This window comes from Dasypus novemcinctus, assembly GCF_030445035.2.
Source record: "Dasypus novemcinctus isolate mDasNov1 chromosome 12 unlocalized genomic scaffold, mDasNov1.1.hap2 SUPER_12_unloc_4, whole genome shotgun sequence".
In the NCBI taxonomy this organism is placed as follows: domain Eukaryota; kingdom Metazoa; phylum Chordata; class Mammalia; order Cingulata; family Dasypodidae; genus Dasypus; species Dasypus novemcinctus.
This window is the reverse complement of record NW_026688132.1, coordinates 247,343-362,456: the sequence shown is the minus strand read 5'-3', so window position 1 is coordinate 362,456 and position 115,114 is coordinate 247,343. Positions and strand designations below refer to the sequence as shown.

The 115,114-nt window shown below is 44.5% G+C and overlaps 2 long non-coding RNA genes across 2 annotated transcripts; both read left to right on the top strand.

Annotated features, from left to right (window-relative positions):
- Window positions 1–28,379: 28,379 nt before the first annotated feature.
- Window positions 28,380–29,977, top strand: LOC139438477 (uncharacterized). The gene is made up of 3 exons (XR_011648150.1): window positions 28,380–28,627; window positions 29,089–29,184; window positions 29,805–29,977. It is a non-coding gene; the product is annotated as an uncharacterized lncRNA (long non-coding RNA).
- A 28,826-nt stretch (window positions 29,978–58,803) lies between these two features.
- On the top strand, window positions 58,804–111,647 carry LOC131277416 (uncharacterized). Its single transcript, XR_009184586.2, has 4 exons — window positions 58,804–59,051; window positions 59,513–59,608; window positions 60,229–60,401; window positions 111,490–111,647. It is a non-coding gene; the product is annotated as an uncharacterized lncRNA (long non-coding RNA).
- The last annotated feature ends 3,467 nt before the right edge of the window (window positions 111,648–115,114 follow it).

The following is a 115,114-nucleotide window of genomic DNA, read 5'->3' as shown; positions in this document are numbered from 1 at the left end:
TTGGACATGTGGTGTCTAAGTGTTTTCTCCCATTGAATTGGCTGCCTTTTCCCCCGTTTGATAAAGTCCTGGGAGGTGCAAAAGTGTTTAATTTTCAGAAAGTCCCATTTATTTAATTTTTCTTTTGTCGTTTGTGCTTTGGGAGTAAGGTCCAAGAAACCACCACATACTACAAGGTCTTTAAGACATTTCTCTACATTTTCTACTAGTAGTTTTATGGCCCTTTTTTTTTTTTTACAGAAACAATAAATGTATAATAGTTGTGAACTTAAAAAACATGTAACATCTCACTCTACCACCAGTAACTTGTATTGTTTTTAAACCTTTTAAACTAATGATTAAAGAACATTGTCAAAATATTACTACTAAACAAAGTATTTTTCCTCTAACCAATACAATTATTATCTTTATATCATTTATATATGAACATACATAAAAAAGTCTATAGCAAAAGTTGCGAACTTACAAAGCAAACATGCATAACGTCATGCAGGGGTCCCATACATCAACCCTCCACCAAAACCTTGTATTGTCATGGGACGTTTGCTGCAAACTATGAAAGAACACTGTCAAAATCTTACCACTAATCATAGTTCTTATCTTACATTTGGTGTGTTTTTTGGCCAAACCGCCCTATTATTTTTTAAATATGTATATTTTTATGACAAAAGTTGTAAACTTATCAAACAATTATGCACATGTGCAGAAATCTGATTATTGTCATGTCCATAGCGTACATTTGGCTCACTTTTCCATACTGCCTCAGTATCAACACAGTACATCTTTTGCATAGATGCAAGAATAGTATATTATGACTACTAACCACAGTCCATAGGTCCCTCCAGCTGTATTATTCCCATGCTTCTCCACATTCCCAACACCTGCCCTGGTAATATACATTTGTTGTAGCTCACAAAGGACACTCGTGCATCTGTGCCATCAACCACAATTCTCACCCACCTCTTGGTTTACCGTGCTATCCAGTTCCTAGATCATTCCCAAGCATTCCGTCAATTGGCATTTACATAACTAGACTACGATTTTCAGTCACATCCCCATTTATAAAGTAGCTGTTACTCACTGTGTGTTACCATCCACTCTATACATTTCCCCAATTTTACAGCACAGCTAACTAAAACTTCTACATACATTAAACATCAGTAGTCCACTCAGTTCCCCTCTTTTCTCCTTCAAGAATCCACCCCCTACCACTCGGTCTTGAAGATATTTTCCAATAATTTCTTCTAGAAGTTTTACGGTTCTTGTTTTCATTTTTAGTTTTTTGATCCATTTTGAGTTAATTTTTGGATAAGGTGTGAGATAGGTGTCCTCTTTTCCTTCTTTCAGCTATGGATGTCCAATTCTTTCAGCACCGTTTGTTGAATGGATTGTTCTGCCCAAGCTGTGTGAGTTTGACAGGCTAGTCAACAATCACTTGACCATACCTGTGAGGGTCTGTTTGTGAACCAGAAATTTGGTTCCACTGGTCTATTGTGTCTGTCTTTAGGCCAGTACCACGCTGTTTTTACCACTATAGGTAGGTATTATGATTTAAAGTCTGGAGATGAGGGTTTGCTTTTCCTTTTTATGGTGTTTCTGGCTATTCAAGACTCCTTTCCCTTCCAAATAAATTTAATGATTGTGTTTTCAGTTTTTTCTTTAATGCTGGTGGAATTTTTATCAGGATTGCATTAACTCTGTATATCAATTTGAGTAGAACTGGTATCTTAATGATATTTAGCCTTCTAATCCATGAGCATGGAGTGTGCTTCCAGTTATTTAGGCCTTTTTTAATTTGTTTTAACACTGAGGTGCAGTTTTCTGAATACAAGTGCTTTCCATCATTGGTTAAGTTTATTCCTATTTGAGTTTTATCTGTCGTATTATTTTCCCCACTTTTTTGACACTCTTGGTTACTTTTTTTGATATAATCTTCATTTCTAGACTTTCTTCCAGGCCTCTCTCTCCTGTCTTTCTTTTGCACACCCTTTAGTATCTCCTGAAATTCTAGTCTCTTGCTTAGAAATTCTATCAGTTTCTGTTTATCTGTGAATATTCTAATTTCACCCTCATTTTTGAAAGGCAGTCTTGCTGGATATAAGATTCTTGGCTGGAAGTTTTTCTCTTGTAATATCTTTAATATATCGGACCACTGTCTTCTTGCCTCCATGGTTTCTGGTGAGAAATCCGTACTTAACCTTACTGAATATCCCTTATATGTTATGCATTGGTTTTCTCTTGCTGCTCTCAGAATTCTCTGTCTTTGGCCTTTGACGTTCTGATGAGTATGTGTCGGAGTCGGTCTATTCGGATTTTCTCGGATGGGAGTATGTTGTACTTCCTGGACAGCGATACCTATTTTCTTCAACAGGGTTGGGAACTTTTCTACCATTATTTCTTTAAATAGTCCTTCTGCCCCTTTTCCCTTCTCTTCTCCTTCTGGGACACCCATGACACATATGTTTGCATGCCTTTTGCTGTCATTTAGTTCCCTGAGACCTTTTACAATTTTTTTCCATTCTTTTCTTCAACTCTTCTTTTGTAAGTTCACTTTCAGAGGCCATTTCTTCAAGCTCACCAATCCTTTCTTCTGCCTCCTCAAACCTGCTATTATATGATTCCAGTGTTTTTTTTAATTTCATGAGTTGCACCTTCTTCATTCCCATAAGATCTGCTATTTTTCTATGTCTGCTTTCAAAGTCTTCTTTGTGCTCCTCCAATGTCGTCTTAATATCCTTAATCTCTTTAGCCATCTCATTGAATTTATTAAGGGGATTTGTTTGAACATGTATAATTAGTTGTCTCAACTCCTTTATGTCATCTGGAGGCTTATCTTGTTCTTTTAACTGGGCCGTAGCTTCCTGTTTCTTGGTGTGGATTGTAATTTTTTGTTGGTGTCTTTGCATCTGGCTTCCTAGAGTATTTATTCTGGGTGCAATCTTTCTCTTTAGTTTAGGGCTTCCTATCCTTCCTCCCTTGCTGATTGTGCAGTAGGAGCCAAGCATGTAGTTGTTGCTGTGAGCTGTGGAGTTTCAAGCCCCCTTCATTGTGCCGGGACCAGTGAAGCTTCTTCCAACTTTCTCCTTTGCCAGGGGTAGGGACAGAGTCACAGCCCCTGTGACTGGAATAATCCACATGCAGGCCTAGACTGTAGTTGCCCAGAGAGACTGATGGAGCCTCACATCCCTTTCTCCCCTGCCTGGGGCAGGGATGGAGCTGCAGGTGTGGGCAGCAATCTATGCAGTGCGGGTCCTAAGATGACCACAGTGGCGCTGGTAGACTTCTGATTTTCAGTCTGTGCCAGCCAGAGTTCCCTGCAGTTACCTGTACAGGCTGGTGCAGGGCTCCTCAGTGTCCTCCCTGCCAGAGGCAGGGCTGAAACTTAGGCAGGCTGCAGGCTGATCTGCGGGAAAGAAACTGGTTCCTGCTGACCCTGAGAGTTTCAGTCAGCCCGGCTTCCCCTCAGGCTGGGGGTGGAGTCAGAATGGCGTCTGCTGGCCTGTTTCTGACTTTCGGCTTGGCTCGTTCTCACCCTTCCTGTTCCCAGGGTTATCTCTTAGCCAGCCAAGTCTCCCAATCAGTAGGCGAAATGGGCAGCCAACTGTCTTCTCCTGTTTCTGGGAAGTGGATCTTCCAATTCCTGTCACAGAGCAGCTCCTGGGGCGGCTCGTGCCGCCAGAGTAGGATGATCACGGGCCTCCCTGGCTTGGCCGGTAATTTCCCAGAGAGGCTGGCTCAGGTCCCCGCAGCTTCCTCCCTGCTGGCTGGTGGTGGCACTGGGGCCTAGGCTGGAGCTGCAATGTGATCTTGGTGGGAAGAAGCCGGTCCCCGCCAGCACTGGGATCCTCAGTCCACCCCGCTTCCCCTCGTGACAGGCGTGGAGTTAAGATGGCAGCTCCCGGCCTCTTTCTGACTTGGACAGGCTCAAACTTCTTCTCAGGATTATACTGTAGCCCGCTGAATTTCCTCATCAGTAGCTGAAGTTGGTGCCCATCCATCTCTTCCTCACCCATGTTTTTAAAAATTGTATTTACTTATTTATTTATTTATTTCTCTCCCCTTCCTCCCCCACCCCGGGAATCTGTGTGTCTTTTTGTTGCATCATCTTGTCGTGTCAGCTGTCCGTGTGTGCCACACCACTACTGGGCACTCTGCACTTTGTTTTGCGCTGGGCCGCTCTCCTTACGGGGCACACACCCTGCGCGTGGGTGTCCTGCGTGGCACGGCACTCCTTGCGCGCATCAGCACTGCACATGGGCCAGCTCCACACGGGTCAAGGAGGCCCTGGGTTTGAACTGTGGACCTCCCATGTGGTAGACGGACGCCCTAACCACTGGGCCAAGTCTGCCGCCTCTCACCAGTTTTGGGAAGTGGAGCTTTGATTCCAGCCTCGGAGCTGCTCCTGAGGCGGCTTGTACCTCCAGTGGAGGATGGCACCGGCCCCCAGGGTGTGGAGCCTCTACTTACGAGTCTTCTCTGCAGACGGGCATCTCCTCCTTCCACTCCCCCAAGGATGTTGCAGGAAGCTCTTCTGGCCTCCTGGAGCCCCCATATGATGCTTCAGCTGGCTCAGAGAGCTCTGGGTGTTTGCTAACTGCCCTGCAGCAGGAGCGGACTGTAGGAGCCCCTTACTCCTCTGCCATCTTCCTGGTTCTCCGGTACTTGCTTTGACATTTAGGTGTTTGATCCATTTTGAGTTGATTCTTGTATGGAGAGTGAGATGGGGGTCTTTTTTAAATTCTTTTGGTTATTTATAACCTGTTCTATAGGAATTTGTTGAAGAGTCTGTTTTTTCCCATTCACACAGACTTGGTAGGCTTGTCAAAAACTGCTTGACCATAGAGGTGAGAGTATATTTCTGTACTCTCAATCTTATTGCACTGATTGGTGTATCTCTTTTTATGGCAGTGTCATGCTGATTTGTCCACTGTAGCTTTGTAATATGTTTCAAGGTCAGTGAAATTTTTCCTACGTTGGTCTTCTTTTTTAGAATACTTTTGGCTCCTCGTGTGCACTTTCCCTTCCAAATGATTTGGCAATTGTCTTTCCTATTTCTGTAAAGTAGACTGTTGGAATTCTCATTGGTATGGCAGTGAATATATCAATCATTCTGGGTACGATTCACCTCTTTATGATATTTAGTCTTCCAGTCCATGAACACGGAATGTCTTTCCAATTGTTTCGGTCTTTTTAAATTTCTTTTAGCATTGTTTTGTAATTTTCTCCTTATAGGTCCTGTGCTGCTTTTGTTAAATCGATTGCTAGATGTTGGAGTCTTTTTGTTGCTCTTGTACATGAAATTTTCCCCTGATTTCCTCCTCAGGTTGTGCAGCGCTAGTGTACCTAAACATTACTGATTTCTCCGTGTCGATCTTGCTGCCTGTCACTGTGCTGAACTCAGTTATTAGCTCAAGTAGCTTCGGTGTAGACATTTCAGAATTTCCTAAATATAAGATCATGCCTTCCGAAAACAGAGTTTTCCTTCCTCTTTTCTTATTTGGATGCCTTTATTTTTTTTTCTAGTTGCTCTACCTAGAGCGTCTATTGCAATGTCAAAGAACAATGGTGCTAGTGGACATCCTTGTCTTGTTCCCGGTCTCAGAGAAAAAGCTTTCAGCCATTCCCCCTGGGTACGATGTTAGCTGTGGGTTTTTTCTTATGTGCCTGTTACCATATTCAGGAATTTCCCTTCTACTCGTCTGTTTTGAAATGTTTTTATAAGAAACAGTGTTGGATTTTGTCAAATGCTTTTTCTGCTGTTATTCAGATGATCATTTGGTTTCATTTCGTTCACTTTGTTAATGTGGTGTATTTCATTGATTGATTTTCTTATGTTGAACCAGCTTTGCCTACCGAATAAATCCCATTTGGTTTTGATAGATAAGTCTTTTGATGTGCTGCTGGATTCGATTTATAAATATTTTGTTGAGAATTTTTGCATCAATCTTAATTAGAGAGATTGGTCTGTAATTTTCTTTTCCTTCCAGTGTCTTTGTTTGGCTTTGGTATTACGGTGATGTTGGCTTCCTAAAATGTGTTGGGTTATTTTTCTTCCTCTTCAATATTTGGAAGAGTTTAAGCAGGATTGGTGTTAATTCTTTTTGAAATGTTTAGGAGAATTCACCTGGGAAGGCAGATGGTCCTGGAGTTTTCTCTGTTGGGAGATTTTTGAAAACAGATTCAGTGTCTTTAATTGTAATTGGTTTGTTAAGTTCTTATGTATCTTGTAGTGTCAATGTAGGTTAGGTTGTGCATTTCTAGAAATGTGAGCATTTCATCTAGGTTGATTAGTTTATTGACATACAGCGTCTGGGAATATCTTCTTATGATCCTTTCTAGTTCTTGGGTTGCCCCTTTTCATTTCAAATTGTATGTATTAGGTTCTTCTTTTTTTTTTTTCCTTTGTTAATCTTGCTAGGAGTTTGTGAATTTTACTAATCTTCTCAAAGAATCTGCTTTTGTTTTGATTTTCTCTATTTCTTTTTCTTCTCAATTTCATTTATTTCTTCTCTAATCTTTATTATTTCTTCTCTTTTTTTTGAGGACTGGTTTGCTGTTCTTTTTCTAATTTCTCATTTTGTTCCCTTAATTCTTTGAGTTTCGCTCTTTTTTCTTTTTTAATACAGGCTTTTAGGTCTATAACTTTCCCTCTCAAGACTGCCTTTGCTGTATCCCATTAGTTTTGATAAATTGTGGTCTCATTTTCATTTGTCTGATTTCACTTGCACTTTCTTCTTTCACCCAGTAATTATCTTAGAGTGTGTTGTTTAACCTGCACACATTTGCCAAGTTACCTTTTGCCTGTCTGTTATTGATTTTATTTCATTCCCCTATGATCTGAGAAGATGCTTTATATAATTTCAGTCTTTTTATATTTATTGAGAGCTGCATTATGCCCTACCATGTGGTCTATCCTGGAGAAGGATCCTTGGGCACGTGTAAAGAATGTATATCCCAGTGAATTTGAATGCTGCCTTCTGTCTATGTCTGTTAGGTCTAACTCATTGATCGTATTGTTTCAGTTCCCTCTTTCCTCGTTGGTCTTCCATCTAGTTCCATCTAATGATGTGAGAGGTATTTTGAAGTCACCAATGATTATTGTAGAGATGTCTGTTTCTCCCTTCAGTTTTCCCAGAGTTTCTTTCATGTATTTTGGGGACCTCAGTTAGGTGCGTAGATATTTATGCCTGTGACATCTTTTTTTAAAAAAATTATTTATTTATTATTATTTTTTTAAATTACATTAAAAAAAATATGAGGTCCCATTCAACCCCACCGTCCCCGCCCCCCACTCCCCCCGCAGCAACACTCTCTCCCATCATCATGACACATCCATTGCACCTGGTAAGTTCATCTCTGAGCATCACTGCACCCCATAGTCAATGGTCCACATCATAGCCCAGACTCTCTCACGTTCCATCCAGTGGGCCCTGGGGGGATCTACAATGTCCCGTAATTGTCCGTGAAGCACTATCCAGGACAACTCCCCGTCCCGAAAACGCCTCCACATCTCCTCTCTTCCTCCCGTTCCCCACACCCAGCAGCCACCATGGCTACCGTTCCCACACCCATTCCACATTTTCTCTGTGGACATTGGATTGGTTGTGTCCATTGCACACCTATGTCAAGTGAGGGCTTAGATTCCACATGGGCACTGGATGCACTCCTCCCGCTTCCAGTTGTAGACACTCTAGGCTCCATGTTGTGGTGGTTGACCTTCTTCAACTCCACGTTAGCTGAGTGGAGTAAGTCCAGTAAATCAAAGTGTAGGAGCTGAAGTCTGTTGAGGCTCTGGGCCTGGGTGTCATATTATCAGTCCAGAGATTCAAATCCCCTACATATATCTTAAACCCAGCACCAACTACAATTCCAGTAAAGTAGCATGCAAGTCTTGTGAAAAGAGATCCCCTCTGAGTCCAATTCCATCACGCAGAAACACCAGCTCCAAAGAAGGGCCACCTGTCATGGCAGTGAACCCCTTCTGCCATGACCATAGAACCCGTGGGTCTCTTTATCCCTCAAAAGAACCAATACCTGGGGTTGTATCTACCTTATCTGTCTCTTAGACTCTGTTCAGTTGTACATAGGGGTATTCCTTCTGACAACCTCCAGACTCTTTTTTAGAGGCTCACAGCCTTATAATCTCATTTCTCCTTTCCATTTCCCCCTTACATTAGGTCAAACAGCCTCCCGAAGTCATGTTATTATATGTAGACAGGTATATTCTGCTGTTCCGCATTGAATCTTTAATTCAAGGTCATTTTCTAGTTGCTTCTTCAGCTGGTATGTGGTAGTGATCCCTCGGTGCCAGGGAGGCTCATCCCCGGGTGTCGTGTCCCACGCTGGGGGGAATGCATCGCATCTACACGCTGAGTTTGGCTGTGAGAGTGGCCACATTGGAGTAACATGAAGGCTGTCAGGAGGAAACCCCCAGGCACAATGCTACTCTAGGCCTTGTTCTTATTGCAGGTGTATAGGCTCAAAAGTGCAGCCATTAGTATCAAGAGCCCACTGTTGGGCCGTCCTTCCTTCCTGGTTCTTGCCGTTGCACCTGGAGGATTGCCGCTGCTCTCCCAGGGCCCACAACAGTGACCCCCCGGCCAGGAGCCCAGTACCCCCCCACCTGTTGTTTTTAATTGTTTCCACTATGAGTATATGTAGACATTACCATATACCCTGGGCAAATGCCCTGTATAACTCCCTGTCAACCATATATATCCTGTCAATAACATCCCATATCAGTATTCCTCCACTGCCATTGTTGAACCACTCTGTGATCCAAAACTTCCCGTAAAGTGAATCCCAACATAATGTCAGCTTCAGAAGAGTCTTAGATCACCGAAATTCATATATACAATATACAGTATTTCCCCAGATCCACCATAAAACCTTTTCCCTTCCACAGCAATAATCTTTTAACTTATTCATATCATATTTCCTGAAACTGATGTACAGATTCCGAAACTATAGTTTTCAAACAAGGTGACATTTGTGCTTACTATGTGTTCCATACTTTAGGTTGTACAGTTTTCTAAATTTTTTAGTTATCCTATGTTTTGTCTTATGGTTTTCATTATTAGTCTGTCGTCCCCTATATGTTTTTGGTGTAATATTAGCTGTTTTATATTCATCCTCGTGTACTCTCACATAACTCCTGCCTGTGACCTCTTGTTTGTTGATTGTCCCTTTTGTTAATATTTCATGGCCGTGTGTATCTCTTCTTACTTTTTTGCATTTATAGTCTGTTTTGTCCAATATTAGGATAGCTACCCCTGCTCTTTTTTGGTTACCATTTGGATGGAGTATCTTTTTCCGACCTTTCGCTTTCAGGTCTCTGGTTTGGCATACAGTGTGTTTACGTATTGCTTGGCTGAGCAGCCTTGGTATAAATTTCCCCTGAAGAGTGACACTGATGGAGAGGAGAGGGGAGGGTCTTGGACTCTGGGATGGCAGAGGTGATACCACACTTGGGACATGTGATGAGCGGGAGTTGTGAAGGAAAGAGGTTGACATAATGATTTTATGATATTATATGATTTAATGATTCATTATGACCCCTACCCTCAACACTGTCCAGTACCGACAGCTGCATATCAAGAAATGGCAGCTTCCTGGTGCTCTTCTTTTTTTCTCTCTAATAACTTTTTTAAAAAAGATTTGATTTATTTCTTTCTCTCCCTTCCTCCTCCCCCCGCCCCATTGTCTGCTGTCCCTGTCTGTTCCCCGTGTGTTCTTAGCAGCACTGGGAAACTGCGTCTCTTTTTTTGTTGCGTCATCTTGCTGCATCAGCTGTGTGTGTGGCGCCAATCCTTGGCGGGATGCACTTTATTCACGTGGGGCGGCTCTCCTTGTGGGGCGCGCTCCTTCTGTATGGGGCACCCCTACCTGGGGGCCCCCGTGCGTGGCGCAGCACTCCTTGTGCGCGGCGGCACTGCGTGTCGGCCAGCTTACCCCACGGGTCAGGAGGCCCTGGTGATTGAACCCTGAACCCTCCGTAAGTAGAGGGACGCTGTAGCAGTTGAGACACATCTGCTTCCTGCCATTTTTTTTGGTAAAGCCACTAGCAACCTTTACCTTTGCCTTTAAATTAAAAAAAAAAAGATTGTTTGGTTTAAAAAGCATACATTTTTTTACTTTAGTAAATTTTAACCTAAAACAGTTATAAAAAATACTCTAAAATATAATAAAACCCGTTATATTTATTTTAATTTTAATATTAGAAAATAAAAAAAGGAACTTATCCATTCACTCATTCCAAGTGATCACTGCAAGTACATTTTCCTTCAGGCTTTGTTTTCGTTGGTATTTTACATACATATTATTACAGAATTTTATGTAACCTCAGTTTGGGACAAGGTGCCATGGGGTGACCTGGGCCCTGAACAGGCCTCCACTGGGGCAGAGGGCCCTCAGCACTTGGGCAGCTCCCAGTCGCGCCTGCTGAGTACCCACTAGATAGAAAGCTGGGCCAGAGGTGCTCCCCTGCTTGCATGGGGGGGCACCCCAGAGTGCCTCTGTCTTTATTATGGGTTGCATCGTGGCCTCCCACAATGACATGTCAGGTCCTAATCTCCTACACTATGGCTGTGAACTCATTTATGAACATGACCTTCAAAGATCCCATTCACGACAGTGAAGCCAGTCTGCATAAGGGTGGACCTCAACTCAGTACGACTGGAGTGCTTATGAGTAGAGGAAATTGGGACCCACTCAGGAGTGGGAGACAGAGAAGAGATGGCCAGGTGGTGGAGGCAGGGATGCAGTTGTGCATTGCTGGCAACCTGCCACAAGAATGCTGCTGACCGTAAAAGTGATCCTGCTGACATGCCGATTTTGGACATCTAGCCTCTCACCCTGCAAGACCATAAATTCCTGTTGTTTAAGGCAGTGAGGCAGTGGTATTTGTTAGAGCAGCCCAGCAAGTGAAGAGTGTTAATGTAACCTTTCCCCTGGAAAGCTTACCCTGAGGCAGTCAAGGCCACCCCAAACTCTCCACCCCTCTCAGTACTTAACTGGTGAAACTCCTTGTTGACCTTAAGGTGATTGGGAGGGCAGGGATCAGTCCTGCAGGACTGATGTTGAACAGTTCCAAGCACACACTTCACCAGAATGCATTGGGAATGGACATGTGGCCTTACAGTAGAGCCCTCTCCTCGTCTCTGTTGGCTGAAAGTGACTCTAGTGGCCTGGAGAGTCTGGTACAAGTCCCCAGCTTCCTCCATGTTGGAGTCGTGGCTTGAGCCCAGTCTAGGTCAGCAGTCACACCTGCGTGGAAAGAAGCCTGTCCCTACCTTCACTGTGAATTTAAAGTAGCCCTGCTTCCTCTTACGCTGGAGGCATTGTTTAAATGAAGGCTGCCAGTCTCTTTCTGAGTTGTGCGGGTCCAATCTTCAGCTGTACTTCATCCAGCCAAATTTACTCATCAGTGACTGAAGTAGGCACCCAGTCATTTCTTCCTCCCCTGTTTATGGGAAATGAAGCTTCCAACTCCATCCAGGAACTAGTTCCCAAGGCATCTTGCCCTGCCAGTGGGAACTGGGCACCAGGCTCCGCAGCATGTAGTGCTTTCCTCATGAATCTTCAGTGCAGATATGCAGTCTCCTCCTCCCGTTCTTCCAAGGATCTTGTAGAATGCTCTTCAGGCCTCCTGGGTCCCACAAACAGGTTGAATTGCCAGGTAGCTCTGGATGATTCTTAACTGCCCTGAAGGGAACTCCCTACTCTGCCAACATCTTACCCTTGTTACAGTACACGTATTCTCCAGGTTCCCTATTAAGGAAACTAATTAGTGCATTTCATGCAACCATTGATTTAGTGATTCCATGAGTGGATATAACTATCAGTACTCTGGTGGAGCTTTGGAAACCATCACAATTGCTCTTTTGTCCACAATATTTTCCTCTACCTGAGGATGGGTGGGATCAAGGGAGTTCACTTCTGCCCAGTGGTGTATCAAAAATTGGGAATAGAGCTCACTGAGAGCAATCTGAAATGGGAGGTGAAACTTCATCATGAGGAGATTGTTGTTGTTGTAGCTTCATTCAAATTTAGTGCTAATTTGGCCCCAGCATTGATTCAAGTATTCAGCTAAGTTCTGGGAGCTTGTCAAGACTGGAAACACCAGAGCACCTACCCAGATATTAGTTGCATCATAGTCATCAGACTGTGCAGATTTTTTAATTTTTATTTATTTATTTATTCATTTTCTTTTTAAAAAGTTACTTTGATTACGTGAATGTTACATAAAATTATAGGGGTTTCTCACATACCCCAATCCCTACACCTCCCACATTTTCCCATATTAGCAGTATCCGTCATTTGCATGGTCTGTATCTATCACTGCAATGTCATGCAGGCAATGCCGAAGTCCCAAAATTACCCCGGTATTACACCTGATTTTCCCTCTCCCTGCCCTCAGAACCTCCTGTGACCCCTGCCTCCACATCAGTCATATAAGTTCTTACATTGCTAGAATCACAGTAAGTCTATAGTCGATTATCAGTAATTCTATTTTAGTGCATAGTTCACTCCTCAATCCTGAGTATTCTGGGATGGTGATGCCCACTCCACATCTAATTGAGAGGGGGCTTTGATTCCGTAGGGCAGATGGATGGGACTCTCTTGCTTGTAGTTATTTGTAGACTCTCAGTTCCGTGGGATGGTTGTTGTCCATCATCATCTCCTTCTTTGTTGTCCTAGGTGAGTCCAATGAACTAGAGAGTAGGTGTTGCAACTCTGATGAGATTCAGGACCCAGCTGATACAGAGGCAGCAGAAAGATTGAAGTCTCTTAGACATATGCTATACTAATTATAGGTTCAAATAGAAGGGTCAGAAAAGCCATGTGTAGGGAAACCACAACCTAGTCCAACTCTTTCACACTGGGGAGCATAAGTTCTAAAGTACGGCCCATTGTCAAGGCAACAAATTCCTCAGCTCTCTGCCCTGACTTTAGTGTCTGCATGTCTCCAGAGCCAGCAGTAGCCCTGCTACTTGAGGTAGTATTTACTTTGGCAGTCAGTGAGATCCTGCTGAAATTTGCATTAGCATAACCTCTAGAATGACCTTTGACCCACTTTGAAGTGTTCAGCCACATAAACTCATTTTTCTTTAACTTTTCCCCCTTTGATCACAGTCTTTCTCCAGTTGCATTGCCAGTTGGTGCTTGGTAGTAATCCCTCGGTGCCAGGGATGCTCATCCCTGGAGTCATGTCTCACGCTGGGGGAAGTTTTCTCAGGTGTTTCATTTTTATTTTTTCTTAACAATTTTCATTTATATCTCTCCCTTTCTCCCCACCCCCCAGTTGTCTGCTCTCTGTGTCCATTCACTGTGTGTTCTTCGGTGTCCACTTGCGTTCTTGTCAGCGACACCAGGAGTCTGTGTTTCTTTTTGTTGCATCATCTTGCTGTGTTAGCTCTCTGAGTGTGTGCGGCTCTCTTCTGGGGCAGGCTGTACATTTTTTTGCATGGGGCAGCTCTCCTTACAGGGCATACTCCTTGAAGTGGGGCCCCCCTACGTGGGGGACACCACCGTGTGGCACGGCATTCCTTGTGCGCATCATCACTACACATGGGTCAGCTCACCAAAGGGGCAGGATGCCCTGGGTTTGGACCCTGGACCTCACATGTGGTAGGCGGACGCTCTGTCAGTTAAGCCAAATCCACTTCCTCTAATCTGTTTTTAATCTCATCCATCATGTCTTTAATTCTCATAAGCTCTGTTACTTTTCTTTGCTTGCTGTTAGATAGTTCTTTAAACTCACCCAGTGTTTTCTTAATATCCTTAATTCTTCAGTCATATTTTCCTTTAACTCCTTGAATTGATTTAGGAGATTTCTGTGATTATTATGGATTCATTGCCTCAAATCCTGTATTTCCTCAGGATATTTGGTTTGTTCCTTTGACTCGCCCATCTCCTCCTGTTTCCTAGTATGGCTTGTAATTTTTTGGTGATGTCTTGGCATCTGAATATGTCTGCGAATTTATGCCGATGGCAAATTTCTTTTGTTACTTAGCGTTTTTTATCACAGCTCTTCTTTGATTTTTGGTTCAGCTTTTTCTAAGTCTCGAAAATTGCCTAGTTTGTGTTATCAAAATTGACCAGAGATCACTGTACATACAGGGCAACACCTATTCCAGTGATGAAAAGCAAAACGTCAAAACATTTTTTTATGATATTTTTCATTTTTTAATACCCCAGTTTATTTTTACTTTTAGTTTTTCTAAATTATTATGTATTCTATTTCTTATCATTAAACCTGTCGTAACTATTTCATTTTCCTATTTATTGGCAGTATATTAGTCTTCACTTTTGAAGTTTTGGATCACAGTTTCCAGTCCGGCCAGCAGTTGGCACTCATCAGTGAAATAGTTCTTTCAACTTCCGCTTTGAGTGCGTTTAGTCTGGACGGTGCCAAGATTTAAAGGAAGCTCTCCTGGGCAAATTCACTGAAGAGAAGCTCTCCAACTCACCCTCCCTCTTCCCTTGTGACAGTTGACAGGGAGGAAGGCATCTGTTTCCCTCTAGGTCAGCTGCAGTGAGGCAGGGGTTTTATCCAGGTTTAAAGTCTCGATGGTGGGTAGAGGGAGCCCTTCCTGGTCTCCATTCAGGTTTAGTAACTCATGTTTGTTTTTTCAGGTCCTTTGACTTTCTGTGCCTTGTACCCCTAGCGTTGTGCAACACTGTCCTGGTCTGCTGACCGCAGAGAAGGTCCCGCACACAGTTTTTGGCCCTTCCTCTATTGTTTTTTCATGAGAGAGTTGAGCCCTGCCTTCCTACTCTGGTACCAGCTTCCCAGAACCTGTCCAATTTGTTTTATTTTTGATCCTTCGTTAAGATCTGTAGAGTAAAGTATAGGGAACCCCATTCTGTATTTATAAGAAAATGCAAGCTCAGGAAAGAACTGGCTTGTTCAGCAAGTGTCCGAAGTGGCACTGGGCCAAGGCTTGAGAGGATCCAAAACCGCACTCTGCCTAATACACCCCATCACTGCCAGGGGTACCGTCTTGACAGAGAAACCCTCTCAAGACAGAGTCTAAGGCTTTAGAAAATATTTGACATCATTTGCCACATTCTCCTGTTTTCTTCCCACCTTACAGCAATTCAGACCAGCTACCCTTTGTCCCTTCTTAGAAGAGTGTTAAGAAAATCCAACAGGAAAAGTAGTTTATAACATTTCACATTCATTGAGGTTTTGTTGTCAGGATAGCTCAAGAAAAATCAGGAGACATTACCTTTTATGTTTTCAAACTTATACCAAAAGGATAATATTTTTGAGAATAACTTAATGTATTCTCAGGTTCATGTGGATAACAGTTTCCTCTTCCATTTCTCCCCTCTCTCTTTTGTAAAAAGGAGCTCTGAGTAGATCAACACTTACTTTTTCCATTTCTTTGAAGTCATCATCTAGCTTGGTTCCTTCACCTCCTCCAAACTTCTCCCTCACTTTCTGTTGAAAATAGCCAAAAAAGATAATTTTTATAAATTAGGTTTCTTTTAAAGAGACATGGTAAAAATAGCATGCCCTTTTACCAGCATCATCTAATGTAATCCCACATCATGCTATGACATACGTGAATAGTCCATTTTCAGAGGATGAAACTGAGGCTCCATGAGTTTAAACAGTTTACCATGAAGGACGGATTCAAACTAGCACCTTCTGAATTCAATCCCATTACATTGATCTTTCGAATGTATAAATTATTACATGACTAGTAAATAACATTTTTCTCTTGAAACTTCTGAGGGAAAACTGCCGCATACATGAATCCTTTGCTTCTGGTAACGGATCTAACATGCTACCTAAGTAGAAAATTGCTGCTGTTTCAACCGATTCCTCAGTGGGCTATTGAACAGATAATGGCAGACATCTATCAAACTGATAAAAAAGTCAGCCAAGCTGATCTTATGTCTTGTTGTTTTATAAAGCTCCTTGTAGCTATCTCCATCCATATGTACATAAGATGAACCACGTGGAAAGATGTAGGGGGCATTTCTTTGGTACCAAATCATTTCTCATTATCAGACATTTTATATTAATTAACTTACATATACAAATCATTTTTCACATGGAAAATTCATGTGTGTAGAAAACCTAGATTTAGTATTCTATTCTGAAGTAAACGTTCAAATTAAGTCTATTAAGAATGAATAGCGGGATGAGAAGGAAAATACTTTGGCTTCAGAGACAGGAAATTAAATGTTAATGACATAGACTTCATTCCTCTTAAAATCCTTCAGTATAAAGTTAGATGCTTTTCACTAATATGCCCCTGCATTGCCTAAGGTATCACACAGATATCAAAGTTCATTTTTCATTTCCTTCAATAGACACTGGGTTGAGGGTCTTTGCAGAGAATCCCCACCATGGCCAGACCTTCAGCACAAAGGGGTCTCTGGACATCTATATCTCCATCTCCTGGTCATGGAAGTCCATACGTTCTCTTCTAGAGCTGAGGTGTGCTTTTTCACTCTCTGTTCCATCTGTCCTTCACTCACATGTTCTGAAATCAAGAAACCCCTGAGAAGTGACTACTCGTGGAAAAGCCATGAGTCTGAGTTTTGACACCACTCTAGGCTGACATACAAGATGCCATTCATTTCAGGCCATTCAGGAACATGGCTGATGAAACAGCATGGCGTGTTCTTACTCCCTGCTACTCTGTGGGTAATACCGAAGAGTTATGAAAATGAGACACCATAACACATTTAAGAACCCTTGTCTGAACCTACAGTGTCAACAATAAGTCCTCATTCTCTCCCCGATAAAGTGTCTATTTATTGTATTCTCGTTTCTTTCATAAGGTTATTTAACTGCTGAGATGTTTAGTAACTCCTTGAGAAGAATCTAGCAATTTCATTAATATATTACAGTATTATGTAGAGAAAGGTCATTCATTAGAAGTGAAAGTGAATAAAAACCATTTTAACATCTTTGATTTGTACAACTGCGATACAGCTCTTACTAATCATTTGGTATGTATGCACTGAGAACTACCTAGAGCATATTTAATTTCTATCTGATGGTGATATAAATTAAATTTCCTGCCCATGGTAGTGACCTTCAGCTAGGAAGAGGTGGAACCAGGATCGGCAAGCAGTTCTCCCTCTAAGCCTTAGGCTTCTTTGCATTTGAGGCACAGCCTTGGAGAACTGTCCGTGGTGCTGGCCTTGTCTCGCTGAAGTTCCTTTAGCTTCAGATGGTCATAGTCTGAGTGACCACGTTAACTTTTTTTGATTAGAAAAAGAAAATATTTTATTTAAACCTCATTACTCCAACAATAATGCTGTAACTTTCATTCAGAAGATGAGATTTTCGGATCTATATCTTTTTCTTTCTCCCGGACAAATTTTTGAAGGTTTCTTTTAGGGCATGGTTGTTAGGAAGAGGCTTTTCTACTTTATTTCTCCCTAGGAAAGTATTTATTCTTAAGATTTAATGCATAATTTCTCTACATACAGAGAATTTGACTGTATAGGTTTGGAATTTTTTAACATTATATATTACAAGTAACCCTCTTCTTAGTTGCATGACTTTTCAGAATTTATTTTCCTTAATTCTATCATTGTTTTTGTTTTTATTTTTTTTAATTAAAGATTTATTTATTTATTAATTTCTCTCCCCTTCTTCCCCACCCCCGTTGTCTGTTCTCTGTACGTATTTGCTGCGTCTTTTTGTCTGCTTCTGTTGTTCTCAGCGGCTGGGAATCTGTGTTTCTTTTTGTTGCGTCATCTTGTTGTGTCAGCTCTCCGTGTGTGCTGCGCCATTCCTGGGCAGGCTGCACTTTCTTTCGCGCTGGGCGGCTCTCCTTACGGGGCGCACTCCTTGCGTGTGTGGCTTCCCTGTGCGGGGACACCCCTGCATGACATGGCAGTCCTTGCGCGTGTCAGCATTGCCCGTGGGCCACCTCCACACGAGTCAAGGAGGCCCAGGGTTTGAATCGCGGACCTCCCACCTGGTAGACAGACGCCCTAACCACTGGGCCAAGTCCTCCGCCATCATTGTTTTTTTATATAGGTAATCTTTTTTGTTTAGTTAACTGACTTCTTTCAATCCTTTCAAAACTAATACAATCTGGACATAATTTGCCTAGATATATATTTTTATTTACTTTCAAAAGATACGTAGATCACACAAAATGTGACATTAAAAGCGGTAGGAGGTCCCGATGCCCCACCCCACACCCCACACTTATCCCACATCAAGAACTTTTTCATTAGTGTGGTACATGCATTGCATTTGATGAATACATTTTGAAGCACCGCTACACAGCATGGGCTATTACTTACAGTGTAGTTTAAACTCTCTTCAGTCCATCCAGTGGATTCTGGTAGGATATGTCATGTCCTGCATCTGTCCCTGCAATATCAATCAGCACATCTCTAAGTCCTGAAAATGCCTCCGCATCACACCTCCTTTTCCCTTTCCCTGCGTTTAGCAACTCCAGAGGCCACTGTGTCCACATCAATGATACAATTGCTCCTATTGCTAGAGTAAAAATAATTCCTGTAGTTGAATACCATTAAGTCCACTCTAGTCCATATTTTCTTTGTCTATCCCTAGGACCCTGGGATGGCGATGCCCACTCCTTCTCTCGATTGAGAAGGGGCTTCTTTCCCACATGGCTGGTGGATGTGACTCTCGTGCCCACAGCCGTAGACTGTCTTGGTTCCCTGGTGTGGTTGTTGTCCATCCTCATCTCCCTCTCAGCTGATCTGGGTAAGTCCAATGAAGTGGAGTGTAGGTGGTGCAGCAACACCACTGAGGCTCAGGTGGAACCTGGATAGCCCAGAGATTGAAGTCTCCTGGGCATACAGCAAACCCAGCACCCACCAGAAGTTCAATAAAAAGGGACAGAAGAGGCACTGTGGAAAGTCATATCTGAGTCTAACTCCATCACAGGAGGACAAATTGCTAATTAGGGCCTACTCTTAAGGCACTGAACCCTGCATGTATCTGCCATGACCATAGGACGAGGGTGTCCCCATAGCCCCTGGGAGCACCACTACCTGGGGTTGTGTTGTGTCATCTTTGGCTGTCTATGAGATCCTGCTGAGAAGTGCTTAAGCACAAGCCCTCTGATGACCTCCCGACTCATTTTGAAGTCTCTTAGCCATATAAACTCATTTGTTTTTACCAATTCCCCTTTAATTCAAGGTCTTTTTCCAGCTGCAACACCAGCTCGTGCTTGGTTGTAATCCCTGGGTGCCAGGGAGCCTCGTCCCTGAGAGTCATGTCCTATGCTTGGGGGAAGGTAATGCGTTTATATACTGTTTATTTAGAGAGTGGCCATATTGGAGCAACGTGGAGGTATTTCAGAGGTAACTCTTAGGCAGCCTGCAACACTAGGCCAGCTGACACTTGAAGCGCAACAGGGTCATAAGCATAGTCCTCAGTATCAAGGGCCCATCCTTGGACCATCCTTCTTAGCTGGTCATTGCCCTTGCACTTGGGAGATTGTTGCTGTTCCATGGGGAATGTGGCAGAGTTCCCCAGATGGGAACCCAGCCCTCCATCAGTTGTAGTGTGAAACTCTCCCCACTAGGACAATACCCAATGAACATCCAAATATGTCTAAGTCATATGCTTGCCAATGTGAACTCCCTCCCATGCATCCCCATCAATGACACCCACACCAGTGCTCCTCCACTGCCATAGCTGACTGCCTCTGCTATCCAAAACTTCTTAAAAAATTAAGCCTAATATATTGCCAGATTTCGTTAAGAGGAAAATGAAATAATACTGATTAGTTTAAGCATTACAATGCAAATACATATTAATTTAGAAAAAAGTAAGAAAACTTAAAAAAATTGGGGTATTGGAAAAGGAAAAATGCTACAAAAAATTTTTTGACGTTTTTCCTTTCATCACTGTAATAGGTGTTGTCTTGACTGTACAGTGTCAAGGCCATCTCTTCCATTTTTTCCTCAGGGTCTTACCTCTTTATTTTCTTCTTTATGTCTTCAAAGAAGTTTTAGGTCACATTAAAGTCACATACAGAACATAAGGGACTCCCATATACCCCAACATCCTCCCTTTATACCTTCCCCACCAATGATCTTTTTCCATGTGGACATTACATTTGCTCTACTGATGTGTAAGTATTGAAACATGGCTACTAACCATGGTCAGTAGTTTACATTTTGGTTTATATTTCCGACCGTACAGGTTTATAAGTTTTTAGTGAAATTTAACATGACCCGTATCCATCATTTGATGATCATGCAGAACACTTCCATTGCCCCCAGTTTCCCTCTTCCATCTATCCTATTCCTCTGTTCCCCTCCCCTCGGAGACCACCGTGACAATGACGCTTCACTACTTGAAGAACAAGACTCGTCGATACTTGCAACAATGCTGAGGGCTTGACACGCTAGTCTGTCCTCCCCCATTAGGTGTCTGTCACCCATGCTCTCGAGAGACACCCTCCCCTCTGTTTGAGAACATCAGGCCTCCCCAGGAAGTGGGTACAACCCCTTCCCACTCATTGTATGGCTCTCCACTCAGCAGTATAACACACTGTGACATGATGAGCACTCACACCCTCCCTAGAAGCCTGCTCCAGGTGCATTCTACGCCAGATGCCTCCTATTCAGCCCCCTAAACTAGTATTCCTTCCTTGTCATATTGCCAGAGTGTTTACTCAACACTGTAGTTTCAGCCACATACCTGTGAATCCCCAGTGTTCATCTGCCCCTTCCCCCAACATTCCCCTGAGTTCCATGGACATCCGATCCATCCTTCCCACCCTAGAAGTTGTGACGCTTGCACTGCTCAACCCAATGGTATACTTATACCCCTACCATATCCCTTCCCTGCGCAACTACTCATTTCCACGTTATCATAGATTTTGCCTGTGTGGGTATTCGCTCACAGCCTTCTCTTTCCTGTAAACCTGTCTTCCAGACTGTAGCTCTCTGAGTCGGCTCGATTTGCTTAACTCATATCTGAGAGGTCACGTAATGTTTGTCCTTAAAGACGTGACTTGCTTCACTCAACATAAGGTTCTCAGTATTCATCCACAGTATCCCGTATGTTCACACTGTATTCCTTCTTACAGCTGAGTAGCATTCCATTGTATGTGTATCCCACATTTTGTGTATCCATTCGTCTGTTGAAGGGCATTTGGGGTGATTCCATTTGGCAATAGTGAATAATGCCAGTATGCATAATGCCAGTATGCATACTGGTGTGCATACATCTGTTCGCATCCTTGTTTTTAGTTGTAGGTATACACTCAGTAGTGAAATTTCTGGGTCATGTGGCAGATCTATAGTTAGTTTTTGGAGGAAGTGCCAATCTGTCCTCCACAATGCCTGGCCATTGTACATTCCCACCAGCAGGGAATGAGGGTTCCCCTTCCTCCACATCCTCTCCAACACTTGAAGTCCTTTCGTTTTTAATAGTAGCCAGTCTAATGGGTATAAGATGGTATCTCACTATAGATTTGATTTGCATTTCCCTTCTAATTATTGATGTTGAGCATCTTTTCATGTGCTTTTTAGCCATTTGTATTTCTTCTTTGGAGAAATGTCTGTTCAAATCTCGTGCCCATTTTTTAAAATGGGTTGTTTGTCTCCTTATTTTGAGATCAAGGATTCCTTTCCATATGCTGGATATTAGGCTCCCTCAGGTATCTGGTTACCAAATATTTCCTTGCATTAGGGAGGCTGCCTTGTCACTTTCTTGAGAAACTTCTTTGAGGTACAAAAGGTTTTAATTTTGAGGAGGTCCCTTTCATCTATTATTTCTTTTTCTGCTCCTGCTTTGAGTGTGAAGTTCATGAAGCCATTTCCTATCACAAGGTCCTGTAGATTCTTCCGTAGGTTATCTTACAAGGTCTTTATGGTCTTGGCTTTTCTATTTAGATCTTTGATGCACCTTGTGTTGATTTTTATATCAGGTGTTCATCTCTCATTCCTATGCATATGGATATGCAGTTCTCCAAGGCTCATTTGTTGCAGAGGCCGTTCTCTCCCAGTTGATTGGGCTTGGTGCCCTGTCGAATATCAGGTGACTCTATACGTCAGGATCTATATCCCGACTCTCAGTCCAGTTCCATTGGTTAGTATGTCTGTCCTTGTGACAGTATAATGCAGTTTTGACCACTGTAGGTTTGTAGTATGATTTAACGTCAGGTAGTGCCCTTCCTTGATTTCATTTTCCTTTTTCAATATGTCTGTGACTGTTCAGGGTACCTTGCCCTTCCAAATACATTTCACAGGGAGTATTTCCAAATCAGTAAAAAATGCTGTGTTTATTTTTATTAGGATTGCATTCACCCTGTAGATTATTTCGGGCAGTTTAGACACCTTAATGACGTTTATTCTTCCTATTGATGGACAGGGAATATTTTTCCATTTGTTTACGTCTTCTTTGATTAAAGTGTTGTGTAGATTTCTGTGTTTGTCATTTACATCTTTATTTAAATGTATTCCTAAGTATGTGATGTTTTTATATTATTATTACAAATGACGGTTTATTTCTTGATTTCCTCCTTCTATTGGTCATTATTGGTGTAGGTGTTTGGTTTTTGCACAGGTGTCCGGGGATCAAGCCGGGTAGTAGATGATTGGGTGCCTGTGGCTGTCCGTCAAGGGTAGGACAGGTCCCCGTAGGGGCGTGGCGTCCCGGAGCGGGGCGGGAGCTCATTGGCTCAAGCGCTGGCGTCGACGCAGACGCTCCGCCCCTGAAGCCCCGCCCCGTCCCGGGCCGGCGGCCCCTAGAAGAGCTGGCGGCGTGTGGGGCGCACGAGGCCCTGCTGGGTGTTCCGGGGGCGCCGCCCGGGAGCCCGAGGGCGGGGGAGCGTGTGGTCGGCGGGCGTGGGGGCTGCGGGAGCGCTCGGCCCTTGCCCAGGGACCCGGCCCGTGTCCCGCCCGGGTAGCGGTAAGTTTGGGACGGAGTTGGCGTCGGGGCGGGACAGGCGGGCGGCGACCCCCCGGGGCGCGGAGAAGGGGGCGAGGAGCTCCCCGCTGGCGGCGTCGGGGGCGCGGGTCCCGGGAAGTCGTGCGGGGCCCCGGTCCTGCGCGCCCTCAGGGCCTGGTGGGGCCCGGGCGGCGCCTGGCGGGGGCGCTGCTTCCGGGGCGGCGCGGGGCCGGGGGCGGGGGTGCAGTCGAGGGGGCGCGGGGTGCAGTCGGGGTGGGGCGTGGTGCACTCGGGGGGTGGTGCAGGTTGCAGTCGGCGGGGGTTGCAGGGTGCGGGGGGGGGCGGGCGCAGGTTGCTGTCGGAGTCCTGGCCCAGCGGGACTGTGGTGCCGGGCCCGTGGCACAGTAAGGTCCCGGGGGTTCACGGGAAGGGTGGCCCGCCCTCACCCCCGCCCCTCCTGCGCCCACCATGGTCCTGAACACCCCCACGGTACCCCGTGTCCCCCCCAGGGCCCCTCTGGCCCCTGAATGTTGCCCCCAGGGTTCCTCCAGTCCCACAGCGCTTCCTCCTCCCACTTAGTCCCCCCTTTTCCTCACAGTCCCCCTTCCTGCAAGGTCCTACCCCCCCCAACGCTTCCTGTCCTCCCCACTCCCGCCTGTCCCCCCCCCACTCCCTCCCCCCCACTCTCCCTCCTAACCCCCGCTGTCCCTCTCCACACCAGGTCCCTCCTTGGCTCCCATGGTCCTTCCTGCCCTCACCCCAAAGTCCCTCTTCCCCGTCTACTGTCCCTTTCCCCCAAGACCACCCCCCCGTTGTCCCTCCCCGAACAGGCCGTCCAGCCCCCCCTTGGTCCCTGACCCTCCAAAGTCCCCTCCTTTATCCCCCCCATGAACCAGCCCCCATCCACGGTCCCTCCCCCACACAATGTTTTCTGCCCCCCCAAGGCTCCTGTCCCCCATGGCTCCTCCTGTCCCCCCACTCTCCCTCCTCCTCCCGCAGTCCCTCCTGTCCCCTCCCAGGTCCCTCTTTTTCCCCGCACAGTACCTCCTGTTTCCTGATGGTCCCTCCTGGTGCCCCACGCTCCCTCCATCCTCATGGTTACTCCCACCTCACCAAGGTCCCTCACCCTCAAGTTCTCTCCTGCCCCTTCACAGTCACTCCTGCACCCCTACCTTCCCTTCTCCCCCACAGTCCCTTCCCCCAAGGTCCCTTTAGCCCCCTCAAGGCCTCTACTTCCCTCCACGAACCCTCCTGCCCCCCCACAGTATCTCCTCCCCCGCCAAGGTTCCTCCTGTCCCCCCCAGGTCCCTCCTATCCCCCCATGGTCCCTCCTTCCCGCTTACTGTCCCCCCATTGTCCCTCCCCAAACAGGCCATCCTGCCCCTCCCATGAATCACCCCCACACACAGTCCATCCTCCCCACAATCCTTTCTACCCCCACATGGCTCCTCCTGCCCCCCCCTTCCTGCCTCCCCCATGGCCCCTCCTCCCCGGCCAAGGTCCCTCCTATCCCCCCCATGATCCCTCCTCCCCCGCCAAGGTCCCTCCTATCCCCCCATGGTCCCTTCTCCCCCGCCAAGGTCCCTCCTATCCCCCCATGGTCCCTCTTATTCCTCCATGGTCCCTCCTGCTCCCCCCACGCACCTCCTGGTGTGCCATTCTCCCTCCACTCCCACGGCTCCTCCCTCCTCCCCAGGGTTCTTCCCCACCCCCATGGTCCTCCTCGCCCCCGCGGTCCCTCCTACCACCTCCACACTCCCTCGTGCCCCCCACAGTATCACCTCCCCTCGCGGTCCCTGCCTCTGCCTCCCCACAGTTCCTCCCCCACATGGTCCCTCATCCCCCCCACGGTCCCTCCTGCCCTTCCACAGTTCCTCCTCCTCTCCTACGGTCCCTCCTCCCCGTGATTGTCCCCCCACCCACTGTGTCCCCCCCAAAGTCCATCCTCCTCCATGTTCCCTCCTTCCCATGATCCTCCCCAACCCCGGTCCCCCCACATGGTCCCTCCTGTCCCCCCACCGTCTTCCCTTCCTCCAACTTTCCTTCCAGCACTCCCACGGTCCTCCTGTCACCCCACAGTTCCTCCTGTCCTCCCAAAGTCCCTCTTTCTCTCTCCCCCCATGATTCCCCACCCTCAGTGTCCCCTCAAAGTTTGTCCTCCTCATTGGTCCCTCCCGCCTATGGTCTTCCCTGCCCATGGTCCCCTCCAAGGTCCTTTCTCCCCCCACTGTCCCAGCTGCCCACCCCCACATTCCCTCCTTCCCCCTCAGTCCCTCCTGCCTCCCCTTGGTCTCTCCTGCCCCCCACAGCCCTTCCTGCCCCCCATGATCCCTCCTGCACCCCTGTGGTACCCCCTCCCCTCCATGGTCCCTTCTCCCTCTCCACAGTCCCCCCTCCCTCCCTGCACTGCCCAGGGTCCCCCATGGTCCACCCCTTGGCCCTGCCCTGCACCCTCCTGGCCCTCCCAGGTCCCTGGGTGCTTCCCCTTTCAGCGCCCCCTTGCCAAGGCCCTACACTTCAGATGGCCCCTGGAGCCAGGCGGAGGCTGCTTCTCCCTCTTCTCCTCCCACCTGGAAAGGCCAGGCTCAGGGACTGGCCTGCAGCAGTGGCTCTTCCAGGGGTCACTGCTGAGGGGGAATTGGGGGCTCCTGGGGAAGGGCTCCTGGGAGGCCCAGGGGGAGCGTGACTGACCCCCGGTGTGTGCCTGCAGGGAGCACAGTGAGTGGGGCCCTCGCGGGAGGGGCCTCTGGGTGCAGGTTTGTGCCCGGCCTGGGAGCTTTGCAGGGACCACCACAGTGTGCGTCTAAAAGTGTGTGTCTGGCCCCAGAGGTCTGCAGGTGCGGCTCCTCCTGCTCTCAGGCATTTGCGTTCTTGGGGTCACAGCCCTGGTGAGTCACTTGAGCCTTTCCTTGTCTGTGTGTCCTGTTTCATTCTTTTCTGGTTTCTGGGATTCCACAGGGCAGGTGAGGGCTGGGTTCTAGGGCCCCCACCACTGTGTCCCCTCCTGGCTGTGGCTGCACTGTAGGCCCAGGACAGCCTCAGCCTTGGCTTCCCTCAGAGCTCCCCCTGGTCCCAGGACACTCTTTCCTTTTGGTGGTGGTTACAGGTGTTTTCTTAGAAGTGTGGTTTCCTGGAGTAACGCTGGGTGGAAACGGTTGGAGAGCTCTTGCTCAGGTGATAGCTTGCTAGGGCCGGAGGAGGGCAGCTGGCCGGTGGGGGCCACTGGATTTGGGTGCCTGCTAGGACCCTCTGCACAGCCTGGGAAAGGGCGCCTGCTGGCCAGGCCGCCTGCCCGAGGCTGCTGACGGTCCCAGGGGTGTGCTGAGCATTTCCAGGGGCTCCAGGAGCCTCTCCTTGGCAGGGGGGTGACCTGGGTGTCTTGGGGACACCACTGTCGCCCTGCTTTGTCTACCAGGAGCAGTCACCCAGCTGGCCTTAAAGGAGCCTGGCTGCAGAGGACGCCTCTGTGCTTACTGTTCTCGGCCTCTTAGAAGAGTTGGTCCCGTTGTAGGGAAGCAGCTCAGGGCTGTGGAGCCGCTGCTCTCACTCAGGACAGATGGCTGGACCTTCTCAGCCCACCCCCTTCTCTTGTCCCCTGCACTTCCCCCTGCACTTCTGAAGGTGGTTTTCACAGGGTTGCCTCCTGGAAGGGGAGCCAGGCAGGGCTGCTGGGGCCCTGTCACTTCCATGCAGATGACCACGCTGTTCTCCTAGTGCCCTGTCACTCAGCAGATCCTAAGTGTGATGAGGAAGAATACAGTGCTACTCTCAGTGGTTTTATAAGAAAACCGTAGCAATGAAATCTTTAGATGAGGATTAGCAGTCCTTTTTGTTTTTTTTTAACAAATTAATTTTATTGATACATGTATGTTTTAACAATTCAGTTTTATTGATATTAAGAAAGCCTACAAGTCATTCAAAGTGTACAATGCATGGTATTTAGTATAATTACATGGATGTGCATTCATTACCTTGGTCATCATTAGAATATTTTCATTATTTCAATAATAAGAAAAATAAACTAATGAGAAAATTCTTCACACCCTCTGTTTGCCTGCTGGATATAACTTCCCTTTCTGGCAGCTCCAGCACAATTATTGATGTATTAAGCAGTTTTATTGAGATATATTCACAACGATATGAACTGTCCAAAGCGTGCCATCAGTGGCTTTTAGTATAATCACAGTGTGGTGCATTCATCGTTATAAAAATTTTTAGAATCTTTTTCAGTACTTTAAAAGGAAAATCTCAAGCCCCTTAGCAGTCATTCCCCAGCCCTATATAACCACTAACCTAACTTCATCTTTATAAACTGATTTACATTTTCTATCAGTGGAATCATGCAGTATGTAGTACTTAGAGTCAGGTTTCTTTCCCTTAACATAAGGGATATATTAATATTTTGTAGTGTTAACATACATTTGTTCAATTTCAAAAATTACACTGATATATGCAGTTTTATCCATATTCATATTTCACACGTGATCTTTCCTATGCTAAGAAAGAACCTTTTGGTTACTCTATCTCTTTTGTTACCTCTGTTTCTTGAGCAACAGATCACATTTTAAAGTCTCCAAACTCAACTCTTCGGTGTAACCTCATCTATTTTCTTTTTCTTTTGTGCATTTAATAATTGAATATATAAACAATTTAAAGAAAAGAAAACACTTGAATAAAAACAATACAATTATAAATTGAATATATTGGGTATCTGATAAGTTTTTTCCAATCCTACATTATATTACACGATACGTTTGGTTCATAGTCAACACAACCATATAGTATTTGATCTTTTGTGTCTGGCTTGCTTCCCTCAGCATAATGTCCCCTAGATTCAGCCATGGTGTCATGCGCTTTATGACTTCATTTCTTTTTACTGCTGCATAATGTTCCTTCATGTGAATACACCGCAGTACGTTTATCCATTCATCAACGGATGGACACCCGGGGTGTTCCCAACTTCCGGCGATAGCGAATGATACTGCTTTGAACATGGGTGTGCTGATGTCCGTTTGTGTCCCTGCTATCAGGGCTGTATACCCAGTAGTGATGTTGCAGTGTCATGTGGCAAGTTTATCTTTAACTGCTTTAGTAACTGCCAAACAGTCCTCCACAGGAGCTGTACCACTGTGCTTTCCCACCCACAGTGAGTTAGCGTGTCTCCACGTCCTCTCCAGCACTGTGGTTCTCTGTCTGTGGCAGGATCACTGGAGTGGGATGTCAGGGACGGGATAACGTGGGAGGAAGCCCACCTCGCGTCCATATAAGGCCCATAAATGTACGTTCGTGGGGCATCGCCTCGGTGGATGGAGGTTCAGACGGTAACCGAAGGAATGTCAAATTCCCATCCTGGGGAGCTCTGCCACGTTCTCTAAGACGTCAGCAAGAATCCCCCTAGAGTACAGGGACAATGACTAGTGGAGGAAGATGGTCTCCTGATGGACACTTGATATTGATGACTGTGTGTGCTTATGAACCTTCACACTCGAAATTGAAACTTAGCCTTCTGTTACAGGGTGCCTAAGAGTTGCCTCCTGGGAGCCTCCTCGTTCCTCACGTGCGGCCTCTCTCTAAGCCAAACTCAGCCTATAAATACATTGTCTGTCCCCCAGTGTGGGATATGACTCCAGGGTATGAGACTCCCTGGCACCGAGGGATTACTACCAAGTACCAACTAGCAATGCCACTGGAAAAAGACCTCGACCAAAATGAGGAAAAGATAAAAGAGAAATCAGTTGAGGTGCTAAGAGTCTGCAAAGGGAGGTGAGCCCAGAGGTTATCCCAGGGTTGATGCTTATGCATGTCTCAGCAGGGTCTCTCACTGCCAAAGTCGATGCTACCCCAGAGAGCTGGTGTCCTGAGTGTTCTGAAACATCCAGGCGCTGGAGCCAGGCAGACAGCTCAGGAGTTTGGTGCCCTGCCAGTGGTCCCTACTTTGGAATTTATGGTCCCGCCGAGTGCACTGACTTGGGCCCAGTTGTTTCCCCACACGTGGCTCTTCTGTCCTTCTATTTATGTCTGTAATTAGCACTGAAGTTAGTCCTGTAGAGGCCTGCGTGTCCTCCAGGTAGGTTGTAGACAGGCCTTGGTGGGCTGCTTCTAAGGGCAGCGTGGTGGGGAGGTGCCTGAGATTAGATAGGTAGAGGTGCAGGTCTGTTGATGGATGCAGCGCCTTTTGTTATCCATGCTCCAGCTCATAGACGTGTGTGTTTTTTTTCCTCCAGTTTTGGCTGCCGTACAGTTGCTCTAGGAATCATTGCACGGATACAGTTTCGTTTGTTTAGGAAAGACTTTTTGGAGTGGAGTCAGGATGAATTACGGTAAGTTCACATTTTTAAGAAACTGACAAAATGTTTCCCAAAGTGGCAACACCGTTTTGCATTCTCACCGGAAATGTGTGAGGATTCCAGTTTTTCCACATTTTCTTTAACGGTTGGCATTACGTCTCTTGATTTTAGCCATTTTATTATCTATAGCAGATTTTAGCATGTATTTCCCTAGTGATGAAAAGGATCATACGTTTCTCCTTTGGTAAATGTGTATTCTCGTATTTCTCCCATTTTTAAGTGCTGTTTGCCTTTGTTTTAAAGAAGCATACAGTTCATCCACAGTGCACAATCGGTGGTATTTGGCACAATCACAAAGTCATGAGTTGATCCCCTCAGTCATCATTAGAGCATTTTCGTTAGTTCAATAATAATAATAAATGAAAAAAACAACTAGTAAAATACATCACCTCTTGATCTCTCTGTGCTTCCCCTGCTGTCCGCAGATCCCATTTCTAGGTATTTTTGCACAAATACTTTTTTTCCCTCTATACGTTGATTTATAGTGACATCTTACGTAGATGGAATCATACGTTATGTTACACAGTGCAATTAGGTGAGAGTAGTGCAAGCCTCCTGTATTTGTCCCGTTGTGTCTGGCTTGCTTCACTCAGCATCCCGTCCTCCAGTTCATCCATGTTGTCATCGGGTTCACGACTTGACTTCTTCACACCCCGGCACGATGTTCCTCCGTGTGAATACAGCACAGTGTGTTTCTCCAGTCACCGGCTGATGGACACCCGGGCTGTTTCCGGCTTCTGGCAGTTGGGATAACGGCACTCTGAAGGTAGGTGTGCAGGTGTCTGACATGTCAGTGCTCTCAGTTCTCCTGGGAATATGCCCAGTAGTGCTGTTGCAGGGTCCCGTGGCAAGTCTATATTCAGCTTCTTTAGGAACTGCCCGACAGTCCTCCACCGTGGCTGTGGCCTTCTGCATTCCCACCAACAGTGAATAAGTGTTCCTGTCTTTCCTCATCCTCTCCAACACTTGCACTTCTCTGACTTTTTCATAGTGGCTATTCTGATAGCTGTGAAATCACATCTCATTTTGATTTGCGTTTCTCTAATCATTAATGATGTTGAATATTTTTTCATGTGTTTTTTGCCATTTGTATTTCTTCTTTGGACAAATGTCTATTCATGTCTTTTGCCCATTTTTCTATTGGGTCGTTTGTCTTTTTATTGTTGAGTTGTTACATCTCTCTCTATATCTTGTACATTAATCCCTAATTGGACATGTGGTGTCTAAGTGTTTTCTCCCATTGAATTGGCTGCCTTTTCCCCCGTTTGATAAAGTCCTGGGAGGTGCAAAAGTGTTTAATTTTCAGAAAGTCCCATTTATTTAATTTTTCTTTTGTCGTTTGTGCTTTGGGAGTAAGGTCCAAGAAACCACCACATACTACAAGGTCTTTAAGACATTTCTCTACATTTTCTACTAGTAGTTTTATGGTCCTTTTTTTTTTTTTAGAGAAACAATAAATGTATAATAGTTGTGAACTTAAAAAACATGTAACATCTCACTCTACCACCAGTAACTTGTATTGTTTTTAAACCTTTTAAACTAATGATTAAAGAACATTGTCAAAATATTACTACTAAACAAAGTATTTTTCCTCTAACCAATACAATTATTATCTTTATATCATTTATATATGAACATACATAAAAAAGTCTATAGCAAAAGTTGCGAACTTAGAAAGCAAACATGCATAACGTCATGCAGGGGTCCCATACATCAACCCTCCACCAAAACCTTGTATTGTCATGGGACGTTTGCTGCAAACTATGAAAGAACACTGTCAAAATCTTACCACTAATCATAGTTCTTATCTTACATTTGGTGTGTTTTTTGGCCAAACCGCCCTATTATTTTTTAAATATGTATATTTTTATGACAAAAGTTGTAAACTTATCAAACAATTATGCACATGTGCAGAAATCTGATTATTGTCATGTCCATAGCGTACATTTGGCTCACTTTTCCATACTGCCTCAGTATCAACACAGTACATCTTTTGCATAGATGCAAGAATAGTATATTATGACTACTAACCACAGTCCATAGGTCCCTCCAGCTGTATTATTCCCATGCTTCTCCACATTCCCAACACCTGCCCTGGTAATATACATTTGTTGTAGCTCACAAAGGACACTCGTGCATCTGTGCCATCAACCACAATTCTCACCCACCTCTTGGTTTACCGTGCTATCCAGTTCCTAGATCATTCCCAAGCATTCCGTCAATTGGCATTTACATAACTAGACTACGATTTTCAGTCACATCCCCATTTATAAAGTAGCTGTTACTCACTGTGTGTTACCATCCACTCTATACATTTCCCCAATTTTACAGCACAGCTAACTAAAACTTCTACATACATTAAACATCAGTAGTCCACTCAGTTCCCCTCTTTTCTCCTTCAAGAATCCACCCCCTACCACTCGGTCTTGAAGATATTTTCCAATAATTTCTTCTAGAAGTTTTACGGTTCTTGTTTTCATTTTTAGTTTTTTGATCCATTTTGAGTTAATTTTTGGATAAGGTGTGAGATAGGTGTCCTCTTTTCCTTCTTTCAGCTATGGATGTCCAATTCTTTCAGCACCGTTTGTTGAATGGATTGTTCTGCCCAAGCTGTGTGAGTTTGACAGGCTAGTCAACAATCACTTGACCATACCTGTGAGGGTCTGTTTGTGAACCAGAAATTTGGTTCCACTGGTCTATTGTGTCTGTCTTTAGGCCAGTACCACGCTGTTTTTACCACTATAGGTAGGTATTATGATTTAAAGTCTGGAGATGAGGGTTTGCTTTTCCTTTTTATGGTGTTTCTGGCTATTCAAGACTCCTTTCCCTTCCAAATAAATTTAATGATTGTGTTTTCAATTTTTTCTTTAATGCTGGTGGAATTTTTATCAGGATTGCATTAACTCTGTATATCAATTTGAGTAGAACTGGTATCTTAATGATATTTAGCCTTCTAATCCATGAGCATGGAGTGTGCTTCCAGTTATTTAGGCCTTTTTTAATTTGTTTTAACACTGAGGTGCAGTTTTCTGAATACAAGTGCTTTCCATCATTGGTTAAGTTTATTCCTATTTGAGTTTTATCTGTCGTATTATTTTCCCCACTTTTTTGACACTCTTGGTTACTTTTTTTGATATAATCTTCATTTCTAGACTCTCTTCCAGGCCTCTCTCTCCTGTCTTTCTTTTGCACACCCTTTAGTATCTCCTGAAATTCTAGTCTCTTGCTTAGAAATTCTATCAGTTTCTGTTTATCTGTGAATATTCTAATTTCACCCTCATTTTTGAAAGGCAGTCTTGCTGGATATAAGATTCTTGGCTGGAAGTTTTTCTCTTGTAATATCTTTAATATATCAGACCACTGTCTTCTTGCCTCCATGGTTTCTGGTGAGAAATCCGTACTTAACCTTACTGAATATCCCTTATATGTTATGCATTGGTTTTCTCTTGCTGCTCTCAGAATTCTCTGTCTTTGGCCTTTGACGTTCTGATGAGTATGTGTCGGAGTCGGTCTATTCGGATTTTCTCGGATGGGAGTATGTTGTACTTCCTGGACAGCGATACCTATTTTCTTCAACAGGGTTGGGAACTTTTCTACCATTATTTCTTTAAATAGTCCTTCTGCCCCTTTTCCCTTCTCTTCTCCTTCTGGGACACCCATGACACATATGTTTGCATGCCTTTTGCTGTCATTTAGTTCCCTGAGACCTTTTACAATTTTTTTCCATTCTTTTCTTCAACTCTTCTTTTGTAAGTTCACTTTCAGAGGCCATTTCTTCAAGCTCACCAATCCTTTCTTCTGCCTCCTCAAACCTGCTATTATATGATTCCAATGTTTTTTTTAATTTCATGAGTTGCACCTTCTTCATTCCCATAAGATCTGCTATTTTTCTATGTCTGCTTTCAAAGTCTTCTTTGTGCTCCTCCAATGTCGTCTTAATATCCTTAATCTCTTTAGCCATCTCATTGAATTTATTAAGGGGATTTGTTTGAACATGTATAATTAGTTGTCTCAACTCCTTTATGTCATCTGGAGGCTTATCTTGTTCTTTTAACTGGGCCGTAGCTTCCTGTTTCTTGGTGTGGATTGTAATTTTTTGTTGGTGTCTTTGCATCTGGCTTCCTAGAGTATTTATTCTGGGTGCAATCTTTCTCTTTAGTTTAGGGCTTCCTATCCTTCCTCCCTTGCTGATTGTGCAGTAGGAGCCAAGCATGTAGTTGTTGCTGTGAGCTGTGGAGTTTCAAGCCCCCTTCATTGTGCCGGGACCAGTGAAGCTTCTTCCAACTTTCTCCTTTGCCAGGGGTAGGGACAGAGTCACAGCCCCTGTGACTGGAATAATCCACATGCAGGCCTAGACTGTAGTTGCCCAGAGAGACTGATGGAGCCTCACATCCCTTTCTCCCCTGCCTGGGGCAGGGATGGAGCTGCAGGTGTGGGCAGCAATCTATGCAGTGCGGGTCCTAAGATGACCACAGTGGCGCTGGTAGACTTCTGATTTTCAGTCTGTGCCAGCCAGAGTTCCCTGCAGTTACCTGTACAGGCTGGTGCAGGGCTCCTCAGTGTCCTCCCTGCCAGAGGCAGGGCTGAAACTTAGGCAGGCTGCAGGCTGATCTGCGGGAAAGAAACTGGTTCCTGCTGACCCTGAGAGTTTCAGTCAGCCCAGCTTCCCCTCAGGCTGGGGGTGGAGTCAGAATGGCGTCTGCTGGCCTGTTTCTGACTTTCGGCTTGGCTCGTTCTCACCCTTCCTGTTCCCAGGGTTATCTCTTAGCCAGCCAAGTCTCCCAATCAGTAGGCGAAATGGGCAGCCAACTGTCTTCTCCTGTTTCTGGGAAGTGGATCTTCCAATTCCTGTCACAGAGCAGCTCCTGGGGCGGCTCGTGCCGCCAGAGTAGGATGATCACGGGCCTCCCTGGCTTGGCCGGTAATTTCCCAGAGAGGCTGGCTCAGGTCCCCGCAGCTTCCTCCCTGCTGGCTGGCGGTGGCACTGGGGCCTAGGCTGGAGCTGCAATGTGATCTTGGTGGGAAGAAGCCGGTCCCCGCCAGCACTGGGATCCTCAGTCCACCCCGCTTCCCCTCGTGACAGGCGTGGAGTTAAGATGGCAGCTCCCGGCCTCTTTCTGACTTGGACAGGCTCAAACTTCTTCTCAGGATTATACTGTAGCCCGCTGAATTTCCTCATCAGTAGCTGAAGTTGGTGCCCATCCATCTCTTCCTCACCCATGTTTTTAAAAATTGTATTTACTTATTTATTTATTTATTTCTCTCCCCTTCCTCCCCCACCCCGGGAATCTGTGTGTCTTTTTGTTGCATCATCTTGTCGTGTCAGCTCTCCGTGTGTGCCACACCACTACTGGGCACTCTGCACTTTGTTTTGCGCTGGGCCGCTCTCCTTACGGGGCACACACCCTGCGCGTGGGTGTCCTGCGTGGCACGGCACTCCTTGCGCGCATCAGCACTGCACATGGGCCAGCTCCACACGGGTCAAGGAGGCCCGGGGTTTGAACTGTGGACCTCCCATGTGGTAGACGGACGCCCTAACCACTGGGCCAAGTCTGCCGCCTCTCACCAGTTTTGGGAAGTGGAGCTTTGATTCCAGCCTCGGAGCTGCTCCTGAGGCGGCTTGTACCTCCAGTGGAGGATGGCACCGGCCCCCAGGGTGTGGAGCCTCTACTTACGAGTCTTCTCTGCAGACGGGCATCTCCTCCTTCCACTCCCCCAAGGATGTTGCAGGAAGCTCTTCTGGCCTCCTGGAGCCCCCAGATGATGCTTCAGCTGGCTCAGAGAGCTCTGGGTGTTTGCTAACTGCCCTGCAGCAGGAGCGGACTGTAGGAGCCCCTTACTCCTCTGCCATCTTCCTGGTTCTCCGGTACTTGCTTTGACATTTAGGTGTTTGATCCATTTTGAGTTGATTCTTGTATGGAGAGTGAGATGGGGGTCTTTTTTAAATTCTTTTGGTTATTTATAACCTGTTCTATAGGAATTTGTTGAAGAGTCTGTTTTTTCCCATTCACACAGACTTGGTAGGCTTGTCAAAAACTGCTTGACCATAGAGGTGAGAGTATATTTCTGTACTCTCAATCTTATTGCACTGATGGGTGTATCTCTTTTTATGGCAGTGTCATGCTGATTTGTCCACTGTAGCTTTGTAATATGTTTCAAGGTCAGTGAAATTTTTCCTACGTTGGTCTTCTTTTTCAGAATACTTTTGGCGCCTCGTGTGCACTTTCCCTTCCAAATGATTTGGCAATTGTCTTTCCTATTTCTGTAAAGTAGACTGTTGGAATTCTCATTGGTATGGCAGTGAATATATCAATCAATCTGGGTACGATTCACCTCTTTATGATATTTAGTCTTCCAGTCCATGAACACGGAATGTCTTTCCAATTGTTTCGGTCTTTTTAAATTTCTTTTAGCATTGTTTTGTAATTTTCTCCTTATAGGTCCTGTGCTGCTTTTGTTAAATCGATTGCTAGATGTTGGAGTCTTTTTGTTGCTCTTGTACATGAAATTTTCCCCTGATTTCCTCCTCAGGTTGTGCAGCGCTAGTGTACCTAAACATTGCTGATTTCTCCGTGTCGATCTTGCTGCCTGTCACTGTGCTGAACTCAGTTATTAGCTCAAGTAGCTTCGGTGTAGACATTTCAGAATTTCCTAAATATAAGATCATGCCTTCCGAAAACAGAGTTTTCCTTCCTCTTTTCTTATTTGGATGCCTTTATTTTTTTTTCTAGTTGCTCTACCTAGAGCGTCTATTGCAATGTCAAAGAACAATGGTGCTAGTGGACATCCTTGTCTTGTTCCCGGTCTCAGAGAAAAAGCTTTCAGCCATTCCCCCTGGGTACGATGTTAGCTGTGGGTTTTTTCTTATGTGCCTGTTACCATATTCAGGAATTTCCCTTCTACTCGTCTGTTTTGAAATGTTTTTATAAGAAACAGTGTTGGATTTTGTCAAATGCTTTTTCTGCCTTGATTGAGACGATCATTTGGTTTCATTTCGTTCACTTTGTTAATGTGGTGTATTTCATTGATTGATTTTCTTATGTTGAACCAGCTTTGCCTACCGAATAAATCCCATTTGGTTTTGATAGATAAGTCTTTTGATGTGCTGCTGGATTCGATTTATAAATATTTTGTTGAGAATTTTTGCATCAATCTTAATTAGAGAGATTGGTCTGTAATTTTCTTTTCCTTCCAGTGTCTTTGTTTGGCTTTGGTATTACGGTGATGTTGGCTTCCTAAAATGTGTTGGGTTATTTTTCTTCCTCTTCAATATTTGGAAGAGTTTAAGCAGGATTGGTGTTAATTCTTTTTGAAATGTTTAGGAGAATTCACCTGGGAAGGCAGATGGTCCTGGAGTTTTCTCTGTTGGGAGATTTTTGAAAACAGATTCAGTGTCTTTAATTGTAATTGGTTTGTTAAGTTCTTATGTATCTTGTAGTGTCAATGTAGGTTAGGTTGTGCATTTCTAGAAATGTGAGCATTTCATCTAGGTTGATTAGTTTATTGACATACAGCGTCTGGGAATATCTTCTTATGATCCTTTCTAGTTCTTGGGTTGCCCCTTTTCATTTCAAATTGTATGTATTAGGTTCTTCTTTTTTTTTTTTCCTTTGTTAATCTTGCTAGGAGTTTGTGAATTTTACTAATCTTCTCAAAGAATCTGCTTTTGTTTTGATTTTCTCTATTTCTTTTTCTTCTCAATTTCATTTATTTCTTCTCTAATCTTTATTATTTCTTCTCTTTTTTTTGAGGACTGGTTTGCTGTTCTTTTTCTAATTTCTCATTTTGTTCCCTTAATTCTTTGAGTTTCGCTCTTTTTTCTTTTTTAATACAGGCTTTTAGGTCTATAACTTTCCCTCTCAAGACTGCCTTTGCTGTATCCCATTAGTTTTGATAAATTGTGGTCTCATTTTCATTTGTCTGATTTCACTTGCACTTTCTTCTTTCACCCAGTAATTATCTTAGAGTGTGTTGTTTAACCTGCACACATTTGCCAAGTTACCTTTTGCCTGTCTGTTATTGATTTTATTTCATTCCCCTATGATCTGAGAAGATGCTTTATATAATTTCAGTCTTTTTATATTTATTGAGAGCTGCATTATGCCCTACCATGTGGTCTATCCTGGAGAAGGATCCTTGGGCACGTGTAAAGAATGTATATCCCAGTGAATTTGAATGCTGCCTTCTGTCTATGTCTGTTAGGTCTAACTCATTGATCGTATTGTTTCAGTTCCCTCTTTCCTCGTTGGTCTTCCATCTAGTTCCATCTAATGATGTGAGAGGTATTTTGAAGTCACCAATGATTATTGTAGAGATGTCTGTTTCTCCCTTCAGTTTTCCCAGAGTTTCTTTCATGTATTTTGGGGACCTCGGTTAGGTGCGTAGATATTTATGCCTGTGACATCTTTTTTTAAAAAAATTATTTATTTATTATTATTTTTTTAAATTACATTAAAAAAAATATGAGGTCCCATTCAACCCCACCGCCCCCGCCCCCCACTCCCCCCGCAGCAACACTCTCTCCCATCATCATGACACATCCATTGCACCTGGTAAGTTCATCTCTGAGCATCACTGCACCCCATAGTCAATGGTCCACATCATAGCCCAGACTCTCTCACGTTCCATCCAGTGGGCCCTGGGGGGATCTACAATGTCCCGTAATTGTCCGTGAAGCACTATCCAGGACAACTCCCCGTCCCGAAAACGCCTCCACATCTCCTCTCTTCCTCCCGTTCCCCACACCCAGCAGCCACCATGGCTACCGTTCCCACACCCATTCCACATTTTCTCTGTGGACATTGGATTGGTTGTGTCCATTGCACACCTATGTCAAGTGAGGGCTTAGATTCCACATGGGCACTGGATGCACTCCTCCCGCTTCCAGTTGTAGACACTCTAGGCTCCATGTTGTGGTGGTTGACCTTCTTCAACTCCACGTTAGCTGAGTGGAGTAAGTCCAGTAAATCAAAGTGTAGGAGCTGAAGTCTGTTGAGGCTCTGGGCCTGGGTGTCATATTATCAGTCCAGAGATTCAAATCCCCTACATATATCTTAAACCCAGCACCAACTACAATTCCAGTAAAGTAGCATGCAAGTCTTGTGAAAAGAGATCCCCTCTGAGTCCAATTCCATCACGCAGAAACACCAGCTCCAAAGAAGGGCCATCTGTCATGGCAGTGAACCCCTTCTGCCATGACCATAGAACCCGTGGGTCTCTTTATCCCTCAAAAGAACCAATACCTGGGGTTGTATCTACCTTATCTGTCTCTTAGACTCTGTTCAGTTGTACATAGGGGTATTCCTTCTGACAGCCTCCAGACTCTTTTTTAGAGGCTCACAGCCTTATAATCTCATTTCTCCTTTCCATTTCCCCCTTACATTAGGTCAAACAACCTCCCGAAGTCATGTTATTATATGTAGACAGGTATATTCTGCTGTTCCGCATTGAATCTTTAATTCAAGGTCATTTTCTAGTTGCTTCTTCAGCTGGTATGTGGTAGTGATCCCTCGGTGCCAGGGAGGCTCATCCCCGGGTGTCGTGTCCCACGCTGGGGGGAATGCATCGCATCTACACGCTGAGTTTGGCTGTGAGAGTGGCCACATTGGAGTAACATGAAGGCTGTCAGGAGGAAACCCCCAGGCACAATGCTACTCTAGGCCTTGTTCTTATTGCAGGTGTATAGGCTCAAAAGTGTAGCCATTAGTATCAAGAGCCCACTGTTGGGCCGTCCTTCCTTCCTGGTTCTTGCCGTTGCACCTGGAGGATTGCCGCTGCTCTCCCAGGGCCCACAACAGTGACCCCCCGGCCAGGAGCCCAGTACCCTCCCACCTGTTGTTTTTAATTGTTTCCACTATGAGTATATGTAGACATTACCATATACCCTGGGCATATGCCCTGTATAACTCCCTGTCAACCATATATATCCTGTCAATAACATCCCATATCAGTATTCCTCCACTGCCATTGTTGAACCACTCTGTGATCCAAAACTTCCTGTACAGTGAATCCCAACATAATGTCAGCTTCAGAAGAGTCTTAGATCACCGAAATTCATATAAACAATATACAGTATTTCCCCAGATCCACCATAAAACCTTTTCCCTTCCACAGCAATAATCTTTTAACTTATTCATATCATATTTCCTGAAACTGATGTACAGATTCCGAAACTATAGTTTTCAAACAAGGTGACATTTGTGCTTACTATGTGTTCCATACTTTAGGTTGTACAGTTTTCTAAATTTTTTAGTTATCCTATGTTTTGTCTTATGGTTTTCATTATTAGTCTGTCGTCCCCTATATGTTTTTGGTGTAATATTAGCTGTTTTATATTCATCCTCGTGTACTCTCACATAACTCCTGCCTGTGACCTCTTGTTTGTTGATTGTCCCTTTTGTTAATATTTCATGGCCGTGTGTATCTCTTCTTACTTTTTTGCATTTATAGTCTGTTTTGTCCAATATTAGGATAGCTACCCCTGCTCTTTTTTGGTTACCATTTGGATGGAGTATCTTTTTCCGACCTTTCGCTTTCAGGTCTCTGGTTTGGCATACAGTGTGTTTACGTATTGCTTGGCTGAGCAGCCTTGGTATAAATTTCCCCTGAAGAGTGACACTGATGGAGAGGAGAGGGGAGGGTCTTGGACTCTGGGATGGCAGAGGTGATACCACACTTGGGACATGTGATGAGCGGGAGTTGTGAAGGAAAGAGGTTGACATAATGATTTTATGATATTATATGATTTAATGATTCATTATGACCCCTACCCTCAACACTGTCCAGTACCGACAGCTGCATATCAAGAAATGGCAGCTTCCTGGTGCTCTTCTTTTTTTCTCTCTAATAACTTTTTTAAAAAAGATTTGATTTATTTCTTTCTCTCCCTTCCTCCTCCCCCCGCCCCATTGTCTGCTGTCCCTGTCTGTTCCCCGTGTGTTCTTAGCAGCACTGGGAAACTGCGTCTCTTTTTTTGTTGCGTCATCTTGCTGCATCAGCTGTGTGTGTGGCGCCAATCCTTGGCGGGATGCACTTTATTCACGTGGGGCGGCTCTCCTTGTGGGGCGCGCTCCTTCTGTATGGGGCACCCCTACCTGGGGGCCCCCGTGCGTGGCGCAGCACTCCTTGTGCTCGGCGGCACTGCGTGTCGGCCAGCTTACCCCACGGGTCAGGAGGCCCTGGTGATTGAACCCTGAACCCTCCGTAAGTAGAGGGGCGCTGTAGCAGTTGAGACACATCTGCTTCCTGCCATTTTTTTTGGTAAAGCCACTAGCAACCTTTACCTTTGCCTTTAAATTAAAAAAAAAAAGATTGTTTGGTTTAAAAAGCATACATTTTTTTACTTTAGTAAATTTTAACCTAAAACAGTTATAAAAAATACTCTAAAATATAATAAAACCCGTTATATTTATTTTAATTTTAATATTAGAAAATAAAAAAAGGAACTTATCCATTCGCTCATTCCAAGTGATCACTGCAAGTACATTTTCCTTCAGGCTTTGTTTTCGTTGGTATTTTACATACATATTATTACAGAATTTTATGTAACCTCAGTTTGGGACAAGGTGCCATGGGGTGACCTGGGCCCTGAACAGGCCTCCACTGGGGCAGAGGGCCCTCAGCACTTGGGCAGCTCCCAGTCGCGCCTGCTGAGTACCCACTAGATAGAAAGCTGGGCCAGAGGAGCTCCCCTGCTTGCATGGGGGGGCACCCCAGAGTGCCTCAGTCTTTATTATGGGTTGCATCGTGGCCTCCACAATGACATGTCAGGTCCTAATCTCCTACACTATGGCTGTGAACTCATTTATGAACATGACCTTCAAAGATCCCATTCACGACAGTGAAGCCAGTCTGCATAAGGGTGGACCTCAACTCAGTACGACTGGAGTGCTTATGAGTAGAGGAAATTGGGACCCACTCAGGAGTGGGAGACAGAGAAGAGATGGCCAGGTGGTGGAGGCAGGGATGCAGTTGTGCGTTGCTGGCAACCTGCCACAAGAATGCTGCTGACCGTAAAAGTGATCCTGCTGACATGCCGATTTTGGACATCTAGCCTCTCACCCTGCAAGACCATAAATTCCTGTTGTTTAAGGCAGTGAGGCAGTGGTATTTGTTAGAGCAGCCCAGCAAGTGAAGAGTGTTAATGTAACCTTTCCCCTGGAAAGCTTACCCTGAGGCAGTCAAGGCCACCCCAAACTCTCCACCCCTCTCAGTACTTAACTGGTGAAACTCCTTGTTGACCTTAAGGTGATTGGGAGGGCAGGGATCAGTCCTGCAGGACTGATGTTGAACAGTTCCAAGCACACACTTCACCAGAATGCATTGGGAATGGACATGTGGCCTTACAGTAGAGCCCTCTCCTCGTCTCTGTTGGCTGAAAGTGACTCTAGTGGCCTGGAGAGTCTGGTACAAGTCCCCAGCTTCCTCCATGTTGGAGTCGTGGCTTGAGCCCAGCCTAGGTCAGCAGTCGCACCTGCGTGGAAAGAAGCCTGTCCCTACCTTCACTGTGAATTTAAAGTAGCCCTGCTTCCTCTTACGCTGGAGGCATTGTTTAAATGAAGGCTGCCAGTCTCTTTCTGAGTTGTGCGGATCCAATCTTCAGCTGTACTTCATCCAGCCAAATTTACTCATCAGTGACTGAAGTAGGCACCCAGTCATTTCTTCCTCCCCTGTTTATGGGAAATGAAGCTTCCAACTCCATCCAGGAACTAGTTCCCAAGGCATCTTGCCCTGCCAGTGGGGACTGGGCACCAGGCTCCGCAGCATGTAGTGCTTTCCTCATGAATCTTCAGTGCAGATATGCAGTCTCCTCCTCCCGTTCTTCCAAGGATCTTGTAGAATGCTCTTCAGGCCTCCTGGGTCCCACAAACAGGTTGAATTGCCAGGTAGCTCTGGATGATTCTTAACTGCCCTGAAGGGAACTCCCTACTCTGCCAACATCTTACCCTTCTTACAGTACACGTATTCTCCAGGTTCCCTATTAAGGAAACTAATTAGTGCATTTCATGCAACCATTGATTTAGTGATTCCATGAGTGGATATAACTATCAGTACTCTGGTGGAGCTTTGGAAACCATCACAATTGCTCTTTTGTCCACAATATTTTCCTCTACCTGAGGATGGGTGGGATCAAGGGAGTTCACTTCTGCCCAGTAGTGTATCAAAAATTGGGAATAAAGCTCACTGAGAGCAATCTGAAATGGGAGGTGAAACTTCATCATGAGGAGATTGTTGTTGTTGTAGCTTCATTCAAATTTAGTGCTAATTTGGCCCCAGCATTGATTCAAGTATTCAGCTAAGTTCTGGGAGCTTGTCAAGACTGGAAACACCAGAGCACCTACCCAGGTATTAGTTGCATTATAGTCATCAGACTGTGCAGATTTTTTTATTTTTATTTATTTATTTATTCATTTTCTTTTTAAAAAGTTACTTTGATTACGTGAATGTTACATAAAATTATAGGGGTTTCTCACATACCCCAATCCCTACACCTCCCACATTTTCCCATATTAGCAGTATCCGTCATTTGTGTGGTCTGTATCTATCACTGCAATGTCATTCAGGCAATGCCCAAGTCCCAAAATTACCCCGGTATTACACCTGATTTTCCCTCTCCCTGCCCTCAGAACCTCCTGTGACCCCTGCCTCCACATCAGTCATATAAGTTCTTACATTGCTAGAATCACAGTAAGTCTATAGTCGATTATCAGTAATTCTATTTTAGTGCATAGTTCACTCCTCAATCCTGAGTATTCTGGGATGGTGATGCCCACTCCACATCTAATTGAGAGGGGGCTTTGATTCCGTAGGGCAGATGGATGGGACTCTCTTGCTTGTAGTTATTTGTAGACTCTCAGTTCCGTGGGATGGTTGTTGTCCATCATCATCTCCTTCTTTGTTGTCCTAGGTGAGTCCAATGAACTAGAGAGTAGGTGTTGCAACTCTGATGAGATTCAGGACCCAGCTGATACAGAGGCAGCAGAAAGATTGAAGTCTCTTAGACATATGCTATACTAATTATCGGTTCAAATAGAAGGGTCAGAAAAGCCATGTGTAGGGAAACCACAACCTAGTCCAACTCTTTCACACTGGGGAGCATAAGTTCTAAAGTACGGCCCATTGTCAAGGCAACAAATTCCTCAGCTCTCTGCCCTGACTTTAGTGTCTGCATGTCTCCAGAGCCAGCGGTAGCCCTGCTACTTGAGGTAGTATTTACTTTGGCAGTCAGTGAGATCCTGCTGAAATTTGCATTAGCATAACCTCTAGAATGACCTTTGATTCACTTTGAAGTGTTCAGCCACATAAACTCATTTTTCTTTAACTTTTCCCCCTTTGATCACAGTCTTTCTCCAGTTGCATTGCCAGTTGGTGCTTGGTAGTAATCCCTCGGTGCTGGGGACGCTCATCCCTGGAGTCATGTCTCACGCTGGGGGAAGTTTTCTAAGGTGTTTCATTTTTATTTTTTTTTAACAATTTTCATTTATTTCTCTCCCTTTCTCCCCACCCCCCAGTTGTCTGCTCTCTGTGTCCATTCACTGTGTGTTCTTCGGTGTCTGCTTGCGTTCTTGTCAGCGACACCAGGAGTCTGTGTTTCTTTTTGTTGCATCATCTTGCTGTGTTAGCTCTCTGAGTGTGTGCGGCTCTCTTCTGGGGCAGGCTGTACATTTTTTTGCATGGGGCAGCTCTCCTTACAGGGCATACTCCTTGAAGTGGGGCCCCCCTACGTGGGGGACACCACCGTGTGGCACGGCATTCCTTGTGCGCATCATCACTACACATGGGTCAGCTCACCAAAGGGGCAGGATGCCCTGGGTTTGGACCCTGGACCTCACATGTGGTAGGCAGACGCTCTGTCAGTTAAGCCAAATCCACTTCCTCTAATCTGTTTTTAATCTCATCCATCATGTCTTTAATTCTCATAAGCTCTGTTACTTTTCTTTGCTTGCTGTTAGATAGTTCTTTAAACTCACCCAGTGTTTTCTTAATATCCTTAATTCTTCAGTCATATTTTCCTTTAACTCCTTGAATTGATTTAGGAGATTTCTGTGATTATTATGGATTCATTGCCTCAAATCCTGTATTTCCTCAGGATATTTGGTTTGTTCCTTTGACTCGCCCATCTCCTCCTGTTTCCTAGTATGGCTTGTAATTTTTTGGTGATGTCTTGGCATCTGAATATGTCTGCGAATTTATGCCGATGGCAAATTTCTTTTGTTACTTAGCGTTTTTTATCACAGCTCTTCTTTGATTTTTGGTTCAGTTTTTTTAAGTCTCGAAAATTGCCTAGTTTGTGTTATCAAAATTGACCAGAGATCACTGTACATACAGGGCAACACCTATTCCAGTGATGAAAAGCAAAACGTCAAAACATTTTTTTATGATATTTTTCATTTTTTAATACCCCAGTTTATTTTTACTTTTAGTTTTTCTAAATTATTATGTATTCTATTTCTTATCATTAAACCTGTCGTAACTATTTCATTTTCCTATTTATTGGCAGTATATTAGTCTTCACTTTTGAAGTTTTGGATCACAGTTTCCAGTCCGGCCAGCAGTTGGCACTCATCAGTGAAATAGTTCTTTCAACTTCCGCTTTGAGTGCGTTTAGTCTGGACGGTGCCAAGATTTAAAGGAAGCTCTCCTGGGCAAATTCACTGAAGAGAAGCTCTCCAACTCACCCTCCCTCTTCCCTTGTGACAGTTGACAGGGAGGAAGGCATCTGTTTCCCTCTAGGTCAGCTGCAGTGAGGCAGGGGTTTTATCCAGGTTTAAAGTCTTGATGGTGGGTAGAGGGAGCCCTTCCTGGTCTCCATTCAGGTTTAGTAACTCATGTTTGTTTTTTCAGGTCCTTTGACTTTCTGTGCCTTGTACCCCTAGCGTTGTGCAACACTGTCCTGGTCTGCTGACCGCAGAGAAGGTCCCGCACACAGTTTTTGGCCCTTCCTCTATTGTTTTTTCATGAGAGAGTTGAGCCCTGCCTTCCTACTCTGGTACCAGCTTCCCAGAACCTGTCCAATTTGTTTTATTTTTGATCCTTCGTTAAGATCTGTAGAGTAAAGTATAGGGAACCCCATTCTGTATTTATAAGAAAATGCAAGCTCAGGAAAGAACTGGCTTGTTCAGCAAGTGTCCGAAGTGGCACTGGGCCAAGGCTTGAGAGGATCCAAAACCGCACTCTGCCTAATACACCCCATCACTGCCAGGGGTACCGTCTTGACAGAGAAACCCTCTCAAGACAGAGTCTAAGGCTTTAGAAAATATTTGACATCATTTGCCACATTCTCCTGTTTTCTTCCCACCTTACAGCAATTCAGACCAGCTACCCTTTGTCCCTTCTTAGAAGAGTGTTAAGAAAATCCAACAGGAAAAGTAGTTTATAACATTTCACATTCATTGAGGTTTTGTTGTCAGGATAGCTCAAGAAAAATCAGGAGACATTACCTTTTATGTTTTCAAACTTATACCAAAAGGATAATATTTTTGAGAATAACTTAATGTATTCTCAGGTTCATGTGGATAACAGTTTCCTCTTCCATTTCTCCCCTCTCTCTTTTGTAAAAAGGAGCTCTGAGTAGATCAACACTTACTTTTTCCATTTCTTTGAAGTCATCATCTAGCTTGGTTCCTTCACCTCCTCCAAACTTCTCCCTCACTTTCTGTTGAAAATAGCCAAAAAAGATAATTTTTATAAATTAGGTTTCTTTTAAAGAGACATGGTAAAAATAGCATGCCCTTTTACCAGCATCATCTAATGTAATCCCACATCATGCTATGACATACGTGAATAGTCCATTTTCAGAGGATGAAACTGAGGCTCCATGAGTTTAAACAGTTTACCATGAAGGACGGATTCAAACTAGCACCTTCTGAATTCAATCCCATTACATTGATCTTTCGAATGTATAAATTATTACATGACTAGTAAATAACATTTTTCTCTTGAAACTTCTGAGGGAAAACTGCCGCATACATGAATCCTTTGCTTCTGGTAACGGATCTAACATGCTACCTAAGTAGAAAATTGCTGCTGTTTCAACCGATTCCTCAGTGGGCTATTGAACAGATAATGGCAGACATCTATCAAACTGATAAAAAAGTCAGCCAAGCTGATCTTATGTCTTGTTGTTTTATAAAGCTCCTTGTAGCTATCTCCATCCATATGTACATAAGATGAACCACGTGGAAAGATGTAGGGGGCATTTCTTTGGTACCAAATCATTTCTCATTATCAGACATTTTATATTAATTAACTTACATATACAAATCATTTTTCACATGGAAAATTCATGTGTGTAGAAAACCTAGAATTAGTATTCTATTCTGAAGTAAACGTTCAAATTAAGTCTATTAAGAATGAATAGCGGGATGAGAAGGAAAATACTTTGGCTTCAGAGACAGGAAATTAAATGTTAATGACATAGACTTCATTCCTCTTAAAATCCTTCAGTATAAAGTTAGATGCTTTTCACTAATATGCCCCTGCATTGCCTGAGGTATCACACAGATATCAAAGTTCATTTTTCATTTCCTTCAGTAGACACTGGGTTGAGGGTCTTTGCAGAGAATCCCCACCATGGCCAGACCTTCAGCACAAAGGGGTCTCTGGACATCTATATCTCCATCTCCTGGTCATGGAAGTCCATACGTTCTCTTCTAGAGCTGAGGTGTGCTTTTTCACTCTCTGTTCCATCTGTCCTTCACTCACATGTTCTGAAATCAAGAAACCCCTGAGAAGTGACTACTCGTGGAAAAGCCATGAGTCTGAGTTTTGACACCACTCTAGGCTGACATACAAGATGCCATTCATTTCAGGCCATTCAGGAACATGGCTGATGAAACAGCATGGCGTGTTCTTACTCCCTGCTACTCTGTGGGTAATACCGAAGAGTTATGAAAATGAGACACCATAACACATTTAAGAACCCTTGTCTGAACCTACAGTGTCAACAATAAGTCCTCATTCTCTCCCCGATAAAGTGTCTATTTATTGTATTCTCGTTTCTTTCATAAGGTTATTTAACTGCTGAGATGTTTAGTAACTCCTTGAGAAGAATCTAGCAATTTCATTAATATATTACAGTATTATGTAGAGAAAGGTCATTCATTAGAAGTGAAAGTGAATAAAAACCATTTTAACATCTTTGATTTGTACAACTGCGATACAGCTCTTACTAATCATTTGGTATGTATGCACTGAGAACTACCTAGAGCATATTTAATTTCTATCTGATGGTGATATAAATTAAATTTCCTGCCCATGGTAGTGACCTTCAGCTAGGAAGAGGTGGAACCAGGATCCGCAAGCAGTTCTCCCTCTAAGCCTTAGGCTTCTTTGCATTTGAGGCACAGCCTTGGAGAACTGTCCGTGGTGCTGGCCTTGTCTCGCTGAAGTTCCTTTAGCTTCAGATGGTCATAGTCTGAGTGACCACGTTAACTTTTTTTGATTAGAAAAAGAAAATATTTTATTTAAACCTCATTACTCCAACAATAATGCTGTAACTTTCATTCAGAAGATGAGATTTTCGGATCTATATCTTTTTCTTTCTCCCGGACAAATTTTTGAAGGTTTCTTTTAGGGCATGGTTGTTAGGAAGAGGCTTTTCTACTTTATTTCTCCCTAGGAAAGTATTTATTCTTAAGATTTAATGCATAATTTCTCTACATACAGAGAATTTGACTGTATAGGTTTGGAATTTTTTAACATTATATATTACAAGTAACCCTCTTCTTAGTTGCATGACTTTTCAGAATTTATTTTCCTTAATTCTATCATTGTTTTTGTTTTTATTTTTTTTAATTAAAGATTTATTTATTTATTAATTTCTCTCCCCTTCTTCCCCACCCCCGTTGTCTGTTCTCTGTACGTATTTGCTGCGTCTTTTTGTCTGCTTCTGTTGTTCTCAGCGGCTGGGAATCTGTGTTTCTTTTTGTTGCGTCATCTTGTTGTGTCAGCTCTCCGTGTGTGCTGCGCCATTCCTGGGCAGGCTGCACTTTCTTTCACGCTGGGCGGCTCTCCTTACGGGGCGCACTCCTTGCGTGTGTGGCTTCCCTGTGCGGGGACACCCCTGCATGACATGGCAGTCCTTGCGCGTGTCAGCATTGCCCGTGGGCCACCTCCACACGAGTCAAGGAGGCCCAGGGTTTGAATCGCGGACCTCCCACCTGGTAGACAGACGCCCTAACCACTGGGCCAAGTCCTCCGCCATCATTGTTTTTTTATATAGGTAATCTTTTTTGTTTAGTTAACTGACTTCTTTCAATCCTTTCAAAACTAATACAATCTGGACATAATTTGCCTAGATATATATTTTTATTTACTTTCAAAAGATACGTAGATCACACAAAATGTGACATTAAAAGCGGTAGGAGGTCCCGATGCCCCACCCCACACCCCACACTTATCCCACATCAAGAACTTTTTCATTAGTGTGGTACATGCATTGCATTTGATGAATACATTTTGAAGCACCGCTACACAGCATGGGCTATTACTTACAGTGTAGTTTAAACTCTCTTCAGTCCATCCAGTGGATTCTGGTAGGATATGTCATGTCCTGCATCTGTCCCTGCAATATCAATCAGCACATCTCTAAGTCCTGAAAATGCCTCCGCATCACACCTCCTTTTCCCTTTCCCTGCGTTTAGCAACTCCAGAGGCCACTGTGTCCACATCAATGATACAATTGCTCCTATTGCTAGAGTAAAAATAATTCCTGTAGTTGAATACCATTAAGTCCACTCTAGTCCATATTTTCTTTGTCTATCCCTAGGACCCTGGGATGGCGATGCCCACTCCTTCTCTCGATTGAGAAGGGGCTTCTTTCCCACATGGCTGGTGGATGTGACTCTCGTGCCCACAGCCGTAGACTGTCTTGGTTCCCTGGTGTGGTTGTTGTCCATCCTCATCTCCCTCTCAGCTGATCTGGGTAAGTCCAATGAAGTGGAGTGTAGGTGGTGCAGCAACACCACTGAGGCTCAGGTGGAACCTGGATAGCCCAGAGATTGAAGTCTCCTGGGCATACAGCAAACCCAGCACCCACCAGAAGTTCAATAAAAAGGGACAGAAGAGGCACTGTGGAAAGTCATATCTGAGTCTAACTCCATCACAGGAGGACAAATTGCTAATTAGGGCCTACTCTTAAGGCACTGAACCCTGCATGTATCTGCCATGACCATAGGACGAGGGTGTCCCCATAGCCCCTGGGAGCACCACTACCTGGGGTTGTGTTGTGTCATCTTTGGCTGTCTATGAGATCCTGCTGAGAAGTGCTTAAGCACAAGCCCTCTGATGACCTCCCGACTCATTTTGAAGTCTCTTAGCCATATAAACTCATTTGTTTTTACCAATTCCCCTTTAATTCAAGGTCTTTTTCCAGCTGCATCACCAGCTCGTGCTTGGTTGTAATCCCTGGGTGCCAGGGAGCCTCGTCCCTGAGAGTCATGTCCTATGCTTGGGGGAAGGTAATGCGTTTATATACTGTTTATTTAGAGAGTGGGCATATTGGAGCAACGTGGAGGTATTTCAGAGGTAACTCTTAGGCAGCCTGCAACACTAGGCCAGCTGACACTTGAAGCGCAACAGGGTCATAAGCATAGTCCTCAGTATCAAGGGCCCATCCTTGGACCATCCTTCTTAGCTGGTCATTGCCCTTGCACTTGGGAGATTGTTGCTGTTCCATGGGGAATGTGGCAGAGTTCCCCAGATGGGAACCCAGCCCTCCATCAGTTGTAGTGTGAAACTCTCCCCACTAGGACAATACCCAATGAACATCCAAATATGTCTAAGTCATATGCTTGCCAATGTGAACTCCCTCCCATGCATCCCCATCAATGACACCCACACCAGTGCTCCTCCACTGCCATAGCTGACTGCCTCTGCTATCCAAAACTTCTTAAAAAATTAAGCCTAATATATTGCCAGATTTCGTTAAGAGGAAAATGAAATAATACTGATTAGTTTAAGCATTACAATGCAAATACATATTAATTTAGAAAAAAGTAAGAAAACTTAAAAAAATTGGGGTATTGGAAAAGGAAAAATGGTACAAAAAATTTTTTGACGTTTTTCCTTTCATCACTGTAATAGGTGTTGTCTTGACTGTACAGTGTCAAGGCCATCTCTTCCATTTTTTCCTCAGGGTCTTACCTCTTTATTTTCTTCTTTATGTCTTCAAAGAAGTTTTAGGTCACATTAAAGTCACATACAGAACATAAGGGACTCCCATATACCCCAACATCCTCCCTTTATACCTTCCCCACCAATGATCTTTTTCCATGTGGACATTACATTTGCTCTACTGATGTGTAAGTATTGAAACATGGCTACTAACCATGGTCAGTAGTTTACATTTTGGTTTATATTTCCGACCGTACAGGTTTATAAGTTTTTAGTGAAATTTAACATGACCCGTATCCATCATTTGATGATCATGCAGAACACTTCCATTGCCCCCAGTTTCCCTCTTCCATCTATCCTATTCCTCTGTTCCCCTCCCCTCGGAGACCACCGTGACAATGACGCTTCACTACTTGAAGAACAAGACTCGTCGATACTTGCAACAATGCTGAGGGCTTGACACGCTAGTCTGTCCTCCCCCATTAGGTGTCTGTCACCCATGCTCTCGAGAGACACCCTCCCCTCTGTTTGAGAACATCAGGCCTCCCCAGGAAGTGGGTACAACCCCTTCCCACTCATTGTATGGCTCTCCACTCAGCAGTATAACACACTGTGACATGATGAGCCCTCACACCCTCCCTAGAAGCCTGCTCCAGGTGCATTCTACGCCAGATGCCTCCTATTCAGCCCCCTAAACTAGTATTCCTTCCTTGTCATATTGCCAGAGTGTTTACTCAACACTGTAGTTTCAGCCACATACCTGTGAATCCCCAGTGTTCATCTGCCCCTTCCCCCAACATTCCCCTGAGTTCCATGGACATCCGATCCATCCTTCCCACCCTAGAAGTTGTGACGCTTGCGCTGCTCAACCCAATGGTATACTTATACCCCTACCATATCCCTTCCCTGCGCAACTACTCATTTCCACGTTATCATAGATTTTGCCTGTGTGGGTATTCGCTCACAACCTTCTCTTTCCTGTAAACCTGTCTTCCAGACTGTAGCTCTCTGAGTCGGCTCGATTTGCTTAACTCATATCTGAGAGGTCACGTAATGTTTGTCCTTAAAGACGTGACTTGCTTCACTCAACATAAGGTTCTCAGTATTCATCCACGGTATCCCGTATGTTCACACTGTATTCCTTCTTACAGCTGAGTAGCATTCCATTGTATGTGTATCCCACATTTTGTGTATCCATTCGTCTGTTGAAGGGCATTTGGGGTGATTCCATTTGGCAATAGTGAATAATGCCAGTATGCATAATGCCAGTATGCATACTGGTGTGCATACATCTGTTCGCATCCTTGTTTTTAGTTGTAGGTATACACTCAGTAGTGAAATTTCTGGGTCATGTGGCAGATCTATAGTTAGTTTTTGGAGGAAGTGCCAATCTGTCCTCCACAATGCCTGGCCATTGTACATTCCCACCAGCAGGGAATGAGGGTTCCCCTTCCTCCACATCCTCTCCAACACTTGAAGTCCTTTCGTTTTTAATAGTAGCCAGTCTAATGGGTATAAGATGGCATCTCACTATAGATTTGATTTGCATTTCCCTTCTAATTATTGATGTTGAGCATCTTTTCATGTGCTTTTTAGCCATTTGTATTTCTTCTTTGGAGAAATGTCTGTTCAAATCTCGTGCCCATTTTTTAAAATGGGTTGTTTGTCTCCTTATTTTGAGATCAAGGATTCCTTTCCATATGCTGGATATTAGGCTCCCTCAGGTATCTGGTTACCAAATATTTCCTTGCATTAGGGAGGCTGCCTTGTCACTTTCTTGAGAAACTTCTTTGAGGTACAAAAGGTTTTAATTTTGAGGAGGTCCCTTTCATCTATTATTTCTTTTTCTGCTCCTGCTTTGAGTGTGAAGTTCATGAAGCCATTTCCTATCACAAGGTCCTGTAGATTCTTCCTTAGGTTATCTTACAAGGTCTTTATGGTCTTGGCTTTTCCATTTAGATCTTTGATGCACCTTGTGTTGATTTTTATATCAGGTGTTCATCTCTCATTCCTATGCATATGGATATGCAGTTCTCCAAGGCTCATTTGTTGCAGAGGCCGTTCTCTCCCAGTTGATTGGGCTTGGTGCCCTGTCGAATATCAGGTGACTCTATACGTCAGGATCTATATCCCGACTCTCAGTCCAGTTCCATTGGTTAGTATGTCTGTCCTTGTGACAGTATAATGCAGTTTTGACCACTGTAGGTTTGTAGTATGATTTAACGTCAGGTAGTGCCCTTCCTTGATTTCATTTTCCTTTTTCAATATGTCTGTGACTGTTCAGGGTACCTTGCCCTTCCAAATACATTTCACAGGGAGTATTTCCAAATCAGTAAAAAATGCTGTGTTTATTTTTATTAGGATTGCATTCACCCTGTAGATTATTTCGGGCAGTTTAGACACCTTAATGACGTTTATTCTAGCTATTGATGGACAGGGAATATTTTTCCATTTGTTTACGTCTTCTTTGATTAAAGTGTTGTGTAGATTTCTGTGTTTGTCATTTACATCTTTATTTAAATGTATTCCTAAGTATGTGATGTTTTTATATTATTATTACAAATGACGGTTTATTTCTTGATTTCCTCCTTCTATTGGTCATTATTGGTGTAGGTGTTTGGTTTTTGCACAGGTGTCCGGGGATCAATCCGGGTAGTAGGTGATTGGGTGCCTGTGGCTGTCCGTCAAGGGTAGGACAGGCCCCCGTAGGGGCGTGGCGTCCGGAGCGGGGCGGGAGCTCATTGGCTCAAGCGCTGGCGCCGACGCAGACGCTCCGCCCCTGAAGCCCCGCCCCGTCCCGGGCCGGCGGCCCCTAGAAGAGCTGGCGGCGTGTGGGGCGCACGAGGCCCTGCTGGGTGTTCCGGGGGCGCCGCCCGGGAGCCCGAGGGCGGGGGAGCGTGTGGTCGGCGGGCGTGGGGGCTGCGGGAGCGCTCGGCCCTTGCCCAGGGACCCCGCCCGTGTCCCGCCCGGGTAGCGGTAAGTTTGGGACGGAGTTGGCATCGGGGCGGGACAGGCGGGCGGGGACCCGCCGGGGCGCGGAGAAGGGGGCGAGGAGCTCCCCGCTGGCGGCGTCGGGGGCGCGGGTCCCGGGAAGTCGTGCGGGGCCCCGGTCCTGCACGCCCTCAGGGCCTGGTGGGGCCAGGGCGGCGCCTGGCGGGGGCGCTGCTTCCGGGGCGGCGCGGGGCCGGGGGCGGGGGTGCAGTCGAGGGGGCACGGGGTGCAGTCGGGGTGGGGGGTGGTGCACTCGGGGGGTGGTGCAGGTTGCAGTCGGCGGGGGGCGCAGGGTGCGGGGGGGGGGGGGGGGGGGGGGCGCAGGTTGCTGTCGGGGTCCTGGCCCGGCGGGACTGTGGTGCCGGGCCCGTGGCACAGTAAGGTCCCGGGGGTTCACGGGAAGGGTGGCCCGCCCTCACCCCCGCCCCTCCTGCGCCCCCCATGGTCCTGAACACCCCCACGGTACCCCGTGTCCCCCCCAGGGCCCCTCTGGCCCCTGAATGTTGCCCCCAGGGTTCCTCCAGTCCCACAGCGCTTCCTCCTCCCACTTAGTCCCCCCTTTTCCTCACAGTCCCCCTTCCTGCAAGGTCCTACCCCCCCCAACGCTTCCTGTCCTCCCCACTCCCGCCTGTCCCCCCCCCCACTCCCTCCCCCCCACTCTCCCTCCTAACCCCCGCTGTCCCTCTCCACACCAGGTCCCTCCTTGGCTCCCATGGTCCTTCCTGCCCTCACCCCAAAGTCCCTCTTCCCCGTCTACTGTCCCTTTCCCCCAAGACCACCCCCCCGTTGTCCCTCCCCGAACAGGCCGTCCAGCCCCCCCTTGGTCCCTGACCCTCCAAAGTCCCCTCCTTTATCCCCCCCATGAACCAGCCCCCATCCACGGTCCCTCCCCCACACAATGTTTTCTGCCCCCCCAAGGCTCCTGTCCCCCATGGCTCCTCCTGTCCCCCCACTCTCCCTCCTCCTCCCGCAGTCCCTCCTGTCCCCTCCCAGGTCCCTCTTCTTCCCCGCACAGTACCTCCTGTTTCCTGATGGTCCCTCCTGGTGCCCCACGCTCCCTCCATCCTCATGGTTACTCCCACCTCACCAAGGTCCCTCACCCTCAAGTTCTCTCCTGCCCCTTCACAGTCACTCCTGCACCCCTACCTTCCCTTCTCCCCCACAGTCCCTTCCCCCAAGGTCCCTTTAGCCCCCTCACGGCCTCTACTTCCCTCCACGAACCCTCCTGCCCCCCCACAGTATCTCCTCCCCCGCCAAGGTTCCTCCTGTCCCCCCCAGGTCCCTCCTATCCCCCCATGGTCCCTCCTTCCCGCTTACTGTCCCCCCATTGTCCCTCCCCAAACAGGCCATCCTGCCCCTCCCATGAATCACCCCCACACACAGTCCATCCTCCCCACAATCCTTTCTACCCCCACATGGCTCCTCCTGCCCCCCCCTTCCTGCCTCCCCCATGGCCCCTCCTCCCCGGCCAAGGTCCCTCCTATCCCCCCCATGATCCCTCCTCCCCCGCCAAGGTCCCTCCTATCCCCCCATGGTCCCTTCTCCCCCGCCAAGGTCCCTCCTATCCCCCCATGGTCCCTCTTATTCCTCCATGGTCCCTCCTGCTCCCCCCACGCACCTCCTGGTGTGCCATTCTCCCTCCACTCCCACGGCTCCTCCCTCCTCCCCAGGGTTCTTCCCCACCCCCATGGTCCTCCTCGCCCCCGCGGTCCCTCCTACCACCTCCACACTCCCTCGTGCCCCCCACAGTATCACCTCCCCTCGCGGTCCCTGCCTCTGCCTCCCCACAGTTCCTCCCCCACATGGTCCCTCATCCCCCCCACGGTCCCTCCTGCCCTTCCACAGTTCCTCCTCCTCTCCTACGGTCCCTCCTCCCCGTGATTGTCCCCCCACCCACTGTGTCCCCCCCAAAGTCCATCCTCCTCCATGTTCCCTCCTTCCCATGATCCTCCCCAACCCCGGTCCCCCCACATGGTCCCTCCTGTCCCCCCACCGTCTTCCCTTCCTCCAACTTTCCTTCCAGCACTCCCACGGTCCTCCTGTCACCCCACAGTTCCTCCTGTCCTCCCAAAGTCCCTCTTTCTCTCTCCCCCCATGATTCCCCACCCTCAGTGTCCCCTCAAAGTTTGTCCTCCTCATTGGTCCCTCCCGCCTATGGTCTTCCCTGCCCATGGTCCCCTCCAAGGTCCTTTCTCCCCCCACTGTCCCAGCTGCCCACCCCCACATTCCCTCCTTCCCCCTCAGTCCCTCCTGCCTCCCCTTGGTCTCTCCTGCCCCCCACAGCCCTTCCTGCCCCCCATGATCCCTCCTGCACCCCTGTGGTCCCCCCTCCCCTCCATGGTCCCTTCTCCCTCTCCACAGTCCCCCCTCCCTCCCTGCACTGCCCAGGGTCCCCCATGGTCCACCCCTTGGCCCTGCCCTGCACCCTCCTGGCCCTCCCAGGTCCCTGGGTGCTTCCCCTTTCAGCGCCCCCTTGCCAAGGCCCTACACTTCAGATGGCCCCTGGAGCCAGGCGGAGGCTGCTTCTCCCTCTTCTCCTCCCACCTGGAAAGGCCAGGCTCAGGGACTGGCCTGCAGCAGTGGCTCTTCCAGGGGTCACTGCTGAGGGGGAATTGGGGGCTCCTGGGGAAGGGCTCCTGGGAGGCCCAGGGGGAGCGTGACTGACCCCCGGTGTGTGCCTGCAGGGAGCACAGTGAGTGGGGCCCTCGCGGGAGGGGCCTCTGGGTGCAGGTTTGTGCCCGGCCTGGGAGCTTTGCAGGGACCACCACAGTGTGCGTCTAAAAGTGTGTGTCTGGCCCCAGAGGTCTGCAGGTGCGGCTCCTCCTGCTCTCAGGCATTTGCGTTCTTGAGGTCACAGCCCTGGTGAGTCACTTGAGCCTTTCCTTGTCTGTGTGTCCTGTTTCATTCTTTTCTGGTTTCTGGGATTCCACAGGGCAGGTGAGGGCTGGGTTCTAGGGCCCCCACCACTGTGTCCCCTCCTGGCTGTGGCTGCACTGTAGGCCCAGGACAGCCTCAGCCTTGGCTTCCCTCAGAGCTCCCCCTGGTCCCAGGACACTCTTTCCTTTTGGTGGTGGTTACAGGTTTTCTTAGAAGTGTGGTTTCCTGGAGTAACGCTGGGTGGAAACGGTTGGAGAGCTCTTGCTCAGGTGATAGCTTGCTAGGGCCGGAGGAGGGCAGCTGGCCGGTGGGGGCCACTGGATTTGGGTGCCTGCTAGGACCCTCTGCACAGCCTGGGAAAGGGCGCCTGCTGGCCAGGCCGCCTGCCCGAGGCTGCTGACGGTCCCAGGGGTGTGCTGAGCATTTCCAGGGGCTCCAGGAGCCTCTCCTTGGCAGGGGGGTGACCTGGGTGTCTTGGGGACACCACTGTCGCCCTGCTTTGTCTACCAGGAGCAGTCACCCAGCTGGCCTTAAAGGAGCCTGGCTGCAGAGGACGCCTCTGTGCTTACTGTTCTCGGCCTCTTAGAAGAGTTGGTCCCGTTGTAGGGAAGCAGCTCAGGGCTGTGGAGCCGCTGCTCTCACTCAGGACAGATGGCTGGACCTTCTCAGCCCACCCCCTTCTCTTGTCCCCTGCACTTCCCCCTGCACTTCTGAAGGTGGTTTTCACAGGGTTGCCTCCTGGAAGGGGAGCCAGGCAGGGCTGCTGGGGCCCTGTCACTTCCATGCAGATGACCACGCTGTTCTCCTAGTGCCCTGTCACTCAGCAGATCCTAAGTGTGACGAGGAAGAATACAGTGCTACTCTCAGTGGTTTTATAAGAAAACCGTAGCAATGAAATCTTTAGATGAGGATTAGCAGTCCTTTTTGTTTTTTTTTAACAAATTAATTTTATTGATACATGTATGTTTTAACAATTCAGTTTTATTGATATTAAGAAAGCCTACAAGTCATTCAAAGTGTACAATGCATGGTATTTAGTATAATTACATGGATGTGCATTCATTACCTTGGTCATCATTAGAATATTTTCATTATTTCAATAATAAGAAAAATAAACTAATGAGAAAATTCTTCACACCCTCTGTTTGCCTGCTGGATATAACTTCCCTTTCTGGCAGCTCCAGCACAATTATTGATGTATTAAGCAGTTTTATTGAGATATATTCACAACGATATGAACTGTCCAAAGCGTGCCATCAGTGGCTTTTAGTATAATCACAGTGTGGTGCATTCATCGTTATAAAAATTTTTAGAATCTTTTTCAGTACTTTAAAAGGAAAATCTCAAGCCCCTTAGCAGTCATTCCCCAGCCCTATATAACCACTAACCTAACTTCATCTTTATAAACTGATTTACATTTTCTATCAGTGGAATCATGCAGTATGTAGTACTTAGAGTCAGGTTTCTTTCCCTTAACATAAGGGATATATTAATATTTTGTAGTGTTAACATACATTTGTTCAATTTCAAAAATTACACTGATATATGCAGTTTTATCCATATTCATATTTCACACGTGATCTTTCCTATGCTAAGAAAGAACCTTTTGGTTACTCTATCTCTTTTGTTACCTCTGTTTCTTGAGCAACAGATCACATTTTAAAGTCTCCAAACTCAACTCTTCGGTGTAACCTCATCTATTTTCTTTTTCTTTTGTGCATTTAATAATTGAATATATAAACAATTTAAAGAAAAGAAAACACTTGAATAAAAACAATACAATTATAAATTGAATATATTGGGTATCTGATAAGTTTTTTCCAATCCTACATTATATTACACGATACGTTTGGTTCATAGTCAACACAACCATATAGTATTTGATCTTTTGTGTCTGGCTTGCTTCCCTCAGCATAATGTCCCCTAGATTCAGCCATGGTGTCATGCGCTTTATGACTTCATTTCTTTTTACTGCTGCATAATGTTCCTTCATGTGAATACACCGCAGTACGTTTATCCATTCATCAACGGATGGACACCCGGGGTGTTCCCAACTTCCGGCGATAGCGAATGATACTGCTTTGAACATGGGTGTGCTGATGTCCATTTGTGTCCCTGCTATCAGGGCTGTATACCCAGTAGTGATGTTGCAGTGTCATGTGGCAAGTTTATCTTTAACTGCTTTAGTAACTGCCAAACAGTCCTCCACAGGAGCTGTACCACTGTGCTTTCCCACCCACAGTGAGTTAGCGTGTCTCCACGTCCTCTCCAGCACTGTGGTTCTCTGTCTGTGGCAGGATCACTGGAGTGGGATGTCAGGGACGGGATAACGTGGGAGGAAGCCCACCTCGCGTCCATATAAGGCCCATAAATGTACGTTCGTGGGGCATCGCCTCGGTGGATGGAGGTTCAGACGGTAACCGAAGGAATGTCAAATTCCCATCCTGGGGAGCTCTGCCACGTTCTCTAAGACGTCAGCAAGATTCCCCCTAGAGTACAGGGACAATGACTAGTGGAGGAAGATGGTCTCCTGATGGACACTTGATATTGATGACTGTGTGTGCTTATGAACCTTCACACTCGAAATTGAAACTTAGCCTTCTGTTACAGGGTGCCTAAGAGTTGCCTCCTGGGAGCCTCCTCGTTCCTCACGTGCGGCCTCTCTCTAAGCCAAACTCAGCCTATAAATACATTGTCTGTCCCCCAGTGTGGGATATGACTCCAGGGTATGAGACTCCCTGGCACCGAGGGATTACTACCAAGTACCAACTAGCAATGCCACTGGAAAAAGACCTCGACCAAAATGAGGAAAAGATAAAAGAGAAATCAGTTGAGGTGCTAAGAGTCTGCAAAGGGAGGTGAGCCCAGAGGTTATCCCAGGGTTGATGCTTATGCATGTCTCAGCAGGGTCTCTCACTGCCAAAGTCGATGCTACCCCAGAGAGCTGGTGTCCTGAGTGTTCTGAAACATCCAGGCGCTGGAGCCAGGCAGACAGCTCAGGAGTTTGGTGCCCTGCCAGTGGTCCCTACTTTGGAATTTATGGTCCCGCCGAGTGCACTGACTTGGGCCCAGTTGTTTCCCCACACGTGGCTCTTCTGTCCTTCTATTTATGTCTGTAATTAGCACTGAAGTTAGTCCTGTAGAGGCCTGCGTGTCCTCCAGGTAGGTTGTAGACAGGCCTTGGTGGGCTGCTTCTAAGGGCAGCGTGGTGGGGAGGTGCCTGAGATTAGATAGGTAGAGGTGCAGGTCTGTTGATGGATGCAGCGCCTTTTGTTATCCATGCTCCAGCTCATAGACGTGTGTGTTTTTTTTCCTCCAGTTTTGGCTGCCGTACAGTTGCTCTAGGAATCATTGCACGGATACAGTTTCGTTTGTTTAGGAAAGACTTTTTGGAGTGGAGTCAGGATGAATTACGGTAAGTTCACATTTTTAAGAAACTGACAAAATGTTTCCCAAAGTGGCAGCACCGTTTTGCATTCTCACCGGAAATGTGTGAGGATTCCAGTTTTTCCACATTTTCTTTAACGGTTGGCATTACGTCTCTTGATTTTAGCCATTTTATTATCTATAGCAGATTTTAGCATGTATTTCCCTAGTGATGAAAAGGATCATACGTTTCTCCTTTGGTAAATGTGTATTCTCGTATTTCTCCCATTTTTAAGTGCTGTTTGCCTTTGTTTTAAAGAAGCATACAGTTCATGCACAGTGCACAATCGGTGGTATTTGGCACAATCACAAAGTCATGAGTTGATCCCCTCAGTCATCATTAGAGCATTTTCGTTAGTTCAATAATAATAATAAATGAAAAAAACAACTAGTAAAATACATCACCTCTTGATCTCTCTGTGCTTCCCCTGCTGTCCGCAGATCCCATTTCTAGGTATTTTTGCACAAATACTTTTTTTCCCTCTATACGTTGATTTATAGTGACATCTTACGTAGATGGACTCATACGTTATGTTACACAGTGCAATTAGGTGAGAGTAGTGCAAGCCTCCTGTATTTGTCCCGTTGTGTCTGGCTTGCTTCACTCAGCATCCCGTCCTCCAGTTCATCCATGTTGTCATCGGGTTCACGACTTGACTTCTTCACACCCCGGCACGATGTTCCTCCGTGTGAATACAGCACAGTGTGTTTCTCCAGTCACCGGCTGATGGACACCCGGGCTGTTTCCGGCTTCTGGCAGTTGGGATAACGGCACTCTGAAGGTAGGTGTGCAGGTGTCTGACATGTCAGTGCTCTCAGTTCTCCTGGGAATATGCCCAGTAGTGCTGTTGCAGGGTCCCGTGGCAAGTCTATATTCAGCTTCTTTAGGAACTGCCCGACAGTCCTCCACCGTGGCTGTGGCCTTCTGCATTCCCACCAACAGTGAATAAGTGTTCCTGTCTTTCCTCATCCTCTCCAACACTTGCACTTCTCTGACTTTTTCATAGTGGCTATTCTGATAGCTGTGAAATCACATTTGCGTTTCTCTAATCATTAATGATGTTGAATATTTTTTCATGTGTTTTTTGCCATTTGTATTTCTTCTTTGGACAAATGTCTATTCATGTCTTTTGCCCATTTTTCTATTGGGTCGTTTGTCTTTTTATTGTTGAGTTGTTACATCTCTCTCTATATCTTGTACATTAATCCCTAATTGGACATGTGGTGTCTAAGTGTTTTCTCCCATTGAATTGGCTGCCTTTTCCCCCGTTTGATAAAGTCCTGGGAGGTGCAAAAGTGTTTAATTTTCAGAAAGTCCCATTTATTTAATTTTTCTTTTGTCGTTTGTGCTTTGGGAGTAAGGTCCAAGAAACCACCACATACTACAAGGTCTTTAAGACATTTCTCTACATTTTCTACTAGTAGTTTTATGGTCCTTTTTTTTTTTTTAGAGAAACAATAAATGTATAATAGTTGTGAACTTAAAAAACATGTAACATCTCACTCTACCACCAGTAACTTGTATTGTTTTTAAACCTTTTAAACTAATGATTAAAGAACATTGTCAAAATATTACTACTAAACAAAGTATTTTTCCTCTAACCAATACAATTATTATCTTTATATCATTTATATATGAACATACATAAAAAAGTCTATAGCAAAAGTTGCGAACTTACAAAGCAAACATGCATAACGTCATGCAGGGGTCCCATACATCAACCCTCCACCAAAACCTTGTATTGTCATGGGACGTTTGCTGCAAACTATGAAAGAACACTGTCAAAATCTTACCACTAATCATAGTTCTTATCTTACATTTGGTGTGTTTTTTGGCCAAACCACCCTATTATTTTTTAAATATGTATATTTTTATGACAAAAGTTGTAAACTTATCAAACAATTATGCACATGTGCAGAAATCTGATTATTGTCATGTCCATAGCGTACATTTGGCTCACTTTTCCATACTGCCTCAGTATCAACACAGTACATCTTTTGCATAGATGCAAGAATAGTATATTATGACTACTAACCACAGTCCATAGGTCCCTCCAGCTGTATTATTCCCATGCTTCTCCACATTCCCAACACCTGCCCTGGTAATATACATTTGTTGTAGCTCACAAAGGACACTCGTGCATCTGTGCCATCAACCACAATTCTCACCCACCTCTTGGTTTACCGTGCTATCCAGTTCCTAGATCATTCCCAAGCATTCCGTCAATTGGCATTTACATAACTAGACTACGATTTTCAGTCACATCCCCATTTATAAAGTAGCTGTTACTCACTGTGTGTTACCATCCACTCTATACATTTCCCCAATTTTACAGCACAGCTAACTAAAACTTCTACATACATTAAACATCAGTAGTCCACTCAGTTCCCCTCTTTTCTCCTTCAAGAATCCACCCCCTACCACTCGGTCTTGAAGATATTTTCCAATAATTTCTTCTAGAAGTTTTACGGTTCTTGTTTTCATTTTTAGTTTTTTGATCCATTTTGAGTTAATTTTTGGATAAGGTGTGAGATAGGTGTCCTCTTTTCCTTCTTTCAGCTATGGATGTCCAATTCTTTCAGCACCGTTTGTTGAATGGATTGTTCTGCCCAAGCTGTGTGAGTTTGACAGGCTAGTCAACAATCACTTGACCATACCTGTGAGGGTCTGTTTGTGAACCAGAAATTTGGTTCCACTGGTCTATTGTGTCTGTCTTTAGGCCAGTACCACGCTGTTTTTACCACTATAGGTAGGTATTATGATTTAAAGTCTGGAGATGAGGGTTTGCTTTTCCTTTTTATGGTGTTTCTGGCTATTCAAGACTCCTTTCCCTTCCAAATAAATTTAATGATTGTGTTTTCAATTTTTTCTTTAATGCTGGTGGAATTTTTATCAGGATTGCATTAACTCTGTATATCAATTTGAGTAGAACTGGTATCTTAATGATATTTAGCCTTCTAATCCATGAGCATGGAGTGTGCTTCCAGTTATTTAGGCCTTTTTTAATTTGTTTTAACACTGAGGTGCAGTTTTCTGAATACAAGTGCTTTCCATCATTGGTTAAGTTTATTCCTATTTGAGTTTTATCTGTCGTATTATTTTCCCCACTTTTTTGACACTCTTGGTTACTTTTTTTGATATAATCTTCATTTCTAGACTCTCTTCCAGGCCTCTCTCTCCTGTCTTTCTTTTGCACACCCTTTAGTATCTCCTGAAATTCTAGTCTCTTGCTTAGAAATTCTATCAGTTTCTGTTTATCTGTGAATATTCTAATTTCACCCTCATTTTTGAAAGGCAGTCTTGCTGGATATAAGATTCTTGGCTGGAAGTTTTTCTCTTGTAATATCTTTAATATATCAGACCACTGTCTTCTTGCCTCCATGGTTTCTGGTGAGAAATCCGTACTTAACCTTACTGAATATCCCTTATATGTTATGCATTGGTTTTCTCTTGCTGCTCTCAGAATTCTCTGTCTTTGGCCTTTGACGTTCTGATGAGTATGTGTCGGAGTCGGTCTATTCGGATTTTCTCGGATGGGAGTATGTTGTACTTCCTGGACAGCGATACCTATTTTCTTCAATAGGGTTGGGAATTTTTCTACCATTATTTCTTTAAATAGTCCTTCTGCCCCTTTTCCCTTCTCTTCTCCTTCTGGGACACCCATGACACATATGTTTGCATGCCTTTTGCTGTCATTTAGTTCCCTGAGACCTTTTACAATTTTTTTCCATTCTTTTCTTCAACTCTTCTTTTGTAAGTTCACTTTCAGAGGCCATTTCTTCAAGCTCACCAATCCTTTCTTCTGCCTCCTCAAACCTGCTATTATATGATTCCAGTGTTTTTTTTAATTTCATGAGTTGCACCTTCTTCATTCCCATAAGATCTGCTATTTTTCTATGTCTGCTTTCAAAGTCTTCTTTGTGCTCCTCCAATGTCGTCTTAATATCCTTAATCTCTTTAGCCATCTCATTGAATTTATTAAGGGGATTTGTTTGAACATGTATAATTAGTTGTCTCAACTCCTTTATGTCATCTGGAGGCTTATCTTGTTCTTTTAACTGGGCCGTAGCTTCCTGTTTCTTGGTGTGGATTGTAATTTTTTGTTGGTGTCTTTGCATCTGGCTTCCTAGAGTATTTATTCTGGGTGCAATCTTTCTCTTTAGTTTAGGGCTTCCTATCCTTCCTCCCTTGCTGATTGTGCAGTAGGAGCCAAGCATGTAGTTGTTGCTGTGAGCTGTGGAGTTTCAAGCCCCCTTCATTGTGCCGGGACCAGTGAAGCTTCTTCCAACTTTCTCCTTTGCCAGGGGTAGGGACAGAGTCACAGCCCCTGTGACTGGAATAATCCACATGCAGGCCTAGACTGTAGTTGCCCAGAGAGACTGATGGAGCCTCACATCCCTTTCTCCCCTGCCTGGGGCAGGGATGGAGCTGCAGGTGTGGGCAGCAATCTATGCAGTGCGGGTCCTAAGATGACCACAGTGGCGCTGGTAGACTTCTGATTTTCAGTCTGTGCCAGCCAGAGTTCCCTGCAGTTACCTGTACAGGCTGGTGCAGGGCTCCTCAGTGTCCTCCCTGCCAGAGGCAGGGCTGAAACTTAGGCAGGCTGCAGGCTGATCTGCGGGAAAGAAACTGGTTCCTGCTGACCCTGAGAGTTTCAGTCAGCCCGGCTTCCCCTCAGGCTGGGGGTGGAGTCAGAATGGCGTCTGCTGGCCTGTTTCTGACTTTCGGCTTGGCTCGTTCTCACCCTTCCTGTTCCCAGGGTTATCTCTTAGCCAGCCAAGTCTCCCAATCAGTAGGCGAAATGGGCAGCCAACTGTCTTCTCCTGTTTCTGGGAAGTGGATCTTCCAATTCCTGTCACAGAGCAGCTCCTGGGGCGGCTCGTGCCGCCAGAGTAGGATGATCACGGGCCTCCCTGGCTTGGCCGGTAATTTCCCAGAGAGGCTGGCTCAGGTCCCCGCAGCTTCCTCCCTGCTGGCTGGTGGTGGCACTGGGGCCTAGGCTGGAGCTGCAATGTGATCTTGGTGGGAAGAAGCCGGTCCCCGCCAGCACTGGGATCCTCAGTCCACCCCGCTTCCCCTCGTGACAGGCGTGGAGTTAAGATGGCAGCTCCCGGCCTCTTTCTGACTTGGACAGGCTCAAACTTCTTCTCAGGATTATACTGTAGCCCGCTGAATTTCCTCATCAGTAGCTGAAGTTGGTGCCCATCCATCTCTTCCTCACCCATGTTTTTAAAAATTGTATTTACTTATTTATTTATTTATTTCTCTCCCCTTCCTCCCCCACCCCGGGAATCTGTGTGTCTTTTTGTTGCATCATCTTGTCGTGTCAGCTCTCCGTGTGTGCCACACCACTACTGGGCACTCTGCACTTTGTTTTGCGCTGGGCCGCTCTCCTTACGGGGCACACACCCTGCGCGTGGGTGTCCTGCGTGGCACGGCACTCCTTGCGCGCATCAGCACTGCACATGGGCCAGCTCCACACGGGTCAAGGAGGCCCGGGGTTTGAACTGTGGACCTCCCATGTGGTAGACGGACGCCCTAACCACTGGGCCAAGTCTGCCGCCTCTCACCAGTTTTGGGAAGTGGAGCTTTGATTCCAGCCTTGGAGCTGCTCCTGAGGCGGCTTGTACCTCCAGTGGAGGATGGCACCGGCCCCCAGGGTGTGGAGCCTCTACTTACGAGTCTTCTCTGCAGACGGGCATCTCCTCCTTCCACTCCCCCAAGGATGTTGCAGGAAGCTCTTCTGGCCTCCTGGAGCCCCCAGATGATGCTTCAGCTGGCTCAGAGAGCTCTGGGTGTTTGCTAACTGCCCTGTAGCAGGAGCGGACTGTAGGAGCCCCTTACTCCTCTGCCATCTTCCTGGTTCTCCGGTACTTGCTTTGACATTTAGGTGTTTGATCCATTTTGAGTTGATTCTTGTATGGAGAGTGAGATGGGGGTCTTTTTTAAATTCTTTTGGTTATTTATAACCTGTTCTATAGGAATTTGTTGAAGAGTCTGTTTTTTCCCATTAACACAGACTTGGTAGGCTTGTCAAAAACTGCTTGACCATAGAGGTGAGAGTATATTTCTGTACTCTCAATCTTATTGCACTGATTGGTGTATCTCTTTTTATGGCAGTGTCATGCTGATTTGTCCACTGTAGCTTTGTAATATGTTTCAAGGTCAGTGAAATTTTTCCTACGTTGGTCTTCTTTTTCAGAATACTTTTGGCGCCTCGTGTGCACTTTCCCTTCCAAATGATTTGGCAATTGTCTTTCCTATTTCTGTAAAGTAGACTGTTGGAATTCTCATTGGTATGGCAGTGAATATATCAATCAATCTGGGTACGATTCACCTCTTTATGATATTTAGTCTTCCAGTCCATGAACACGGAATGTCTTTCCAATTGTTTCGGTCTTTTTAAATTTCTTTTAGCATTGTTTTGTAATTTTCTCCTTATAGGTCCTGTGCTGCTTTTGTTAAATCGATTGCTAGATGTTGGAGTCTTTTTGTTGCTCTTGTACATGAAATTTTCCCCTGATTTCCTCCTCAGGTTGTGCAGCGCTAGTGTACCTAAACATTACTGATTTCTCCGTGTCGATCTTGCTGCCTGTCACTGTGCTGAACTCAGTTATTAGCTCAAGTAGCTTCGGTGTAGACATTTCAGAATTTCCTAAATATAAGATCATGCCTTCCGAAAACAGAGTTTTCCTTCCTCTTTTCTTATTTGGATGCCTTTATTTTTTTTTCTAGTTGCTCTACCTAGAGCGTCTATTGCAATGTCAAAGAACAATGGTGCTAGTGGACATCCTTGTCTTGTTCCCGGTCTCAGAGAAAAAGCTTTCAGCCATTCCCCCTGGGTACGATGTTAGCTGTGGGTTTTTTCTTATGTGCCTGTTACCATATTCAGGAATTTCCCTTCTACTCGTCTGTTTTGAAATGTTTTTATAAGAAACAGTGTTGGATTTTGTCAAATGCTTTTTCTGCCTTGATTGAGACGATCATTTGGTTTCATTTTGTTCACTTTGTTAATGTGGTGTATTTCATTGATTGATTTTCTTATGTTGAACCAGCTTTGCCTACCGAATAAATCCCATTTGGTTTTGATAGATAAGTCTTTTGATGTGCTGCTGGATTCGATTTATAAATATTTTGTTGAGAATTTTTGCATCAATCTTAATTAGAGAGATTGGTCTGTAATTTTCTTTTCCTTCCAGTGTCTTTGTTTGGCTTTGGTATTACGGTGATGTTGGCTTCCTAAAATGTGTTGGGTTATTTTTCTTCCTCTTCAATATTTGGAAGAGTTTAAGCAGGATTGGTGTTAATTCTTTTTGAAATGTTTAGGAGAATTCACCTGGGAAGGCAGATGGTCCTGGAGTTTTCTCTGTTGGGAGATTTTTGAAAACAGATTCAGTGTCTTTAATTGTAATTGGTTTGTTAAGTTCTTATGTATCTTGTAGTGTCAATGTAGGTTAGGTTGTGCATTTCTAGAAATGTGAGCATTTCATCTAGGTTGATTAGTTTATTGACATACAGCGTCTGGGAATATCTTCTTATGATCCTTTCTAGTTCTTGGGTTGCCCCTTTTCATTTCAAATTGTATGTATTAGGTTCTTCTTTTTTTTTTTTCCTTTGTTAATCTTGCTAGGAGTTTGTGAATTTTACTAATCTTCTCAAAGAATCTGCTTTTGTTTTGATTTTCTCTATTTCTTTTTCTTCTCAATTTCATTTATTTCTTCTCTAATCTTTATTATTTCTTCTCTTTTTTTTGAGGACTGGTTTGCTGTTCTTTTTCTAATTTCTCATTTTGTTCCCTTAATTCTTTGAGTTTCGCTCTTTTTTCTTTTTTAATACAGGCTTTTAGGTCTATAACTTTCCCTCTCAAGACTGCCTTTGCTGTATCCCATTAGTTTTGATAAATTGTGGTCTCATTTTCATTTGTCTGATTTCACTTGCACTTTCTTCTTTCACCCAGTAATTATCTTAGAGTGTGTTGTTTAACCTGCACACATTTGCCAAGTTACCTTTTGCCTGTCTGTTATTGATTTTATTTCATTCCCCTATGATCTGAGAAGATGCTTTATATAATTTCAGTCTTTTTATATTTATTGAGAGCTGCATTATGCCCTACCATGTGGTCTATCCTGGAGAAGGATCCTTGGGCACGTGTAAAGAATGTATATCCCAGTGAATTTGAATGCTGCCTTCTGTCTATGTCTGTTAGGTCTAACTCATTGATCGTATTGTTTCAGTTCCCTCTTTCCTCGTTGGTCTTCCATCTAGTTCCATCTAATGATGTGAGAGGTATTTTGAAGTCACCAATGATTATTGTAGAGATGTCTGTTTCTCCCTTCAGTTTTCCCAGAGTTTCTTTCATGTATTTTGGGGACCTCGGTTAGGTGCGTAGATATTTATGCCTGTGACATCTTTTTTTAAAAAAATTATTTATTTATTATTATTTTTTTAAATTACATTAAAAAAAATATGAGGTCCCATTCAACCCCACCGCCCCCGCCCCCCACTCCCCCCGCAGCAACACTCTCTCCCATCATCATGACACATCCATTGCACCTGGTAAGTTCATCTCTGAGCATCACTGCACCCCATAGTCAATGGTCCACATCATAGCCCAGACTCTCTCACGTTCCATCCAGTGGGCCCTGGGGGGATCTACAATGTCCCGTAATTGTCCGTGAAGCACTATCCAGGACAACTCCCCGTCCCGAAAACGCCTCCACATCTCCTCTCTTCCTCCCGTTCCCCACACCCAGCAGCCACCATGGCTACCGTTCCCACACCCATTCCACATTTTCTCTGTGGACATTGGATTGGTTGTGTCCATTGCACACCTATGTCAAGTGAGGGCTTAGATTCCACATGGGCACTGGATGCACTCCTCCCGCTTCCAGTTGTAGACACTCTAGGCTCCATGTTGTGGTGGTTGACCTTCTTCAACTCCACGTTAGCTGAGTGGAGTAAGTCCAGTAAATCAAAGTGTAGGAGCTGAAGTCTGTTGAGGCTCTGGGCCTGGGTGTCATATTATCAGTCCAGAGATTCAAATCCCCTACATATATCTTAAACCCAGCACCAACTACAATTCCAGTAAAGTAGCATGCAAGTCTTGTGAAAAGAGATCCCCTCTGAGTCCAATTCCATCACGCAGAAACACCAGCTCCAAAGAAGGGCCATCTGTCATGGCAGTGAACCCCTTCTGCCATGACCATAGAACCCGTGGGTCTCTTTATCCCTCAAAAGAACCAATACCTGGGGTTGTATCTACCTTATCTGTCTCTTAGACTCTGTTCAGTTGTACATAGGGGTATTCCTTCTGACAACCTCCAGACTCTTTTTTAGAGGCTCACAGCCTTATAATCTCATTTCTCCTTTCCATTTCCCCCTTACATTAGGTCAAACAGCCTCCCGAAGTCATGTTATTATATGTAGACAGGTATATTCTGCTGTTCCGCATTGAATCTTTAATTCAAGGTCATTTTCTAGTTGCTTCTTCAGCTGGTATGTGGTAGTGATCCCTCGGTGCCAGGGAGGCTCATCCCCGGGTGTCGTGTCCCACGCTGGGGGGAATGCATCGCATCTACACGCTGAGTTTGGCTGTGAGAGTGGCCACATTGGAGTAACATGAAGGCTGTCAGGAGGAAACCCCCAGGCACAATGCTACTCTAGGCCTTGTTCTTATTGCAGGTGTATAGGCTCAAAAGTGCAGCCATTAGTATCAAGAGCCCACTGTTGGGCCGTCCTTCCTTCCTGGTTCTTGCCGTTGCACCTGGAGGATTGCCGCTGCTCTCCCAGGGCCCACAACAGTGACCCCCCGGCCAGGAGCCCAGTACCCCCCCACCTGTTGTTTTTAATTGTTTCCACTATGAGTATATGTAGACATTACCATATACCCTGGGCAAATGCCCTGTATAACTCCCTGTCAACCATATATATCCTGTCAATAACATCCCATATCAGTATTCCTCCACTGCCATTGTTGAACCACTCTGTGATCCAAAACTTCCCGTAAAGTGAATCCCAACATAATGTCAGCTTCAGAAGAGTCTTAGATCACCGAAATTCATATATACAATATACAGTATTTCCCCAGATCCACGATAAAACCTTTTCCCTTCCACAGCAATAATCTTTTAACTTATTCATATCATATTTCCTGAAACTGATGTACAGATTCGGAAACTATAGTTTTCAAACAAGGTGACATTTGTGCTTACTGTGTGTTCCATACTTTAGGTTGTACAGTTTTCTAAATTTTTTAGTTATCCTATGTTTTGTCTTATGGTTTTCATTATTAGTCTGTCGTCCCCTATATGTTTTTTGTGTAATATTAGCTGTTTTATATTCATCCTCGTGTACTCTCACATAGCTCCTGCCTGTGACCTCTTGTTTGTTGATTGTCCCTTTTGTTAATATTTCATGGCCGTGTGTATCTCTTCTTACTTTTTTGCATTTATAGTCTGTTTTGTCCAATATTAGGATAGCTACCCCTGCTCTTTTTTGGTTACCATTTGGATGGAGTATCTTTTTCCGACCTTTCGCTTTCAGGTCTCTGGTTTGGCATACAGTGTGTTTACGTATTGCTTGGCTGAGCAGCCTTGGTATAAATTTCCCCTGAAGAGTGACACTGATGGAGAGGAGAGGGGAGGGTCTTGGACTCTGGGATGGCAGAGGTGATACCACACTTGGGACATGTGATGAGCGGGAGTTGTGAAGGAAAGAGGTTGACATAATGATTTTATGATATTATATGATTTAATGATTCATTATGACCCCTACCCTCAACACTGTCCAGTACCGACAGCTGCATATCAAGAAATGGCAGCTTCCTGGTGCTCTTCTTTTTTTCTCTCTAATAACTTTTTTAAAAAAGATTTGATTTATTTCTTTCTCTCCCTTCCTCCTCCCCCCGCCCCATTGTCTGCTGTCCCTGTCTGTTCCCCGTGTGTTCTTAGCAGCACTGGGAAACTGCGTCTCTTTTTTTGTTGCGTCATCTTGCTGCATCAGCTGTGTGTGTGGCGCCAATCCTTGGCGGGATGCACTTTATTCACGTGGGGCGGCTCTCCTTGTGGGGCGCGCTCCTTCTGTATGGGGCACCCCTACCTGGGGGCCCCCGTGCGTGGCGCAGCACTCCTTGTGCGCGGCGGCACTGCGTGTCGGCCAGCTTACCCCACGGGTCAGGAGGCCCTGGTGATTGAACCCTGAACCCTCCGTAAGTAGAGGGACGCTGTAGCAGTTGAGACACATCTGCTTCCTGCCATTTTTTTTGGTAAAGCCACTAGCAACCTTTACCTTTGCCTTTAAATTAAAAAAAAAAAGATTGTTTGGTTTAAAAAGCATACATTTTTTTACTTTAGTAAATTTTAACCTAAAACAGTTATAAAAAATACTCTAAAATATAATAAAACCCGTTATATTTATTTTAATTTTAATATTAGAAAATAAAAAAAGGAACTTATCCATTCACTCATTCCAAGTGATCACTGCAAGTACATTTTCCTTCAGGCTTTGTTTTCGTTGGTATTTTACATACATATTATTACAGAATTTTATGTAACCTCAGTTTGGGACAAGGTGCCATGGGGTGACCTGGGCCCTGAACAGGCCTCCACTGGGGCAGAGGGCCCTCAGCACTTGGGCAGCTCCCAGTCGCGCCTGCTGAGTACCCACTAGATAGAAAGCTGGGCCAGAGGTGCTCCCCTGCTTGCATGGGGGGGCACCCCAGAGTGCCTCTGTCTTTATTATGGGTTGCATCGTGGCCTCCCACAATGACATGTCAGGTCCTAATCTCCTACACTATGGCTGTGAACTCATTTATGAACATGACCTTCAAAGATCCCATTCACGACAGTGAAGCCAGTCTGCATAAGGGTGGACCTCAACTCAGTACGACTGGAGTGCTTATGAGTAGAGGAAATTGGGACCCACTCAGGAGTGGGAGACAGAGAAGAGATGGCCAGGTGGTGGAGGCAGGGATGCAGTTGTGCGTTGCTGGCAACCTGCCACAAGAATGCTGCTGACCGTAAAAGTGATCCTGCTGACATGCCGATTTTGGACATCTAGCCTCTCACCCTGCAAGACCATAAATTCCTGTTGTTTAAGGCACTGAGGCAGTGGTATTTGTTAGAGCAGCCCAGCAAGTGAAGAGTGTTAATGTAACCTTTCCCCTGGAAAGCTTACCCTGAGGCAGTCAAGGCCACCCCAAACTCTCCACCCCTCTCAGTACTTAACTGGTGAAACTCCTTGTTGACCTTAAGGTGATTGGGAGGGCAGGGATCAGTCCTGCAGGACTGATGTTGAACAGTTCCAAGCACACACTTCACCAGAATGCATTGGGAATGGACATGTGGCCTTACAGTAGAGCCCTCTCCTCGTCTCTGTTGGCTGAAAGTGACTCTAGTGGCCTGGAGAGTCTGGTACAAGTCCCCAGCTTCCTCCATGTTGGAGTCGTGGCTTGAGCCCAGTCTAGGTCAGCAGTCACACCTGCGTGGAAAGAAGCCTGTCCCTACCTTCACTGTGAATTTAAAGTAGCCCTGCTTCCTCTTACGCTGGAGGCATTGTTTAAATGAAGGCTGCCAGTCTCTTTCTGAGTTGTGCGGATCCAATCTTCAGCTGTACTTCATCCAGCCAAATTTACTCATCAGTGACTGAAGTAGGCACCCAGTCATTTCTTCCTCCCCTGTTTATGGGAAATGAAGCTTCCAACTCCATCCAGGAACTAGTTCCCAAGGCATCTTGCCCTGCCAGTGGGGACTGGGCACCAGGCTCCGCAGCATGTAGTGCTTTCCTCATGAATCTTCAGTGCAGATATGCAGTCTCCTCCTCCCGTTCTTCCAAGGATCTTGTAGAATGCTCTTCAGGCCTCCTGGGTCCCACAAACAGGTTGAATTGCCAGGTAGCTCTGGATGATTCTTAACTGCCCTGAAGGGAACTCCCTACTCTGCCAACATCTTACCCTTCTTACAGTACACGTATTCTCCAGGTTCCCTATTAAGGAAACTAATTAGTGCATTTCATGCAACCATTGATTTAGTGATTCCATGAGTGGATATAACTATCAGTACTCTGGTGGAGCTTTGGAAACCATCACAATTGCTCTTTTGTCCACAATATTTTCCTCTACCTGAGGATGGGTGGGATCAAGGGAGTTCACTTCTGCCCAGTAGTGTATCAAAAATTGGGAATAAAGCTCACTGAGAGCAATCTGAAATGGGAGGTGAAACTTCATCATGAGGAGATTGTTGTTGTTGTAGCTTCATTCAAATTTAGTGCTAATTTGGCCCCAGCATTGATTCAAGTATTCAGCTAAGTTCTGGGAGCTTGTCAAGACTGGAAACACCAGAGCACCTACCCAGGTATTAGTTGCATTATAGTCATCAGACTGTGCAGATTTTTTTATTTTTATTTATTTATTTATTCATTTTCTTTTTAAAAAGTTACTTTGATTACGTGAATGTTACATAAAATTATAGGGGTTTCTCACATACCCCAATCCCTACACCTCCCACATTTTCCCATATTAGCAGTATCCGTCATTTGTGTGGTCTGTATCTATCACTGCAATGTCATTCAGGCAATGCCCAAGTCCCAAAATTACCCCGGTATTACACCTGATTTTCCCTCTCCCTGCCCTCAGAACCTCCTGTGACCCCTGCCTCCACATCAGTCATATAAGTTCTTACATTGCTAGAATCACAGTAAGTCTATAGTCGATTATCAGTAATTCTATTTTAGTGCATAGTTCACTCCTCAATCCTGAGTATTCTGGGATGGTGATGCCCACTCCACATCTAATTGAGAGGGGGCTTTGATTCCGTAGGGCAGATGGATGGGACTCTCTTGCTTGTAGTTATTTGTAGACTCTCAGTTCCGTGGGATGGTTGTTGTCCATCATCATCTCCTTCTTTGTTGTCCTAGGTGAGTCCAATGAACTAGAGAGTAGGTGTTGCAACTCTGATGAGATTCAGGACCCAGCTGATACAGAGGCAGCAGAAAGATTGAAGTCTCTTAGACATATGCTATACTAATTATCGGTTCAAATAGAAGGGTCAGAAAAGCCATGTGTAGGGAAACCACAACCTAGTCCAACTCTTTCACACTGGGGAGCATAAGTTCTAAAGTACGGCCCATTGTCAAGGCAACAAATTCCTCAGCTCTCTGCCCTGACTTTAGTGTCTGCATGTCTCCAGAGCCAGCGGTAGCCCTGCTACTTGAGGTAGTATTTACTTTGGCAGTCAGTGAGATCCTGCTGAAATTTGCATTAGCATAACCTCTAGAATGACCTTTGATTCACTTTGAAGTGTTCAGCCACATAAACTCATTTTTCTTTAACTTTTCCCCCTTTGATCACAGTCTTTCTCCAGTTGCATTGCCAGTTGGTGCTTGGTAGTAATCCCTCGGTGCCGGGGACGCTCATCCCTGGAGTCATGTCTCACGCTGGGGGAAGTTTTCTAAGGTGTTTCATTTTTATTTTTTTTTAACAATTTTCATTTATTTCTCTCCCTTTCTCCCCACCCCCCAGTTGTCTGCTCTCTGTGTCCATTCACTGTGTGTTCTTCGGTGTCTGCTTGCGTTCTTGTCAGCGACACCAGGAGTCTGTGTTTCTTTTTGTTGCATCATCTTGCTGTGTTAGCTCTGTGTGTGTGTGCGGCTCTCTTCTGGGGCAGGCTGTACATTTTTTTGCATGGGGCAGCTCTCCTTACAGGGCATACTCCTTGAAGTGGGGCCCCCCTACGTGGGGGACACCACCGTGTGGCACGGCATTCCTTGTGCGCATCATCACTACACATGGGTCAGCTCACCAAAGGGGCAGGATGCCCTGGGTTTGGACCCTGGACCTCACATGTGGTAGGCGGACGCTCTGTCAGTTAAGCCAAATCCACTTCCTCTAATCTGTTTTTAATCTCATCCATCATGTCTTTAATTCTCATAAGCTCTGTTACTTTTCTTTGCTTGCTGTCAGATAGTTCTTTAAACTCTCCCAGTGTTTTCTTAATATCCTTAATTCTTCAGTCATATTTTCCTTTAACTCCTTGAATTGATTTAGGAGATTTCTGTGATTATTATTGATTCATTGCCTCAAATCCTGTATTTCCTCAGGATATTTGGTTTGTTCCTTTGACTCGCCCATCTCCTCCTGTTTCCTAGTATGGCTTGTAATTTTTTGGTGATGTCTTGGCATCTGAATATGTCTGCGAATTTATGCCGATGGCAAATTTCTTTCTGTTACTTACCGTTTTTTATCACAGCTCTTCTTTGATTTTTGGTTTAGCTTTTTCTAAGTCTCGAAAATTGCCTAGTTTGTGTTATCAAAATTGACCAGAGATCACTGTACATACAGGGCAACACCTATTCCAGTGATGAAAAGCAAAACGTCAAAACATTTTTTTATGATATTTTTCATTTTTTAATACCCCAGTTTATTTTTACTTTTAGTTTTTCTAAATTATTATGTATTCTATTTCTTATCATTAAACCTGCCGTAACTATTTCATTTTCCTATTTATTGGCAGTATATTAGTCTTCACTTTTGAAGTTTTGGATCACAGTTTCCAGTCCGGCCAGCAGTTGGCACTCATCAGTGAAATAGTTCTTTCAACTTCCGCTTTGAGTGCGTTTAGTCTGGACGGTGCCAAGATTTAAAGGAAGCTCTCCTGGGCAAATTCACTGAAGAGAAGCTCTCCAACTCACCCTCCCTCTTCCCTTGTGACAGTTGACAGGGAGGAAGGCATCTGTTTCCCTCTAGGTCAGCTGCAGTGAGGCAGGGGTTTTATCCAGGTTTAAAGTCTTGATGGTGGGTAGAGGGAGCCCTTCCTGGTCTCCATTCAGGTTTAGTAACTCATGTTTGTTTTTTCAGGTCCTTTGACTTTCTGTGCCTTGTACCCCTAGCGTTGTGCAACACTGTCCTGGTCTGCTGACCGCAGAGAAGGTCCCGCACACAGTTTTTGGCCCTTCCTCTATTGTTTTTTCATGAGAGAGTTGAGCCCTGCCTTCCTACTCTGGTACCAGCTTCCCAGAACCTGTCCAATTTGTTTTATTTTTGATCCTTCGTTAAGATCTGTAGAGTAAAGTATAGGGAACCCCATTCTGTATTTATAAGAAAATGCAAGCTCAGGAAAGAACTGGCTTGTTCAGCAAGTGTCCGAAGTGGCACTGGGCCAAGGCTTGAGAGGATCCAAAACTGCACTCTGCCTAATACACCCCATCACTGCCAGGGGTACCGTCTTGACAGAGAAACCCTCTCAAGACAGAGTCTAAGGCTTTAGAAAATATTTGACATCATTTGCCACATTCTCCTGTTTTCTTCCCACCTTACAGCAATTCAGACCAGCTACCCTTTGTCCCTTCTTAGAAGAGTGTTAAGAAAATCCAACAGGAAAAGTAGTTTATAACATTTCACATTCATTGAGGTTTTGTTGTCAGGATAGCTCAAGAAAAATCAGGAGACATTACCTTTTATGTTTTCAAACTTATACCAAAAGGATAATATTTTTGAGAATAACTTAATGTATTCTCAGGTTCATGTGGATAACAGTTTCCTCTTCCATTTCTCCCCTCTCTCTTTTGTAAAAAGGAGCTCTGAGTAGATCAACACTTACTTTTTCCATTTCTTTGAAGTCATCATCTAGCTTGGTTCCTTCACCTCCTCCAAACTTCTCCCTCACTTTCTGTTGAAAATAGCCAAAAAAGATAGTTTTTATAAATTAGGTTTCTTTTAAAAAGACATGGTAAAAATAGCATGCCCTTTTACCAGCATCATCTAATGTAATCCCACATCATGCTATGACATACGTGAATAGTCCATTTTCAGAGGATGAAACTGAGGCTCTAAGAGTTTAAACAGTTTACCATGAAGGACGGATTCAAACTAGCACCTTCTGAATTCAAGCCCATTACATTGATCTTTCGAATGTATAAATTATTTTATGACTAGTAAATAACATTTTTCTCTTGAAACTTCTGAGGGAAAACTGCCGCATACATGAATCCTTTGCTTCTGGTAAGGGATCTAACATGCTACCGAAGTAGAAAATTGCTGCTGTTTCAACCGATTCCTCAGTGGGCTATTGAACAGATAATGGCAGACATCTATCAAACTGATAAAAAAGTCAGCCAAGCTGATCTTATGTCTTGTTGTTTTATAAAGCTCCTTGTAGCTATCTCCATCCATATGTACATAAGATGAACCACGTGGAAAGATGTAGGGGGCATTTCTTTGGTACCAAATCATTTCTCATTATCAGACATTTTATATTAATTAACTTACATATACAAATCATTTTTCACATGGAAAATTCATGTGTGTAGAAAACCTAGATTTAGTATTCTATTCTGAAGTAAACGTTCAAATTAAGTCTATTAAGAATGAATAGCGGGATGAGAAGGAAAATACTTTGGCTTCAGAGACAGGAAATTAAATGTTAATGACATAGACTTCATTCCTCTTAAAATCCTTCAGTATAAAGTTAGATGCTTTTCACTAATATGCCCCTGCATTGCCTGAGGTATCACACAGATATCAAAGTTCATTTTTCATTTCCTTCAGTAGACACTGGGTTGAGGGTCTTTGCAGAGAATCCCCACCATGGCCAGACCTTCAGCACAAAGGGGTCTCTGGACATCTATATCTCCATCTCCTGGTCATGGAAGTCCATACGTTCTCTTCTAGAGCTGAGGTGTGCTTTTTCACTCTCTGTTCCATCTGTCCTTCACTCACATGTTCTGAAATCAAGAAACCCCTGAGAAGTGACTACTCGTGGAAAAGCCATGAGTCTGAGTTTTGACACCACTCTAGGCTGACATACAAGATGCCATTCATTTCAGGCCATTCAGGAACATGGCTGATGAAACAGCATGGCATGTTCTTACTCCCTGCTACTCTGTGGGTAATACCGAAGAGTTATGAAAATGAGACACCATAACACATTTAAGAACCCTTGTCTGAACCTACAGTGTCAACAATAAGTCCTCATTCTCTCCCCGATAAAGTGTCTATTTATTGTATTCTCGTTTCTTTCATAAGGTTATTTAACTGCTGAGATGTTTAGTAACTCCTTGAGAAGAATCTAGCAATTTCATTAATATATTACAGTATTATGTAGAGAAAGGTCATTCATTAGAAGTGAAAGTGAATAAAAACCATTTTAACATCTTTGATTTGTACAACTGCGATACAGCTCTTACTAATCATTTGGTATGTATGCACTGAGAACTACCTAGAGCATATTTAATTTCTATCTGATGGTGATATAAATTAAATTTCCTGCCCATGGTAGTGACCTTCAGCTAGGAAGAGGTGGAACCAGGATCCGCAAGCAGTTCTCCCTCTAAGCCTTAGGCTTCTTTGCATTTGAGGCACAGCCTTGGAGAACTGTCCGTGGTGCTGGCCTTGTCTCGCTGAAGTTCCTTTAGCTTCAGATGGTCATAGTCTGAGTGACCACGTTAACTTTTTTTGATTAGAAAAAGAAAATATTTTATTTAAACCTCATTACTCCAACAATAATGCTGTAACTTTCATTCAGAAGATGAGATTTTCGGATCTATATCTTTTTCTTTCTCCCGGACAAATTTTTGAAGGTTTCTTTTAGGGCATGGTTGTTAGGAAGAGGCTTTTCTACTTTATTTCTCCCTAGGAAAGTATTTATTCTTAAGATTTAATGCATAATTTCTCTACATACAGAGAATTTGACTGTATAGGTTTGGAATTTTTTAACATTATATATTACAAGTAACCCTCTTCTTAGTTGCATGACTTTTCAGAATTTATTTTCCTTAATTCTATCACTGTTTTTGTTTTTATTTTTTTTAATTAAAGATTTATTTATTTATTAATTTCTCTCCCCTTCTTCCCCACCCCCGTTGCCTGTTCTCTGTACGTATTTGCTGCGTCTTTTTGTCTGCTTCTGTTGTTCTCAGCGGCTGGGAATCTGTGTTTCTTTTTGTTGCGTCATCTTGTTGTGTCAGCTCTCCGTGTGTGCTGCGCCATTCCTGGGCAGGCTGCACTTTCTTTCGCGCTGGGCGGCTCTCCTTACGGGGCGCACTCCTTGCGTGTGTGGCTTCCCTGTGCGGGGACACCCCTGCATGACATGGCAGTCCTTGCGCGTGTCAGCATTGCCCGTGGGCCACCTCCACACGAGTCAAGGAGGCCCAGGGTTTGAATCGCGGACCTCCCACCTGGTAGACAGACGCCCTAACCACTGGGCCAAGTCCTCCGCCATCATTGTTTTTTTATATAGGTAATCTTTTTTGTTTAGTTAACTGACTTCTTTCAATCCTTTCAAAACTAATACAATCTGGACATAATTTGCCTAGATATATATATATATATATATATATATTTTTTTTAAAGATTTATTTATTTATTTAATTTCCCCCCCTCCCCTGGTTGTCTGTTCTTGGTGTCTATTTGTTGCGTCTTGTTTCTTTGTCTGCTTTTGTTTCTTTGTCCGCTTCTGTTGTCGTCAGCGGCATGGGAAGTGTGGGCGGCGCCATTCCTGGGCAGGCTGCACTTTCTTTTCACGCTGGGCGGCTTTCCTCACGGGCGAACTCCTTGCGCGTGGGGCTCCCCCACGCGGGGGACACACTTGCGTGGCACGGCACTACTTGCGCGCATCAGCACTGCGCATGGCCAGCTCCACACGGGTCGAGGAGGCCCGGGGTTTGAACCGCGGACCTCCCATATGGTAGACGGACGCCCTAACCACTGGGCCAAAGTCCGTTTCCCTATATTTTTATTTACTTTCAAAAGATACGTAGATCACACAAAATGTGACATTAAAAGCGGTAGGAGGTCCCGATGCCCCACCCCACACTCCACACTTATCCCACATCAAGAACTTTTTCATTAGTGTGGTACATGCATTGCATTTGATGAATACATTTTGAAGCACCGCTACACAGCATGGGCTATTACTTACAGTGTAGTTTAAACTCTCTTCAGTCCATCCAGTGGATTCTGGTAGGGTATGTCATGTCCTGCATCTGTCCCTGCAATATCAATCAGCACATCTCTAAGTCCTGAAAATGCCTCCGCATCACACCTCCTTTTCCCTTTCCCTGCGTTTAGCAACTCCAGAGGCCACTGTGTCCACATCAATGATACAATTGCTTCTATTGCTAGAGTAAAAATAATTCCTGTAGTTGAATACCATTAAGTCCACTCTAGTCCATATTTTCTTTGTCTATCCCTAGGACCCTGGGATGGCGATGCCCACTCCTTCTCTTGATTGAGAAGGGGCTTCTTTCCCACATGGCTGGTGGATGTGACTCTCGTGCCCACAGCCGTAGACTGTCTTGGTTCCCTGGTGTGGTTGTTGTCCATCCTCATCTCCCTCTCAGCTGATCTGGGTAAGTCCAATGAAGTGGAGTGTAGGTGGTGCAGCAACACCACTGAGGCTCAGGTGGAACCTGGATAGCCCAGAGATTGAAGTCTCCTGGGCATACAGCAAACCCAGCACCCACCAGAAGTTCAATAAAAAGGGACAGAAGAGGCACTGTGGAAAGTCATATCTGAGTCTAACTCCATCACAGGAGGACAAATTGCTAATTAGGGCCTACTCTTAAGGCACTGAACCCTGCATGTATCTGCCATGACCATAGGACGAGGGTGTCCCCATAGCCCCTGGGAGCACCTCTACCTGGGGTTGTGTTGTGTCATCTTTGGCTGTCTATGAGATCCTGCTGAGAAGTGCTTAAGCACAAGCCCTCTGATGACCTCCCGACTCATTTTGAAGTCTCTTAGCCATATAAACTCATTTGTTTTTACCAATTCCCCTTTAATTCAAGGTCTTTTTCCAGCTGCATCACCAGCTCGTGCTTGGTTGTAATCCCTGGGTGCCAGGGAGCCTCGTCCCTGAGAGTCATGTCCTATGCTTGGGGGAAGGTAATGCGTTTATATACTGTTTATTTAGAGAGTGGCCATATTGGAGCAACGTGGAGGTATTTCAGAGGCAACTCTTAGGCAGCCTGCAACACCAGGCCAGCTGACACTTGAAGCGCAACAGGGTCATAAGCATAGTTCTCAGTATCAAGGGCCCATCCTTGGACCATCCTTCTTAGCTGGTCATTGCCCTTGCACTTGGGGGATTGTTGCTGTTCCATGGGGAATGTGGCAGAGTTCCCCAGATGGGAACCCAGCCCTCCATCAGTTGTAGTGTGAAACTCTCCCCACTAGGACAATACCCAATGAACATCCAAACATATCTAGGTCATAGGCTTGCCAAGGCGAGCTCCCTCCCATACATCCCCATCAATGACACCCACACCAGTGCTCCTCCCCTGCCATAGCTGACCGCCTCTGCTCTCCAAAACTTCTTAAAAAATTAAGCCTAATATATTGCCAGATTTCGTTAAGAGGAAAATGAAATAATACTGATTAGTTTAAGCATTACAATGCAAATACATATTAATTTAGAAAAAAGTAAGAAAACTTAAAAAAATTGGGGTATTGGAAAAGGAAAAATGCTACAAAAAATTTTTTGACGTTTTTCCTTTCATCACTGTAATAGGTGTTGTCTTGACTGTACAGTGTCAAGGCCATCTCTTCCATTTTTTCCTCAGGGTCTTACCTCTTTATTTTCTTCTTTATGTCTTCAAAGAAGTTTTAGGTCACATTAAAGTCACATACAGAACATAAGGGACTCCCATATACCCCAACATCCTCCCTTTATACCTTCCCCACCAATGATCTTTTTCCATGTGGACATTACATTTGCTCTACTGATGTGTAAGTATTGAAACATGGCTACTAACCATGGTCAGTAGTTTACATTTTGGTTTATATTTCCGACCGTACAGGTTTATAAGTTTTTAGTGAAATTTAACATGACCCGTATCCATCATTTGATGATCATGCAGAACACTTCCATTGCCCCCAGTTTCCCTCTTCCATCTATCCTATTCCTCTGTTCCCCTCCCCTCGGAGACCACCGTGACAATGACGCTTCACTACTTGAAGAACAAGACTCGTCGATACTTGCAACAATGCTGAGGGCTTGACACGCTAGTCTGTCCTCCCCCATTAGGTGTCTGTCACCCATGCTCTCGAGAGACACCCTCCCCTCTGTTTGAGAACATCAGGCCTCCCCAGGAAGTGGGTACAACCCCTTCCCACTCATTGTATGGCTCTCCACTCAGCAGTATAACACACTGTGACATGATGAGCCCTCACACCCTCCCTAGAAGCCTGCTCCAGGTGCATTCTACGCCAGATGCCTCCTATTCAGCCCCCTAAACTAGTATTCCTTCCTTGTCATATTGCCAGAGTGTTTACTCAACACTGTAGTTTCAGCCACATACCTGTGAATCCCCAGTGTTCATCTGCCCCTTCCCCCAACATTCCCCTGAGTTCCATGGACATCCGATCCATCCTTCCCACCCTAGAAGTTGTGACGCTTGCACTGCTCAACCCAATGGTATACTTATACCCCTACCATATCCCTTCCCTGCGCAACTACTCATTTCCACGTTATCATAGATTTTGCCTGTGTGGGTATTCGCTCACAACCTTCTCTTTCCTGTAAACCTGTCTTCCAGACTGTAGCTCTCTGAGTCGGCTTGATTTGCTTACCTCATATCTGAGAGGTCACGTAATGTTTGTCCTCAAACTCGTGACTTGCTTCACTCAACAGAAGGTTCTCAATATTCATCCTTGTTACCCGTATGTTCGCACTGTATTCCTTCTTACAGCTGAGTAGCATTCCATTGTATGTGTATACCACATTTTGTGTATCCCTTCATCTGTCGAAGGGCATTTGGGGTGATTCCGTTTGACAATAGTGAATAATGCCAGTATGCATATTGGTGTGCATAGTTCTGTTCGCATCCTTGTTTTCAGTTGTGGGTATATACTCAGTAGTGAAATTTCTGGGTCATGTGGCAGACCTATAGTTAGTTTTTGGAGGAAGTGCCAATCTGTCCTCCACAATGCCTGGCCATTCTACATTCCCACCAGCAGGGAATGAGGGTTCCTCTTCCTCCACATCCTCTCCAACACTTGAAATCCTTTCGTTTTTAATAGTAGCCAGTGTAATGGGTGTAAGATGGTACATCATTATAGATTTGATTTGCATTTCCCTTCTAATTATTGATGTTGAGGATCTTTTCATGTGCTTCTTAGCCATTTGTATTTCTTCTTTGGAGAAATGTCTGTTCAAGTCTCTTGCCCATTTTTTAAATGGGTTGTTTGTCTCTTTATTTTGAGATAAAGGATTCCTTTCCATATGCTGGATATTAGGCTCCCTCAGGTATATGGTTACCAAATATTTCCTTGCATTAGGGAGGCTGCCTTGTCACTTTCTTGAGAAACTTCTTTGAGGTACAAAAGGTTTTAATTTTGAGGAGGTCCCTTTCATCTATTTTTTCTTTTTCTGTTCCTGTTTGAGTGTGAAGTTCATGAAGCCATTTCCTATCACAAGGTCCTGTAGATCCTTCCTTAGGTCATCTTCCAAGGTCTTTATGGTCTTGGCTTTTCTATTTAGATCTTTGATGCACCTTGTGTTGATTTTTATATCAGGTGTTCATCTCTCATTCCTATGCATATGGATATGCAGTTCTCCAAGGCTCATTTGTTGCAGAGGCCGTTCTCTCCCAGTTGATTGGGCTTGGTGCCCTGTCGAATATCAGGTGACTCTATACGTCAGGATCTATATCCCGACTCTCAGTCCAGTTCCATTGGTTAGTATGTCTGTCCTTGTGACAGTATAATGCAGTTTTGACCACTGTAGGTTTGTAGTATGATTTAACGTCAGGTAGTGCCCTTCCTTGATTTCATTTTCCTTTTTCAATATGTCTGTGACTGTTCAGGGTACCTTGCCCTTCCAAATACATTTCACGGGGAGTATTTCCAAATCAGTAAAAAATGCTGTGTTTATTTTTATTAGGATTGCATTCACCCTGTAGATTATTTCGGGCAGTTTAGACACCTTAATGACGTTTATTCTTCCTATTGATGGACAGGGAATATTTTTCCATTTGTTTACGTCTTCTTTGATTAAAGTGTTGTGTAGATTTCTGTGTTTGTCATTTACATCTTTATTTAAATGTATTCCTAAGTATGTGATGTTTTTATATTATTATTACAAATGACGGTTTATTTCTTGATTTCCTCCTTCTATTGGGCATTATTGGTGTAGGTGTTTGGTTTTTGCACAGGTGTCCGGGGATCAAGCCGGGTAGTAGGTGATTGGGTGCCTGTGGCTGTCCGTCAAGGGTAGGACAGGCCCCCGTAGGGGCGTGGCGTCCGGAGCGGGGCGGGAGCTCATTGGCTCAAGCGCTGGCGCCGACGCAGACGCTCCGCCCCTGAAGCCCCGCCCCGTCCCGGGCCGGCGGCCCCTAGAAGAGCTGGCGGCGTGTGGGGCGCACGAGGCCCTGCTGGGTGTTCCGGGGGCGCCGCCCGGGAGCCCGAGGGCGGGAGGGCGTGTGGTCGGCGGGCGTGGGGGCTGCGGGAGCGCTCGGCCCTTGCCCAGGGACCCCGCCCGTGTCCCGCCCGGGTAGCGGTAAGCTTGGGACGGAGTTGGCGTCGGGGCGGGACAGGCGGGCGGGGACCCCCCGGGGCGCGGAGAAGGGGGCAAGGAGCTCCCCGCTGGCGGCGTCGGGGGCGCGGGTCCCGGGAAGTCGTGCGGGGCCCTGGTCCTGCGCGCCCTCAGGGCCTGGTGGGGCCCGGGCGGGGCCTGGCGGGGGCGGCGGTGCATGGGGGGGGGTGTCTCAGGGTGCAGTCGGGGGTGTCGCAGGGTGCAGTGGGGGGGGCTCGGGGTGCAGTTCGTGGGGTCACAGGGTGCAGTCGGGGCTGGGCAGATTTAGTCGGGGTCTCGGCCCACCTGGCAGGCCTGCTCTGCGAGGCCCTGTTGGAGTAGGGGTCCCGGGGTTCACGGGAAGGGCGGCCCGTCTTCCCCACCATGGTGCGTTCTTCCCCTCACGGTCCCTCCTGTCCCCCTTGGTCCCTCCTGCCCCCCTTGGTCCCTCCTGCCCCTCATGGTCCCTACTGCCCCCTCACAGTCCCTCCTGCCCCTCTTGGTCCCTCCTGTGCTCTGGCCGTCCCCCCCACAGGTTTCTCCAGCCCCCCCCCCCTCCTCCCACACAGTCTCTCTTGCTCCCTCGGTCCCTCCCCCTGCAAGGCCCCTGCCCTCCCCAACCTTCCTCCTGTCCTCCCCCCCCCCCCCGCCCGTCCCTCCTGACCCCCACTGCCCTTCCAGCCTCAGCAAGGTCCCTTTCCCTGCCCTAAGCTCCCTCCCGCACAGGGTCCCTCCTCGGTCCCCATGGTTCCTCCTGCTCCCCCAAAGTCACTTCCCCACTTGTCTCTCCCCCCATCATCACCCCCCACAGTACCCCCCATGGTCCCTCCTGCTCCCCCTCCGTCCCTGCCCCTCCAAAGTCTCTTTTCCCCCCTCCAGTCCCCCCTATGATCACACCGTTGCCCACTCTTCCTTTCCCCACAATTTCTTCTGTCCCCCCGTGGCCCCCACTTCCTCCCCTACTGTCTCTTCTATACCCCAAGTTTCCTTCCTCCCCCAAGGTCCCTGCTCCCCTTCAGGGTCCCTCCCCCGCTCCCCACCATCCCTTCCCCCCCACAGACTGCCCGGGACAGCCTTAGCCTTGGTTTCCCGCAGAGCTCCCCTTGGTCCCAGGACACTCTTTCCTTGTGTTAGTGGTGACAGGTTTTCTTAGAAGTGTGGTTTCCTGGAGTAACGCTGGGTGGAAACGGTTGGAGAGCTCTTGCTCAGGTGATAGCTTGCTAGGGCCGGAGGAGGGCAGCTGGCCGGTGGGGGCCACTGGATTTGGGTGCCTGCTAGGACCCTCTGCACAGCCTGGGAAAGGGCGCCTGCTGGCCAGGCCGCCTGCCCGAGGCTGCTGACGGTCCCAGGGGTGTGCTGAGCATTTCCAGGGGCTCCAGGAGCCTCTCCTTGGCAGGGGGGTGACCTGGGTGTCTTGGGGACACCACTGTCGCCCTGCTTTGTCTACCAGGAGCAGTCACCCAGCTGGCCTTAAAGGAGCCTGGCTGCAGAGGACGCCTCTGTGCTTACTGTTCTCGGCCTCTTAGAAGAGTTGGTCCCGTTGTAGGGAAGCAGCTCAGGGCTGTGGAGCCGCTGCTCTCACTCAGGACAGATGGCTGGACCTTCTCAGCCCACCCCCTTCTCTTGTCCCCTGCACTTCCCCCTGCACTTCTGAAGGTGGTTTTCACAGGGTTGCCTCCTGGAAGGGGAGCCAGGCAGGGCTGCTGGGGCCCTGTCACTTCCATGCAGATGACCACGCTGTTCTCCTAGTGCCCTGTCGCTCAGCAGATCCTAAGTGTGATGAGGAAGAATACAGTGTGCTCTCAGTGGGAAAATCCAGGAAGGTTTTATAAGAAAAGCTTAGCAATGAAATCTTTGGATGAGGATTGGCAGTCCCTTTTTTTTTTTTTTTTAAATGATTTTCTTGATCCATGTATAGGTTTTTAGGAAATCAGTGTTTTATTGATATTTTAAGGAAAGCATACAGTTGATTCAAAGTGTACAACCCATGGTATTTGGTGTAATCGCGTTGGTGTGCATTCGTCACCTCAGTCAGCATCAGAATATTTTCATTATTTCAATAAGAAGAAAAATAAAGTAATAAGAAAATTCTTCAAAACTCTAACGGATTTCCATGCTGGAAATAGAAGCACAATTATATTTATGTATTTAGGAATTTTATTGAGATATATTCACATACCACACAATCTATCCAAAGTTTATAATCAGTGACTTTTAGTATAATCACAATGTTGTGCATTCATCACCATAAAAATTTTTAGAGCATTTTTAGTACTTTAAGAAAAAACCACGCCCCTTAGCAGTCCTTCCCCATCCCTACATAACCACAAATGTTAACTTCATCTTTATAGACTGATTTACATTTTATATAAATAGAAGCATGCAGTAGGTTGTAGTTTGTGTCAGGTTTCTTTCAGATAGCATAAGTGATATTAACATATTAACATTTCGTAGTGTTAACATACATTTGTTCAATTTCAAAGAAAACCGTCATATATGCGGTTTTATCTATATTCATATTCCACCCTTGGTTTTACTATGCTGAAAAATAACGTTTGATTACACTCTCTTGTTTGTTACATCTTTTTCTTAAGTAACAAAGTTTAAAGTCTCCAATGCTCAAATCTTTAGTGTAACCTCACTTTATTTTTCACTTCATTTTTTACATTTAATAATTGAGTATATAAAGAATATTTTAAAAAGAAAACCCTGTTGGATAAAATCATACATTTCTAAAATATATTGCATACATATACACTTTTTTTCAATCATACAATATATTACACAATATATTTAGTTCATGGTAACTTGCTCATGTGGTATTTGTCCTTTTGTGTCTGGCTCGCTTCCCTCAGTATAACGTCCTCTAGATTCATCCACGTTGTCATATGCTTTATGACGTCATTTCTTTTTACTGCCCGCATAATGTTCTGTCATGTCAATACATCACGGTTTTTTAATCAGGGCAAGTGCCTGACAGCCACAACTGGAAAAGAAATACGAATATCTATTGGCTGGTGCCTGGGATGTGCTTCACTCACCATCCTGTCCTCCAGGTGCATTCCCGTTGTCGTGTGGTTGATGACTTTATTTCTTCTTAGCATTGCGTGATCTTCCATCGTGTGAATACAACACAGTTTATCTGTTCACCGGCTGATGGAAACCTGGGCTGTTTCCAGGTTTTGGCAATTGTGAATAACGCCACTATGAATGTAGGTGTGCAGATTCCTGTTGATATCACTGTTCTCAGTTCTTCCGGGAATGTACCCAGTAGTGGTGGTGCAGGATCACGTGGCGAATCTATATTCCACTTCTCTAGGAACTGCCAAACAGTCGTGCACAGTGGCTGTAGCATTCTGCATTCCTACCAACAGTGAATAAATGTTCCTGTCTTTCCACATCCTCCGCAACACTTGTAGTTCTCTGACTTTTTAATAGTGGCCCTTCTGATAGCTGTGAAATGATATCTCGTCGTGATTTGCATTTCCCTAATCATTAATGTTGTCGAATATTTTTTCATGTGCTTTTTGACATTTGTATTTCTTCTTTCAACAAATGTCTATTCATGTCTTTTGCGTCATTTGTCTTTTTATTGTTGAGTTGAAACATCTCTCTATATCTGGGATATTAAACCCTTATGGGACATGTGATTACTAAGTATCTTCTTCCATTGAATTGGCTGCCTTTTCCCCGTTTTGACAAAGTCCTGGGAGGTGCAAAAGTGTTTAGTTTTAAGGAGGTCCAATTTATTTCATTTCTGTTTTGATGTTTGTGCTTTGGGTGTAAGGTCCAAGAAATCACCACTTACCACAAGGTTTTTAAGATGCTTCCCTACGTTTTCTTCTAGTAGTTTTTTGGTACTTGCTTTTATATTTAGGTGTTTGTATCCATTTTCAGTTGATTCTTTTTTTGTGTGTTATTATCATTTTTTTATTTATTAATATTTAGAAAGCTTTTAAATATACTTCTCTCCCCTTCCCTTCCCCCCACACCCATTGTCTGTTCTCTGTGTCCATTCATTGTGTGTTCTTCTGAGTTTGCTTGCATTCTTGTCATTGGAAGCGGGAATCTGTGTCTCTTTTTGTTGTGTCGTCTTGCTGTGTCAGCTCTCCGTGTGCGCGGCACCACTCCTGCGCAGGCTGAACTTTTTCGCACAGGGCGGCTCTCCTTGTGGGGGCGTGCTCCTTGGGCACGGGGTTTCCCTACGGAGGGCACACCCCTGCGGGGCACGGCACTCTTTGCGTGCATCAGCGCTCCGTGTTGGCTAGCTCACCACATGGGTCAGGTGAGCCTGGGTCTGAACCCTGGGCCTCCCATCTGGTAGGTGGATGCTCCATCAGTTGAGCCAAATCTGCTTCCCTTGAGTTGATTCTTATATAGAGAGTGAGATAGGGGTTGCCTTTCATTCTTTTGGTTACAGATAACCTGTTCTCCCAGCAGCATTTGCTGAAGAGTCTTGTTTTTCCCCATTAACACAGGCTTGGAGGGTTTGTCAAAAACCACTTGACCATAGAGGTGACGGTTAATTCCTGCACTCGCAGTTCTATCCCACTCATCGCTCCCTCATTCTCTTTTTATTGCAGTATCATGCGAATTTGTCCAGCGTAGCTTTGTAATATGTTTCAAGGTCAGGCAGTGAAATTACTTCTGTGTTCTTCTTTTTTAGAATACTTTTGGCTATTCACATGCACTTCCCTTCCAAGTGGTTTGGTAATTGTCTTTTCTGTTTCTCTAAAGTAGGCTGTTGAAATTTTACTTGGTCTTGCAGTGAATCTATAAATCAGTCTGGGTAGGATTCACATCTTTATGGTGTTTGGTCTTCCAGTTCACAAACATGGAATGTCTTTCCAATTGTTTCGGTCTTTTAAAATTTGTTTCAGCATTGTTTTGTAATCTTCTCCGTATAGGTCCTGTCCGTCTTTTGTTAAATTGATCGCTAGGTATTTGAGTGTTTTTGTTGCTATTGTAAATGAGATTTTCCCCTTTTTTTCTCCTCAGAACGTGGAATACTAGTGTACAAAAATATTACTAATTTCTCTGTGTTGATCCTGCTGCCTGCCATTGTGCTCATCTCATTTATTAGCTCAAGTAGCTTTGTTGTAGACATTTCAGAATTTTCTAAATATAATATAAGGTGACTTCCTCTTTCTTATTTATACGTCTTCAATTATTTTTTCTTCTCTAATTGCTCTACCTAGAGCTTCTGTTACAATGCTGAATAACAATGGTGCTGGTGGGCATCCTTGTTTAGTTCCCAGTATTAGAGGGAAAGCTTTCAGCCTTTCCCCAGTTGGTGCGATGTCAGGTGTGGGTTTTTCATGTGTGGTTTTTATCACATTCAGGAATAATCCTTCTATTCTTCTGTTTTGAAATGTTTTTATAAGAAATGATACTGGTTTTAATCGAATGCCTTTTCTCCTTGATTGAGATGATCATGTGTCTTTTTTTCCTTCCATTTATTAATGTTGTGTATCACAATGATTGATGTTCGAATATTGAACCAGGCATGCCCATCAGGAATAAATCCCACTTGATTGTGATGTATAGGACTTTCGATATGCTGCTGGATTCGATTTATAAATATTTTGGTAAGAATTTTTGCATCAATGTTCATTAGAGAGATTGGTCTGCAATTTCTTTTCTTTACTGTGTCTTTATTTGGGTTTGGTATTACAGTGATGTTGGCTTTCTAAAAACTGGTGGGTTATTTTCCCTCCTTTTCAACTTTCTGGAAGAGTTTAAACAGGATTGGTGTTAATTCTTTTTAAAATGTTTTTTAGAATTCACCTGTGAAGTGACATGGTCCTAGATTTTTCCATTGTTGGGCGATTTTTAAAGACAGTTTCAGTGTCCTTCAATGTGATTGGTTTGGTAAGTTCTTGTATTTCTTGTAGTGTTAATGTAGGCTGGTTGTGCTTTTCTTGGCGTTTGCTCATTTCCTCTAGGTTGTTTAGTTTGTTGGCAGACAGTTTCTCAGAATATCCTCTTATGATCCTTTTTAGTTCTGTGGGATCAGTTATAACTTCCCCTCTTTCATTTCCAATTGTATTTATTAGGATTTTTTTTTTCGTTGTTAATCTTGGTAGGGGTTTGTGAATTTCACTGATCTCCATCTCACATCTGGCTTTTGGTTTTGACTGTTTTTTTTTTTTTTCTTTCTCAATTTCCTTCAATTCTATTCTAATCTTTCCTATCTCCTGCTTGTTTTGAGGATGGTTTGCTTTTCTTTTTCTTGTTTCTTCTGTTCAGTTAATTCTTGGATTTTAGCTCTTTCTTCTTTCTTAATATAGGCATTTGTGAATTTAACTTTTTCTCTCTGTCATTGATTGTGATTTTGATTCCCTTCGGATCTGAGAAGATGCTTTGTATAAATTGATTATGTTTATATTTATTGAGTGCTGTATTGTGCCCTGATATGTGGTTTTCCTTGAGAAGGATGCATGGGTATGTTCAAAGAATGTCTAATGCACTGAGTTTGGATGCTGTGTTCTGTACATGTGTGTTAGGTCTAACTTATTGATCATATTGTTTCAGGTCTCTCTTTCCTTGTTGGTCTTCTGTCTAGTTCTGTCTAATGTTGTGAGAGGTGTTTTAAAGTCTCCACTGATTATTGTAGAGATGCCTGTTTCTCTGTTCAATTTTCCCAGAGTTTGTTCCATGTATTTGGGAGACCTTGGTTAGGTGCATAGATATTTATGTCTGTTATACCTTCCTGGTTGCTTGTCCCTTTTATTAATATTTAATGGCCTTCTGTATCTCTCTTAACTTTTTGCACTTACTGTCTGTTTTCTCCAATATTAGTATAGCTAAGCCTGCTTGTTTTTGGTTATCATTTGCATGGAGTATCTTTTTCCAGCCTTTCACTTTCAGGCAGTTTGTATCCGTGGGTCTAAGGTGGGTCTCTTGTAAGCAGCATACGATTAACTCACGCTTTTTTAAAATACATCCTGTCAGCCTGTATTTCTTAATTGGTCAGTTTAATCTATTCATATTCAGTGATCTTACTGTAAATGCATTAGTTCTTTCCTCCATTTTCTTCTTTGGTTATCATATGTCATATCACATTTTGGTCTGTCTTTTTACTTTTTTGGTTCTCCTTCTATTCTCCTATTCTCTCCTCCAAGCTTCAGTCTCCTTTTTCTTTCAGGTTCTAAGGCTTCCCTTAATATAACCTGCAAGATGGATTCTTTATTATGAACTCTATTTGTATTGGCTTGTGAATATTATATACCCGCCTTCGTATTTGAAGGACAATTTTGGTGAATGTAGAATTCTCGGCTGGCAGTTTTTCTCTTTTGGTCTCCTCATTTTATCATAGTGCTGTCTGCTTGCCTCCATGGTTTCTCTTGAGGAATCTGTACTAAATCTTACTGGGTGTCCCTTGTAAGTAATGGTTCTCTTCTCTCTTACTGCTCTCAGAATTTTCTCTTTATCTCTGAGGTTTGACTTTCTCAGTAGTATGTGTCTTGGAATAGGTGTATTTGGATTTATTCTGATTGGGATACAGTGGGCTTCTTAGACATGTAGGTTAATTTCTTTCCCTGGAGTTGGGAAACTTTCAACTATTATTTCCTCAAATACTACCCCACCCCCTTTCCCCTGTCTTCTCCTTCTGGATCTCTTATGACATGTTTGTTGTTGGTTTTTGAGTTGTCATTCAACCTCTCTGAACCCATTTTCATTTTTTCCCAGTCTTTTCTCTCTGTAATTTTAGCTCTTCTGTCTTTGGTATCACTTATTCTTTCCTCTTTCATTTCGAGGTTGCTGTATGTCTTTAATGTGTTTTTAATCTTTCCTACCTTGTCTTTCCTTCCCATTAGCTCTGTTACTTTTCTATTTCGGGTTTCACATTTTTTTTTTTGTGCTCGATCAGTATCTTCTTGATCTCATTCATTTCTTCAGCCATATTTTTCTTTCATTTTCCTTTCAATTTTATTTTAGAACTGTGTATGCATCTCATTAATTAGTTTTCTCAAATCCTGTGTCTCTTTTGAGGCTTTGTTATATTCCTTTTCCTGGGTCATGTCTTCCATTTTTTTTAGTCTGGCTTGTAAATTTTTGCTGATGCTAGGCATCTGATTAGGATGCAGTTCCCTCAGATGCTCAGTTTCTTTCTCTGTTGTTGGGCTTTGGTGGTGGGAGGCGGTGTGTTATTGCTGCTCTTTGATTCTGTGTTCCTCCTGGATGGTTTGTCTTGTCCCTGTTCTTTGCTCAAAACAGGGCTCCGCACCCAGTGTCAGGCAAAGGGGTGCTGATGCAAAATATCATTAATCTGTTGCCTTTATACAAGGTATTTATTTGGGGTAGAAGCTTATTTACCACGCTCTGAAGTGCAAGTTACTTCCCTCACCAAAGTCTGTTGCCACAAGTTGGAGGAAGATGGCTGCCGATGTGTGCCAGGGTTCAGGCTTCCTGGGTTCCTCTCTTCCCGGGGTTCATTTCTCTCCACGTCCAGCTCCTGTCTGTTCACCACAAGTTCAGCTCTAGACTAGAAGGCTCTCTAGGCTTTGCTTCTCTCTACGAAGTCAGCTGTAGAGTATCAGGCAAATATATCTGTCCTCTCCCTTGGGCTTCAGCTGTGTCTAAAGAGCTCTCTCTGTTCCTCTGGCGATGATCTCCTGTGTGTTCACTTCCTGGGCTCCAGCTCAAAAACTCCAGCCATCTCTTTTGTCATGTTGTTTTCTTTGTGCGTCCCACCCACCAAGGGGCAGGGATGCAACGTCCTGCTGATGTGGCCCCATGAAAGCCTTGATCATCATTTAATCCTGTAAACCTCTGAATCCAAGATAATGTAATATACCCTGAGGAAAAGACCAATTTATGAGCATAATCCAATATTTCTTTTTGGAATTCATCAGTAATATCAAACTGCTATGCCCAGTAATGGGTTGCAGACTTGCTTCCTGGGGCCTTCGGAGGGAAGCCATAAAGGCTAGCAGAAGCCTCTGCAATTTATTTTTAATTTACTCATGTGTTCTACCTAGTTCTGCTCCTGGAAGGTACTCTTTGGCAGCCCTTTCAGGTCAGTGCCTGGCTGGAGCGGTTTTGCTGTGACACAGACTGGAACAGTGTGGTAGAGGTTCTTGCCTGGAGATGAAGAGCCTTGTAATTTAAACTTTCTCAGAAAGAATTCGTCAGACTTCTCCAGCAACCGCCTCTCTTTTCCTGGGTAGGAAATGGTTCCACTCCCCTCTGTGTCCTCCACAGTCATTCCAGGTTAGTAGAGTAGGAGATTGAGAGGGTCAGATCTCCTTAGTCCTTTGCAGGCTCCCAAGGCAAACAATGAGCTGGTACTGCCCAGCCCGGTAGAGCTCCTGGGACTCCGCAGACCAAATTTGTGGGTTCAAAGTTTTCAGCCTTAGGCTGTGTCCCTCTCTCTCCTCTTTGCTGCAGAGGCGAGTCCTCCACACTCAGTCCTGGCTGTAAGAGAGTGAGATTGAGGGGTCCCACCTGGCCTGGAAAGGCTGGTGGGGACACAGCAGACCAGCTGTGTGGGTTAGAATGTGCAGCCTTAGATGGTGTCCCTCTCCGTCCGCTTTCCAGGGGCTGTGGATCCCTGGAGACCCTTTTGTCTAAAGTTGGCTGAGAGGCCTGAGTATTGTGAAGTCCTTAGAGTCAGGGAGGGTGCCAGGAGCAGTAGCTGCTGCTTTCCAGTCACAGTTCTTCTGCCGCGATTCCCCTCCTTTGTCCGTCTCTGTTCTGGGTGGGGTCCAGCCTTCACCTGCTGTCCTAAAGCCTAGAGCTCTTTTTCCAGTCTGTTTCAGCCTGTCCTCCAGCTGCTTTTCTGGAGGAGGAGAGAGTCCCATGTCTTTGTATTCTGCTCTCTTCTTGGAATTCGTGACTGGTGTCTTCTTTTTTTTAAAGGTTTATTTATTTATTTATTCATTTATTTATCTCCCCTCCCCTCCCCCACCCCAGTTGTCCTCTGTGTCTATTTTGCTGTGTGTTCTACTTTGTCTGCTTCTGTTGTTGTCAGCCCCACAGGAATCTGTGTTTCTTTTTGTTGCATCATCTTGTTGTGTCAGCGCTCCATGTGCGCGGCACCATCCTGGGCAGGTTGCACTTTCTTTCACGCTGGGCGGCTGCCATTACAGGGCGCACTCCTTGCGCGTGGGGCTCCCCTACACGGGGGACACCCCTGCATGGCACAGCATTCCTTGTGGGCTTCAACACTGCACATGGGCCAGCTCCACTCAGGTCAAGGAGGCCCCGGGTTTGAACCGCAGACCTCCCATGTGGTAGGCGTAGGCCCTAAGCACTGGGCCAAGTCCACTTCCCACTGGTGCCTTCTTGACATCTCCAATGAATTTGACCTCCGTGGATCTGCATAAACTGACACTTCATTTACTAAATATACTAATGGAATTTCTACTTGATTGGAGGCAGTCTTTTTTTGGTGGAATCAGTTCCATTCTTGGCAATCCATTCTTTCATATTCATTCACTAATCTTTTTGGTAAATATAATAATTATAGATATGAAAATATTGATATCTTACCATTTAAAAATGACCAGTTAATTATTGTGTATTTTTCCATCCAGTCTTCCTGTTCTTCACCATGTGTGTTTGTTCATTGAATTCTTGGCCCTTGGCAGTGGGACAGTCCTTATGGAGGGACGCAGAGGGTCAGTGCTGACTCCCTCTAAGCTTGCTCTCTAGTTGCATTTCAACCAAGGTTTTGCACACCAGGTTAAGAAACAAGTGGAATCTGAGTTCTTACTCATCAGAGACCCTCCTGTGTGAGTCCTAGGATTTGAGAATCTAGGGGGTCCGTGGGAACGCCGTAATCCAGTGCACTAACTTTCTTTTCCAATGCCTGTGCGCTGTGGCAGAGCTCCTGGCTGTGACGTCAGCGTGGAGGTTGGCAGGTCATTCTCTGTGATTCCTCACAACTCTCAGGATTGTGATCGAACGCAGAGTCATGTGGGCTTTCTTTTAGTTTTGGACGTCAGGAACTAATGCCGGAGTGTGAGGTTGTCTGCACAGCTAGCTTCCCTAGGCCCTGCGATCTGGAGGCCTCCTTATAAAGGTGGACAGTTTGGTCTCTCTGTAGACTCAGGGAATTGTAAGCACATGCACAGATGGAGGAACTCCCTTGTGGTTTCTTTTTTTGTTCTTGTGGTGGTTTTTTTGGTTTCCTTTTTGTTGTTTTTTTAAAGACTTATTTTCATGGCTCTATTTCTCTCTATCCCCTCATTGTATACACTTGCTGTGTCTGCTTTTATTTCTTTAGGAGGCACTGGGAACTGAACTCGGGACCTCTGATGTGAGAGGGAGGTGCCTAATCACTTAAGCCACCTCTGTTTCTGGTCGTTGTTGTTTCTGTCATTATGTTTTTCCGTTCATGTCTCTTGTTGCATCATCTCGTTGTGTCAGCTTGCTGTGGCTTCCCACTGAACCAGCTTGCTGTCATCTTAAGGAGGCACTGGGAACCTCTTCTCCCTGCTTTTTTGTGTCTCTCGTTACATTTTTCCTCTTGTGTCTCTTGTCGCATCATCTTGTTGTGTCGGTTTCCCAAGCCTGCCTTTCATGCAAGCTTCCTGGAACCAAACCAAGAATCTCCCATATGGTAGGCAGGAGCTGAACCTCTTGAGGCACATCTGCTTCCCTGCGTGGTTTCTCATGTTCCCATGACTTGAGTGTTGCCTGCAGGTCTGTAGTGCAGAGCTTTGGAGCCACACGCCTGGGTTCACATTAAGGCCCTGCCCCTTGGAGCACCAGAGCCTGAGCAGTCCATCTCACCTCGGGGAAACGCACACAGAGAACCCCACAAGCTCACACATAGTCTCACAGTCACACCACAGAGACTCACATGGATTCCCTGAAGCCTCCCTCAGCCTAACCTGTAACCCTGAAAGCAAACAGATCCATTCCTGGAAACTCTGCAAAGAAGGACAGTTCCTGAATGGAAGTCTTTCATCATGTCCACATCCTCCTTTGAGGCTGTGACCAGGCTAGGTCTCCAGCCTACAGCTTGCAGGAAGCCCCCTATTTTATCTCAGTTTTTCTCAGCATACTTTGATGAGCCCAGAATAGCTACCATTTTCATTTGCTTTCTTTTCTTTTTGAGGTTTTTATTTATTTATTTATTTAAGAGTATGCACTTTGTCAGTACTACCACAGAAAGAACATTATGTCCTTCTTAGATGCTTCACATCAGGGGGTACCTCATGTCAGTGTGTGTAGTTGTTGATGAAGTGAATTTTAAAGTATAAAGACAAAAAATTTCATTATAACATAAATAGAAACTAAAATCTAATGATTGTAGGGAAACAGTACATTTACACATAAAAAATAAGACATGAAATCCAGTGTAACTCATTGAAATAACTTACAGATAATTAATTTTGAAAATGTGTAAATATGTTTTGAAAATGACTATATTTGGCAATGTGTTAATGTTTCTCTTCAAGAGAGGAGTGCATATAAGAGGAATACTCAGTAGTCAGTGGGAGAAAGAAAATCGATAAGGTAGAAGTAGAAGTAATGAGAGTGAGGACCCGTTTATAAGAGTGGTAGAAGTACAGAGTGCAGAAATATAATGAAGAAAGCTTTCATCCTTTAAAAAATTCTGTTAAAAATCTAGAAAGAAAAGTAGATCTGTCATTAGAAAAGTTGTTTTGAATCTATCGTCCATAGTTTTTAAAAATTGTATGAATAACAACAAAAAATTCATGTTATTCTCAAGTACTGAAGGAAAAGTGCAGAGTATCCCACCAGAAATGAATGAAAACTCTTTATCATGACCTACATGATGTACTGAAATATATTTTCTGAAAAGAAGATGAAAGGCATTAAGAAAATGAAATAATATATGACAATACATCATAAGTTTAAATAAAACCTGAAAAATGAATGAGAAGAAGAAAATAAGGACAATGGGAAAAGAGTTCAAGATTGAAATGTAATCTCCACGAAGTAAGGTGACAAGATAATGCTTAAGTCTAAAGAGAAGGATAAAAAAGTAGAAAGGACTGAAAGTCTTAAATGGAGAATGGTAAAGATAAAAAACAAGGCACAGGCTGAGGAATGGTGCAGCTGGTCCAGCGTCTGCCCCCTGGGGTGCCTGAGCCAGGAGGTGGGCAGGGCCATCGCAGTCCCTCGGCCCTGGCTGTCCCTGGGTCTGGGGAGGGCCTCATGTGGGTGGTCCTGGAAGCTGCCCCCTCCTCCCATGATGCTCAGCTCCGGGCTGCAGGCCTTGGCAGTTGGTGGTGTCCAGGCTTCAGCGCCAGGCCTTGGGCGACGGCTGTGGCTCCTCAGATCTAGGCCGCCTTGAGCTCTGCACCTGGGAGGATTGTGGTAGGTGTGAGTCCTGTGCACTGAGGGGGCCCCCCTTCATCTGAGCTCCCTCTCCTTTACTCCACTGAGCGTCCCCGCGCCTGGAGCCGGAGGTGGTGCGTGTGTCTGCTGTGGACCCGAGGGGACTCCAGAGCCCTGATTTGTACCTTAACGTGGTGTGTTCCCACCTGTCCAGGGCAGTCCTGGGTTATGTTTGTTGTCCTCCCTTTTCATGTCACCCGTTCCACTAAGACTATTCTGATGTGACTTTATGTTATATTGTCCCGTTATTAGGTCTGTTACAGAAATTTACTTCAGGACGGTTGACTTAATATCTGAATAACTGAATTATTTGGGTAAAAATTTTAAAATGCACAAAAAATAGAATGTCCAATGAACCATAGATATATGTGCTTATACCTGACTGGCCTGTTCATGCAAAAAGATGAGAGGAATTGGTAAGTGGTGTCTGGGAGGGGGTAGAACTGAGGAGCAGTGCCTGGATGAGAGGGAGGCTTGCCTTTAGTTGTGTACTTGTCTCAACATTTGATTTTTACTAATATGAGCATGTGTTTCTTTTCCACCAAATACAAAGTAATAATAAAGATAGATAATAATAAAGATAGGTATGTCCTGTTATGTGAATTTTCCTTCCAGGAACCTCTAGTCAGCTGGACATTCCCCGAGAATGGGAGAAAATTTGTTTTTATGTTCATGAGACATATTGGTGTGTAATTTTCCATTTTAAAAATATCTTTATGTGGTTTTAGCGTTAGGGTAATGTTGGGCTCCTAGAGTGAGTTAGGAAATGTTCCCTTTGTTTTCTGAAAGCGATTGTGGAGAATTTTCATTTATCCTTAAATGATGGATAGTATGAATCATCTGAACCTGGTCCTTTCTTTTTTCAAATGTCATTGATTTTCGATTCAGAATTTTAATGGCTATAGGTCTATTCTGATTATACATTTGTTCTTGTATTAGTTTTGATAGTTTGTATCTCTGAAGGAGTTTTGGGCCATTGCATCTAAGTTATCAAAGTATTGGATGTAGGGATGTTCGTAGTCTTGTTCGAATATCCTTTTTTTTTTTCTCTCCCCTCTCCCCCACCCCCCAGGTGTCTGCTCTGTGTGTCCATTTGCTGTGTGTTCTTCTGTGTCCACTTGCATTCTTGTCAGCAGCACCGGGAGTCTGTGTCTCTTTTTTGTCGTGTGCTCTTGCTGCGTTAGCTCTCCATGTGTGCGGTGCCACTCCTGGGCAGCTCTCGTCACGGCACACTCCTTGCGCGTGGTGCTCCCCTTTGCGGGAGACACCCCTGCGTGGCAGGGCACTCCTTGTGCGCATCAGCGCTGCCCATGGGCCAGCTCCACAGGGTCAGGAGGCCCGGGGTTTGAACCACGGACCTCCCGTGTGGTAGGCGGACACCCTAACCACTGGGCCAAGTCTGCTTCCCTGAGTATCCTTTTAATGTCCGTGGAACCAGGAGGGATGACCTCTCCTCCTTTCCTGGTAATGGTAATTTGTATCTTCTCTATTTTATGTTTGGTTAGCGTAGAGGTTTATCAGTTTGATTAATCTTTCAAAGAAGAAAGTCATGCTTTAGTTGGGCTTAGTTTTCATTTCTCTGTGATTAACGTGCAGGAGTGCCCTTTCCGGGCTGTATGATAAGTGTATATTTAGTTTTAGAAGGAATTGCTAACTAGTTTTCAGAGCGACTATTCCACTTTACATCCCTTCGAGCAATATACGAGAGATCTAGCTTCTCTGCCTTTTCACCAGCATTTGGTGTTGTCACTTTATTTTTGTCTTAATTACATGTAGTTATACCTCATAATGGTGTAGTTTTCATTTCCTTGATTGCCAATTATATTGCGCATCTCTCATGTACTTATTTCCCATCCATATATCTACTGTAGTGAAATGTTTGTTCATATATTTTGCCCTTTCTAATAATAATGTTTTTATGATTGAATTTTGGAAATTCTTTTAATACATCCCAGATATGAGGGTTTTTATTTATTTCCTAGAACAATGTCCAGGCATTGAACTCGGGATCTCATAAGTGGGAAGGCAGCCCTCAACCCCTGAGCCAAATTGGCTCCCTTGAGTTGTTCTTTTGTTTTTTTGCTAGTTCTCTGTTGTTGTTGTTTTTTTCTTAAGGGGTATCGGCGCTGCAGCTGGAACCTCCCATATGGGAAACAGGCTTTCTACCGCGTGAGCCTCCCGATTTTCTAGATACCTGTTCCATATATCAGCTCCAGATTTTCTAGATATCTGTTCTTTCTTTGTGTTAGTTAGGTTTGCAAATATTTTTTCTGGTCAGTAGTTTGCCTTTATAGTTTATGTTTTGTAGATCGGTATTTTAAAGTTTGTCGAAGACTGATGTGTCATTTTTGTTTTTTATGGATCATTCAGCGCACTCTCCCTTAGGATTCCGTCTCCATGTTTTCAAATATGAAATAGGTTTGATGATGCCTCAGTATTTCTATTGCCTAGCCTGACCGAGACTCCAGTGATTCTTCTGCTTCCATGTCAAAATAAAAAAAAATTTTTTTTCTTTATTTATAAAGTAGCTTTAGATGACATACATATTCCATCAGAAATAGAGGGGATTCCCGTATACCCCACCCTTCCCGCTAGCACACTTTCCCTCAGGAACAACATCTTTCATTAGTGTGGTCCATTTGTTACACAGCTCCTGCTCTGTCTAATCCACCATGTCTCTTACCTGGAATACTGTGATAGCTCCTACCTGGTCTGCATTGTGGCCTGCTTGCCTCTGTGGTCCATTCTTCTCTTGTAGTCAGCATGATCCTGTGAAAGCCTAAGGCAGGTGTTGTCCCTTGTTACTCTTTACTGAACCCCATACGTTCCCAGGTTACAGTAAAATCCAGAGTTCTTATACTGAACTAAAAGGACCTCCACGATGTATGTACCAAGTTTTAGGAGCAGTTTTCTTGAGATACATTCACATACCAGACAATCTGTACAAAGTGTCCTCGATGACTTTTAGTATATTCAAAGAGTTGTGCATTCATCACCACAGTCAAGTTTAGAACATTTTCTCACTCCAGGAAGGAAAGCCCCATAGCTCTTAGCAGTCACCTCTCAATCCCTCTGTTATTCCCCAGCCTTGACTAACAACTAATCTATTTCCATCTCTATAAGTTCATTTATCCTTACATTTTATAGTAATGAAATAATAGAATATGAAGTACTTTATGTCTGGTTTCTTTCAGTTAGCCTAATGCTTTCTTAAATTTGTGCAATTTTGTAATAATTAGCGAGCTTGTATATTTATAGTAAAGTCATGTGAAAAACACAATGTTCTCATGTATCCCTCCATTGATACCTTGCATTGGTGTGCTACCTTTGTTAGGACTGATGAAGGAAAATAAGATATTACTGATACCTACAGTCCATAGTTTACATGAGGGTTTCATTTTCCATATACCATCCTATTATTAACAACATGTCATAGAGTCATATATTTGCTATGATTCATGAAAGAACAGTCTTGTATTTGTACTGTTAACCGAGTCCATCATCCACAACAGCGTTCAGTTAAACAATCCTGTTTTGGCTTCTAACTTTCCTTCTGTAACGTATATTACCTTAAACTCCTCTCAACCACATTTATAAACATAATTCTGCACAGTTAACTACATTCCCAGTAGTGTGCTACCACCATCACTGTCTATTTCCAAACATTTACAGTCACCCGAAATAGAAATTCTGTGCGATTTAAGCATGAGCTCTCCATTCTCTACCCCCATTCTATCCCTTGGTAAATTAGTCTGGAGTCTAAATGTATGAGTCTGCTTATTATCATTAGTTACTATCCGTGAGAGCATACGATGATTTTCCTTTTGTGTCTGGCTTATTTCACTGAATATAATGTCCTCAGTGTTCATCCATGCTGTCACATGCATCTGGACTTTTTTCTTTCTTACAGCTGTATAATATTCTGTCATATGTATTTCCCACATTTTGTTTATCCGTTCATCAGTTGGTTGGCTTTTTTTTCTTTGTATCTTATTATTACAGTTTTTAGTGTAAGAATTGTGCGTTGTTACATATACATAGTTGGATTAATTTTTTCTATCAAGATTGTGTCACTTAGCTACAGGGTTCCAAGTAGTTGGGCCGTTGCCTTTTACAAAGTGGTTTTCTGTGTTCTCCTAACAAGGTAAAAATCACTACAAGAGTTTGTGCGAATTCCATCAGAACATCACACTGTGTTTTAATTACCTGTTTATCAGCCTGCCATTAGTCTGAGAACTCTGTGGCTCACCTTCCCTTGTAGAATGCCTGGTACACATAGTTAGATAATTATTAGCTAAATGAGTAATGAATAATATTTTTATTTAAATGGTCTAAGTACATTTATCATTAAAAACCTCCAAATATCCTAGTGCATAGTATGATTTTAAATTCTCAAGTTTAAACAATTATAACAAGGCTTTGTGCTAACTCATTTCTTACAAATTACGGCTTAGAGGCATTTTATTATAAAAATTGGTAATCATATGCATAAATTGATATGAACTTAAAATTCATCCTACATTTACTTCATTTCTTAGCCTGACCTTGTAGTAAATCTTTAGCTGCATCGATTTTGGCTGCTAAATAAGGAGATCCTCCCTTGCCTGGGTGATGTAAGAGCATAATTTGTCTATGAGCATCCCTTAGTTTTCCTTTATTGGCAGTAGGGCTTCCACCTAGTATGAATGCTGCCTCTGGTTTTGTCGTTTTGGGCTGAAACCCACCTCTGTAATAGCCACCACTGAAGGCAGATGTTGGGAGACTTTGAAAAACTCGTTTTACTTGAGGCTCCATTTGCTTCATGGCTTGCAAAACCTAACGGCCTGCAAATCCTGCAGCAGCAATGGTCAGTCCAGCTGCTACCGCTGTGCTGGCTTTAGCTCGGGTTTGGCTGTCCTGCCTCCAGCAGGAGCGCGGTTCATCCCAGCCCAGAGGCCGCGGCCACCCACGCCTCTACCAGAGAGCGAGGCTCACCCCTCCCGCAGCTACAGCCTTGGCAGCCCTTGTTGGTGGATATTTGCTTCTACCTTTTGTGTACTGTGCGGTGACCATTGGTATACAAATACTTGTCTGAATCCCTGCCTCTTCATTTGTTTTGGAAATATATCTAGAAGTGGAATTGCCAGGTCATATGTTAATTCTAAGTCTAACTTTTCGAGTTACTGCCAAACTGTTTTCCACACTGGGTGCATTTTTATATTCCTACCACCCATGTATAAGGTTTGCTATTTACATGCTTCCTCATTAGCACTTGCTCTTTTCCAATTTTTAACATAATAGCCCTTTTAATGGGTGTGAAGTCATAAGTCCTCATGCTTTTGATGTGCCTTTCCCTGATGGCTAATGGACTTGAGCATCTTTTCATATGCTTATTGGCCCTTTGTATATCTTCTTTGAAGAAATGTCTGTTTAAATAATTGCCCATTTTCATGTGTTTGCTTGCCATGCCCCCTCCCTTGGAGGTTAGCCAGTGACTCTCTTCTGCTATTGTCACTGGCTATTTCTTTGTTGTGTAAATTCCCCCTCAGGACTTCCCTGCTTCCTCCTCCTCCTCTTCTTCTTTTTTTTTTAAAGTTTATTTTAATTTATTTCTCCCCCCCTCCACCGTTGTCTGCTCTATGTGTCTATTTGCTGCGTGTTCTTCATCGTCCAATTCTGTTGTTGTCAGCGGCACAGGAATCTGTGTTTCTCTTTGTTGCGTCATCTCGTTGTGTCAGCTCTCTGGGTGTGCGGCGCCATTCCTGGGCAGGCTGCACTTTCATGGCACTGGGCGGCTCTCCTTACGGGGCGCGCTCCTTGCGTGTGGGGCTCCCCTACGCAGGGTCATCCCTGCGTGGCAGGGCACTCCTTGTGCGCATCAGCACTGCATGGACCAGCTCCGCACGGGTCAGGGAGGCCCGAGGTTTGAACAGCGGACCTCCCATGTGGTAGATGGACGCCCTAACCACTGGGCCAAGTCTGCTTCCCATCCTCCTCCTCTTTTGATCCCAATCGCCGGTCTTGTCTCCGCTGACGTAGGTAAATTTTTCGTTTTTCTTTTTGTGGTTGCAGGAGTGGACGTTGATCCTGGGACCTTATTGTGAGAAGCTGGCACTGCCCCTGCTGAGTCATGTAGTTAACTCCCGTGAGTTGGTTTATTCACTTGTTTTGCTAGTTTGTTTTTAGGAGCATTTGGTATGAATGTTAACTCTCCTACATGTCCGTAAGGCTCCATTAACTTTAGTTCAATCTTTTTTCCCCCGTGATCCTCAGTAAATCATTTTACTCATCTCACTTCCATCTCACTGACGCTTGCCTGTTTTACCTCCATTTTCTTATTGATCGCCCCCAGGGAACTTTTGAATTGTGGATTTTCTTTTCACTTTTGTTCATTTATTGAAGTATATCACTCATACCTAAAAATACATAAACTATAAATTTATAGTAATAGTTGTGAACTTACAAAACAAACATACTTAACGTCATCCAGGGCTCTCATACCTCACCCTCCCAGCAGTGCCTTACATGGTTGTGAAATATTTTTAACTAAACATTAAAGAGTATCCTCAAAATATTACTACTAACCAAAGCATCTTACCTTTGGTGTATTTTTCCCCTAACCCACCATAGTAGTATTATTTTGTAGGATTCATACGTGAACATAGGTAAACAGTGTGTATAGTAAAAGGTGTGAACTTATAATGTAAACATGCATACAGTCATACAGGGGTCCCATACATCAATGCTCCTGCAATACCTTGCATTGTTTTGCAACATTTGTTACAAATTATGAAAGAATATCATCAAAATCTTACTACCAACTATAGTCGTTATCTTACATTTGTTTGTTTTTCCTCCAATTGGGCTGTTTTTATTTTTTAAATATATCTTTATGACGGTAGTTATAAACCTAGAAAACAATCATGCAGATATGCAGAATTCTGATTCAACACCCCTCTATCAACACTCCACAACGTGGTAGCATATATGTTACAGGTTATGAGACAATATCATCAGGTTATTACCAAGGCCATAGCTTACAGTTGGCACGCTTTTCCATCCTCCCACATTATCAACACAGTACATCTTTGGCATTGATTGTGAATATTACATTATTATCATTAACCACAGTCCATAGGTCACTCCAGTTGTATTTTTCCCATGCTTCTCCACATTCCCACCACCCTGCAATAGTGATGTATATTTGCTCTCCATCACAAAGGACACTCTTGCATCTGTATCGTCAGCCACAGTTCTCATCCACCTCTGGTTTTACTGTGCTATTTAGTTCCTAGATGATTCTCCAGCTTTCTGTTAACTGACATTTACATCCCTAGAGTACACTTTTCAGCCATATTCCCGTTCATACACCGTCTGTTACTCACTATAATGTGTTACCATCAATTCTATACATTTCCACACTTTTTACAGTAAGGTTACTTAAAACTTCTACCTACATTAAACATCAGTAGTCCATCTCAGTCCTTCTCTTATCTCCTTTAAGAATCTACAACCCACCACAAGTCTTGAAGATATTTTCCTACATTTTCTTTTAGAAGCTTTATGGTTCTTGCTATTTTTTTTTAAAGGTTTATTTATTTATTTATTTCTCTCCTCTCTCCCCCACCCCGGTTGTCTGTTCTGTGTCTATTTGCTGCATCTTCTTTGTCCGCTTCTGTTGTCAGCGGCACGGGAATCTGTGTTTCTTTTTGCTGCGTCATCTTGTTGTGTCATTTCTCTGTGTGGGTGGCGCCATTCTTAGGCAGGCTGCACTTTCTTTGGCACTGGGCGGCTCTCCTTACGGGGCGCACTCCTTGCGTGTGGGGCTCCCCTATGTGGGGGACACCCATGCGTGGCACGGCACTCCTTGCGCACATCAGCACTGCGCATGGGCTAGGTCCACACAGGTCAAGGAGGCCCAGGGTTTGAACCGCGGACCTCCCATGTGGTAGACGGATGCCCTAACCACTGGGCCAAGTCCGCCTCCCGGTTCTTGCTCATATGTTTAGGTTTTTGTTCAATTTTGAGTTAATTTTCGTACAAGGTGTGAGGTAGGGGTCTGTATGAGTCACCCAAATGCGTCCTGATGCAAAATAACAGAAATGGGCTGGTGTATTAGTCAGCCAATGAGGTGCTGCTGCAAAATGCCAGAAATTGGTTGGTTTTTATAAAGGGTATTTATTTGGGGTAGGAGCTTACAGATACGAGGCCATGAAGCTTTAAGTTACTTCCCTCACCTAAGTCTATTTGGAGCAAATGTCTGCCGATGTCCGTTAGGGCTCTGGCTTCCTGGGTCCTAATTCCTTGGGCTTGCTTTTCTCTGGGTTCAAGGTTCCTTTCTTCCTGGGGCTGACTTCTCTTTCCTCTGTGAGCTTACTTTCCAGGGCTCCAGCTTATGTCTTGACCATCGAACTCCAGCATCAGAAACCCTCGCATCAAAAGCTCCAACTCTGTCCTTTGTTTGGCCTTTTATCTGTTAGTCCCCACCCACCATGGTGTGGGGAATCAATGCCCTAATGAGGTGGCCTAGTCAAAGCCCTAATCATAACTCAATCACGCCCATATACAGATCAGATTAGAAGCATAATCCAGTATTTCTTTTTGGAGTTCATCAATTATCTCAAACTGCCAGAGTTAGGTTTCTATAAAGGGTATTTATTTGTGGTAGGAGTTTACGGATACCAGGGCATCAAGCATAAGTTGCTTCCCTCACAAAAGTGTGTTTTCAGTTGTTGGATCAAGACGGCTGCTGACATCTGTGAGGGTTCAGGGTTCCTGAGTTCCTCCGTTATTGGGGCTTGCTTCTCTGACCTCTGTGTGCTTACTTCTTGGGCCTCCAGCATAAGGCTTCAGCATCAAGTTCCATCATCAAAACTCTAACATCAAAACCCCTCAACTCTGTCCTTTGCCATGCCTTTTATCTGTCAATCCCCACCCACCAAGTTCAGGTACTCAATGCCCAAGTGACATAAGAGGTTTACTTGATTAACTACTCAAGAATACTGAGTGCAGTATAATCTCATATGTCCAGAGGAAAAGACCAGTTTACAAACACCATCCAATATTTCTTTTTGGAATTCATCAATAATTGCAAACTGCTACACCCCACCCTCGAAATTCCAAAAAGACATCCCCAATAAAAAAAAAATTTAAGTCAGTTACAGTGCAAGTACTAAATCACATGGCCATCAATTTAAAGAAATACAGTTTGTGCTGGAGCAAAGTTTTCTATAGACCTGTGAAACTTACAAAACCATTCATCTACTTCCAGTACAGAAAAGGACAGACAAAGGGTAAACATTTTCATTATAATCAAGAGAAATTGGGAGGGAAACATGAGTCATGGGTACTCTACATTTCAGTAAAGCTGCCGGGCATCCTCCATTCAGTGTCAGTCTTCGAGTTATTCTTCAGATGATGATTTCTTCTTCTTGGGTCCATATGTGGAACCACCCGTACCACTGACTTGTCCAATGGTTATTTTCTTGTTTCTACCCTCATGAAGCATCGTGGCATTGACCAAGGTCTAGGTGTCTCCCTCCAAGTGTGTTGGGGTGATTGCCACACCTTACCCAATCTTTGGGTTAGAGTCTTAACCCCCCCCTAGTAGAGTGATGTGAAGACACCATTCTCCCTAACCTATGGCATACAACCTCAGCTCTCTCAGAGCAATGAGTTGACCACCTGGCCTTCCTTAACCTTCGGCATACAGGCTCAACCCTCTCACAGAGTAGTGAGTTGACGACCTGGCCTTCCCTAACCTTTGGGGGATGGGTCCACCCATCTCAGACCTGTGGGGTGCTGACTTTAACTGCCCTATTCCTTGGGGAATGTGTTCCACCCTCTCTGTACCATGGGGCAGCAAAACTCTCCCAGAACATCGGTCAGGAACATCCACCCTCTTCAACTGCTGGCAAAATCACCCTCTGTCCATATGAGTGGGGTTCCTCTCTTGTCCCAAGGTGATGTCCTAATTCCAGATCTCAACTTCCATGGTTTTCCTCTTAAAGCTGTTTCTCCTTCAATCTCTCCTTTCCCTGTCCTTTTTATTACAGGCTGACAGGTTTTTTTTGTTCATACAGCTCTTTCATAAACTTTGTTGGTTTAGCATGTAGTAAGCAGGGGTACACGCGTTCAGACAGTAAGCCGTCCCACAAATCTTTCCTAGATAAATATATCTTCAATCTTGATTTACTAGTTCCTAGTTTAGTTAAGTCCTCCAATGGGGCACTTCCATCAGGGATCTTCATCTCCAGAAGCTTGGAAATTCTGGAATCCGTTTCTGTTTTCTTTATTCCTGACAGTTCAGTCCTCAGCGTATCTCTCTTATCTAGCATTTTGCTATAAGCTGAAAGCAGACGCCAAGCTGCATTCTCCAGGTTCATTTGGAAATTCCTTCAGCTAAATGCCCAGGCTTGCCATTTTCAAATTCTGCCTTCCATGAAATACCAGGAGTTAATCTTGCTAAGTGCTCTGCAATTTTAAAACATGGATCGCCTTTCCTCCAGTTTCCAATGATAGTTTCATCGCTTACTTGTAAGGCATCATCAAAAGTCTCTTTAGCATCCGTATTGCTATCAGCAGTCTCTTCAAAGCACTATAGGTCTTTTCTTCCAAGTATCTCACAATTCCTTAAAAAAATACCCCTTTCCCTTTTTTAAAACCATTCCAGCATTTTGGTAATTGCCAAAGAACTTCCCCACACCTCGGGAACAAATTCTGTATTAGTCAGCCAAGGGGGTGCTGATGCAAAATACCAGAAATTGGTTGGGTGGGAGGTTACAGATGCCAGGCCATGACGTATAAGGTGCTTCCCTCACCAAAGTCTGTTTTTGCTTGTTGGAACAAGATGGCTGCTGCCATCTGCAAGGGTTCAGGCTTCCTGGGTTCCTCCCTTCCTGGGGCTTGCTTCTCTTACCTCTCTGTGCTTCCTTCTTGTGGCTCCACCTTAAGACTTCAGCATCAAACTCCAGCATCAAAACTCCAACATCAAAAACCCTCAATTCTGTCCTCGCCATACTTTTTATCGGAGAGTCCCAACCCGCCATGGGGCTGGTGCTCAAGGCCCTACTGACACAAGTAGGTTAAGTTTACTGAATCAAGTAAACCTGTGAATCCAGTATAATCTCATATACCCAGAGGAAAAGATAATTTACAAACATAATCCAAAATTTCTTTTGAAATGTATGAATAATATCAAAGTGCTACAGGGTCCTTTTTCTTTCTTTTGTCTACGGCTCTACAGTTCTCCCATGTAGATTTGTTGAATGGACAGTTCTGCCTGAGCTGGGTGTGTTTGACAGGTTTGTCCAAAATCTCTTGACCCTAGATGTGGTGGTCTGTTTCTGAAACCATCATGTTGTTTCCATTGGTCTGTGTGTCTTTCTGTATGCCAGGACCATGCTGTTTTTACCTCTGCAGGTAGGGAATATGAGTTAAAATCCAGAGTGAGAGTGCATATGGAAGTGAGAGTCCTCCAAGTTCGCTTATCGTTTTTATGATGTGTCTGGCTATTGAAGACCCCTCCCCATTTCAAATAAATTTTATAATCCTGCTTTCCTTTTCTTTTTTAAATGCTGGTGGAATTTTAATCAGATTGCACTGAACCTGTGTATCAATTAGAGTAGAACTGGCATTTAATATTAATTTTCCAGTCTACGATCATGGAAAGTCCTTCCAATTATTTAGATCTTTTTAAAATTAACAATGAGTTGTAGTTTTCTGTATACAGGGGCTTTGCAATGTTGGTTAAGTTCATGCCTAAACATTGAGGTTTTTTCTATCATCTTTTATTTTCACCACTCTTTTGATACTCTTCAGTTACTTTTACTGCTACAATCTTCATTTGTAGACTCTCTTCCAAGCCTCTCTCTCCTCTTTTTGTTTTTTCGAGCAGGAGCACACCCTTTAGTATTTCCTGCAAAATTAGTCTCTTCGTTATAAACTCTCTCAATTTCTGTTTATCTGTGAATATTCTATACTCATCCTCAATTTTGAAATACAGTCTTGCCAGATGTGAAATTCTAATTTCAAAGTTTTTCTCTTACAGTGTCTTAAATACATCATTCCACTCTGTTCTTTCGTGCATGGTTTCTGATGAGAAATCTGTGTTTAGTCTTACATGCATTGCTTGTCTCTTGCTGCTCTCAAACAGAGCACTGAATGAAAATGATTATAATGACAATATATATTCTAGTCAAATAGGTGGGCTTTAAAGAAAAATAGAAATCCTTTGTGCATTTAGAAAAAACCAAGTGGCATAATTGAAAGAACATTAGAATATCATCAACGTTTTGAAAACAGTGCATCGTGTCAAAGGAAAATGGAGTCATTAATTTTATACCCAAGAAAACTGATGTGCAAGTATAAAAGGCATGGAAGTCCAAGTATTACATTTAGTCCATGGGTCATGGGTCATAATGTTCCGTTGTTCCCTTCCATGTGAGTGAGCAGAGTTCAATAAAGGAAGTGTTTAGAAAGACATTGGCCTGAGGACAGATGCTAAGTATTAAATTTACAGTTGCTTGTTCAGCTATGACTCAATGAGGGTTCTATGAGAGAGGGAGTGTCCTTGGTGGAAGCCACCGGGAAGACAGACTTCAGATAATCCAGGGAACTCTGTCTCTCTTTAGGGTGCTTATCTGTATATGTGTTTGTTTTATTGATCAATATTAAGAAAAAAACTAGTTGGGGTAAAATATTGTTTAATATAATACCTAATATTAAAAGTAAAGCCTTTTTCTAAAACTCACTTTAGATCTATTGTACTAAAACCCCGACTTTCACAGAATTGGCTCATTAGAGAAAGGGTATAAGGGGTCGAGTCCTGAGGCATCTCCATTTCTTTGGTTTTATGCCTCCTTTCAGTCTCCAAACAACAGATCTTCTGAGGTTCCAGCTAAGACCCTCAGTTCATGCGTGGTCTTTGTAGCTGTCAGTACTAGGATCTGCAGTGCAAACACTTGTTCTGGAATCTGGGAAGGCAGAGAGAGGAATGGAGGAGGAAGCTGTCCATGTTGACCCTACAGACAGCTACAAGCCCTCTTCTCCAAATTGAGGAGCCTTTGGGTGAATGACCAAGCACCCTAGGGGCTTGTATGGAAGGGGTCTCTGTTCCCTGTGTAGTTCTCAGGACACCTTTCACTTCCTGTGTCTGTTTTCATCAGCTAGTTCTATACTTCACGTGCATGGTGACATAAGACATTAATTGCAGCTACCCTTGTGTTCCCTTCAGTATTCCTGAATTTCCTGAAATGCCAAAAAGAAAGCTAGGAAAGCTGTGGATTCCATGTGCACTTGTTTCCCTTCTTCTCTTCTTCTGATTCCACATTTCCTCTTCTTTCTTTTCATCTCTTTTTACTTCCCAAATCTCTTTATTTGACCCTAGTACAGGATAATTTCTAGAATCAGACTTGTTCTGGAACAGTGTTGACAGCTGGGGGAGGTAGGGGGGAAAAGATTTATGCGTGTCCACGTGGCCCAGTGCAGGAAAACCCGCAGTGGCCTGAGGAACGTTGTCAGGGAGGGGCATGAGTAGAGCTTGGGGGACAGGGCAGCCCTGTCTGGCTGGAGCTGTGGGTGCTGAGAGGAGCAGGGAGCCCTGGGCCCTGTGGTCCAGAGACGCTGTGGTGGGCCTGGTTCATTCCAGGAGAGCAGGTCAGCAGAGGGGGAGAGCCAGGGTGTGAAACAGGCCAGTCAGTCGCCCCTTCCCCAAGTCCTCCAGAAACCCTGCCAGGCCTTGGGCAGTGCTGAGGGGCAGCTGGACAGCACTTTCTCTCAAATGGGAGCCAGTTCAGTTTCATTCCTAATCCTGGAATTTTGGATTTGGGTGAAGAGTGGAGGCTAGAAGTGTGTCCCAGGATATGTCCCCCACTGCCCCTCTCACTCACACCTCCTGCCTTGACCCCACATTCACAAGCACCCCCACAGGCTTGCACATAGAGAGTTCCAAGTCCCTGTACCCAGAATCCATGCCAGCTTACGGGACCACTGATGCTTATAAGAACGGTAGTTCTTTACCTGGAATATCAGTTTCTCTAACCATACCCCAATCCTTGTTTCTTCTAGCATATGGAACCAGAATGATTCTTCAGACAAAGCCAGCAGTCAGTCTCTTATCTTCTTATACAGATTTTTCCTCAAAAGTGAGTGATTCCAGAATATGCACTGTTTTTGCTTGCTTTTAGAGTCATGCCCAATTACAGAAATGAAAACTCTGTATCAGATCATGCTGTGTAGTGTTTGCTCAGGTCCTGTGTTCTCTTGGTGCTTTAGAAGAATAGGTGGGAAACGGTGGTTAAGTCAAAGGCCCCATAAGGAAGTATCAGGACATCTGTGGAAGGGCCAGGCTTGGCTTTGCCCGGACATACGTCTCTCAAGTCCATGTTGCTTTGCAATTACAGAATTCTTAATAGATGGAGGGAAAAGTGTTGCTGAGGTAATGACCCCTACCATATAGTTAATAATCTGCTGCTGCCTCTTGAGAATCCCTTTTTATAAAGGGGTCAATTTGAATAGGACCCGATTTGACACTTTCTTCTCCTACAAAGTTGTTTATCTCAAATACAGGTACATGATTATGTCTCTTTATAAGAAATCACTGGAAAGATAAAGAAGTAAAAAAGGTAAAATTTATATCGTAGAATGGAATAGCATCCCCACCTGAACATTAGATGGTGCCACCTCATCTTCTTAGTCATTGAGAACCTCAACCATCATTTATTCCTTGGGAGCTGGGAGGACATAGAGTATCTCCGAGCACATTGGCATTTTAACCATGAATTACTTGGAATATTTTGGCCTTGGACAGGTGGGTAGAGTGTTTGGAGTTTGTGGATTAACAAGTTCAGTGTGAGCTGCTGGTTTAGCCATCTATCTTAGTATAAGAAGAATAGCAAAGACAGTGGGAGGCAAGAAATGTGAATTAGAGTGCTTGGTTTTGTAGTTAATGGCAACCTAACCTAACTTGTGATAATTAGTGTAGAAATGGTATTAAAATTCAATGGCAACTATACAGGAAGATGGTGGCAGAGTAAGGAGCTCCTAGAGTCAGCTCCTGCCACAGGGCAGTTAGCAAACACCCAGAGCTCTCTGGAACGAGATGAAGCACCTGTTGGAAGGCTCCAGGAGGCCAGAAGAGTGTCCTGCGTTGTCTTTGAAGGAGTGGAAGGAGGAGATGCCCATCTGCAGAGAAGACTCGTAAGTAGAGGCTCCACGCCCAGGAGGCCGGTGCCCATCCTCCGCTGGTGGCACAACCCATCTCAGGAGCTGTTCCGAGGCTGGAATTGAAAGCTCCACTTCCCCAAAACAGGAAAATATCTTGAAGACCTGGTGGTAGGTGGTGGATTCTTAAATGAGATAAGGGAAGGACTGAGTGGAGTACTGAAGTTTGATGTATGTAGAAGTTTTAATTCGCTTTAATGTAACATTGTGGAAATGTATAGAGTCGATGGTAACACACAGTGAGTAACAGCTAGTTTATAATTTGGAATGTGACTGAAAATGGTAGTCCAATTATGTAAATGCAAATTGACAGAATGCTTGAGAATAATCTAGGAACTGGATAGCACAGTAAACCAAGAGGTGGGTGAGAATTGTGGTTGATGGTACAGATGCACGAGTGTCCTTTGTGAGCTCCAACAAATGTATATGACTACTGCAGGGTCTTGGGAATGTGGAGAAGCATGGGAAAAATACAGCTGGAGTCACCTATGGATTGTGATTAGTAGTAATAGTATAATATTCTTGATTTTATGCAGAAGATGTACTGTGTTGATACTGAGGCAGTATAGAAAATGTGAGCCAAATGTACACTATGGACATGGCAATAATCAGATGATATTATTTTATCTGTAGCAAATGACACACCACATTGTGGTGTGTTGATGGAGGGGTGTTGTTTGGCAGTTTTGCGCATGTGCATGATTGCCTTATAAGTTACAGCTTTTGTTATTAAAAATATATATACATATTTTAAAAATAATGTTAGGGTGTGTTGGAGGAAAAACACACCAAATGTAAGATAAGAACTATGATTAGTAGTAAGATCTTTGACAGTGTTCTTTCATACTTTGTAACAAACGTCTCATGATGGAGGGTTGATGTATGGGACCCCTGTACGATGTTATGCATGTTTGCTTTGTAGGTTCACAACTTTTACTATACATTGTTTATGTATATTCATATATAAATAATATAAAGATGATAGTAATCGGATGGTTAGGGGAAAACTACTTTGTTTAGTAGTAATACTTTGACAGTGCTCTTTAATCATTAGTCAAAAAGGTTTAAAAACAATGCTAGTTATTGGTGGTAGGGTGAGATGTTATATATGTTTATTTGATGTTATGTATGTTTGTTTCCTAAGTTCGCAACTGTTATACATTTTTCTTTTTATTTCTCTCCCCTCCCCACCCCAGTTGTCTGCTCTCTGTGTCCATTCACTGTGTGTTCTTCTGTGATGGCTTGTATCCTTAGCAGCAGCAGCGGGAATCTGCGTTTCTTTTTCTTGTATTTGTTCATGTGTGCTGCACGATTCTTAGGCTGCACTTTCTTTTGCGCTGGGCGGCTCTCCTTACAGGGAACACTCCTTGCACGTGGGGTTCCCCTACGCCGGGGACACCCCTGCGTGGTAGGGCACTCCTTGCGCGCATCAGCACTGCACATGGGCCAGGTCCACACGGGTCAGGGAGGCCCGCGGTTTGAACTGTGGACCTCTCATGTGGTAGGTGGATGCCCTGTCCGTTGGGCCAAGTCCCCTTCCCCTATTATACATTTATTGTTGATATATGTTTATGTACGTATGTTATATTTCTATTTAAAATAATTCAACGACAGTGTCCCGTGGTGCCTATCCTAAATTTCCAACATTGCTGTTGTCCTTTTGACATCTTCCAGATCTTTTCAACCACATGGATCCACATATGCTGACCATACATTTGCCATATGTTCTCTAGGAATTTCTAGTTGATGCAAAGCAACCATTTTGGTGGATTGGATTCAATTCCAGGCAACTCAAATACTGTGGTTTTGAAATCATCTACTTTTTCCCCTCAAAGCTGAGTGATTCCATAATATGTACTCTCTTAGCTTGCTCTTGAAGCCCCCTGCAATTAGAAAAAATTAAACTCTGTGAGAGTCATGCTGTAGAGTGTTTGCTCAGATCTTGGTGAGTTTTGAAATAGCAGTAAATTCAAAGACCCGAAGAAAATTGTAGCGGGTACCTGCATGAGCTGTTCCTGTCCATTTGGTGGCAATTACAAATGCCTTAGTTCAAGGAGGAAAAATTGCTTTAGAGGAAAAGGCTCCCGACCATACACCTTATAAGCTGAGGCTGCCTGTTTTTATCAGGTGTCTTTTATTAGGAGTTCCCTCTTCGATATGTCTCCTCCCCCAAAATGGCAGCTGGCGTCTGTAGTGTACATGGTCGTGTTTTCATGTCTGTACTCATTTGAAAAAGAGTGAACGCAAGAAAGGAACATCCGTTTTATAGAAAAACAGGTGACTTTATCTTGGCATTAGATATGGCCCTTGATCTACCCTGTCAGTCAGAAGCTCCTCTAACATGTCCTCCAAGGCAGCTGGGAGACAAAGACACTGTCACCTTGCTCAGGGAACTTGACTTGACTAGGACAAGGAAGGGGCTAGAGGGTATGGAAGGTCTTGGTTAACAAGCAATGTATCAGCGCTCTTA